At 36.5% G+C, this 101,693-nt stretch overlaps 2 protein-coding genes and 3 long non-coding RNA genes across 6 annotated transcripts; 3 read left to right on the top strand and 2 right to left on the bottom strand.

The window, feature by feature from the left end:
- Positions 1-11,363: 11,363 nt before the first annotated feature.
- LOC115925569 lies at positions 11,364-26,387 on the top strand. Its single transcript, XR_004064819.1, has 3 exons — positions 11,364-11,493; positions 22,486-22,657; positions 23,680-26,387. It is a non-coding gene; the product is annotated as an uncharacterized LOC115925569 (long non-coding RNA).
- A 5,448-nt stretch (positions 26,388-31,835) lies between these two features.
- LOC105438104 lies at positions 31,836-56,570 on the bottom strand. The gene is made up of 3 exons (XR_004064816.1): positions 56,174-56,570; positions 43,906-44,033; positions 31,836-33,678 (listed from the first exon to the last, which is right to left on the bottom strand). It is a non-coding gene; the product is annotated as an uncharacterized LOC105438104 (long non-coding RNA).
- On the bottom strand, positions 36,049-42,088 carry LOC115925568. 2 transcript variants are annotated; one of them, XR_004064818.1, is made up of 5 exons: positions 41,808-42,088; positions 39,707-39,809; positions 39,067-39,161; positions 38,167-38,292; positions 36,049-37,320 (listed from the first exon to the last, which is right to left on the bottom strand). It is a non-coding gene; the product is annotated as an uncharacterized LOC115925568 (long non-coding RNA). The 2 variants fall into 2 exon arrangements; XR_004064817.1 differs by having other exon boundaries at positions 38,189-38,292; positions 41,808-42,085.
- A 6,692-nt stretch (positions 56,571-63,262) lies between the features above and the next one.
- On the top strand, positions 63,263-85,405 carry LOC764648 (ankyrin repeat domain-containing protein 50-like). The gene is made up of 4 exons (XM_030988926.1): positions 63,263-64,100; positions 83,687-83,770; positions 84,477-84,737; positions 85,137-85,405. Exons 1-4 carry the CDS (start codon positions 63,263-63,265, stop codon positions 85,403-85,405), a joined length of 1,452 nt encoding a protein of 483 aa, XP_030844786.1.
- Positions 85,406-94,850: 9,445 nt separating this feature from the next.
- Positions 94,851-96,923, top strand: LOC105446263 (ankyrin repeat domain-containing protein 50-like). The gene is made up of 2 exons (XM_030988925.1): positions 94,851-96,567; positions 96,898-96,923. Exons 1-2 carry the CDS (start codon positions 94,851-94,853, stop codon positions 96,921-96,923), a joined length of 1,743 nt encoding a protein of 580 aa, XP_030844785.1.
- Positions 96,924-101,693: the final 4,770 nt, after the last annotated feature.

The following is a 101,693-nucleotide window of genomic DNA, read 5'->3' as shown; positions in this document are numbered from 1 at the left end:
CGGGATTTGTAATGAATGATACCGCACACTATCGGCTTTAATTTCTACTTTAATGAATTTAACTAGATGAACATGCCAAGTTGAAACAACATTGGTTCAAAGTCTGAAGTATGTTAGTTTATATTTGGTTTATATTGAAATAGGAACAAATTGGTTAACTGAAAATTAATAAAAAGGAAAGTTGAAAGATAGAAATTACATGTGGAAACGAATTAAAGCATTTTAGCCTACAGAAAAATATTATAGTAATGACTCTGCATGACATGGGACAAAGATAATAGTTTTGAGTGCGCCAGTGTGTGGGTATCTTACTATTTCATCGGGCTAAGGTTACCTATCCACCAAATAAGCAGCCTATCCATGTACATACGCAGTCATAAGGGTGGAGTGTCGGAAGGTGACCAGGTCAAGTACAGGAATGTACAGGTTGTCATCAAGACAGATATCGAGTACTTGTGGACAATACTGATTTGATTTACCCTTTCCAGTTTCTAGAGGTGATAGACGAGGCTAATGCAATTGTCTGAAGTTGGCGGTCTCCTACGTTCACAGATACAGGTAATTGTAAAATTAAAGTTTCACATATGTGTGTTCTCTGTATGTGTTTAAAAGTAATTTGTTATTATCTGAAAATATATTTGTTAATGTAATATACAATTATTCTGCATTACGTTAATGAACGTAGATTTTTGTTTAAACAAACAAAGAAGTTGATTTGTCAAAAGTAGTTGCGATCTTGTTTCGTCTAGTACTCATACATTATCTCATATCCATTATTGATTTCCATTGCTATGTACATGTATCTTACAAATGTTAGCTGTATGCGATTTCTGAATAGGAATAGCCACTAAATGCCACTACTTGTGACAATTTCACCTTTACTTCTAAAAACAGTCTCAATCCAACTGGCTCACAAACTGATGTAAATTGGGCCCACACCTGTAAGTACTTCGGAACTCAAGATAAATTATTCAGCTGCCTTCCTAAAACAGGTTTAAAAATATGTCACATTAATATAAATTCAATTGTACCAAAGTTATCTGAACTTAAAATTGTACTTCAACATAATCCTTTCCATGTTGTTGCTGTCTCTGAAACCAAATGCGATGCTACCATATCTGATTCTGAATTAGACATTGAAAATTACAATATTTTCCGCAAAGACCGCAACCGGCATGGAGGGGGTGTGGCTCTGTACGTGAAAGATGACGTAAGTTGCCGGTTTGAAAATAATATTACATGCGACGATATTGAAGCCCTGTGGGTAAAATTATCGCCAAAACATTCAGAAACACTTCTTATATGTGTTATCTACAGACCTCCAAATTCGTCGTCAAGTTACTTTGATTTATTGAACGGAATGTTAAGTCAAGCTGTCACCAATACAGATGTGGAAATGATATTACTTGGAGACTTAAATTGTGATATGTGTCCAAATAACATAGACTCTCTATCACGATCTCTCGAAGAGATGATGTCTGGTTTTCTTTTCGATCAACTGATTGATGTTCCAACACGAGTGACGACAACGTCGCAAACTATTATTGACCTTATATATTCCACTGACGTAGAAAATCACTCCTTGAATGGAGTGCTAAAAACATCATTTAGTGATCATTATATGATTTTCACCGTTTACGGTGATGCTGATATTACTCAAAAAGAAAATATCATAGAATGGAGAGATTTTAAGGGTTTTGAGTTTGCAGAATTCAATTTTTTCAAATGATGAAGTGCATTTTGAAGAATTATATCAGTGTAAGGATGTTAACTGTGCATGGGATATATGGTACAACCCGATAATGGAAATTGTAAATATGTGTGCACCATACAAAAGAAAACGTCTAAGAAATAATCCATGTCCTTGGGTGACAGGTGACGTCATTAAATTGATGAACACGAGGGACTACCTTCGTGATAAAGCAATACAGCTCTCGTCATCAGATTTTTGGGAACAATATAAAAAATGCAGAAATCTTATCACACGCGAACTCAAAAATCTTAAAAAATCATACATTACTTCATTATTGAACGACAAATCAGGAAACGCAAATGCGTTATGGGATGTTATGCGACGTCTTACTAAGAAAAGTCAGTCTAAAAATATAATATTGAATGTAAACGATGTTGAAATATCAGACTTGAAGGAGGTTGTCGAATATTTTAATACGTATTTTGTTGACTCCGTTTCTGAACTCACTAAAGGTTTTGAGCTCGAGACCGAAACAATTAAGAGATGTGAATCACTTGAAGAAAATCTGGAAAAACAAACAAACGGTGATTTACTTTACTTTTCAAATATCTCGATAGATTTCGTCATCAAACAGATAAAATCATATACTTGCAAAAAAGCAACTGGGTATGATGAACTCTCTGTTAAAATACTGAAATATATCTGTGATATTCCTCATGTAATGGAAAGTTTAGTATATATACTCAATTTGTCTTTGCATTCTTTAGTATACCCTGATGCTTGGAAGATAGCCCGAGTCCAACCAATTCCCAAAGGAGGGGATACAGCCATAATGAAAAACTACAGACCCGTGTCTATATTGCCGATTTTATCTAAAATAATTGAAAGGGCAGTTTATTTAAATATCTTTGAATATCTGTCTCAGCATAATCTATTTTATAAGAACCAATTTGGATTTCGTCCTAAGCACTCATGTGAAACAGCCCTATTGTGCATGGTTAACCAGTGTCAGTCAATGTAGACAAAGGGTATTTAAATGGTGTAGCTTTTATAGATCTCCGACGTGCATTCGATACAGTCAATCACTCTCTCCTCTTAAATAGATTACATCAATATGGTTGCTCTCCGCATGTAATTAAATGGTTTGAATCATACTTGAAAAATCGCCAACAATTTGTCTCATTAGGGAAAGAAAAATCAACATTTAGAAATATAACAATGGGAGTTCCACAAGGGTCCATCCTGGCCCCGCTCCTTTTTACTCTATTCGTTAATGACCTCCCATGTTCCATCTCAAATGGCATTGTTTATATGTATGCGGATGATACTACTATTTCTGTATGTGGAAAAACTAAGCAAGAGGTAGAACTCAAACTGACAAAAGCTCTTGGTGAACTGAATAAGTTGATTTTGAATAGTGATAAAACCAAAACGATGCTGCTAGGATCAAAGCAAAAGCTTAGATCATTAGATAACAGTATGCTGTCGATTGAATTAAATAGATGCCAATTGGAATGTGTATATACATATAAATGTTTGGGAGTTATAATTGATAACAGTCTTGACTTTAAAAAACATATCGAAAGTATTGCTTTAACTGTGAAACAGAAATTAGGAACTATTCGTCGATGTAAACATTATTTTGATAAAGCACAATTGAACAAACTGTACTGGGCTTTTGTAGTGCCCCATTTAATGTACTGTTGTACCGTTTGGTCTGGGAGATCTGAAGCAAACCATAGTAAACTGGAAAGATTACATAAGAGGGCAGCATATATGATATCTCGTTTTTCCTGGGAAACCCCATCTGAACAAGTGTTTGAAATTCTATCCTGGCCGAAAGTAGATCATCTGTTTTTTAGAGCATCTTGTTGCATGATTCATAAATGCTTACATAAAGCTGCACCTGAAGTACTAGGTGATAAGTTTATTTATATTGAAGCGATATCATCTCGAACAACAAGGAGCACAAATAAGATGCTAATTAGGATGCCACATGTTCGTACGACCTTTTATCAGAAGTCATTTCTTGTCACAGGTCCATCAAACTGGAATAAATTACCCGAACGTATTCGATTTATAAAAAATATGAAACCATTTAAACAAGAATTGGCAAAATGGCAAAAGACATCCACATTTTAATATGATTATGGTATGATATAACTCTTCTTTTTCTCCTCTTTTTATATATTTTATCATATCTTCTTCTTGTTTTCTCTTGTTGGTTTGTTATTGTGGTTGTATGTTGCTGTTTTTTTTTTTTTTTTGTTTTTTTTTTTTTTGTTTTTTTTAATAACTTTTTACTGTTTGCTTCAATAGGATATATGGCATTTACATATTTGTATCATATTAGTAAAATGTATATACATTTTACTAATTTCGTTATTCTCTATGTTCAAATCCTTTTATATAACCTGGTTTGCAATTTTAGTTTGTTAAAATCGTATTTTGTAACTTTCTATATTTATTTATATTTTTATATTTGTATCATATACATTTTAATCATTTCGTTATTCTTTATAATCAAATCCTTATTTATAACCTGGTTTGCAATTTTTTGTTTGTTAAAATCGAATTTTGTAATTTTCTATATTTATTTATATTTTGATATGTTGATGAAATGTATATACTTGTTTGTGTCATGAAGGGCCTCAACGAAAACCAGTATTTGTTTGCTGATTGGGCTACCCTTCTTTTTAAAGATGTGTTATAAATAAATAAATAAATAAATAAATAAATGAAATGTTTTCATACTTTACAAAATATTTTAAAAGTAATTTTCTTGTGACCGAATTGTAGATAGACCATACTAATTTGAGAGGGTGTGATAACATTTAATCAGAATGTATACTTAAGTTTAAAAAGAGTGTTCTAAGTCTGCTTCTATTTTGATTATCTACATTGTATAAACACGCCTAGTGAGGATCGCACCAGATTTGCAACTGTCAATATGGGCCTACCTAACAACATTTACATGTAGACATATTTGAAAATCAGAATATATTTGACTGTGTAAGCAAATGATCAATACTAACAGTGCCTTACAATTGTCTTATTTTGTGACAGAATTGTACATAGACCATGTAGACTACTCTAAAATGGTGTAGAAAGGAGATAATGGTGTTAGTTTCAGTGACATTATCATTTGGTTCTAAAGGTTATTATTTCAGTTTTAAAGATAATTTCCTCTTTTTACGCTGTCACTCCAGTTATTACATTGTATATAGTTTCTTTTCATGTTGGCATATATTTGTGTACGGATAAATGTTATGACAACCGGAGTTGTGTTTATTCCATATCAACAAATCACAATTTCATAATGTCATTTTTCTATGTATAACAAATCACATATGTACAGCGTGAGTCACAACAAGGAAACACAGATTCAATTCTATAAATAACACGACCGCAACTATTTTAGAAAATTCAACTCAAAGGGAATTTCAATACCCTATTGTATGTCCCATGGAAATCATGTTTACTTAATACGTCATTGTCATGCTCGCACATTTCAATAGGTGACGCACAAGGCTATTGAAATTGCCTTGGGTTAATATTTCGTAAGTAGTTGCTCTCGTAATAGATATTGATGCAATCACAACAATAATCATAGATTGAGTCGGTTATGCACAAGTTGCAGCCCGCCATCTTTTCTTTATTTGTAAACATTGATCAATACAATCACATGGACAGCTGAACAGTAGCATGTCTCTTTTGACTCTGTCCAAGTTTTTAATGAAATAAATGCTCAACCCAAGATTTATTTGAATTGTATTCATTCCAATTGAATGAACTCATATAATAATAATGAAAGTAACTTGGGCAAGGAATAAGAAGGTTTATAAAGCTTTTTGAAATGACTAGTCACTAGAGGGCGATATTCAATTTGATGACATCATTTGTGGACTACTCTCCATGCCTTTTGTGCATCAAATTTCATGTTTTTCCTTCTTTCTTGTGATTGAGATAATCTACTCTCCTGAAAGCAAGGTATAGAATGCAAAATGATATTCTACTTCACAAGTTAAGAAGTCGGATCAAGAACACAAATAAATATAAAGAAAACGAAAGAATTGTGAAATTTGATGTTCAAAAGGTATGGAGAGATGTCCTCAAAATGATGTCATCAAATTGAATATCGCCCTCTAGTGACTAGTCATTTCAGAAAGCTTTAGCTTCCTTATTCCTTGCCCGATTTTGTTCAAATTTTCACTGATTTTATTCAAATATCTTAAATTTTACAATAACAGTAACTAATAGTATGAAGGTTTGGGTTTCCTTTAAATACGATTGAAACAAGTATATATATATTTGTACTTATCAGTCTCGTGCTATTAGATTGTGGGTTAGTTCTCTTTCTATACTTAAGGATTTTAAGGTGTAAATTCTTATTCGCATCCAATTCACAATACTATACATCTTAATGTAAAAATTCCTAAAAGCGTACATTATTAAAAACATCATTTCATGAAAGTCAAAATATGCTGCGAAAATAGATTATCATTTTTTACAGAAAATTATTCTCTTGTAAATAAATGATATAGAGTGTTCTAAAATGGTATGAGTTTAATACAACAAAATAACGCTGGTATATCCCATTTCCTGAGAGGTGCCTTTCTTCCTAAAATAACAGTTAATGATTGGAACTGAAATCCATCGACTCATCTTTTCTGTTATAATCACCGGTGGTCTTGTGTGGTTGATGTACGAGGGAGACTAGAGCCTCGTACACAATTAGAAAGCAAACATTGAGAGTGTTTACATGTATGTACGAAAGCAGTGAGACAATTTCCGTAAGAGTTATCCTGAATCGTACATAATTGTTTACATAACTTCATGGAAGTCAAGTTTTGATTATAGTGTGAAAACAAATGATCATTTTTCGTTTTATTCAAGTCATGCTTGCATGTACTCAAAACATTTTCAGTTTGTTTCCCCACAAATATGGCTCAAATGGATTTGTACATGCCATTTTCAATACAATGGTGCTCAGTGAAGCGTGTTATGAATGGCTGTGATAAATATATCATTTGAAAGCACCCCGGCCCCTGGATACGTCACTGATGTCTTTCCAGTGTTCATGCATAACAATGAAATATTTTTCTTTACATGCTTTTTAATTCTTCCACAAAAGCTTTCCTAGGTTAAAGTTCATACTACAAGCCAGACAATTGACTGCATTTCATTCGATATTGTTGTCTTCTCTTCAATCAATAGCAGGTAGTGCCTGAATTGCTTACACCGGGTATTACTTTAGCAGAGCGATAAAATCCCACATCTAGGCAATTTACACAGAGAAAGCAAATTTGATCTCACGGTGGGGGTCACAAGGTTTAAAATGTTTGTGTCAATATGACATTAGAGTCGTCATTAAAGTAATTTTAAGCGCAAGAGGGTGTCCTTACTGTATTGTCCATGAATATAAATCCAACCTTCATAGTAAAGAACTTTCATAGAAAGCAGGAAAATCAGGGAAGCAGACAAGTGAAAATTGGAATAAAATAGGACAAAAACTAACATAGATTTGACTTTTGGAAAGTTGTAATCAGTTAACGTATCTCAACTTAAACATTTTCTGAATCGGTAATGTCTCTGTAATGCAGTGCCAGACAATTTTCTCATTTATTCCAAAACACAACATTCATAAAATATAGATCCATCTCTCAAAAAGGAATGACTCGGGATGGTCTTTTTCCGCTTAGAGGACTTATCATAATAAGCGATCTATAAAAGGCCTATATCTTGAGTAGTGACCCAAGGGAGACAACAATTAGAACAAACAGCAATTAATGATATGTTTGTACACGACAAACGGGAGTATTGTTAAGACTACGCAAAAATCCACTGACAAAATTGCCAATTTGATAATCGCATAGCTACACTGATCTCATATGTCAAACATTCATATCTTTCCTATTATAAAGCTGATTGATTTCTAACTTTCGCGATTCTGTTTTCTTATTTTGTTTCACTTTCATACAAATGGACTAGTTACAAAGATAGGAGTGCCCTAATTAACCGTGTGCATATGACTCGTGCTCCGATGACCATTGTCCATAGGTCAATATCGTACACTAAATGAATTTCTAAGTTTTAAATATTAGAGCCAAGATTCAAATGATTTTATTTACAATGCAAAACATAATAAAATAACATTTCTAAACATGGCCCAAACTTTTTTTTTACATATAGCTTTGATAAAATGAAACGTTTTGGTTTGGAGTAATGTGATCGGTGTAAAAGAAATGTTTCACAGGGGACAGGTAAAAATGCCATAAAGACGTAAACATGCCTCATTATTAATTTAATTCATTCATAACTCTCCTACTATTAAGCTGATTGATTCTAACTTTCGCCATTCTGTTTTTCTTATTTTGTTTCACTTTCGTATCGATTGAATAAACTGGTTTTTTAAATATTCTGTTTGAAAGTATATTCGGAGCAAGTTTGAATACTGCACGACAAGCTGTTTTCCAAAAGGGAGTATCAAATGTCAACCAAGCGAATTGTTTGAAAAAAGCATCAGACGGAGTCCCCTGTGTTAATTTTGTCATTAAAGTAACATGCCGCCCTCTTGTGGAGTTAGATTCAGAATGCAATAGTGTGTATCATTTCTCCCTGTCCATTCATTACAGAAAAACAGCATGAGGAGCATGACTGACCCAGTATACCTGGGATAATTGAAAGAAAGAAAATATCAGTCTCCTTATAACACCCAAGTTATGTTCGACTTCATTCGCAACTAGATTATATATCGCTCAAGACGGCTATCTTTAAGATTCTGAATTGCTAAAATTCGATACATTCTGGGGGATCTGAATTATGCTCGCGCGTTTGCGCATACTCTTGCTTCTCCCCACCCCCGTTTGGAAAATCCTGGATCCGCCTCTGCTATTTACCATTCCATGTTTTGTGCTTGACAAACAAACCCCTTTTGTAACCACTTATTTCAATATTCCTTTGTAATAGCTAGGCTCGCTTGGATGTTTTACATTATTCCATTATTTGCTTCTGGAAGTTGACACAATAGACATGTTTGGTGTTCGGTTTCAAGATTGAGGGTTTAAGTTCATGCGTGGGTGCGGGCCATAGAGCGATAAGTGTTGATCTTGACTCAAAACCCTGTGTAACTCTAATATACTAGCAGGGCATACGTTTTGGTTTATTAATACTGCGAGGACGCAATAAGATTCGTAATACACAGCTCTCTATTGAAAGAACATGCAATTTATTGGATACCACAATGATCTTTTAGGCAATGTTTATCGCTTTATCGAAAGCGCGCAAATTATAATTGCTTTTATATACCTCATACATAGATTGTCATTCACTGATTGGTCAAGACTATATCACATGACAAGGAGCATTTCGATCTATCATTGCGTCGTTCTATCAAACCCTGTGATAGTACTCCAAAACCCTGCAATAGAACCCCTAACCCCTGCGCGACTTTTGGACACACACACAGCGTACAAGATTCCCCCAAGCGCGCAACTCACGCGTTGTCACGGCGCTCTAGCTCAAATGGTTTCTTCATGTCAACGCAGCTGAAACCAGAGTTGTTGTATTTTCTCGTGGTAAAGTTCGAAAAATTCATATAGACCTATTTAAATTTGATGATGATATTGTAGAAGTTGTTGATGAATACTTCTTTCTTGGAACGGATGAGGTATATAAAACAAATATGGACTGCTCTGTAATCGGATGGTGGAGGAAATCAGGCGATATGATCCGCGTTCTCAATGACATATTGAGCTTTTGTGGAATAATTGCAAAATGCATATCGTACTGCTTTTACAAAATATCCAGCTTGTGATAGGTATTGTATCAATAGCATTGAGTCGTAATTATATGTGTACAGAAGGGTGTTAAATGTGGCCAATTTGATGTAAATCTTATATTTTTGTTTAGATATTGGTACACGTTTTAAATGTCGTACCCTTCAAAATACTGACATAAATACTGTTTGATAATATACATATCAATAACAATCTTTTGTTATTTATTGTTATTGATTCTTTGCTTATTCACAATCATCAAAGTACAATTATAAGTATGTTTTTAGAAAAGGCCAAGCTTTATGATGACGTTTAGCCACATACGTATCTTTTCTTTCTGCAGCAACCAGGCAAGTAGCCAATTTGAAGTTCATGTACAGGAATAAGGATATTTTTATTGGAAAAAACAAATTCCTTGGTTTGCTAATGTAATAATATATATTTTGTTAGTCTTAAATTATGATAATGCTTATTGTTGCTATTCAAGTGGAAAGTATATAATTGTGAAATGGCCTACACATTTATTGATAAATGGTACTAGTCTTGAAAACAGAAATAATTAAATATTATATTAAGTCTCAATAATCTCTGATTGACTTAGCCCTCGGCAGGGCCTAGGGAGCATGAGGAATATTTGCGTGTGTCTAAAGATGTGGCAGTATATTTTGTCAGAGAGAGAAATTGACCATATACAACATCTCGTTTCAACATTCAACCATGTAACGTCGTAACCTGTTCATTATTAAAGACTACCTACTATAGTATACGCAGTAATGATTTTTTTTCTTTCCATGTTGCCGGAAGTTAGTCTAATTTTCTCAGACATCAAATTGGATCGTGGGGTGAACAGAATAAAAAATAATGTGAAATTGTAGGCGCATCTCACTATTATCACCCGTTTTATTTCGTATATTTTTTATTTGATTTTATTTCTGCATATTTTCCAAATAAAATATAACTGAATAACAAAGAACATAATATACATGTAAGGTATAATACAACATAAACAAACAATAATTTCTTAATGTCAAAATGTTTTTTGTACATAATATATGTACATATAATAACGAAACTTATTACTTCCATAACATATTATCATAAATTTAAAGTATTATCTGAACTATTCTGTTGGAAAAGTGCAGGAGACCGCAATCATAAGCAAAGCTTAACATTTCATTTATTTGGTCGCTTTATTTGTTCAGCATAAATTTTAGTTTCGACCATTCATCTAAAACACAGCCACATGTACATGGGTATCGACGGTTTCAACACTGCTAAAATAGACTAAGGAACAGTTCCAAAGTCTTAACATTACCATAAACTTTTTTTTTTTAATAGGATAATTTGGGCCTATTATTATACCGGTCAATTTTTATGTTTTTCTAAGACTGTTATTCTAAATTGCTATACTCTTAATCAGAATAGACGTTGGATTGGAATATAACATTATTAAAGTTTATGATGGAGAGAAATGACGATGAAATTCTAGGAAATAATGTTTGCGTCAATTAAGCTTGTGAAAAGACTATTGCAGTCTAAATATACACGCCAATAAAAACTATAAAACAACAACATTATGTGATCTTTCTGATGGACACCACGGAAGTTCCGTGATTGACACACGAGCAACGAGGGGGGGGGGGGGTATTGAGCACTGCTTTTTTTTTTTTAAATCAACACCCCCACCCCCTTTTTTTGTGCCCACCCCAGGGGAGGACGCCCGTCTTCATTTTGATTTGAAAACAGTTTTTTGGCCAGGGGGGAGGGACCCCCTCTCCCCCCCCCCCCCCACCCTTAGATATGCCACTGGGGATAGCCGTAGGGTCGACGGTCAGTTGGAGTCGAGATGAGAGTCATGAGACACACTTGATCAGCTTAATGTCACAAATAGCGGTCTGCGTGTGCTTAGAACTAGACTAGTCTATTACTATTAGTTCATCGTCGATCCGTCGTCCCATGCCCTCCTCAGAGACAGACCACGCCACAGAAGCCGCTAAAATGGTGTTTTCGAGATGTTTTAAGGTAAGGTTTGTTTGGTTTTTCCTTAATTGTCAATAAGAGTAGTAGATTAAATATATATATATCTTATCATAGCTTCATTAGTTGAAACTGTGTGCGGCAAACCCGGACTTTAGTGCCCCAGCTGAAAATCTCAGTTTATTATGGATTTAATATCAATAATATTAATTATGCTAATATATGCAAATATAAACATACCAAAACTTGATGATTTTTAATCATTTGACGTCATAAAAAGCAATTTTAAGCCAAAAATAGCAGCGAAGTAGGGGATCTCCTCTTTGCTTGATGCGAGATACTAGCGAACTGAAATAACCGAATAAAAACTATGGTGAACTAAAAAAAGAAAAGAAAAAATCAAACCACCTCTGAAATTACCTTTGAAATGTTTATTAATTTTTTCTTCCGATATGCGCACATGATAGGGGCAGGTTGGGATGGGATGGGGGGGGGGGTGCTCAATAGTCGCCAAATTTGGGGTAAAAGGGCAACTGGCCTTGGGGGGGGGGCTAAATTTATTATTTACTTATTTTTCTTTGTAATCATTTTTCTAATTTTTTTCCGGGGTGGCTCTTTTCTTTATTCTGCCCCCAAGGCCAGTTGCCCTTTTACCCCAAATTGGCGACTATTGAGCACCCCCCCCCCCCCCATCCCATCCCAACCTGCCCCTATCATGTGCGCATATCGGAAGAAAAAATTAATAAACATTTCAAAGGTAATTTCAGAGGTGGTTTGATTTTTTCTTTTCTTTTTTTAGTTCACCATAGTTTTTATTCGGTTATTTCAGTTCGCTAGTATCTCGCATCAAGCAAAGAGGAGATCCCCTACTTCGCTGCTATTTTTGGCTTAAAATTGCTTTTTATGACGTCAAATGATTAAAAATCATCAAGTTTTGGTATGTTATATTTGCATATATTAGCATAATTAATATTATTGATATTAAATCCATAATAAACTGAGATTTTCAGCTGGGGCACTAAAGTCCGGGTTTGCCCTGTGTGCTTCTAACGCAGTATCCAGACTAGAGCTAGGGAAAGCCCCAAATCACCACCATTGGTTGAATGAATTGAGCCCGGCTGCGCCCGCCAGGTCGCCTGCCAGGCCGCCTGCCAGGCCGCCTGCCGGCGGTGGCCTAAGAAGATGAGACTATAACTTCGTTAGTCAGTTAATTAATGCATTTTAGTACAAGTACTCGTCTATCGATGAGCGCGAACCTAGCCTGCATGTTCCTGATGTTGGACCGATGAAAGCCTTGCCTTTGCTTTGCCTTTGGTCTCTGAAAAGTCTGATATCAATGGTTATGGTTGTTCTGCTATATAGGACCTAGACCTACTAATTACTACAGTGTAGGCCTAGGCCTAGGCCTAGACTCGGCTTAGCTACATGTAGCCTATACTATAGATCTAGATCTAAACATGATAAATAACTATGTCAGGCTCCTCCATATTCACTGACTGCCTCTATACAGAGCTGACTGAGTGTGGCTGTGGGGAGCTCAACAGGGAAGGGTAAGAAGTGCCCACTACCCCCCCCCCCCCCCCCCCCATGATGAGCAAACAAAATCCATATGATACAAGTACGCTGGTTTATTTTACACGTCTGGCGTGAGGTTTTTTCATAAACCAGGAGCTTGCGGGAGAGCAGGAGGAAGGGCGTGTTGGGAGAGTCTCCTGCTACGAGCTGGTGGGACGGCGGGAAAAGGAGTGTGGTGGCATATGACTCCCTCCAAATGCGGGAGGGTTGGCGGCCCTGGGTTATGCAATGCAGTTTGTGTGTGCATGAGCGCCGTACCCATCCTGCACAGTTCAGTAGCTTCACAAACTGGAGCTGGACAGATACAGTAAGCTGAAAATAAGTCCATAGATCTACACCTTTACAAATGAAAAAAATACAAATGGAAAGAATGCAAACTGCCATTGAAGAACGTGATACTACAAATACACGCAAAATCTTGTCACTCCAAGCAAACGAGCAGGAGAATTACTCACGACGGAACTGATTTCAGTGTACATGTAATTGTAAGTGCTAACAATATGGCACAGATGCAATCATCCTCAAAGCAGTCATTGAGACCTTTGGCCTTGGCATCTCTCTCGCCAATAGACAGAAATAACTGTCTGGTATGGGGAATTTTGAAATAAAACTGACATTTGTCAAACTTCCCCATACACCGACACATTTACGGTTATCCTTGGCATATGCACAATGGAGGGGGTTGGGGGGGGGTCAATTAGAGATTTACTCCAGGATCTAGACAAAATAATATAGAAAAAAAAATGATTGAAAACAAAATGAATCTAATTTTCTTATACCGGTACTATGAAAATAACATTATAGTCTTCTCTTAATCAGAACACTGTGCGCTTAGAAACATCAGTATTAAGCGCCTAATAAATGTTATGTATTATTATTATTATTATTAATTGTAGAACATCGAAATAGAAGGACTTACATGTACTTTCAGCTTATCTGATGCTTTTCTTGAAGCTTCTGTGCGAGTTAAGATGGGTGATCACACACAAACTGCATTGCATAGCCTCCCCTCACTAACCCGTACGTATAGAGCCAAAATCTTGCCCAATTACAGCTAAATTCAACTTGTATACAAAGTGCATTGGTCTTTGAGTGGAAGAAAACTTACTGGAAAAAATCAATCCAAGAAGACCCTACCAAAAGAAAAATGCTGGTCTGCTATCCGCAACAAGATCCCATCCTAAACCACTGGGAGGACAAGTCAGGATGAGTTATTGAACTCATCCCCTTAATAAATTATAACAAAAATGTAAAAAAGCTAATCTCATGCAAAGAAGATCTTGATCATTTGCCTGCAATGGATAATTTAGATACATACCCCCAACTATATTTGGCTGGTACATATCTTGTACAATGAACCATAGTGAACATTTCCCTTGCAGTTTAAAGCCCCTCTAAAGTGTTGGGAGCCCCAAATTTGCCAACAATTTGATGACAAAATTTCACTTAAATTGTATCATAATGTGAAAGACAAGGATGTCATTTAAAACACATTTCTGCAAGGATTTTCAAAAAAGTTGTGTTTGAGGATAAATATTGATAAAAAATGAATACTTAATTTTGTTTTTCTGTTGCATGCAGAAAACGTACATTTTGTATTACTAATTTAGATGTTTTTAATTCCTAATTAGGACAAATTAACATACATGTATAACCTTATTTCACTCAAGGAACCTCCATAGAAATTAATGAGATTGGTGAATATATTGGTAGTATTTGAGGTTTCATTCTCTAGCTTTCTCTGAAACATGGATTCATGAAAGTACTTCATTATTGTTCAATAAACAAGGTTACACTATGCCATGTTTACGGTATTTCAGATTCTCTTGACATTACTGTTAGAGATGACATCATGACTCGGTCAATGTGATGGTTATTTTATCTGACTGCTAAGAATGCATAAATGTTTGTAAGTAAGCAACCAGACGGCCGACGGATTTAGGTCCTCTCCGAGGAACCTGGTAGTGAGGATTAATGCCTTACCAAACTAGCACATCGCCTTGGTTTCAAACCCGGGTCACCGGATTACGAGACCACTGCTCTACCGACTGAGCTATTGCGCCTCCTCAAGTCAGATGATATTGAATCTCTTTTTACTGAAATAATCAAATTGGCAAGCTGATAGTAGTTAAATATTCAGAAACCCAAATCAAACATGCAAACATTTACTTATACACTAGATGATTACCGGTATATAAGGATTAATGTTAACATTGACCATATTTATATTTGTACATGTACATGTACATGTATGCCAAATAGTGATAATGATTTTGTTGGTATGAGTTACTCACATTTTCTATACCAGGGTAACTATTAAACAAGACTGCATCTCTGATTGAACAAATCTTTACTAATATGTCATGATGTACATGTATGTGCCAGTATAACTCCTGGTATTCTTTATTGTGATGCAACTGATCACTTCCAATTTTCCAATTAAGTAACCACATAATAACTCCTCCATCTGAGTCCTTCAATACCGTCAAATCAATGATGACACTTAATTGGCCCTAAAGGTTGATGTACTGTACAATGTACAAAAATCTCCTGAAAAGAAAAAGGAATGAACTGAAAATAGCTGTAAAATACAACAACACCACCATTCTTGGATGACATTTGAGTTACTGTACATGTACATGTAGTTTGGTTGATAGTTGATACGCAATGAATTCTATGAATGCTTCTGAAGATAATTTTAAAAAAGTAAGAATGTGTAGAAGATATTTGATAAATTATTATGCAGAACCAGACTAAATTATTATCCAGAATAGTGCTGCGACCGTGTATAGGCACGAACCACCACTACACAACAGATAAACGAAGAACAAATAATCACCTGTTTTTCAGCATTATAAGAGTCTGAAGTCCATATTTCACAAAAATGTCATCAGTCTAAAAATAAAGTTTAAGTTCCACTGCTACTTCCTTGAATAATCATTTCCATACACTGTCCGATTTTGATTCAATGCCGTTGAGTCTCTTCTCTTGTCATCATGCAAACAATGCCAATCATTGTGATCTAACTTTCCAGCGAGCGCAATGGTTTTGTGTGCAGTATGGTTACTACACCTGTACAGTTACAACTTTTCCAATGCCATTGAGTCTTTTCTCTTGCCGTCATGGTAATAATAATAGGCAATTTTTTTCAAACTCATTGCGGAATTAGAATCTGCGGTTCGTGTGCAAAATCGAGAAGATACTATAGTAACAGTTGGATGACCACTGAGGCCCTGAAATCTAGAACGGGTTTTGGCCAAATCTACGGGCGTTCTCAATGATGCCCCAAGTGAATCAAGTGCCTCGATACAAACCATTTCATTCACCTGATAATAATAATAGTATTTAAATAGACAGAATCCAATCTGCATACATTAGTTGTTGCCACACTTAATACATGCAGTTTGCATTCTGACTATTGCGAATCCTAGACAGGTGAATGAAATAATTTGTATTGAGGAACTTCACAAAGACGTACAGTATGTATTAAATTTGATTACATTACGAAAATGGCCTGTTCCCTTCAACGCAATACAGTACAGACGGGACTACACGACTAGCACAACTTGTCTCAACCAAGCCACAAAACGGCTTTTTATCAAATTTCAACAATAATTTATCATCAAGTTTTAAAACAATTCATATCCATATTCATGTTGTTACTGTTCAGAAACAATAATCGGAAGAAACAAAATTCACCGAAGAGTCCTTTGTGCCAGGGGCGGATCTAGGGGGGTTAGGAGGTTTAAATCCCCCCTTTGGCTGGCCAAGGTGCTTTCTTCCTCCCCCCCCCCCCCCCGAAATATTGGTTGGCACTTTTTTCAAATTGAAAACAAATTTTAGTGCTCCCTACCCCCCACTAAGCAAAATATTGGTTGGTGCGATTTTTCAAATGTCAACCCCGCCCGCCCACGCCATAGAAAAGAAGCTAGATCCGCCCGTTAAAATTCGTCATCCTTCGTTATTAGACGACAAAATTCTCATAACCATCTTTGGTACAAGCTCGCTGATTGGCTGTTTATTCACTTGGGGCGTCATTGAGAACGCCCATAGATTTGGCCAAAACCCGTTCTTGATTTCAGTACCTCAGCGATCACCCTGCTGTTACTGTAGTAGCTTCTTGATTTTGCACACGAACCGCAGATTCTCTGTCCGCAATTAGCTTGCGAAATACCCCTAATGTTTGTCGAACTGGCAACAACTAATGTATGCAGTTTGTATTCTGTCTATTGAAATACTATTATCCTTATCAGGTGAAAGAAATATTTTGTATCGAGGCACTTCACAAAGACGTTTGCATTAAATTTGGTTACATTACGAAAATTGCCTAATGGCATTGCAAATGCAATACCTCCGTAGAAATACGTACGCATTCACCGAAAAGCAAAACCACATATTGTATTGAGGGCAGTCTGTACGCGACGGCCGTAAACCTGAGTGCTCTGCGTCCGCGAAGGTCTGTATGTTGCTGAGCGAAAACTCGCTAATATGTCAATCATTGCGGTCTGACTATTCCATGAGCATGATGATTTTGTGTGCAGTACTGTTACTACTGTAACAACTTTACAGAGAAATGGTTGTTGTGAATGCGCGCTGGATTGCTGGTCTTAAATGTACTGTACAACATACTATACATGTACAAATGTACCTAGCTGAAATACTGCTTTTGTTTTTGGTAAATGTCGTATTGTGTACACGCAAAGATAAACTGGCTGTGTGCACTGGATGGAAATTACACACTAAACTCACAGCACTAATTCCAGAAACAATTTAATGACAATAAAAGATATTGTATAAATACCGGTAATTGGAATATTATTGAAGACTTGCCTGGTAAAAAGGTTAAAGCCTTTAAACCATCACATGACACTTGGTGTTCAAGTTATTCAACACCAAAAGAGTACCGTATTTGAAGTTACAATTTTAATGCTTATTTTGTGACCCTTTTTTTATCTAATTAGTAAAGATATTAAAGGTAATGAGAGCCATTAGCAAGTATTGATAGTAATAGTTTTTTTTATGGGAAATGTAACCCTAAAAGTAAGATGCTCTGAAGGAAACAGAAAAAATTTAGAAGCAGGCTGGTGAAAGTTTGAACAAACTCAGACAAGTAATAAGTAAGGTTTTAATGTTTGAAATTTGTAGTCTGTATATGAATTTCAAATTTTTGAATTGATGATTGGGCATGTATAGTGATGTAATGTTGGACCAATATCATTCAACACTTGCACATGTAATATGACTATGATAGAACCTCTTCATTTTTGGAGGACCTATTGAGCTCTCTGAATATATTTTTAGTACAGCTCTGAGAGAAAAGGGACTGGTATACTGTAAACTTTGTTTTAAAAGTGTGAAACGAATGGAGATTTACAATTATGTCCAAGTAGAATGACTTACAGGGTATTGTACATTGCTGGTTGTGAATGTAAAGTGATTACAACTTTCTAAAAATTGTGTTCTTCTTGTTTTAAATCAATTTCTTTGAACTTTCCTTTTTCTTTTTTTTTCTTTTAAACTCTCACCAATTTTTTCTCTGATCTTTCTTTATTTACGGATTCAACTTGTTATAAAGGTTGGTATATTATATGATCCAACAACATTATTGATATTTTGCAGCAGAAGCATTCAGTTGTACACTGAATATAACAACTCTATATTTTGATGTTGTTGCTGATGTGTTGTTCATCAAACAGCCATGAAATTCATCATTATAAACTTCATTCATCATCCAAAAGTCAATATTTAAAAATTGTAATGATGTTTTTAAATAGTCAAAGTCATTGGCTAGGTCAATTGGTTAACAACAATATGGAATGAATAGTGATTACCTGTATTATTTTCATAACTTCAATTACTGAACAACTCTTAGTAGAAATTTTTTTAACACAGTGAGCAAATATTTCACCCAACAGCTAAAAATGTTTTTGTGGTTAATTTGAATAGAAGTGTAACATTTTATCAACCCTAGAGATATTATTGTATTAAAGAACTTTTCAAATGTTGAATAATGAATATCCATTTTACATGTAGAGTGTATAAAAATACCAACATTTAGCAATCATACAACAAACATTCTGTGATATGAGTTCAGGCTCAAAACATAACACAATTTGTTAATGCATGGCAACAAAAATGAAGACACCTTATTGTTTATGTCTTGCAGTGTAGGAAATGATGTTATCTCTTATTGTGAAAGCTTTGTCAAAAAGCTGTATTACAGAATTTAAATACCTGTAGCTTTATTTTCAGTAGACAAGAATATCAAAAGACATCCAACTTCAGGACCTTGCCTATTCTGCAATTTTAATTTTAATTTTCTGTCAACATGATTGTATGAGTACTTTTAAAAGTTTGTTGTTTGTTAATTCATCATTTGCATAGCATTGCATAACATTCTTTAACCAATGAATTTCTGTTTACATTGGTGCCTAAATAATATGGATTTTGTAACTTTGATATGTGCAGTATACTGCTGAATGGGAAACATGATACATGTAAGTGACAATGTTGCAAAACAAATAGTGACTCTTAATATTAATGTTGATTCTAAAATACATACATGTACATTAATGAAATTCACAATGAACATGACGGACAAAGAAAGCGGACAAAATATACATTTCCTCATTCTACCCTCAACAATTGCTATGGTAGACAAAGGAACATCCTTTCACTGCTATTATGTAAAAATCTGTAGAACGGGTGTCACATGCATTTTGTTCTACACATTTTTACATAATAGCAGTGAAGGGATGTTCCTTTGTCTACCATATATAGCAATTGTTGAGGGTAGAATGAGGAACTGTATATTTTGTCCGCTTTCTTTGTCCTTAATTTCCATAGTGATTGTAGATTTCTGCACCTAAACAGATGTCTTGTTATCCAAAAGAACTGGTGAAACTCTCAAAATGATAACTCTCAATAATAGCACCACAATCAATTGGGTATCATTGCATAGAGAAATAGGTCTACACGTATTACAGAATAAAAAAGGATAGTATTATATTCTCATAAGTGATATTAACAAAAACCAACTTTCTAAACAGGGTGGATTGTTTCAGAAATGCATATTTCCTTCAAATATTTAATATCTGTGACATTTACATGCAATCTAAATTTGAAGCTCCATTTACTACCGGGTAGTTTTGTTGAAATTGGTTGCGAGTGTCTTTCTTCAAATCACTTTTTAAAGCAAAACAGGTTTTGATCTGAGGTATAATTAGAAAATTATAACATTTGTATACTAATAAAAAGAAATAGATTAAATTCCTCTCCTGGCAGCTTCAACTCTGAAGTATGGATGAACTATGGCCTGTACCTGCAATAGAAGTGGTCAAAAGCCTACTATTTTGAGTAGTATAAAATTCTAATCTTTGGAAAATCCTGTTTCAATTTATTATACAATGTTCAGTGAGCTGTGAGGCTGCATTATAGATTTAAGTGGTATCAGTTACGATTTATGGGCCATTCCCTTTCTCCATCTCACTGAACATGTAAATAGTACCAGTATTCTTTTGGGCTTTATTTAAAGAAATGTAAATCAAATCAGACTACCGGTAGTCATTCTCTTTCCATACAGTGATGAAGTGAGCAATGTGGTTCAAAATTCTGAATACTTTGTTTTGGTAATGTGATCTTCCAATGTCTTCCAATAATGGTTGTCTTGCTGACCCTGACTTCTAAGCAAATAGCCTACCTTTTTTTTAAATGGTACATTGTAGCTGCAATAGTTTTGAGAGAAAAAATCTTGATATACACCCTGGACATGTAGGTGTCACATTAATTCATTTTCTATTTATGTAAATAATAGTAAGCATATCAACACCACCCTTATGTAAATAAAAATGTTAACAAAAATTCAGGGCAAAAACTTTTCCTCACAACAACACAGCCTCTCTAAATCAAATATGTTGGTATGTATTACATTTGATGTGATACATGTAGTTTGAATATCATGATGATACTGTACATGGTTATGAATAGCTATTATGGATCACATTCTTTGCCCCCAAGATATGTGAAATTCACCTATGTAGAAGATTTGGGATGAAGGGTTCTCAAATGGTATAGTTTGGCATAACCTGTCATTAATTGGAGCTTAACATGATTGTCATTTACATAATATTAGTGGCCTTGAGGGAGAAACAAGGTAATACACCCTGTATTGCCTTCACTGATTCAGTAAGGGCAATACATGTACATATAAATGCATATCACTGTATCTCCCAAAAGATTATAATTATTACCTATTCATTTGTGAATCACGTACGGTCACTATACCCTACTACCGCGCCGCATGATAGTCTGCTCAAACTTTGCGGCGATTTTAGCTGTTTGAAAGGTCCAATATGGAACACAATCTTTGTACTCAAAGTGAATGGTGAAACCCGAAAGAGAGAAACTATCAGGAAATATTGCCCGCTCAAAACTGTTAGTTTGCGGACCGGGCAAATATGCATTTTAATGCATGGTACATGTACATGTAAAATTACCTGCTACTGTATACATGAAGGTAATAAAGCAAACAAAGATCAAATTCACTACTGGTCAGTGAAAAAAATACACGGGGGCTCGGGGCGAATTAGCCCCTGAAATGCCCAAAATAGCCCCCGAAAATCAGAAAAGAGCCCCTGTAAATTTGCATAGAGTTCAATGCAAAACAAATTCTAGAATGTTATTTTCACGCAGGCAAGCTTGAAAAGTAGCCCCCGAAAAATAAATATTAATTTTTTCCCTGCTACTGGTTCCTGTAAAATTTCACCTAGAGAGTACATGTTGTGGATAGACAAACTACCAGCCATACAAGAATGTAGGAAAACCAAATCGAGTAGGAAATTGTTAGTTAAAAATTCAAAAATATTGCTTTGTATAATGTCTTATAATGTGACACTGAGAAAATCCTTTAGAATAGTGCTAGTACTCCAGTACACTGCTGAATCATTTTACATAGCAGCTCATGAAACTTAAATCACATTTTAGTCTTTTCAAATCCTCTGTGAAGTCCTTTTGACATTAGCTTTAATGTGGCAATTTTTTGTAGTACTCTGTACATGTACATGTACATTCAATCCTATGGTCATACAGAGATTGAATCACATTGTTATGAAATTTGAATTGCCTCCTATACAGGGTGTACATGTACATGTACTGTACATCTTCAACAATATTCACATACACAAGATTTGTGTAATTATCACTGTTTTGTATACTTGAGATGCTTTTCGCAAATATTTATTGGAAGATTTGTATACATGTATCCTTTGCTTACATAACATGGATTTCTTTGGCTTTGTCAAATAAATTTCTAATTGGTTTAGCATGTACACATGTAGACATATTGATCTATCACCTACACATACAGTACTGTACATGTATGTAGTGTACTGAAATATTATAAGAATGATATGTTAGATATTTGATATAATTTTATAATTCTTAAAATGCTTATTCATTTTTCAGAGGGGCAGGTAGACACTTGATGACAATCAACGCAAAGGCACAAGGTCACTGTCAAGATAAAGGAGAAATGGCATGTGTACTCCACCGATTGTGAGAAGGGGCTCTTGATTATCCTTTGAAAAAAGTGGTAGATCAAGTTGATCCAGTGTAACAGTAGCAGCAAATCTATGAGGTATGTACAATGTAGATGGATTGTAACAAAAACTTAGGGGTGTTCAATGATCAAGGTACATGTATTTAAGACTCCTACCCCATTTTTTCACAATTTTTTTTATTGATGGCTATTAAGTGCTGCATGCATGTACAATGTAGTTTTTCAATGAATGGATGTAAAAATTGATGCTTTTGGATCATAATTGACTAATATGCCCATGTAGTAGACAATTTTCAAAATGTATTCAAATGTAAACATACATGTACGTGTACCTTGCGATGAGCTATTACATGTACATGTACATTCACCTGTTTTCTATTATTGTACCTCAATACCGGTAGTCAGAATGCAAATTGTGAGGATTAGTTGTTGCTACATGTAGGTTGGATAAACATTATGGCCTGCCTGACCTAACAACACGTAATGTGTGGTATTGGTATTCTGAAAGTGTTTATTATTGAAATACAATTTTTCAAAGCAGGAGAATGAAATGATTTATTAAGAGGCAGGTAAAGAAGATGTTTTTGCATGAAATGTATTTACGGTATGAAAATGACCGATCAAACCAAACTCTTGAGTATATTTGTCTTTACTTAGAATATATACTAGTATATGATAATAACTCAACTTTGTTATTGTTTTGTTCCTGAAAGTCATTTCATTTGATATATGCTGTACTGTGACTTATCCACATAGAAATTGTAGAGCATTGCATATAATACAATTTATAGATTGTTATGTTATAGATAATTATTGGGGAAAAACAATGTGAACCTTTCCATTTGTTAGTATTGGCAATACAGTGTACAGGTACAAGATTACAACAATTGTAGAATACTTAATACTAGACAATATTTGTATATTATATTATATGATATGATAGTATGGTATGGTATGATAGGGAAAAAATTCATCTCGGAAGAAATTGTAGACATTTGAATGAATTGTACTCCAAGATATATTATTGTTAGCACTGTTCACACTGTTCTTGAGACCAAAAAATAAATGGAAGCTCTGTTCTTTATTTTTCAAACCAACAGATTTCATATGGGATCCCTTTAAGTACAAGGTCTACGCAGCTTCACACACGCACTGAGAGGGACCTGGCAGAGGCTAATAGCATGGCCCTTGGTATGATCAGCCTAAGGTTAAGGTTGATTCAACGAGAAATTAAATGGAGATTTTTCAGTGAATATTTTTTTAATGTTTAATTCCAGATATTTAATTGTCTCAAGTAAAAAAAATATGTGTTCACTAGTGTTGATTTGAAAAAAAAGCTCCTGCTGTGGCAATCAAAAAGAGCGCTATATTTTGATTTCTTACAAAGAAGTTTCAGAACCTATGACTATAAAATTTCACACTTTATATCTAAAGGGTTTAATTATTTAAAATAATTTGCGAGTTTCTTGGAGGTTACACAAATTTGAAAAAGTGTAATTTGTAAGAGTTTACAGAACTCAATATCACTGTATTTTGATGATATTTAATTTGGGTTTGAATTAGAGCAAACAATTTAAGATTATACAAGTTAAACAAATAGGGTGTGTAGTTTGATAAATGTGGGATATCCATTTGTTTCATTATACTACAAATTTTTGTGAAAGGTCGATCATCCACTATTGTTAGAGGAAACCTCACAAAACCTCACCCTAAAGAATAAGCGTAGGTATTCTGAAAAGTGAGATGTATTTCTGCCGGCCCTATGATGTACAAAATTCCTTACGAAAATGGAAAAGAGCTACCGGTATGTAGGATGCGAAAGTTAATGTGGTTAGATGAGCAAGTGTGCACTTGTAAAAATGACACCTGGCTGGAATGATCCCCAGGAAGTAGAGAATGTGCATACATAGTGTGCGGGTAAGCCTGAATCTGATGACCGGGGTAATAATATATCTGTAAAGCACTTAGAGACATCATACGCTATATAAAAGCGGAATCATTATTATTATTATTTTATTTTAGGCCTCAGATGAAGGAAATGGGTGCCGAAAGATATCCTTTGAGCACCTTATCTCTGCCAAAACTGCATTAATAATTTAGCACTTTATGTAAAGTCCATTAGATAATATTTATTTGATGGTATTATCGTAATGGCATTCAGGAAAAGTCAACTTCAGGTGTACAATCATTTTGCAACTAATAAACCTTATATGTGATTTAAATAGTTTGTAAAATGATTAGAATAATGATAAAAGGATATGAGAATGGTTATGGTATACCACTTATAAGCTTGTATTACAAGATGATTTCAACATAAAAAATAAACCCAAACAAGCAAAAATATTGAGCATTCAACCATACTATTTTTTAAAGATGTGTATGTACACAAGAACCAAATGAGATCACTTTAAGGCGCCACGGAGGCATATATTACATGTAGTGTCTTATAGCTCATGCAAAAGTTGGTAACCCCCTGCCTAACTATTTGTTCAGGTTTTTCTGATATGTGTTGCTAGATAGCAAGATGATTACCATTCTACAAGCTCCTTGAAATTATTTCTTGCAAAAGTTGAATACTGTACTAAAACATAAGAGGTGACAATTATTAGTCCCCTGTCATCATCTAAATTCCTATATGGCTTCTTTTCTTTTCTGTAACCATGTTAAATATCACAAACTAGTTATTAAAAGCTCCATAAGTTTTCTGAATTCAAAGGTGACCAAGTGCCTACCGGTACTTCATTCTTATTATTTACTTTGACTGGCCTTATTATCTCTTGTGCTATGTTTCAGGTGTGGGCAACACATCCATATTTGTGTGGGCGTATTAAACCTGACTGCAGCTATTGCTCTTTGTACATTAAATATGTAACAAATGAAAGCATTGTAAAGTTGTAAACATGTTTACGGCATAGCTTCTGTATGAGGCTATTGATATATCACCTGTGTAAATATATACATTATTTCAATAACATTTGCTATTTTTTGTGGGGATAATAGTGCTATACATTCCATTCAAAATATACAAACAGACCGGTTTTATTGTACATAGGTCATGCTGAAATATAATAGTGTAAATGAAGAAAAATTACCATGTAGTAAATATGATTTCAGGAACACGATGTTGGTTTGCTGCAATTCGAGAATTGCCGTGTTGACAATTGTTCCGGGCTTTAGTTTAACAAAATTGTAGGGTTAGGGTTAAGGTTAGATTAATATTTAAGCAAGATTTAGGGTTAGGTATAGTATTGGTCCAGGATTAAAGTTAGTAATTCATTTAATGTTGGGAACTATTGTGAAGCAATTTTAGTAGGAGCATGTGTCACAAAACTCAATTTTTCCTCACATTTTGTAGGAGGTATTATACTTAAGTATTCATCATGGAATACCCAAACAAAGTCTGTTTTGTATGTGCTTTATTTTTTGTTTGGTGTGCATGTTGATATTTCTGACTGTAGTAGTAGTAGTAGTAATAGTAGTAGTAGTAGTAGTAGTAGTAGTAGTGGTAGTAGTAGAATTAGTTTTACAAGCTCAGTTTTAAAAAGCCTCTCAACAAAACTTAATATAGACAAGTACAAATAATACACAGTACAATAGGTGACAACTTATTACTTATTCCATACTTGCAAACAAATTGATTATAAAAATAGAATAGATTCGTCATTAGTATTATTTTTTATAATTATTGTTAAGTGAGGAATATTCATATTTTAAATAGAAATCGAGACTGATTAATTGAGTGTGTGACAAGTAAATACTGAAGATTTGTTTGATTTTGAACCATATTAAAATGCAAATTTATTGCCTATTCATATTCTATAATGTAATTCATGACAGTCACACACAATATATGAGGATCTATCATAGAAACATAATTGAACAATACTGAAAGAGAGAGAAAGTGTCAGGGAGAGAACAATTTAAAGAGAGAGGGTTAAGTTAGAAGAAAAAAAAAGAAGGAAGAAATGCATGAGAGAGAGAGAGAGAGAGAGAGAGGGAGGGGGTGGAGAAGAATGGAACAGATGAACTGTGAAGACATGGAGAAGAAGAATAATGATGGAAGTAAGACGACAGAGGGAAAGCGATTGTGTGTATAAGTCAGTTTGTGGCTCTGTATGTTGTAATGAGGGCATGCGATGATGTAGCATAGCAAAAGTGAGAGTTTGGGGTGTAGGAGTGAGTTGCAGGGCGTCGGACGGGGCCCGTAGGGTGTCGTATCATCTCCTTTTTACTTTCTCTTCCACTTCTTATCTTCCTTGATTTTCTGATTTTTCCCTTTCCCCCGTCTTTTCCCCTTTCAATATTTGGTTAGGCCTCCAATCTTCAACACCAGAGGGTGTGGGGGTAATCTCGCTATTCATAACGTCGAACTGCATATATAAAACACGAAGGCGGTAACTATTGATAAAAGCATGAGGACCGTTATTCATAATGTGAGATGAGGGTCGCTTTTCATAATTTATATTGGGGGTCACTAGGACCGCTATTCATAAGATAAATTTAGGGGCACTATTTATAATTAATGCAGAATGAGGGTCGCTATTCATAATATGAGAAGAGGGTCGATATTCATAATCCGAAAAAAGCGTTGCTTTCCATAATAAATACGCCACAGCCATAGGGGTGCTCCTAGCCAACAATTAACTCTCTTGTCATTTTGTTGCTTATTCATTTTTTTTTAATGAATAGCGACCCCCATTCTGCATTATAAAGAGCGACCTTCATTCTGTTTTATGAATAGCTACTCTCTTCTCAAATGATAAATATCGACACTCTTCGATTAAGATTAGCTATCCTTATGAATAATTACCCTTTTCTCAAATTATAAATAGCGGTTCTTATAATAATGGTCCTAATAAATAGCGGTCTTTATGAATAATGGTCATTATAGTTAGTTGGCCTCGGGGGGGGGGGGGGGATTGGTGTCCGTTTATGTGTCTTGGATGAGCTTGGATGGGCTTGGATGTGTATTAACGAGGGGCACGGTGGGTATGCTTTTTTTTATTAAAAGTTGCAATTAGATTTAAGTAAAGATGATAGATTTAATTAAAGATGGTTAATTTTGATAATCGGGGAAACAAGATCGGTCAATCTTCATTGATTACTATTTGCAAATTAATTCATCCTTGCTGAACCTATTTAAAAACTGAATTTATAAATCATCCGAAACGAGCTGAACGGGTTGAACGTAAACCAATTTGTAACACTAATTGTAACATTAACCCTAGTCCTAAACCTAGATATAATCCTTAACCCTAGATCTAACCCGTAACCTTACCCTAGTCCTAACCCTTGTCCTAACCCTAACTCTAAACCCTGAACCTCACCCCAGTAACAACCCTCTCCCTGACCATAACCTCAACCCTAAAATCATTATTATTGATGGTGGATTATTCTGCAGTTTGCCTGATGTTTTAAATAAAATGCTACCCGCCACTTCCTTATTTGTGTCGATCGATCGACTTTACGGCGATCAAATTCAGAAGGGGGGATAATTTGTGTTGGATGCGTGTTACGGGGGGGGGGGGCAGTATGGATATTTTTTTGAATTTTTCATCAACAATTGCATTTTGATTGAAAAATAGTTAATTTTGATAATCAGGGAAACAAAATTGGATAAAGACGGCAATCCTCAATGTATTAATATTTTCAAATTATTTAATCTTAAATTTAACCTGCTTAAAAAAAGGATTTCTAGGTAATCCAAAATGAGCTGCATGGGTTGAACAGAGCAACACTAATTGTAACCTCAACCGTAGTCCTAAAATTGCCCTAACCCTAGTCATACCCCTAACCCTTGTCATAACACTTAACCTTACCCCAATCCTAGCTTAACCCTACTTCTAACCCAGCCCCTGTCACTGACCCTAATCCTAACCCTAATTCATTATCATGGATGGTGGATAATTCTGCAGTTAAGCCCTATAGGCCGTTTTAGCTGATGTTATTAATAAAAATTAATGAACCCCCGCTCCTTTTGTATATGTCCGATTAGACGACCATCGATCAAATGTCAAAACAAGAAGAACAAATATTTTCTTTAAATGGAAGATTATCCTGATGAATAATTTGCAGATTAGGCAACATGCAACAAACAAAACTGTTAAAAAATTCTTTTAAATGAAGCCAATTGATAAGTTTATGACACTAACAAGAAAAAGCGGAAAAGTACCCTTTTTTTAAACCATTGGTATTAAAAACGTAAATACACATGCACTTTGAAATATCATGATAGAGAGTGTTGTTATTATTCAACAATCATGATATGCGACCCATCCCGAAATTTTTCATCTGCAAAACAAAATTAAAGATAAATTTGAAGAAAAAAAATAGGGGTTTGTCTCAGTTACTTCGGATATTTTACTTCCAATTTTACAGCGACAGAATTATGAGACTACGTACCGTTGTTTAAAGTGGAAAAAGCCCTCTATTGACTCTTTTGCAATCGACGCAAATAAAGAAATTGAACTACGCAAGTGGCTCATAGTCTCTTTCTTCAGGCTCATTTACTATATGAAGCGTTATTTGACATATTCATTGTAAAGTGTAGAAAAGAAAGAACAAGAAAAAACAACAACAAAATGAAAGGAAGAAGTTTTTACAAAGCTGTTTAGTCGCCGCTATACCCGAATATAGTCAAATTTATCGATTATCGTTATTTGCTGGATAAAAGCACAATTTTTGGTACAGGGCTTCGTTAGGACTTACTAAACGATATTAGGCTAAGAGCCCCCGGCAACAAAATCGATTAAAGGGTGTGGGGGCGGAAGCGTCTTTTTGGAGCCCCCAAATAATTTTACAACATTGATTTGTTGCTGTACAAATGCCATTTTTGGTACAGGGCTCCCTTAGGACCTTCTGAACTATATTAGGGAAGGAGCCCCGGCAAAAATATCATATAAGGGTGTGGGTGGGGGCGTCGCCTCGTAGCCCCCAAATATTTTATAAGATAATATAACATTGGGTTTTTGTGAAACCCATGGGGCCCCCAATCGCACATATATGAATAATTATGCCGGGGGCTTCTACCCTACCATCATTCAGCACAGGCGCGGATCCAGGGGGGGGGGGGGGGTAGTGAGCACTATTTTTTAAATTTGTTTTGCTCCCCAAAATTAGAAAATCCCGCCGGCCGAAAATTCGCTCAGTGGGGGGGGGGGGGGGAGTGTCGAAAATTTAAAAATTTCACCTCAAGGGGGAGGGGGGGGGGGGGGTTCGGGCTCCCCGGGCCCCACTCCCTGGATCCACCACTGATTCAGCAGGTCCTAATGAAGCCCTGTACCAAAAAGGATGACTGTACTACAAATCTCAATGTTATAATACCTTATGAATTTTATGTGGTCTACGAGGCGACGCCCCCGCCCACACCCTTAAATGATATTTTTGCCGAGGCTCCTACCCTACTATCGTTCAGTAGGTCCTAAGGAAGCACTATACCAAAAATGGTGCTTTTGATCTGGCAAGTAACGGTAATTTCACTAAGCCACCTGAATATTAAGCTATTTTTTCACAAAATTTCTCGTACATTGATTGCTTGAACAACTATGGTGATTATTATTTGGTCATCAATGCCGATCAACTAATTGTTAAAATGTGACAAACATTTATCTTCATGTGATTTATACCGCCTTGGGAGAGAGAGAGAGAGAGGGGGGGAGGGAGAGAGAGAGAGAGAGAGAAGAGGGGGAGGGGTGATGATGACATTGGTGATGACAATGATGACTTTCCCCTTTTGAATTGCACGACAAGGTTTATTTTTTTCTGTAGTTACATGTACTTATTTCGATTTAGTCATACAAAACATTTGAATTTAAAATGCACAATTAAAAGGTATAAGTTTACTTGTTTTTGATAAAGGAAATTGCTTTAAGGAGTGGGATATTATTAGTACATGCTTTAATATTATTGTATAAATATCATTATTATACATGTATCATCACCATCACCCTTGGTGCCATCATCATCACTACTACCATCATTTTCGCCACCACCATCATCACTACTACCATCATCATCACCACTACTACGATCACTATCATCATTATCACCACCATCATTACTACCATCATTATCATCACTACTACCACCATCATCACTACTATACTATCATCACTACCATCATCATCGTCGTCACTACTACCATCATCATCACCACTACTACCATCATCATCACCACTACTACCATCATCATCACCACTACTACCATCATCATCACCATCATCATCACTACTACAATCATCACCACCAGCATTACAACTTTCATTATCACCATCATCACCACCATCATTACTACCATCATTATCATCATCATCACTACTACCACCATTACCACCACCATCATCATTACTATACCATCATCACCACCATCATCATCGTCGTCGTCACTACTACCATCATTATCCCCACTACTACCATCATTATCCCCACTACTACCATCATTATCCCCATCATCATCATCACCACCAACATCGTCACTATTATCATCATCATCTTCATCTATTCACAGTAAAGTTTTCAATGAATTCGGTGTTGTCTGCCAAAGTTAGCTTACAGTTTAAATTTTGATATTAAATATGCAAATCATGTAAGTTCCACTGCAAACCACCCTTAATGCTGTGGTTCATAATTTGAAAGAGTTGATAATTGTCATAGATATTACAAATTCAAAATTATTCAGTCTAGTCCATTTTCAAGGTGGCATATTTTTACAAGTTTTAACTTTCTTATTGTAATTTTAACACAACTATTGTGAGAACATGAAAACAGAATTTAAAATTCTTGATTTCAACAATTACACCGTAAAACTTTCATCCATTTGAAAACGTTACAACTACATGTACATTTATTTCTAAAAGGGCCCTAATTCACCCAGTCAACCTTTCATTCTTAAGTTACAAAAAAATGCATCCCCAAAAATCACATTTACAAGGAGTATGAATAATTCACTTGTTAACTCTATATTTTATATCTCAAACAATATTGTTGACATTTTCGTAGCACATGTACATTGCAAAAAGGACATGTACACGCATACAGTGTAAGCCCATTGACATAACATGATGGAACTGACAAGGAATATCCATTAGTTCACAGCATATGCTCTGAGGAAAAGTAGAAATATTGAAGAAATACATTGGTAAAAATGTAATGAACTGGATAATAATAACAAATTATGTAATATTCTAAGTTATTCCATAATACACATATATACATGTAATATTTATGTTAATTTCAATTAAACTGTTCTGTAGTTGTAATGTTATGTGGACAACCCTCACATTTGCTTTTATTGACGCAAAAAATACATTACAGGATAAGAGAAATGTAATTGCTTTGGAAATACTTTCTTGGCATCTACTAAATGTCCCTTTACTTGCTGGTTATAGTGAACAATACAAACAATGGTAATTAATCAATCAGCAGTTTTTCTATCTTTAAGTCCTCCAAACTATATTAGCTATAGAAACTACATGTACAAGATTTGATATACCCGAACACATGTTCATTTAGATCATTTGCTGACATTTAACAAAAAAGATCCATTACTTATTTCATCTGGGGACAAAATAGTATCTCATTTGAAAACTTACATTTTAGTTGATACGTATAGAGAATATATGTAACAATCTTACCTCAATCTTGACACTACCGTTTTGGAAAATTATGACATATTTTTTTTTGTAATGAACAAAGTATTATGCTGAATCATAAATATGCAATTATTACAGCTTTGATACCAAGGAAGAATCATATGCAACAAACAAACATGTATATATTCACATCATTATGGATACTCATGATTTTTTTTTTTTTAAAGCTATCCTCACACTTTTTCCTTCTGAATATACAATGAGGTATAACATACCTTTTAGATTCAATGGCGATTTAATCAATTCATAGTGAGCATGCTGTAAATATATTCTTACTTGACCAACTATACCTGCATGTATCATAATGCAAATGCATTTTTCTGAAATATTGAAAATAAAAGAGCACTGTTTATGTACTGTTAAGCCAGGATGTGAAAATAATTGCACAGGAAATGACAAGAATGGTTGATGATACTTTTTTTTGTTTGGTAACATGCATTACAAAGACATTAATGTATGGAAATTCATAAGTATAACATCCGTGCATGTCAGTTGAAGGAGTGTTCTAAAATTCCCTTTTTAGGAAACTTCCAACTTTAATTTTAAGACTACAACAAATTTAAAGCGTTTTGCTGCTTTTTCTCATCAATTGATGTACCTAGTAACATGCTATTAAAGTAAATCAATGCGGTTGTAGTGAAGAGAAAAGAATTGCACTAACTCGTACATGGATCCTGACAAGATTCAGATAGTTAGACAGTGAAATTTGTATGACTTACATTTTGATTTTCAAATGACAGTGTTTCTCCCTTTTACATGTTAATGATTGATGAAATTAATAACAAGCGTACTGAACTGAAATATTGCCAATTAAAAAGCATTGTTTATGTGCTACAGTATAAATCAACATTCCTTTTGAAGGAAAGGATAAATGATCCAATATAATGTCTAACTATCTGATTCTTAGCTTCCTTCACCTTCACCTTCACCTATCCCACAGTCTGGCTGACCCTTGGGGCACCACTGAAGATTTATACTACCAGCTTCCTCCACTCCTCGTGGTTCTTGGCTTTACGAAGTATGATGTTTCAGTCAAGGTCACTCGTTAATGTTGTCTTCCCATCGTTTCCTCTGCCTGCCTTTTCGTCTCCCTCCTTGTACTGTTCCATGTAGAATAGTCTTGGCCAGTCCAAATGATCATGTGACATACCCATACCACTTTACTTTGCATCTTTTCACTGAAGTCAGGAGGTCTTCATACGGCCCTATGGTGTTTCCAATTCTGATTTTCACTACCTCGTTGGTTATGTGATCTCTATACCAGATACTGAGGAGTTTGCGGAAACATTTCATCTCCAGTGCCTGTATCCTTCTTTTAATGTCTGCTGTCATGGTCCATGTTTCACATGCATACAAAAATATGGACATATGGACAAGATCCTATAACCGATTTTGAATGGGTGGTATTCGTTTTCGACTGAAACACTGCACATGTGTGTTACTTCCAGCCTGCATAGAAAAAGAAGAAAATGATAGCGTGAATGGTAAAAATACAACAATCGCGTAAACAAATCAAAATTGATTCTATCAGGGTTTTACAAAAGGTCTCTAATAAAAAAATTAAAATCATATCAATTCTTTAACCTCCATGTAACAAATAAAGTGGGATAGACTTCTTTTTTAAATTCATGTATGCTCCAAAGCCTTTCTTTTAGGAATGAATGAATGCATCTAATTAAGAACACAAACTGATTATTATCGAACATGTCATTATCAAGTCCCTAGATATCATTCTTTATATACTGTACATTTATCTATAGAGAGAATGATTGGAAATTCAATTTTAAATATATATCTAAAGGCTATCCTCCTACATACGTGGAAAAGGTTCTCTCATACTGTAACCACTTTGTACGGAGCCCGGGAAGGGACATGGTAAAAATATTTTTATCTCGTTAAAACGAGATAGTTATCTCGTTTTAATGAGATAGTATCTCGTTAAAACGACATAGTATCTCGTTTTAATGAGATAGTATCTCGTTAAAACGACATAGTATCTCGTTAAAACGAGATAGTTATCTCGTTTTAATGAGATAGTATCTCGTTAAAACGACATAGTATCTCGTTTTAATGAGATAGTATCTCGTTAAAACGACATAGTATCTCGTTAAAACGAGATAGTTATCTCGTTTTAATGAGATAGTATCTCGTTAAAACGACATAGTATCTCGTTTTAATGAGATAGTTATCTCGTTTTAATGAGATAGTATCTCGTATAAGTCCATTGCATACTGGAACCGGGTGGTCCCTGTATTAACCCAGATAACAATACGACGTTACGCCAACGTGGGGCCAACGTAAGCTGTTACGTTGGTCCAACGTCGCCAACATGATGTTGGGCCCACGGCTTTCTTGCCGGCGGGCCAACGTTGGCCCGACAGTGACAAAATGACATTAAGCCAACATCGGGCCAACGTTGTGCCGACCCCTATCCGACCATATGTGCCGATGTCCTCCCGACATTGAACCAACGTTATGCCAACCTCTTTTCCACCGTATGCCGACGTCTTTCCGACATTGGACCAACGTCGTCCCAACCCTTTTTTAACCATGTGCCGACGTACGACCAACGTTATGCCAATCCCTATCCCACCATGTGCCGACGTTGTTCCGACATTGGATAAACGTTATGCCAACCCTTATCCCACCATGTGCCGACGTCTCCTCGACATTGGCCCAACGTTATACTAACCCCTTTTCAACCATGTGCCGACGTCTCCACGACGTAGGACCAACGTTATTCCAACCCCTATCCCACCATGTGCCGACGTAGTTCCGACATTGGACCAACGTTATGCCAACCCCTATCCCACCACGTGCCGACGTCGTGGGCTGTTACGTTGCGCCATCGTCGCCAATGTGATGTTGGGCCAACGGCTTTCTTGCCGGCGGGCCAACGTTGGCTCGACAACGACGAAATGACATTAAGCCAACATCGGGCCAACGTCCCCCGACGTATGACCAACGTCATGTCAACCCCTATCCCACCATATGCCGACATAGGACAAACGTAATGCCAACCCCTTTTCCACCATGTGCCGACGTCTCCCTGACGTAGGACCAACGTAATGCCAACCCCTTTTACACTATGTGCCGACGTCTCCCCGACGTTGTCCTAACATAATGCCAACCCTTTTCCCACCAAGTGCCGACCCCTCCTCCACCATGTGCCAATGCTAGACCAACGTTATGCCAACCTCTTCTCCACCATTTGCCGACGTAGAAGCAACGTTATGCCAACCCGTATCCCACCATGTGCCGACGTTGTACCTCCCCTTTCCAGTTCATGCCAACATCCTTCTGACATTACCAACACCAACTCAAAAACATATTCACACCAACATCAGTCGTCCGTTCATAAGAACATCGTCAAGATCATACTACATCGGACATGTACAATCATTCAAACACATGCATCACAACGTGACAAGAAAAAGCCAAGTAGTTAAAGATTGGATTAAATAAATAAACAGAGCAAAATCCACAAAATGAAGATAGTAACAATTTCATCAAAATTAGACTGAATTTGAGAAAAGTTCATTATAGAACTCGACTTAGATCCCTCTGGAAGATATGTATAATAACAATATTGAAGCAAGAGGGACATGTTATTTTAATTTCGTCATGTCTATTATCTTGTACATTTTAATCACTATCAAAACTTGATAACAACTTATTTGTCCCATTTGAATGAAAAGTTCACCATCTTGCTTCTTAGAATTTGCTCTGAATACATCCCCCTCCCTCCAAACAAAAGAACAAGGAAAATAAACTGATTTTGTGATAAAACATACTTTATTTTATGTGTAATAAACAAACTGTTGTAAATGTGAATACAATTATTGTACATCTTTCTTTTGTATTTTCGTGAATTCGAAAAAGATGTAAACGTAGTTTCAAGTTCAAGGTATCTCAATGTGTCACAATATAGGCCTACTATCAATGAATGCTAGGACGATAGGAGCTGTTATAAAAATGAATTGTCGCTTACACGTAACACAACATAACATACTGAAATTCATTGTACGAATATAATAAACAATCCTCACAATTTCCCGAGTAAAACAAAAAAAAACTTTCTGGCAGACGAACACGATTGCTTATGACAAGATTCCTCTACATATGTACAGCACAAAAATATAAAGAAATTAATAAAGTGTCCACCATTTGCATGCCAAGAACTAGGCAATTAATGTAAACAATGTTCCATAAAAAATTAAAAAAATAAAATTCAGAGAAATTGCCAACATTTTTTATGCTTAGGCATTTCAGAGATGCTGATACATTTCGTCGCCATATCTATTGTTAACACATCTACAAACTTTTTTTTAGGAGGGATAGTATACATTGCTTGAATGTGTGAAGTAAAGCAATCGCTAAATGTTTATATAACAAGAGAGGAAATTTGAAAGTGAAGTAAGAAAGAGCAGAGCTTGTAAAGGGAAAAACACAAGTTTCTTCACTCTGATATACCACTTTCAATATTTCTTTAAATTGAGAAGAAGGTAGTACGAAAAACATTCAGTCACTTAGATATATGAAACATTTTTTTCTTACCTTTGAAATTCTTTATAGCATGCATTTAGTTGACACGTTATACAGGCATTCAAATCAATTACGATCTTCTTCGACTCATGGTATAGCTCTCTTTTTAAAATTGGGCCATTAGTGAAATTTCACCACAATAAATAACAAGTAAAGATGCATAGCACACTATTTAATAACAAAAGTAATTGTTTATGTTTGTGTACAAAACATAATGCCTGCAGAGCTGGCTAGCAAGCACCGTAGCTTGCCTAAGCGGAGATCGTTCTTGATATAACATCACTAATCCTTTGGTCAATCATTCCGAGGAACTCTGAGAATTTTAAGGGCGGGGTCCACCATTAGACGAGCAACTTGGAGAGGTTTTCAAAAAATTGTAAAAAATATAAGGAGGCATTTATTTATGAAACAATTGTTATTATGTTGCTTTAAAAGGGTCTTGATACAAGACATAAAAGTTTTAATTTCCTAAGGCAATGGACCTTTAAAGAATGGGTTAGTCGGAATCAAAATCTTGTCTAGCTTGTGGTGGTACAACTTCGACATCTGTGGCAAAAAAAAAGAAGAAAGAAACCAAACAAGATTTAAAAGCAGATCATGGAAACATCACCTTGAAATAGTACGGATATTAATCAAATAGTACGGCATTCAAGGGAAGTAGTCTTGGGTGGCACATCCTCCCTAGTTTTGATGAAATTTCATGGATAGAAGTACTTTGTCATGAAAATAACTTCGTTCAAACTTTAGAGCGAATGACCCAGACGTATGGAAATTAGAAAGGAATGGATTTCTTTTATTTTTGTCTTGTTTAATTAGAATAGCATCAAACACTCTTCTTAACAAAGGAAATATTCATTTGAGGTAAAATGGCAGTAATATTCTTCAATAGAAAGAACCAATTTATAGTATCTGTTTGCTCAGTGTTGAGATGCTTGATTGATAACAGTTTAACGCCCCTCTTAAGTGTTGGATCCCAAAATTAGCCAAAGAATAGAAATATACATGACTGGAAAGCCAATACAAAACTAGACAACTTTGCTGGACACAATTTTTCTTCATAACGATTGCAGAAAAAGTTACAGCCCTTTGAATTAGGAGTGTCTGGCAGAATGCGGCAAAATTGTCACTCCCTAAAATAATGGGGCACACAGGGGTTTCATGGTTGGTCGCACAAAGAGTTACAAATGTGGAAGATGTAAACATGGCCATGAGGACGGAAAAAGCTGCAGAGGATCCAAGAAAAATCATTCAGGAGTGCATGGAGGCATGGCAGAGAAAGATGGGACATTGTGTAAGACTCCAGTGGGATTGCTTCGAAAGGGAAAACTCAAAGTCTGTAATTTGGGTATATATTTCTTTTGTGATATCAGTCCTGGAACTTTTCTGACACACCTCGTATATCTGTTCCACTTACTTGGCATCTGTGGATAGCATCCTTGAAGAAAATGCCTAAGAGCAGGTTGGTGAGTTGAAGGTTAATTCTTCTCAAATGCTGCCTCAATGTTGCCAAGGAAAATGCTGAAAATGAAAAAAGGAGGGTACAGTGGTGACTTATGATGCATTTTTTTTTGGGGGGGGGGGGCTTAGGTAGTGACTAACAATTACCTACATTTCCAGAAATATAATAAAATGTTTAGTCTTTCTGTTTTTTGAAGAGGTACATGTATGAACTTACTATAATATGCAACTTGTGAATAATTTACCTGTTGCTGATTCTCACTTGCAGAGAGTTTGAATTAAGTTACATTGAGCTCCTATCCTCATGGATGATTCCTATAGTCATACATATATCGGTTACAATCTGAAAATGCATTTTTTTTTTTTTAAATACATGAAACATTTCATTATTTACTTCAATCGCATTATGGTTAATGTCACCACTCCAAGCACTGCCATTTATTTCATCATTGGCATTGAATTGCCAGTGACAGCTTACCATTTCCATAGTCTAGTGCCATAGACTTTGTACATGGTGAAGGTATACACATGGAATGAGAGGTGAATCGAACCACACTTTAGCCCCTTTCTTTTATCTTTAGAACAATCTTAAGACATTTATTGAGTTACATGCATGATTAAAAATTGTACATCCATGGGTAGAATTTTGAATGATTCCTGCCAAGTTTGGTTACATGTGATCATGCATTTTGACCAAAAAAATTGATAAATCTGTTCCCTTTTCCATTTAGCCCCCACCCCTGATCCTAATGAACCCACCCCTGATGAAGGTGACAATAGCTAATCTTGAGCCTTCTGTTCATTGAGCTTCAAATCAATCCCAGAAAGTCATACCTGAATGAGATTAGCTGGGTGGTCAATGCTGTGCTGGAGGCTAGGGTGTGTATGCATGGGTTACAGCTGCAGAAAACACCCTACAAAAATTGTGCCTAAAAAGAGAATTTAAGAAAAAGTCAGTAAGTGACCTGTGCAATTAATACCCATATCAGGGCTGCACAAGAATTAGGTCATAAGTTTCAAGAATAAGGTTATGTGCCAACTAATGCCCAGAAAATTGGATTGTTTAGGTCTATCCTAAAGGTACGCTACAGCTCTAAGAGTCTATCAGTTCAGTACGTACCATCTACAGGTCCTTTGGATTCAAAATTACTGAGTCTGTACTCTAATAAGTAATCAATAGTCTGTCCATCATCAAAGGTGTTCAAGTCTAAGATTGAGAAGAGCCACCTACGATTCAACTATCTATTCTTTGCGCCCTCTCTCATCTGCTGCAATCATATACCAACTGGTCCAGCATCGTATACATCCAGATCCAGAAATCGTTACAAGTGTTTTCAAAACTTTTTCCTAGAACTTACATTCCATTACCCCTCATCTTGCTGCCTATTCTTCTATCTAATTTAATTTCTTATTTCAATTCAGTTTCTTTTTTTAACACTTACACTGAATAGGATTATAAGAGGAATTATCTTACTTGGAAACTCTGGATAGAACCCTTGTCCTTGTCCTTCAATTGGTGAGCTGAGCCTGAGGGATATTTCTTCTCAAATGCTGCCTCAGTGTTGCCGAAGAACACGCTGAAGACAGAAAACAAAGAAGCAGTGATGATTAGTGAGGCAATTTTTTGTTACCAAAATCATTAGCTATTCTTTTTTGGAAGATGGGAGATGAGTATGTGGTCCATGCATGGAAGGACCATATACATACATGTATGATATAGGGTCTAGAGACTACTCCCAACTAACTTATATAGATGTAGATCCTACACATGTATTAACACTTATGTATGACATCAGTTTAAGTTTGTCGATGTTTTAGCCAGGCATTAAGTTACTGAAGAAATACAATGAATACAAAATTAAAATATTGAAAACACAATCAATAATAATAATAATCCGCTTTTTTATAGTGCTTAAGAGTAAGACATTAATAATGTATCTAAGCAGTTTACAGATTATTATTACCCCGTCCCCGGTCATCGGATTCAATCAGGATTGCCCGCACACAATGTATGCACATTCTCCACTCCCTGGGGGAGTATTCCAGCCATGCATGCAGTCTAGGTCTAGTCCTTATTTATAATATTTCAAAACTTATTGATTTTCTACACTCGTAGTTACTAGTACAATAAACCACCCCTGCAGGCATGGGGCTCACTACGTTAGCCCCATGGTGTATACCTATCTAAAACGCACAGGCAACAGTGTTTTTCCCCCCAAAGAACTGGTTAAATAAACTTTTCATGCACACTGGTTTTTGTTTATTAATCTTACTTTGCATTTGTCAAGTAACTATTTCAGCAACATTTAAACATTAAAATATTGTAAATTTACTGAGAAAAAAAAAATAAAAAAATAATTTTATCAAATAGCTCAACATGTTAGCAATGAAAGTTAATATGAAGACAGTAAATTTATTAAATAAATAAATCCTCTATTTTTAGTGCTTCAACATACTCAACAGTGTTGCACTGATGTTTTTTTATTAGCCTCTAGATACGTAAATGTAAACATTTTGACAAAATCCCAGTTACTGTTAATGTTATTACATGGCTAGAAGTGTAAGGACTATAAGGGTGACAATAAACCTACTAGTAAACTGGTACCTAGCAAATAATTTGAACAACATAGTCATAGAATCTATACTGTGGCGGAATCAAGGGGGGGGGGGGGAATCGGCCATGGCCCTCCCCTTCTCCTTTTTGTCTGCTTGTCAAGGAATATTTTGGGTAGATCTAGACTAGATCTAAACAGACACTTGAAAAAGCTAAGGATCATTTTTTCCACTTTTTTCGCTGGTCAGCGAATTTTTCTGGTGCCTGATGAGGCCCTGAGGCTGAGCAGACTTCGGCCTAGACAGGAATAACCATCTTTCTGGGGGCATTTTTTTGACAAAATGACAGAGCTCAGAGGCATTTAGAGAAGCCAGATATGCAATCTCAGCGGATCCAACCGTCAACGCCAAATAGAGGCTGATATTTCGGTCCAACTTCGGCCCTCCCTTTTGAAAAATCCTGGATCCGCCGCGTCGCTGAAATAGATCTAGATCTATACTAAGACTAAGTTGCGGTGTATTGCATATTGCATAGTTGAATCTAGATCTAGACTCTACACACAGTCACTAACTTTGTTAGACATCAATAGCCGTGGAATATGAGGTTGTTTTTTTTTTTACAATTCTGACATTTGCTTGCTTTTTCCTCGTATATATCTAGACTAGTCTAGATCTATACATACGAAAATTCCACACTTCTACTGCAATGCGAGCACGTAAAAAAGTAACGTCTAGATCTAGTTTACTTTGTCTCTAGCTTGCAAAATGACCACAGCCTTCCCAGCAGGCCAAGCCCAAGGCCAGGGTCCCAGACCCAGACCGCGGAGAGCCTGAAGCGTCGGGCCCCAGAACAGGGCGCTTCCGATGGGGACTGCAGTCTGCTAATTGCATGAGCAGTCTTAAAATTAACGTTACACAGATCTAGAACTGATCGCGAAAAAGAGCAAATCTGTTAAATTAGCTGTTTGTTCACTTTTACATTGAATGACCCGGCCATAAATAAGTAAAAGAAGTGAACTAACCTTCAATCCTCGCGATTGCAACCGGCAACTTCTGGTTGAATTCAGTCGATCTACCGTAGACGTAACTTAGTAGTACATACGTACAAGGCCTGGCATGGCATGGCCGCCTGGCTATATACGCTATTACTGCATTAAGCAGCGAGCGCGCTAGCGCCAGCGCGCGCAGTCTAGTCTAGCCTCGCGGGTATTATGTTGTTAACCCGTGGACTACTGAATTCTCTCACTCCCATAGGCTTAATACAGGGACCACCCGGTTCCAGTATGCAATGGACTTATACGAGATACTATCTCATTAAAACGAGATAACTATCTCATTAAAACGAGATACTATGTCGTTTTAACGAGATACTATCTCATTAAAACGAGATACTATCTCGTTTTAACGAGATACTATCTCATTAAAACGAGATACTATGTCGTTTTAACGAGATACTATCTCATTAAAACGAGATAACTATCTCGTTTTAACGAGATAAAAATATTTTTACCATGTCCCTTCCCGGGCTCCGTAACTTTGACATATAATCTATTAAGAGGTAATGACCACATCATCTTGAAAAGCCTTGTGAGGCATTTTTTCTATCTACACATATAAGTTATAAAAAAAAACATGAATGGTGCCACTTGTTGATTTCCCCTTTCTGTAAAGGAGGTTTAATTGAAAATTATATAGTTTAATAGAACCATGATCATAGATGTGCAGGATATCCTCCTGAATATGATAAAGTTTATGGGTGAGTGTATATTACATGTAGGTACATAATAATTACAGTACTGTTTCATCAGGGTTAGCATTAAAACAGTTATAAATCAAATCATGAAAACATGAAAATATGAACTTGCAAAGATGCATTACAATTAATCTATAACTATTTAATTATATTGCGAAAGTGTATTGGAAAAAGAGGGAATGTTCACTACACACACTGATGAAACTTGGTTATCAAAGGGGAAGTCTACCTTGATATAATGATGGTTTTGAGAAAAGCAGAAAAACTACAGACAAAAAACTCAATGACCAAAACAACATGTCTGCAACTACCTAAAGAGAAAGGAAAAAAATCAACTACAGGCAATTTCGGAAAGAGTTCCATATATATAACCCACTAAAATCGATGCACAGCTGTATAGCCTACCCTCACTCTCATCCTAATCCTAACCCAGCATACCCATATTTTTTCCTTCAATTTTAGTGGTGGTTACGTGTACATATGGAACTCATGTCGTAATTTTGATGGCCTTGCAGGGTTCATCTTCTGAAACTTGCAAACATTACAAAGATGTATTTACAAAGATGTATTATAGAATCAGAACATAATTGCCGGAGTTGATTTGAAAGTTGTTGGAATGGTGTTAAATGCAAATTAGCATCTTGTGAATGGTGTAGACTTTGTTTATTGACATTCCTCTTGCAATTTCGTTTTAAGGCTACAAACATTACTGTTATGATAATTGTAGATCTATCACATAAAAGATGACAAGTGACGTTTGAAATTAGATTTGGCTTCCTACATAATTAATCATAAAATGTCTCAAATTTATTTGCTTTGTGTTTCTGCTACGTGTATACATGGTGATGGTCTTTCTCTTGCTCCCTTATTACTCTGCAAGGAAAGACCCAGTATTTAACAGCTCATTGCAAAAACTATATTGTGTCTTGAGTGAAGCCCAAACTGGTTCCTGCTGCTTAGCCTTGGCTGCATTCTCCTTATAGTCTTCTAGCTCAGATCCTCTCTTCCACACTTCATTTCATTATCGCAATTTGTTCTTATATCTTATGGGTTACCGGTACATATCCCTAATCTATGTGAATCATGCATTATGTTGCTGACTGAAGAAAGCAATTTCTAAATTTGCAACTTAAAAGATCTAAGCATACGTCAAAGGGCTGGCTCAAAGAATACATAGAAGCCAGAAAAACAGGAAGGGGGTGGGGGGGGGGGGGGGAGATTGGACTCAAATTCATAAGATTTCACAAGAGGACTTTATGAAAGCAGGTCATTTTATACAATAAATAAATATAGTTGTACTTTGAATCATCTTCACATGAAAAGGACTTACAGGTAAGTAAATGTTTTTAAGATATTGTTACATGTACCTGCTACTGCTACCTGGAGCTAACCCTCGTCGCTGAGAAATAGCCTTGAAGTATACTGTTTGGTTGAACGGAAATTCCATTTCAGCTGTATACTACCGCAAATGTCTGACAGTTTGCTCCAAAGAAGACTGTAGTTTGGGTAAGAGCAATAGTTACAATTAAGTATAAGTATACACATGTAAAGTTGCATTTATACAGAACTATTACAGTGACATAATAACAATATTGCAACTTCCTGCGATCAAAAAGGGGAAGAGAGAGGTAGCTAGAGTGATTGAAAGTAAAAAAAGGGGAAAAAAGAGGGGAAAAGAGGGATAAAAAGGTAGAAAGAGAGAGAGAGAGAGAGAGAGAGAGAGGATATAATTGAATCAGGAGCTGCCAAGACATATACATTTCTACTCATATGAATCTGCATAATAATATACAATACAAAAACTACATGTAGGTATTGTTAATACATGTTCATGCAGATCTGCTGAAATGGATGATATAAAATCAATGTTTGGTAGTTGTTGCTTAACTTGAAATAAATATTTGAAGAGCTGCATGAATAAGTATATTATTTTCTTTCAAATCAATGATGGTATTGTTTCCAAGAAATAAGAGTGACTTAAATTGAAAGTTTGTTTTAAAATGTAGAAGCCACAGTATTCTTGTGCACTGATGCATGCAACATGCTATCTTTAACATTTGAAATGTGATACGTCTAGCAAAAACAATCCTAACTTAAGTTTGTGGGGTAGTATTGTTCCTTGTACACAAATGGTATTTAGATAATACTAACACAGCACTGCCAACAAAATGAATGGATGAGTACCGTTTAAAACTTTAAAATGTATCCAATAAAAATATTGTTGCATATTCTTTTTAGACAGTAGACACCCTTTAGAAAAACAAAAATCCTAAGATTTTACTGCAAGCTATAATTATTATTTCATTTGGCATTGCAACAATGGAAACAATAAATTACTGCTAAAATGTATGGACAGTGAGATTTTATGCAAATTTAGTCTCAAAGTTACTATTCAGTGCGTATAATAAAAAAAATGTACCAGTTCCAACTTTGGTAACTTAATTATAAAGTTGATGTGCACTGTAAAACTTACAGGTTGCAATCCACAGCAGTCATTAATTTTGCACAGAGGGGGGGGGGGGGGGGGGGGGGGGGGGACAAATTTCCACACCCAACCCTCTTTTAAAGACTAAAACCATAGACCGCTAAAACCAAGGAACGGCTCTACGTAATATGTACACTGTATACAATATATACCAAACTGAATGGAAATCATACCAGAGTTGAAGAATAAATGAAAAATAGATGTGCATAAGAATAACTTTGACATAGACACACACAAACAAAAATCCAATAACTTTTAAAAGGAAGACTGGCCAACTTTTAATGCTACATGTAGTATATACATGTAGGAGATTGCATATACTGTAGGGATAAGGGGTAATCTTTTGGAAATTGGATTAAAATAGAAAAAAAAAATCATTTAAAGGAGAAAACATTATGCAATTAATATCTTTGTACAGGAAATAAATAAAATATATCAATAAAAAACAACTACAAACAAACAAAAATAAAGGATAATCAGCTGATTATTGTTGGAGAAAAACATTATCTTTTTAATATGCAAATTATACTTTAGTTTCTTTTATTTCTATACAAATTCAGACAAATCGCAAAATATTATGGTAATGAAAGATAACTGACCATGGTTAGTTAAATCTTAGGTAATCAATAGTATTCAATGGTTTTGGATCCTCAGAGAAACATGTATTTTAACTCAAATTATATTAATTAATTTAGCTTTACCTAATCTATAGAACATAATGGAAATTGAATAGAAAAGCTGTATTTTCCACTCAATAATATGACTCTTCTGAAAATATGTGCACATGTACATGTAATGTACATGTAGGGTCTTACTATATTAAAGATTTGTAATAAATAGTTTTTAAAATGGCATAAGAATACGAAGAGGGAGAAAGTGCAACATGGATGCTTCACATTATACACTGTCGCTCATATAGTTGGAATATTTTTGTTTTACCCCACTTTATGGAATTATTTTTAAAATAATTTAAAAATAATAGATCTAGATAATAGTATCCATTCTCCGATTTTATTGAATAATAATTTGACAATGTGTGTTTTGCGTGACTGCTAAAGCATGTGTATGCTACTATGCTTATCAAATAGGGGACCTACGCCCTTAAGTCATAAATGACAGTAACGAGGATTAATGCCCCACAAAAGGGCACTAATATAGCACATCGACACGGTTTTGATCCTGGGGCCTCACAGTTACGAGGCCATTGCTTTGTCACTGAACCATGACTGTACGAAGCGGGGGCTAGGATAGGGGGCAGTTTCCATAAACAAAATAAAAAACAGAAAATGAAATTTATTGCATTTTACCCCGGTCCCCAACATAAACAAATCCTCTGAATGGCCATGCATTATGGCTCAAAAGCTGTTCAGTTTTCTATTAGAGGGATATCAGATGGATATTTAAAAAGGGGTGATGATGTTAATGCCGAGGTGATAGAGAAGGGCAGATTAGAAAATAATTCTGAATTCTGAACCTTACAATTTTCCTTCTACATACCAAAGTAATTTACATTTCATTTATTTACTGACAAATAATTGCAGTCACTTTTGCAATCAATAATAGTCACTCTTTCCAGTTTATTATTCTCATACATGTATGATCTCCTTTTCTCTCTCTTTAAATATCTCTCTCTCTCTCTTTCTCTTTCTCTCTTTGCAGCTGCAAGTTCCAGGTACTGTTTTGTTTTAAGTTTGTGCAATGTTAAGCACCTAACAGGAATAAAGGTACATGGGTGTCATTGGATATTAGGGTATTAAGGAGGGTACTTTTGACAGACTTTGTTTCAAATTGGCATCCCAAATATCTAGCTACAGATACGGGGTAATAAAGTGGACATGTACATGTATGTAAAAGTAGCTGCACAAATCTAGAGTCTGCTTATCGTGCATTTTATAGAATGAAACGGGATAGTAACTTTGGAGCAAAATACTATAGAACATAAATCGGTTATACAAATATTAACACTTGGGATGAAGAACAGGAAATCTGAAAATTAATGAATCGTCATTGATGAGAAAAATAAAAAATCACATCATTTTATTCATTAGGTCATTTCATTGTGATGACGAGTAGGTGATTAGAATTTCAAAATGTACCCAGGAGAAATCTGCCCAGATAGAAAGCTTGTGACATATATTTACATTCAATATCATGCAGCACTTTACAGTTTTCTATTCTTCTGTTTTATTATTTGTTTAAATTTCTCCTTTTATTGAGATAACCCTATGTTAGTCTTTTTTTCCTTCTGTTTTCCTCTTTCTCTCATTTTCTATGTTATTCCTTTTTTATTGTCTACATCTTTTTTCTTCTTTTTTCTGTCCTCGCTTCATGTTCTCTTATTTTATCCTTCTTTTATCTTTTACTTTAATATCTTCTATTCATATACTGTTTTTTATATTCTTCTTTCACTTTCCCCTATTTCTGTCTACATAGGATATGACTTTTCACTCAGTTTTTGTCTTCTTTCATTGGTTCTTCTCTCTTTCCCTGTGTGTGCCTTTATTTTTCTCATTTGTATCTAAACAGTTATCTTTGTTCTTCTTCCTTCACTCATTTTCTCTTTCACACCTTTTTCGCATGTATTCTTTATCTTAAATGTTATCATCCTCCATGTTTACAATCAACTATGTTTATCTTTTTTTTCTCATTCATCTCACCTCATGACTGCGAATGGTGGTCATGTTTTACATAAAAATGTAAGAAAACAAAAATGACATAAACTCACTAATGCACAGAGAAGTTGCCCACTAATACCTTCCATTTTTTTATAAAGAAGAAGCATCCAAAGAACAGGAAATCATTAATAATTGGGGATGTGTCAATTTTGGTGGTGGCCTACCTCTTTGTTGAAGCGTACTTAAAAACACCAGAAAAATCTCACAAATTAAAAAATATAAATCCTTTTCACGATTTAGAATCTTATTTCCATACAATTCCATAACTTGGATCTCTGTCACCTTGATCAAGTGAAATTTTGAGGCTTTGGGGGGGGGGGGGGGCTGGTGATTTATTTCCCTTGTCAAAACTCACACAAAAGTTTGAGAATACTCACAGCAGTTGTACTCCACCATAGCTTTACAAAATGTACCTGTTGAAGAGGCTTCAATATGTCTTGTGTTCTAGTATTAATAGCAGGGATTGACCATTCATAGATATATAAATGTACATGAGGAAAAAATTATTCAAAATTTCCCTTCAACTCTGAAACACAAAATATGTACGTGTAGCATAAATTACAATACATGTATGGGTTGAAGAGTCCCTGAATTGAGTTTTTTTTTTAATACAATGTAAGAGAAACAGAATGGCAAAAGTTTGAAATAAATCAGACCAATACTAAGAGTTATGAATGTTTGAAGTATGAGATCACTAAATAAATGTGAATCTCAATTTGGCAATTTGGTACATTCATGTAGACATTGATAACTCTTCTGTTTGTTGTCTACTTCACCTCTGAAACATACATGTAGCATAAATTACATTACATGTGTGAGTTGAAGAGTCCCTGAATTGGGTTTTAAAAAAATACACTGTAAGAAAAAGAGAATGGCAAAAGTTTGAAATAGATGTAGACATGTATGGATAACTCTCCTGTTTGTTGTATACAAAACATAATCTTAAGTGCCTTCTTCCTTGTGGAAATTATCAGTTTATTTACAGGTCCTCTTAAGATATAAAGAACCTTCTGAGTCATACATGTACATGTTTTTTTTCTTTTTCATTTACATTTTAGTCATTCTGTGTGTTGGAACAAATGGAAAAGTTGTCCGCCACTACATCCTATAGACGTTACTGATTCAGCCAATTTGAAGAGCCCATACCTACATGTTTTAATGATTACAAATTTACAACTTCAAAAATGTGTACATGTAACTTTGTCACTTTTAGTCTGATTTAAATTTAAATCAAATTGTCCCCATTGTGCTTCTTATATTTGTTCAGCCTTCCACTGGTAGTTTGCTAATACTAGAGAATAAGGTGGATTTCCCTTTAACATTAGGTATATTAAATCTTCTGTGAGAAGAGAGATTATGGTGTCTGTTTTTCACTATTGCAGCAGTGCAGTGGCAGATCCAGATTGGGGGGGGGGGGGGGCCGCGGGACCCCCTCACTTGGCCCCATAAACAGGTAAATTTAACCTTTTTTTAGATTAAAAAAAAACGCCCCCCTGGAGAAAGGGGGGAGCAAAGGGGGCCGGGGGTGGTGGGTGTTAACTCGGTGCTCAACATTTTTTCACGAATTGGGCCCCCTTTCAGCCGGCCCCCTCCCTTTCTGCAGACTGGATCCGTCCCTGCAGCAGTGAATTCCACTACAGTCACATAAAGGTCCCAATAGTGTCAACAATTAATTTGGATAAACTTGCATAAATTTGCATAAACTTCCATAAATGTGAGTGCAACCAAGATGATCAATTACAGAACAGGGACAACCAACAGCTTGTTCGCTAGACTGGTTAGAATAGCCTTAGGGCTAGGTGAAAACATGAAATATGATATGGATGTCACTAAGCCTTAATTGGCACCCATATCGAGAGTGACACACCAAATTGCTATCCCTCCAGTATCAAATATTTACATTTTTTTGTTAAATGTTTGTCAAGAGTGTGCGCACCTATGCAGGTTGCCCCTCAAAACTGCTCCAGTAAATGTGCTGTTTTTTATGCTTTTTTAGTGAGCTGACCTTTACTGTGCCTTTTCAATGTTTATTTGGGATGTCTGGACGCTTTTAAGTTTGATTTAGTGTGATATCCGGACACGAAATGGTTACAATTTGGAGATTGTGTTTTCAGCATAATATTCATGTACTGTAATGCTTTTGCTGTGAGCCATTTTGCCATAGACTTTGTACGTCTCTCACTGCTGAATCATCCAAGTGTATACTCTTTTCACTGATTGCTGGTGATTTATTGAGGGAAGCTACACATTACACTGTACAATGGATCTGAGAGGGGGAGTTTCCATTGTGCTCCTTTTAATCCTTTTGAGCTCAACTGACTCTGGCTGTTGTGGGTGCTTTGCCTATTCACACTCACTTTCTAATCATGACTTCACTCCAACTTTGAAAGTGAAAGGATACTGTAATCAGCGAGTTTCATACTACAACAACTCATCAGCAACTTTTCAATTGACTTTACTCCTGTGTGGTGATATCAACCCCAACCCTGGTCCTGAGAAAGAAAATGGCTTGCACTGTAGTACACATGCAAGAAGAACATACGAGCGCAACGATCTGCACGAACTGAATTTGGCATGCACGAGGGAAACTTGTCTTACAAAAGTGGACAGAAATGTGTGGAACATAATCCACAAACTTGGGATTGCACGCAAGCGCAAAACTCACAGAGGACGAAAAGGCCGCCGCCATCACAATCCAATTCCCGTCCTTATCCGTGATAGAAATCCCCGGCGCTCTAGTTCTAGACCTCGAGAAAACAGACTTATCCACATAGAAACGCACCACCATCGCATATCCAAAAGCCTACCTACCGTGATGCTTTTTAATGCTAGGTCACTTAGCAACAAGTTTAGTGACTTTGAAGCTGTCCTGAACACAACTCACACCAACTCCGATGTCATTGGAGTGACAGAAACGTGGTTTTCTGCAGCAAAACCTGCTTCCGCCTGCCAGTTGTCATCTTTTAAACTTTTCCACAACGATCGTGAAGAACGGCAGGGTGGGGGCGTTGCCTTGTACATCCGAGATGATATTAACTGCTACGAAGTCTTCAGAAATGTTACTCCACCACACCTTGAGGCCCTCTGGGTGCGCCTCAAATCGTCTCGAACTGTTCATCTAGCTAATGATATATATGTTGGCGTTATATACTCACCTCCACGTTCACCTTCCAGAGGAGAGATGAGTGATTATATCATCGCCGCCGTCGACAACATCCGGCTTCAGTCAGACAGTGCTACAATAGTCATCATGGGTGACTTCAATGACCTTGCTACCGATGATATTGAGCACCAGACCCTGCTATCCCAGGTGGTTACTGAACCAACCCGGGGCACTGCTACTCTTGACAAGATCCTAACGGACATGGCTGATGTATACAATGATCCTGTCATCTCGGCACCGATATCGTCTAGCGACCATTGCGTAATCACATACCGGCCACTTTCAGAAGTCCCTCCTAGAAAGTCGTTCAACAGATCATTTCGACCTTTCCGGGACTCATCTGTACGTGCGTTTGGCCAATGGATTACGCTGATGGATTGGTCTACGCTTCGAGAATCTGATGCTAACGCCCTGGCTGCCGATTTCCACGAACTACTCAACATCAAGTACAGGCAATTTTTCGAAATTGTCACTGTGAAACGACGCCCTAACGACAAAGAATGGATTAATGATCGCATTCGCAGAGCCATCATTAAGCGTAATACTAGCTACAGAACCGGCTCAGCAACCTACAACGCGCAGAGAAACCTTGTCCAGAGAGAGATAAAAGATGCTAAGGACAATTTCTATGCTCGCAAGGTGCACCATCTGAAAAGAGCGGAGCCCGGTAAATGGCATCAACAAATCCGCAATTTAGCCGGCCTTTGCAAAAAATCACTTTGCCTCTCATCCGACGACAAATCTGAAAACGATATAGCTAATGATCTGAATACACATTTCGCTAACATCTGTTGTACATTGCCTCCACTCGACCCGTTTGCTATGCCGGCATACTTACCTGCAGCATCACCGCCTCCGACGATCCTGCGACATCAAGTATACCACAAACTTAGCCGTATCAACACATCGAAGGCCTGTCATCCAGGCGAATGCCCTTCACGTCTTTTGAAGGAGTTTGCCTTTGAGTTGTCCGAGCCCTTAACCCACATTTTTAATTGCTGTCTAAGAGAGGGTTGTTTTCCTAATATTTGGAAAAATGCTTCTGTGTGTGCAGTACCGAAGGTTTCACCAGTGACTAGTTTTGACCAGCTACGTCCCATCTCGATTACCCCTATAATATCTCGCATCTTCGAAGGGTTCCTTGCTGATTGGATATTGTACGACATCAAGGACAAAATCGACCCCAAGCAGTTTGGTAACAGACGCGGTACTTCGATTGTGCATTGCCTCGTCAGCCTGTTGGACACCATCCATACAGGTATCGACACCTCTGGAACCTTTGCTAATCTGTGCACAATAGACTTCAGTAAGGCGTTTGACCACGTTAATCACGCGATTGTGATCCAGAAGCTGATTGGGTTAGGAGTAGATCGCTCTATCATCCCTACTTTATGTAGCTTTTTGTCTCAGAGAACGCAAACTGTCCGCTACCATGGAACAACCTCCCAGGAAAGATCCATCACTTGTGGAGTGCCACAGGGAACACGTTTGGGCCCGATACTTTTTTTGGTATTAGCTAACGATGCTGCACAGATGACTGAGAACCGCTGGAAGTACGTAGATGACCTAACTTTGTTGGAGGTCATTAACAAATTTCAACCGTCCCAATTACAGTCTCATGTCGATTGCCTTACTAGTTGGTGTCAGGAAAATGATGTTATCCCGAATGCCGCTAAGTGCAAGGCTATGCAAGTCTCCTTTCTCCGAACTCCACAGCATCCTCCTGATCTGCTCATCGACTCAGCTAGCCTGGAGATTGTTTCCGCGATTAAGTTGCTTGGGGTCATCATCCAATATGACCTCAAGTGGGATCAACAAGTCGATCGCATCATATCAAACGCGTCGAGGAGATTGTTCATCATCAATAAGTTAAAAAGGAATGGGGTCAACACTCAAGATTTGGTGACAATCTATCAGCTCTACATTCGACCGGTACTGGAGTTTGCGGCCCCCGTTTGGACTTCTGGTATAACGAAGGCTCAGGCTGAAACCATCGAACGTATTCAGAAGCGAGCCTTGAGGATAATCGTTTACCCAAATTTACTGCCATATAGTGAACTCCTCAAAACTTTAAAACTAGAATCCCTTAGTAATAGGCGTCTCGAACTAGCAACTAAATTTGCCAAATCAGTTTTAACCTCTCCTGACCATCGCCATCTCTTGCCACAAAGTAGAAAATCAATCACAGGTCGCAATCTTCGGAACTCTACACACATGACATTACCTCGTATACGAACTCAAAGACGCAAGCTTTCTCCCATTCCTTACTTTATACAACTTCTGAATTCAACTTCTTAGTTATGCCCTCATATGTTCGCCATTGTGAATTTTTAAATGTTAATTAATTATTGCATAATGATTATCTCAAGCATTAGTATTAATGTGATCTCCCAAAGCTGTTTTAATTTGTTTTTAATTTGAATTCCAAGTCCTTTCACTATAGCAATGATCACATTATATATAATTACTTATGGCAATTGTTTGATCTCCCAAAGCTGTTTTAATTTGTTTTTAATTTGAATTCCAAGTCCTTTCACTATAGCAATGATCACATTATATATAATTATTCATGGTAATTGTATGATCTCCCAAAGCTGTTTTAATTTGTTTTTAATTTTCCAAGTCCTTTCACTATAGCAATGATCGTATTATATATAATTATTTATGGTAATAGTATGATCTCCCAAAGCTGTTTTAATTTGTTTCTAATTTGAATTCCAAGTCCTTTCACTGTAGCAATGATCGTATTATATATAATTATTTATGGTAATTGTATATACTTATTTATTTACTTATTATTATGTACTGATATACTTATTATATTTTGTTTAACTTATTAATGATTTAATTCATCCATGTGTTTTTTTACCTTGTTATATTTTTTGTTATGCATTTTATATTGTTAACTGACTTGTTTAGTCTTCGGACTTTTTAATCAGTACTTGAATAAAACCAAATATCTATCTATCCATCTATTTTAAAGTGATTTGTATGAGAAGAAAGAAGAGTTTATATTACTAGTCCTACAGTATAGTAATACTAATCATACTAGTATTAACAGCTACCACTTTTAGTGTGGGTACTTCTAGTGGTTATTATGAACAAATTTGAATTTTTGTTTTATATCAATTATCAGTCTTGATAGGGGTACGGGTATCAATTTAGTGACTCGGTAACATTGCCTCAGATTCTGAAGAAAAAAACTCCTGGATTTAGCTCATGCTGCAATCATGATTACAAACATTTAGGTCAGTCAGGAATCCCATGACTTTACAAGCCGATTGCCTAGCTGTCTGATTATCAAGATATTTATGATTGGAAATCAAAATTTCATTTTTTGTTTACCTAACAGTTTTTTATTACATTCATGTACACTACACTGCGTCGGTCAATGGAGGTGCGCACCATATTTGTCTTTATTTAGTTGATTGCCACTGTTTTTCTTACCTTATCTATGTTACTTTTGTATTTTTGCTTTTTCTTCTAATTTAATTCTACGGGTTATAGTCTTCTCTTAATCAGAACACTGTGCGCTTAGAAACATCAGTATTAAGCGCCTAATAAATGTTATGTATTATTATTATTATTACAGTCTTTTGGGGAAAATGAGTATGGTAAAAATGGTAACTCAAACTAACAGATTTTTACTTCTTTGAGGCATTTCTATCATGATCATTTTGAAGCGCAATTTTGTTTAGGGCTTCAATATTACACCATATCACAGGCACTGATAACACGTAGGGCCATACAGCTCAGATTGAATATTATTAAATGATGGGTATAGGCCAAGTGATATCAATGTTATTAGATCTACAACCTGCGTCTAGCAGCTACCATGAGCTGAGGATGCATGATGACACCGACAGTAGCCTATACGTGTGAAAAGTTGATGCACATGGGTCATATGGCAAGATTATTAAGAAGTCTGATTTGAACGTCATATGCTACCTTACGTAAAGTCCACGCCTAAAATGCAATCATTAGAGTCACAGTTTTTGATATTTTATATCGTATTCCACCCAGGCCTGCAGGGCAAAACCACTCCAGCAAGGCTAGAGTCAATGCTTAGGCGTATTGTCCTCTAGCGCTGTTACATGTACGTGCTGAGAGGCAGCAATAGCACACGATGAACACATTGCACACAATTGCACACTAATGCACACAATGTATACAAAGTGGTTGATTAGCAAGTTTGACAGTAGACTCACGATTTGAATTTTTGAATTTTTCTTTCTAGTCTAGATCTATATGACTATAGACTAGATTCTAGATCTCTAAGTATAACTATAACATAGACCTAAGTTGAAAAAATTGTATGCTATTTAGGTGTCATCAACTCCCGGGCCCCCCCCCCCCCCCCCCACTCCGAGAACGGATGGACCCCATGCGTGTTACCAAAATGTCCTTTTCGTAACAAAAGAAAAAGGTCGACCCGTATTGACTTTACACACCGGACTTTTGCTGAAAAAGGCTTGTATAACAAAAGAAAAAGGTCGACCCGTATTGACTTTACCCCGGCCCCCCCCCCCCCCCCCCCCCACGCAGGGGTCGGAATGACCGCATGCGTGTTACCAAAATGTCCGGTAAAGGGGTACTTTTCGTGCGACAAAGTCCGGCCCGAGAATTGTAAAAAAAGGGGTGTATTTGACTTTTCACCCGGAGATTTCTTTAAAAAGGGGGTGTTTTTTCTTTTTTTCTCTCATCTCTTTTGACTCCTGAGAAATTATTCTGAATTTAGGGGGGTGCATTGAGCATTTTTCCTGATTTAGGGGGGTCTCCAAGGCAGGAAAAGCCTGTGAAAAGCCCGCGAAAGGGGGGTTCGAAAAATTTGGCAGTCCTCAGATAGGGGGTGCTTTCAAAAAGAGGGAACGAGCATATGCGTACCCTAAATAACACTGAGTGGGGGGGGGGGGGGCCAGGGACTTTACACACCGGACTTTTGCTGCAAAGGGGGGGGGGGGTAACACGCATATGCATACCCTAAATAACACTGAGTGGGGGGGGGGGGGCGGGCATCAACTATCACTAAAGTACCGATTGTGAGTGAAATCAGTTGAGTTTTGTACAGTGTAGTTTGAAATGCTGAAAATCAATATGAACAGTTTTTAATACACAGCTGCACAGCCAGGATAGTAATGCAGCTATGTGTGGGCAAAACCAGGGACATGGCTCGTGATGTCCACCAGTCTAGGTATCCTGCCGGGCGGGAGCGGCGGGCCCGGCGCACCTGGTAGGGCTATTATTTCCATTTGAATGTGCAAGTTAGATTTATTTAAAAAAAGAATAAAATACGGTGTTACTGTAGAACCTACCTTAATCAGACGGATGGGCACATAATAGAGACCTATCTTGATGTCAGGCTACTAATGTGGTCTAGTTCTTTCAGTCGGGCAACCGTGTTCGTGAAAGAGAAGAAAGACAGCTGCACGATGCGATGGAGAGTTAGCTCGAGAGCGGGCTGCCGTCGCGTCCGGGGCATGCATCGCAGGCGGTCAGATCCGAGCTTCCAGCGTGGCCGTGGATGCGCCAGATTCAGAGCGAGTGCTAGTTTCTCGAAACTGCCATAAGTCTAAGCTCGTGGAGATTTGGCAGAAACACGTGTTAGATCTCTATCACACGTTTCAATACGATGTCTAAAAAGTTAGACTTAATGACGGTTTCGTGAAACCTCCCCAGGTGTTCGGTGTCGGGGATATCTGGGCAGCGTTTCATGAAACCGTCATAAGTACAAGTCCAACGACATCCCATTGAAATGTGTGTATTAAGTTTAACACACGTTTCAATGGGATGTCGGTGAACTTGTAGTTATGACGGTCTCATGAAACGCTGCCCAGATCCAGTGGATGCCTGGTACTGGGAGGCGCACGCCCCCCCCCCTTTTTTTTCTCCCGAAAAAAATGTGTTCGCATACATATTCTGTTTAAGCATTTGGATAGGCCTCAGAATCTGCCAAAAGGCTAAGATTATCCGGGGACCGCATCCAGTTGAAGGCTTCATTCTCGCAATTTCGTTTATTTCAAGCTTCCTCCCCCCCCCCCCTCCCCTGTAAAGTCTTTGATCTGCCCCTGGATGTATGGCCGGGTAACCTGGCGCTACAGTCGTTTGTAGAAAAAAATGTTGCTGGGCGCTGTCGCCTGGTTAATGAGTCTAACCACAAAAAGTAGGTCTTAAAATAGCGTTAATGACTACTGGACGCAAATCAAACACATGTTGGATGTGATACAAAAACGGGTCAATACATATTGCATCATTTTTCCAAAACTGGTCAATGACTTTAATGTCGCAGTTCGTATCGGGTGAGGAAATCATCACTTCCTCGGTGGTGTTCATCTCGGACATTCTATCACCCCCGCGGCTTCGCCGCGGGGGTGAAGGGCCGGTATGAACACCACCTTGGGAGTGATAATTCCCACCATCATCCTCATGAGCAGTCAATATTTGTATAATATTTATCATAAACTTGTATTACTTCACTTATCCACATCGTACTTTTTAAGGGATACTTTTCATTCCTCGAATGAAGGTTGAGATTAACGGATCTATTTTTGTATTTTACAATTCAGATTTAGGCACATTATGTACCGCGTTATATCTAGTGAAAACGCGGTACATAATGTGCCTTACCAGACAATCAACAAATGTGCACCTTCCCGGCCTCACGCTTACCATTATTTTAACATAAAACAATCTCTTTTTTCTTCTTTTTTTTAACGTCGGTCTATTGGTCTGTAGCCTACATCGATACACGAAGAAAAGTTGGCTCAAGTAAATACCCCAAAACTTGAAAAATAGTCTAAACTACTTCAAAAGAAAATTGAAGAAAAAAAAAAAACTATTTAATTCAGCCAAACACATTAAATTCCAACTTAGTGATCGGGACCCATTCATCTCTCTCTCTCTATCTCTATTTATGTCTATCTTTCTCTCTAGCTCTACCACACTATGAATCACTTACTTTCAATTCCTTTTTCTTAAATTCCCTTTCCTCTACACTCATTCTCTTCTGTCTCTCTTTTTCAACACCATATAGCGCTTTCCATTGACTTCCTTACTTTTTTTAGAAGGTGGAAGGAAAGAACAACTGTCTACCCCCATCCCACTTTGGTGTTGTTTATGTGTGTGTATGTGTGTGTATGTGTGTGTGGCAACATTTTATCTGTTCGTTTGATCAAATGATCTCCCCTTTGTATGATCTAATCTTTTAACACTCTAACTCAATTTTCGGGCATGTAATAAACAAGCATATTTTTACTTTCAAAATGCTCTACTACTTTACAAAAATAAAATTGAAGGTCATAAGAAGTGAATAATATAATGTTAAGCTACTAATTTTAAATTTATATTCACTAAGATCAATGTAAATCATTAGTGTTACCAGAAACGTATTTTGTAATTCTCTCTATGTTACGAACTATTTTTTGAAAAAAGAAAATGAAAAAAATGAAAGAAATTATATAATAAAGGATACGTGCATTATTATTGATCACTGCATTATTTAAGCAAAAACAATGAACCCATAGATGAGCCCAGATTTACGATTCAATCAAGAAAAGAGACGTTAAACATTTTAAATAAAAGTCGAAGGTGGCTACGGTGTATTAATCGTGACTCTCTTCAATAAGTACCACACAACGTATATTTCAATATTTCAGTGAGTGAAATACATGATTTCCCATACATTTCCTTTAAGAGATCGTTTAACAATGTTAAATCTGAAATACACGGCCCTACTTGTTATCAGCGTCTGTGATATGGTGTATTATTAACCGTATCAGACATCTGAGCAGGGCAATTTTTAAATGTTATTGCCCTCAAGGTTTGATGGATAAGCCAACAAAAATACAATATTTTAGCCCGCTCAGAAAAGTCAATGGGATTTTGTGTGTAATTTGCCGGTCAATATGGTTATACAGTAAACCAATGAACAAATATGTTAGCCCGCTCTGAAAAGTCAATGGCAAAATGCGTGTTAAACTAGTGAGCAAGTGCATAGAATCAGTTGTAATTTACATCGCTCATCAGCTACTGTAATTTACAAGGCGCATCGTGTATAAGAAAATGCGCATTTTACGCAAACTCTATTGTGACGTAACAATCACACCCTAGGCAAACTGTTTGCAGTGTATCGAAAATCTGTCAAACACTGGATGAACAGTGCTGGTTTGACAATGTTTTTGCAACTTCTAATGCTAGGAAACCCTGTGTAGCCTACACAATTTAAGAGTATAAGATAGTAAGAGTTTCTTGTTTGCTCTAGATGTCTGATATGGTTAATAATAGTAATATTGACTGCCTAATTCAGGGCAATACGACTTGTCATATATCACCCTCACCTTCGGTTCGGGCGATATATGTCGTATTGCCCAGAAGGCAGTCAATATTACTTAAATATTGAAGCCCTAAACAAAAGTTGCGCTTCAAAATGATCAAGAAGCGCCTCAAAAAAGTAAAAATCTTTGGGTGACCGGTTTTACCATACTCGTTTTCCCCAATAGACTGTAGTGTTATGAAAACCGTTTGGCAAACGGTTTTCAAAATTTGTAATTCCAATCATAGTTATATTGAAAATCATATAGACGATCGGCTTGTAAAAGTCATGGGGTTCCTGACTTACCTGAAGGTTTATAATTATCATTGCAGTATGAGTTAAATCCAGAATTTTGTTTCAGAATCTGAGACAAAATTACCTGATCCCTTTAATGGTTCGTTATAAATAGCTTCCGAGCTCCGGGTCACGGGAGGGGGGGGGGGGGGGGGTAGCTGATTTGTTTTGGCCCTTCTGGAGCAACGGGTCCATGTAGTCTGTTATTTTGTATTGTTCATAGCAGGTTTTCTACAACAAACAAACATTTTTAGCAACAAGATTTGCTCTGAAATAATACATGTTTATTAGTATATATATATATATAAACACAATATTATGATTTTCGCACTTTTGGCACGTTTGACCAACATTATAACTTTACCCTGGAATCCACGATTCAAAAATGCGAACTCCGTTTCCCCGTTGGATCAATCTATGAACCTAACTACCATGAAAGCAATGCAGACACTGCTTGCTATTATTACAGTTGTCTGGCTTTTACTCTGGACTTTAACCCAGGAGAACTGTTGTGGGGCGGTTTTAATAGCAGGTTAACAAAGATATCTCTTCATCGTTATGCATGAACACCAGTGGCTGATCCAGGGACCAGGGATTACCTACTTCTAGCCCACCCTCCCCCCCCCCCCCCCCGCAACCAGAAAATAAGAGAACGAGGAAAAAAGGTAAAGGAAAGACTTAATATTTGAGTTCATGACCATTTATTGTATTTTTTTAAAATTCATTTTGATTGCTTGATATTTAGACTAATTTTATTTGATTTGATTTATAATACTAATACCCCCTCCACCCCCCCCCCTAAACCCATCCTGGATCCGCCAATGGGATAGACATTGTAATGAAAATGATTAATGGGATATTTACCACTTTGCAAGTTATTAACCAAACCGTGGCATACTGAAATATCTTGAATGTGTAATTTTTGTTTGTTCAATATCTCCCCGTGGAAAAAAAAGGGAGATACAAATTAAATCCAGATTTCTCGCTGTTGGGAGTACACACGACAATCATTACAATCGTGTTTTCCGCGAGTACTAGTCATGAGAATAAGTGCATCAATACATGGATCTACTTTATCACTAATCATCATCATAATCATTATATCTGTATTGTCATTTTTTTGTAATTATAACTATTCAATTAATGGAGGCTTAACATGAAAATGTTTACCTGTTTTGGAGTCCATGAGTCAGTAGGATGAAATTACTCAGCTTTTCTGTTACAAACTGATGGACTGATTGATTTTTGTTTAGTATTCTTTTGGAGTTGAGAATGAAGCATGAAGACATGTACAGAAAATGGAGGATATGTACAAATGCATGATGTGTGTCAGTGTTCGCATAAGTACATGTATATGAAAACTTAGGGTGATGACACCGTTGCGCACACCAACAATGGATTGTGCCTGCAAACTATGCGTAAACCAGGGACTTGGGACCTTTGGCTATGTGCGTGTGCTTATGTAGTTGTTTGTGCGAGAAGTCTCGGCGCCTGATTACGATCATTCCCTCCTCCATAGACGCACCCTTCCCCATCCCACGCAATTTTGACAGGCATCCAAGAGCATTTTTGATGTAAATTTTGATGTAAATTGTGTCAAATTGACCCGGTTGAGAACTGAGGAGGGATGGGGGCTGATACGTACATCCAGGGAGGGAATAAAGCTTTGTTTCAAAGTAAAAATATATAAAACTGTGTATCAGAAAGCATTTGTTCATTATTTTCCTACTCTATGTAATGTAAGTTTTTTTTTTAAAACACCGACAAAGGTAAATGCTTCACTAAAGGCCGACCCCGGGTGCAGCGGGTGTTCGCAGGATCGCCTCGGTCAGTTCAGGTCATCCTACTTGTGCTAAAGCCCATATGTAACGAGCCAAGCGCAATACGGACGCAAGATTCAATTTCAATGATTCCATTTGGCTCCATCTTTATTGGTTGGTCCTGCAAGGGACACACCCGAATCCAACATGGAGTCTTATATTGTCTCAGAGCCCATCAAAACATGTGCCCCTCTCCTAATATACCAACATGACCAGCATACCTTCTCTGCATACACTGTCCATGTACATTTATTTATATATTTATGCCCAATTGCCCATGCTTGCTCATTGAAGTGTTTACCACTGTTTAAGTCATGGCTTCCAGTTCCATAAGGTGCAGTGGATATGTGCATATTTGCATACACACACTCAAGAAAGCATTAGATACATGTACATGTATGTGCGTATTTGCATATGTGTACTACACCTGTAGTTATATCACTACATATACATAACTGACGGTCCACTAGAGCGACAGCCCCAGGGACCGACAATGACACAAGCTTCAAGAGACCAATATTGACAAGACCGCGAATCCCCTCTTGATACGATCAAGACCGACAAACAAAAAAGAAGAAATGCATGAGAACATATAGCAATGGAGAAAGTTTCAAAAGGTCCACGAGGCCGATGATACAAAACACCGACAGTCCGTTAGACTGATGAAACAAAACGCCGACAGCCCGTTAAACTGCATGAAACAAACAATACATAGAGGAAGATAGAAAACATGCCGGTCTCGTGGGATATAGCCTACATCAAGAGATGTAGACAAATTCGCTTAAGTAAATGCCAAAAAAACTTTCATAAAATTGTCCTATGCATGTGGTGATTTTCTTGCGAATCTAAGAAATAAGAACAGTTATTTTGGAGGCAGATTTCAGGAAAGATTCTGTGATTAGATATTAAAATGGTACAAACAGTCATATTTCTGATGATTGGATAATAATCATTGTAAATGATACATCTATTTATGCGTTCTTCGAACTAATACACAAAGTTTGACGCGATTTGAGTTCGTATTTATGTTGACGTATTATGGGAAAATGAAAAAATTGTATGCGACCAAGTTAATGTGTAAGATCAATAGAAATTATGTCAGTAAATATCGCTGCAACTATTTGGTTTCGGCTCATTCTAATTAGTCAACCATGCATTTATTCTCTTTTCATGTAAGATTGCATACATTGCAGCAAAGCTGAGGTCAGGTCACGGTGACGTACTATCATGATGACGTGCTACAAAACAACGCCCGTTTCTCACAAAAGGCTCCGCCATTTTCGCCATGACTGTTCAATCAGTTAGTTTGATCCGGAAACTGTAAGCACACAGAAATACATTTTTAGTTCTTACCTTTCAGTAATGTACCATCAAACACAAGTTAAATTCTTCGGATAAAAAGCAAGGAGCTAAATTTTAACAAAAACTTCTAGCGTTCAATTGTGGAACAATTTTATCCACAGATTTGTGAACCGAATGGACAATCTACCATTTCATTTTGAAACAACAGACCTTTGATGTTATATTTGGATGGTCCGGAGCACGTTGATTTATGTGAAGGAAATCAGACAAATGAAGTGGAGATATCACGGATTCTTTAATAATAGAATAGGAATTGCGCAAATTGGAACCATTTCTCTGTCGCAGTTTACAATGCATAATCATTAGTAGGCTTCGAATATTTTAAACCTGCAGGTTAACAGAGAAAGATATATATCTCTCAACCTGTAGAGCGGATAACTTCATTGTCGAGTTTAGTCTCTTCGAAGAACGATTAATAGAAAGCAAAGGTGACTTTGACAAACACGAAATATTAGGTCTAGTTACTCTAGAGTCTAGAGCGAAGAAATATTCATAAGAAATTAAGATTTGCTTCAAAATGGGGTCCACAGATTATTAGCAAAACATGGCTGGAAGAGCAGCACATGATTATGCTGAGGTCGATAATGCCCTTCTCACGGCAGCTTTAAATGGCCGTTATGATAGGAGCACATATTAACACATGTGATAATAAAGGTGACACACCTCTTCACCGTGCATCACAGAAAGGTCATCTGGAGGTAGTTAAGTATCTCATTGGTATAGGAGCACAGATTGATAGGCCTAATAAACTTGGTACGACGGCTCTTCTAACTGCATCACTTTATGGTCATCTTGACGTAGTTGATTATCTCGTGGGTCAAGGAGGACAGGTAGGGGGTGGGAATAATAAAGGTGTGACAGCACTTCAATGTGCATCACACCAGGGTCATCTTGACGTAGTTGAGTACCTAATTAGTCACGGAGTACAGGTTGATAGGGGTGATAATGATGGTGTGACTCCACTTCATGCTGCATCACAGAACAATCATCTTGATGTAGTGAAGTATCTCATTGGTAACGGAGCACAGATTGACACGTGTGATAACAGTCAAGGTCAGACACCTCTTCACTCTGCATCAATGAAGGGTAATCTTGACGTAGTTGATTATCTCGTGGGTCAAGGAGCACAGATTGATAAGCCTAATAAAGCTGGTACGACGGCTCGTCTTTTTGCAACGACCTACGGCCATCTTGACATAGTTCAGTACCTTGTTGGCAAAGCAGCAAAGATTGATAAGCCTAATGAAACTGGTTCGACGGCTCTTCACGCAGCATTAACTAATGTTCATCTTGACGAAGCTCAGCGTTCCATGGGATTGGGTCAAGGAGCACAGGAAGAGGGGGGTGATGATAATGATACGACACCACTTCACTCTGCATCATACGAAGATCATCTTGGTATAGTTCAGTTGCTCAATAGCGAACAAGCACAGAGGAAAGAAGCATCACATAAAGGTATGATTCGCATTTTAACAGGGATCACTATTTCATGTCAAAAAGTGATGTATTTATAATTTTTTGTTGTTGTATCCTTTACCTTGTTTAAATGTTTTTGTTACAATTTCCCCACATAAATTAATATGATATAATTTGTTTATTTCAATCTTGTAAATGGTAAACTGTTTACCCCGCCTTATCTAGATTGTATAACCATATTCAGCAAATGTTCCTGATTTTATAACTGAACAAATTTCATCCAAATAAATTGTGTACTGTCGTTTGGTCCAATATCCAGTTCGTCCAACTTTAGTCTATACCCAGTTATATGGGTAAACCCGATATACCCGCAATATACATGGTCAATCAACGTTTAGGCCAATCATCATGCTAGTCAATTTACCGGCACAGACAATTGCCACTTGCCTGTCACAAATTGGTAAAATGGCCACTTCGTGAATATTTTGTTTGTTTTTTGCATTTGGTCATTTGGTCAATATATCTTAGTTGTTGCTATTATTGCCGATTGGTCTATTTACTTTTTACCTAAATTAAATGTTTATCTAAATGACCGATTAGTCTTGGATTTTTTATTTGTTTATTACCAAGAAGGAACTATATAGGTTCCTATATAGTTCAACAGTATTCTCTAATTATATTTGGATTTACTTTATTTGTTCTTCCTGATTCTGACTGTGTATATGGGGATGGGGAAGGGGTAGGTTATGCCGCATGTTTTAATACAAAATTCTGGGCCTTGTTTCATAAAACTTTTTATCCATGACAAATGCTAACTTGCTATGATAATTTTGCTCTCATCCCATCAAATGCCATCATTTCAGTAGCATATTACATTTATTGTAAGTTGTTATTGATATTTTTTATGAAACACAGCCCTAATCCGTGTGATACTATACCCCCCCCCCCCCTTCCTGCAAAATTATTATTATTATTATTTATTCGGCAAAGGAAAACATTACATATCAGTGTACACAATACAAAATAAGACATAGTTATCAACCTTTGGAACGCCAGGGACAGAAAAAGTTAACTAAATTACTGTGGCATAAAGCCTCCTGTCCCAATTCCAATGGATGATTTACATAAAACAGAAATAAGAAGTTTAGCCTTGGGTTACCTTCAAAGTTGAAAAGTAATTAGGGCCTATTAAACAATTATAAGTGATGTAATTAAATGCAAAATGCGGTATCATTATTTCAGATACATTATATAATATTAATCAATTACAAACAAATGTATAGGCTAATTAACATTTGGCACATTGAATAAGTGTAGGAGATGTTGCTGTATATGGCAACATATTAAAATATACAATAGCATATTAAATAGCATATTATAACCGTATCTCCCCTGACAGCAAGGAAAGAAGATACTATAGAAAATGAAAGGAAACTAAAAGAGACAAAGGGGGAGAGAGAGAGAGAGAGAGAGAGCAAAGAGAGAGGGAAAAGTAAAGCAAACAGAGAGGAGAGAAGTACATATTTATCAGTGATACATTTTCTTGAAATCAAAATTACAGTGTATATTTAGGCCTGTACCATAATAGGATTCGACATGACCACACAATCCCAATATATATATATCCCATTCAAGGTTACAAATATTCATAACACTGACCTATACCAAAAGATAAAATTCCAATGAAATATATATGACCCATAAAAGATACAGGTTACAAATATCTATAATACTGACCTATACCCATGATACCGGAAGAACAGTTCCATAACAAAAGAACATCGTTATTTTGCAATTATAAACACGTGCGTGTTAACAATATAATAAGCGGGGGAAATATTAAGGAGGAAAAGAAGCAAGAAGAGGCGGAAGCAGTAGAATTTAGTATTCAGTTTAATATAAAACCACTCAACCGCATATTATGCTCCAGCCTCCTCTCCCCTCTTACCCTTTCAATCATTTAAATCCCACACTGGCGGAGGTGACACCCAAGCGCAGCAAGCCAGGTCGACAAGGAAGTCTCGACCACCCCCGTGCGCAAGGACTCGGGGAGTTCGTCCCAGTAACGAGGAAATGCGTTAATTGCAGAGCCGTGCATCCGTTGAGTCCGCGCCCGGAGATGAACGAACCTCACCTCATCAGTTCGACGAGCATTCACCAATATGGCACGCCCGACAGTGCCGCATTCAATAACACGGAACAAAGACTTAACAACATAAGAGATCAAGCAATATTTTCGGCGGGATTCAAGGGATTGCCAATTCAGAAGTTGGAGCCTATTCTCGTAAGACATTTGTTGGCGTCTTTGCCTAAGGGCAACTCTAGTAGCTCGACGTTGTATCGTTTCAAGTTTATTCGAAAGTAATTTTGTGTGTAAATGCCAAACTGGTTGTCCATATTCAAGTATGGGTATAACAAGAGACTTAAAAATAGAAAAGATGGTGTGAGGAGCCAGTGACCTGGTGACTGATAAAACAAAGCCCAACATACGATTTGCTTTGCGGGTGATATATTCTACGTGGTTATGCCATGTTAGTTTATTGTTCAGCATTATGCCGAGATATCTAAACTCTGTTACTGATTGAAGTAGGGTATTGTTAAGAGTATAATTTGGGATACCGGGCTGTCTGGAACACGTGATGCGCATTACTTTCGTCTTTTTTTCGTTAATGCGCATTTTATTAATTATACACCACTCATTGAGTTTGTCCAGGTCATTTTGGAGAATGTGCATATCTTGAACATTTGAGATGGGTCTATAGACTAATGTATCATCTGCAAAAAGTACACATGGCGATATGGTTTGGGTTAAAATGTCATCAATAAATAAATTAAATAGGGTGGGGCCCAACACACTCCCCTGGGGCACACCTGATAAAACAGGAAACCAAGATGATAGTGCACCTCTGTGAATAACTCTTTGCTCCCTATTACACAAAAAATACCTTATCCATTGCCATAATGATCCTGAAATAAAATACCTTGAATTAAGTTTTTGCAATAATACATCATGAGGCATTAAATCGAAAGCCTTTTGGAAATCGAGAAAAATCGCATCAATCTTTGGAGGGGATGGTACATCTAAGATACGTAGCCAACGGTTTGTAACGTTTAGCAATTGAGTGACGCACGATTAACCTTTAACAAAGCCATGTTGATTAGGGTTGAGTAAACAATATTCTGTTGTATGGTGTTGGATTTCGTTCGTTATTACTTTTTCAATGATTTTACACACTACGGATGTCAGTGCAATCGGTCTATAATTACTAGGTAAGGAGCTATCACCAGCTTTATGTATCGGGGAAACATTGGCCTGTTTCCAAGACATTGGCAATTGACCAAGAGACAAAGAAATATTAAATAACTTGCATAAAACGGGTGAAATTGGAACAGAACACATTTTCAAGAGGTTTGGGGTTATGTTATCCGGACCAGGTGATTTATCATTACGCAGGTTTCGTATCACCTTAGAGACATCACATGTAGAAATATTGACATTCTGTAAATATGGTACGAATGCACTGTGTTCCGACCTGGGTTCGGGAATATCATTACAAGTACTATTTGGAGTGAACATGGTACTGAAATAATTGGCAAACACCTGTGCGATCTTGCTCGGTTCATGTTCGGGTAATCCATTGTTGTCAATTGAAAGGGGAGCACGGTTTTTCCTCTTAATACGAACAAATGCAAAAAACCTTTTCCCATTATCGTCACTATCTGATAACAATTCATTCAAATACGAATAATACGACTTGTTTATCAATACTTTCACTTGGTTACGAAGTTCCCTATACGCCTGCCAACTATCGTTGGTATTCAACTGTTTCGATATCTTGAACATTCTATTTTTCTTACTGATCATTTTCTTAATGTCAAGTGTTATCCAGGGGCTTAAACGGTTATTGCGGCTTTTTTTGCGGGGAATACAATCACGAACCGCTGCATCAAAAATATCCATAAAACCATCCCAAGAATTATCAATATTATCAGTATCCATAAATAAATCCCAAGGAGCGTAATACAGTATGTTATTGAAATGTTCTGTGTCAGCCTTGTTATATTGTAGATAGTCACGCAAAATTTGTTTTGGCGGAGACATCTTTTTCAACTTGACCTTAAAATAGATCGCATGGTGGTCGCTCGTTACTGGATTTGCTTGAGTGCACACATCCAAAACCAAATGCGGGCGATTAGTAAATAGAAGATCTATTATTGTCCCTGTGCGAGGATTGTCGGGTGATCGCCGGGTGACGTCATCGACCATCTGAGAGAGATCCATTGATGACGTAATGCGCTCAAGATGCTGGACGATTGGAAGTTGCTGATGGGCCCAGTTGACATTGAAGTCTCCCGTAAGGATGATGCCATGGTAGTCTGCTGATGCAACCTGTAGATCATCAACGGCCGTCTGGAGGTGATCCCAAAAATCGGCTGGGGCGTTGGGCGGTCGGTATAGAATACAGAGAAGCCACTTGACATGAAAACGTGACGCAATATCAACACATAACATCTCTATGTCATCCTTCTCCAAATCTGCCCTTCGCTTCGGAGAAAGCTCTGGTATAATGGCAGCCAAAACTCCCCCACCCCTTCCGCTGGGTCGATCTCGCCGAAAGATTTGGTATCCGTCGAAACCTGCGTTTACGGTGTCTTGCTGTGTTAACCATGTTTCTGTGACGTTTATTATATCGTATGATGTTGACTGTAGAAAAGATTCGACTTCCTCCATCTTATTTCGAGGACTTCTCGCATTAAAAGTGATACCAGAAACTTGTTTCAAAGTTTGTCTGTTGTGTGTTTCATGATTGGAGGGACCTGGGTGTGGTTTAATGTCGCCATGAGACAAGATGTGGATATTGAAGGTTGCAGAGGAGTTGCTATAGTAACGGATGGGACAGTGTAGGTAATGAGTCCGGTGATGAGTACGACGTGCTGAATGTAATGAAACTGGATTTGAGTGTAAGTTTCCTGCAGCAAAGACAAGTAAGAGCAAGCATAGCGGCACCATGGTGACCAACATAGTTGGTAGTCTGTCGTTCATTATTATGCAAATGTCCCAGGTGTGTATACTGGAGCGATATGTTCGTACAGAATTCTACGGTAATGTACGTTGAATGTATGTATGTAGATCTCTAAAGTTGTATGTCGAGCACAGAAGACACAGAAAACGTCAAAAAATCACACGAAATTCAGTAAAAACTCACATGTATTTGAGAACAATCCAGTCTAAAGATGAAAAGTGAGGTGTTCACCGAAGATAAATAGTAAGACACAACAGGAACCGCATAAAAATCATGAAAATAACCAGAGCTCTCTCTCTCTCTCCCAACATCAAACATCAAAACGATCAACAAAAAAAAAAAAAAAATAGTCAACGAATAAACATTGACATACAAACTTTGTTGAAGATTTGGATTGTTCGATGTGCATCTATTACAAATAAAATGCAATTTGGAAGAATTAGACCTAATAGACATTGGACTCAGAGACTAATCCCGGTAGGGGTATCCTCTTGACAAGGTCTCGTGACTTTGGCTATTTTCCACCCCGATCGGTGGCTGAGATGAGTCTAGAGAACCGGGATGACCGCGCGATCGAGTGGCTTTAGCTGCGAGGCCTTTTGTATTCTGGCTTTACTTCTCTGCATGAATTATTCATGACTTTGGATTTATTGACCAATCAGAATGGCCATCTCCCAGTTGATTTTGTTCGTGATTCGTTCATTATCAAAACATGTAATAAAAGATAAAAGATGTAAACTAGGTTTGCTTATGAGATTAATACAACATATTACATCCAAATCTATTAACATGCAAAATTACAATAAAGTAGGAAGCATTTTTGATGACTTGAGCTAACAATTGCAAGTGAGGTAATTGGACTTTTCCTGTATATAAAATGAACCAGTCCAACTCGTTTCGTTCTATTTAGGTATTCGTATTTATTTATTTATTATTTATTTATTCAGTTTTCTTTAAAATACGGGGTAGTCATTTCAGAGCCACAAGGCCTGTTTTTCAAAGGAGCCCTGTAGACGAGTGACAAATTACATGGTCAAAATTACAACAACAACAAATAATAACATATACACATTACATACTACACAGTTATTTACTACTAGATATAACAATAACACAGAACACGTTTTAGTTTGAAAAAACAACCTACATAAAATTCATGCTTGGATTTAAATGAGCCGAATAAAGCAAGGGAATATAATTATATGTATGAATTAAACAAAACAAAGTCACTTAAATTAATATACTTGCACTGGTATGATAAAATCAAACAAAATTTAAAACACACTAAAAGATAAGAAAATTTCAATTCAGACTGAAGAGTTTAAATACAAGTATGGCTAAAAAGAAAATGGCAGATTAAAGTGGATTGCACAAAAGAAAGTATAAGCACACAGTGGATAGTTTACGAGACTAAAATATAACTAGAATTTAAATCGTCACGAGGACGATTAAGGTGGTCTGAAATATGAGCATGATCCCGGCATCTAATCGAGAAATAAATGTCACATTTGTGATAGCTTATTGTCTCAGCTACAACATACTCGATGCTCAGCGAAAACGAAGCTAAGACGACGGAGATATTGCTCGTGAAAGACGGGAATGTAGAATCCAGTTTTCAGAAAAAGTCATGTCCCATAGAGAATACACGCAAAATGTAAAAAATTGACATGCCTCCTTTAATCGCAAAAAAAAAGCCATGATGTTTTCATCAAAATGAAAGTTCGTGCTAGCTGCATCTGTAGAGAATTGTCTCAGCTAAAACATATCAAAATTTGGATGAAAATTGATCAATATTTACAGAGATACAATCAATTTTCTAAAAATATGATGACGTCATAATATGCAAATTGAAATTTTGAGTTTGGAGGCCATTATGATGACGTCATGAGTTAATTGAGGGTCAAATGAGACATGAAATCATATTTCCGACTCATACTTTATCAAGATATAAAAACAAAATTGGGCTCATCTTGCATCCTAAAGAGCTACAATGGATTTTGTATAGGCATGTTTTTGCCCATATATGCTATTTATTACAAGAACTCGCACGCACGGATGCGTATCTTAACGGACGCTCATTCCGTTATTAATGGTCAGAAAAAGGTGAACATGGTATCAAAATGCTTGAAAAAATGTGCCAAATATGATGACAGAGAAAATTTGACGATTCTACGTTACATCTTGGAGTAATGTGACTGTAGTAAGAGAAATGTTTCACAGAGGACAGTTAAAAATGTCAAAGGTAAAACTGTCTTTGGCGAAGTTTAACAATAAAAAGGCCGGGCTATTTGAGGTCTTAGAACGGCCGAGGGGGGGGGGGGGATTATCCCCCATAAGATCTCGGCCGTGAAGCGGCCGATCTCCGCAAAAATGTGCACGCATGTCAAGTGAAGTGTAATTTCATTTTTTTGAAAAATTCACTCATTTGCATATTTATGGTAATTTATGCAAATAAGGTCATACAAATCACATTTTTATCCATAAATCATATGTTATTCATATTAAGCATTCTTTTTCACTACATATACTCATTAGACCATTTGGAATAAAAAAATACGACAACAAAATTCGGAAGAGCCAGCTTATTCCTTATGTTATATCTTGTTTTGATAACTTCTTATGTATTCCATTGTTTTTTTAACTTATGTATTTTATTGTTTTTCTTGTTTTATTTCATATTTAACTACAATTCAACTATTTTGACTCCAAAAACAACCACCTAAACTTAAACAAGATCCAATAACTCATGTTTGATCTATTTTTTTTAGGAAAAATGACTTTTCCTTTTTGATTTGGACACAAATCACGAAAATGAGCGATTTTTGGGCTGACATGCAAAAAACACACAAGGTCACGTGACCTTGTAACCGTGAGGCCCGATTTTCAAAAAAAATATTTTAAAAGTTGCGCAAGACTCGAAAGAAAAAAGTCAGCGAGCGGCGGGGCGCTATCCATATGCGTTCCCGAACAATCAGACAAATCGTGGAGGGGGGGGGGGGGGAGGGGGGGGGGGACATGATTCCCCCCCCCCCGGCCTTATTAGGGTTAAAGTATTTCCCGTTTGCATTTTTTGGTCATTGCACGTTCGAGCGGGGTAGAAGGTAAAAGAGAAAGAGGAGAATGAAGGAGAGGGGGTGGGCATTGCTTTTCATCTTTAATTAGGTCTAATTTTATAAACATAGGCAGATAGGAATTTAATAACGACTTTTGCGACTGTAGAAGTGATTTGAATGAGGAGAATTTGCTTTCAAGTCTAGTTTTCTTTCTGGTAGGTAGTTTCATCGTGAAGCTTGAGATTATAAAAGAATTCTGATAAAAGATGGTGCGATATTCTGGGAGTCTGATAATCATCTTGTTTGAGCTTTGGGAGTTTATTATAGTTCTTCTTCTTCTCCTTTGGCTCTTCCTTCAAAACTTGAAAACATCTGGAATGCTCACACGTTAGGGGAGCCTTCCAAAGATGCGAATGTGCCCGGACGCGTCGGGGCGCCATGAATAGAACAGTCGCGTCTCAAGAGCCGCATTGAGGCGCAAAGGGGCGCAAAGGGGCGCAAAAGTCACACTCACCTGATTCTTGCATATGAAAAGAAACTGTCTATTGTTGGTATAAATCCGCTCTATTCTTATTGCGCCCTTTTGCGCCATACCAGGCGATGGAAGATTATCTCTCCCGTCATTGTTCTCGCTTGTGATGCGCGGTACAGCTTAAACTTGATATACAGAAAGTATTTGTCGGCCAAAGCCTGTCTTTCCCTCCTCCGGTTCTCGTTCTGATAAACATTCCATTGTTTGTAAAAACTTGATGTATTCTTCTCGCGTCGCGATCTATTCTTCTCGCGCCGTTTTGCGTCGTAACGGGCGGGGTATTAGGGACTTTTAGAAATGCACGTCAAGAGCTTTGACTGCAACGTGTGACGTCATTTTAAGGCACTGCGCATGCGTTATGTCGTCTCAGTCGGCGATCGAGAATGCGTCAACCAGGAAGCTGTAATGAATGGAGATCCCGTCCAAGAGGCCCCTTTGAAGCCATCCGTGGCACCGCGCGACTTTTGTTTCCCCTACCGTAATCCCATTAATCCATCTCCGAGACCATACAGCTCCCTAGTGGCTCTAAGTCCTCTCGTTCCACCCACAGCCCAGGCCAGCGAGTCCGGCGGCTTATGCGTTACCGGCCCTCATTTGGGTGAAAAGTGGTGATGAATTGAAAACTTCTAACCCTCGTCCAACAAATGCGCAAATATATAACACAATTTCATTTAGTTCCTTAGGGAGATACACCTTTGGACTACCTTCCTAGCTATATACAAATTTCGGAAATTTTCGGGAAATGTCAATAATAGATGAGAAAATCATGATGATGAAAACCTTACATTCGCTCTAACTCACGATTTCCTTGGTCGATTTTGCTGGTTGAAATGGTTTTGTCTTCAGTAGAGCCATCCGAGCACGAAAAAAGCATTTGATAGTCGTTATTAAGTTACATTGGTCATAAGTCGGGAATTCTGTAATTTATATGTTTATTGCTAAAATACATCTTCACTGAACATGACCTAATTTTCGGTGCCACGCATGTCTTCAAAGCTCGATGCCTGCATATTTTTACGACCGAGTGAATAGAGAACTTCGGGAAGCAGACGGCGTTGCGTAACATTTCGTAATATTTGGAATACCAAAGAGGAACTGTGCATTGATAAGGACAGATGTTGATATATTTAATGGCTGGAGAGGGTTACATTTCTCTTTGTTAAGCCAAGTTAATCTTGAATATCTTTTCCTCGGGAAAATCTTTCGAGACGGTATCTCCATTCATTACAGCTTCCTGCGTCAACCTTGATTTTCCTAAATCTAGTACATGCATACATATTGACATTTATATAGCGCCTTTACATGCTGAAAGGTAAAAGTATGCCGCGTGCGCATAAAATATACAGTTCCTCAGGTAGACAAAAGAACATCCCTTCCCTGCTATTATGTAAAAATGTGTAGAACAGGTGTCACATGCATATTCACCTGTTCTACACATATCTACATATTAGCAGTTAAGGATGTTCTTTTGTTGAGGGTAGAATGAGGAACTGTATATTTTGTCCTCTTTATTTGTCCGTGATGTTTGTTGTGTTACTTCCTGCATGCATATCGTCAAGTGCAATCTAAAAGATTTCTAATTGTAGCCAACATAGGCAGTTAAGTACGTTGACACGCATGATCATTCGGCGTTCGTCGTGTTCTCGTTCACTCATTCTAAAAGTCCCTATTATCTTTCCAATCATTGTCGAAGCTTTGCGATGTACATTGCTACAGCACAGCATGAACTTGTCCGGTGGGAGCGTCTTTGTTTTGGGGGGCAATTATTCAACACACTCGTTCATCTTGATCAGAATAAATTATGATTTATTTTTGTTGGGTTTAATACGCCTCCTTTTAATTTTTGTGACGACTGTATGAAATGTGAAATAAAGATGACTATGTACGATTAATGGCTGTTTAATTCAGAGCTTAATTGTCCCCAACAACAACAAATAAAAGACGAATGATCGGCGAATGATGTGAATGAATACATGTATGCGGTTATAGTCGGCAAATTGATTACTGTTTGAGTCGCTTGTGTATGCTTGTAATTTGAATGATTATCAACAGCCTGAGCTTGGAATAATTTATATTTTGTCAGTCAAATCTTTTTCTTTCTTCTCTCCTCCCTTGACTTAGTTCTAATAAACAACCTATTTTGTATTAAAATAAAACTCGATGTATTCTTTGTGCGTCGTGTCTTTTCTTCTCATGCAGTTCTTTGCAATAGTCAGACGGGAGAGTTTGACCTTTTTTCGGTAATCAATGAACTCACGTTGCGTCATAATCAGTAAAGGAAAATCTTTATAAAATGCATAATAACAATACTAATGCCGGTTATAATAACCATAGTTCTAAAGTGAATTTGTTAAACACTCTTCCATACCCTCTCCCCAGTGGCGTACGCAGGATTTTTTCAAGGGGGGGGGGGGGGGGGGGGTAAGCGGACACTTTTTTTTTCTTTTTCTGGAGTCCAAAAAAATCGCAACGACTCAGCCAGCAGCTGAATAAGCGGGGGGGGGGGGGGGGGGGGGGGGGGTAAGAGGACACTTTTCTTTTTAGGGGGGTCTCGAAATTTGAAAATTTGACATTTTGTTCCGTTGGGGGGGGGGTAAGGTCACCTTTTTTAGGTCACCTTGTTTAATTCAGCGCCTGCCCTCCCCCATTTTTGGTTGTTGGTTTAATACGCCTCCGTTTAATATTTGTGACGACTGTTTGAAATGTGAAATAAAGACGACTATGCACGGTGAATGGTTGTTTAATTCAGAGCTTGATTGTCCCCAACAACAATGAATAAAAGACGAATGGTGTGAATGAATACATGTATGCGGTTATAGTCGACAAATTGATTACTGTTTAGGACGCTTGTGTATGTTTGTAATTTGAATTATTATCGACATATTTGTATAATTCCCACATCGCGATATTATTCTAGCGTCGTAATAATGGACAAAGGAATTATCTTCTCTCCCGTCATTCATATTCACTCTACGCGTTGCACATCGCCACAGCCTGAGCTTGGAAGAATTCATATTTTGTCAGTAATTTGTTTTTTTTTCTCCTCCCTTGACTTGGTTCTAATAAATTGAAGATTTGCTTATTAAGGATAAGAAGGATAACATCAAACAAAAGATCTACTTAAGATGACGCTCTTTTCATTTCACCTCGCTGTTTGATAAAGTAGAGTCCTATGGAGCGAATACAAAAGAAAAGTTCGCTCTAAAGGAAAACACATAAAATGCCGTGGCAGGATTTCACGCCCGAGATTTGCCTTCGAAATTTGCCAATCCAAAAGGCGTTTTAAATCATAATAATTCCATAGCTCATTTTAAAAGTGGAATGAATAGAAAAAAGAGTCCGGGAACTATATCGAGATTATAAAATATGTGTGTCATGAAGATGTACAAAAAAAGCGTAGCCTGATGGTGATAAAGTTGAGCAGCAATTGGAAATGCAATACAAAACATTAATCAGTTCATGGTGATAATTTATCATTCTACTTTGCGCTATATGTAATAAATGATCGCAAAACGGGCAGGGACACAAATACAAAAATTAATTTTTGCTCTAACATTCAAATCATTTATTCGTAGATTTGTATAATTAAGTGGCGAAAGTGAAATTTTGAAATCATAATGCACAGATACAAATACATACCAAACATGTTTTGATTCTTATTCTAAAAAAAAAAAACGGCAAATGTTAAAAGATCTTTTTAAAAGGAGGGAGGCGCTATAGCCCAGTGGTAGAGCAGAGCAGCTCGTAATCGGGAGCTCCCTGGTTAGAAACCAAGTCGATATGCTAGTGCCCTTTGGTAAGGCATAACTCAACATTACATTTCGTTCGGAGAGGTCTTAAAGCCGCCGGTCCCCTGTTTGCCTAATTCAGAATATAGCAGTCAGGTTAAAAAAATTTAAAAAAGCAAACGGTACAGTACCTTTTATTGATAGGCCTAAATTGAAGGTTTGACTTAACTAGGGAGAAGAAGGATAACATCAAACAAAAGATCTACTCATGATGACGCTCTTTTAATTTCACCTCGCTGTAAGATAAAGTAGAGTTCTATGGAGCGAATACAAAAGAAAAGTTCGCTCTAATGCTAAGTTCACACCGACGCCGAATTGATGGCGAATTAAATCGGCGAGCAAAGCGGCGGCAAAGCGTAAAGACCGTAATAGAGCGTGAGAAAGCTTTGAGCAATTCGGGACATTCGGCAAGAGCGCCACATTTTGTTAAACTGTTTAAAAATTTGAGGCGATCTGTCACGAATTGCGTAAAGCGGGGAGAGCGTATTAAAGCTTATCAAAGCGTCACAAAGCTTATCAAAGTTTTGCTCAAAGCGTAGGGAAAGCTTAACAGAGTTTAAATTGTTGGCGCTCTTGCCGAATGTCCCGAATTGCTCAAAGCTTTCTCACGCTCTATTACGGTCTTTACGCTTTAATTAAGCTTTGTTACGCTTTGCCGCCGCTTTGCTCGCCGATTGAATTCGCCATCAATTCGGCGTCGGTGTGAACTTAGCATAACATATCTGAGGAGATCGTGAGATTTTTTGAAAAAATGACGCCGAATTGATCGCCGATTTTAAGCGGGACATTCGGCGTCGGTGAGAACTGTGCATAAAGGAAAAAACATAGAATGCCGTGGCAGGATTTCACGCGGCCGAGCAAGGCTATTGTTTGATCGCTATAATTGTCCGACTTGCTATAGAATCTTGTTTAGGTGTACATTAAGGCTGCGTAGTATGTGTGTGTGTGTGTGTGTGAAAGGGAGGGGGGCGGCGAAGTGAACGGCCGGACGAAAAAGGCAGAGGCCCATCAGGAGGGCTCCGTTCGCTAGTTATAAGGACCGCTATTCATGGGACAAATATTCATGAAGACCGCTATTCGTAATTTGAGAACATGGTAATTATGTATGAGGGTCATGGATTCGTAATACAACATCCCCCCCCCTCCCCAAAACTAAATAGATAAATAGAAAACATTAATAGATTAATAAACTAAACTAATGATAAAATAACAAATACTGCCCGGTAATTGGTAATAGCCGCCTATGAGCAGAACAATGGGCGCAACAACTGTTAGCTTTACAAGACTTTACTAGCGCTAGCTAACAAAAATGAAACGTCAAAACCTCACGAGCAATTGATGACAACAAATTGGTACGACAAATGCCACCACTAATACAGTTTCTTCGCGAAGAAATATTCGATCGAATTTCATGTTTGGAACAGATAGGCGATTTCGAATTGTTTGAGGTGAAAATAACGAACATCGTGTCCGATGCAGATGTTCCTTTTTTCGTAAAATTAGTTTTATAATTTTGCAAGGAGACAGTGTTCCTTATGAATAGAGCAGAATTTGTGTTAGTGCATTTCGAAAAAGAGCGTGTTCTATCTACCGAAACGTTTTGATGATGCAGGCTCCCGACAATACGACTTTTATTTTTGTAATATCTTTAATTTGCAGATGTTTGTTTGTTTCGTATGACATATTTATAAACGCCCTATAATCTTATTTCAAGCAGAATCTTACAATGTCTTTGATTATAAGTATCATTTTTAAATCACGGGTTTTGAAATACAATAGCTGATTTTGCGAAGATTTAGAGAGCCTACGTACGTTTCTATTCTTTAAATCGATCTTGCATGAGAAAGAACAGATTGACGATATAGATATATGACCTATTTTGATCGGATGTCAGATCACAATAAATGCAATATGTAACAATAATGTGTCAAAACATACAGAAGGTATACAATTATACATGTCGTTTATGTTTTGTTCGTGAACAAATTAATATAATACAAGTATTGAACACATTAATGAACAGAAATGAACAATTATGCCAACGTCAACGCCTCAAAACTTTGATGTTGGGAGGGAAATAAACAATCAGAACAACAATTTAAATCAATGTCATGTACGTAAAATAATAATAAAACAAATCAGTAGCCAAAGTGAAAATTTTAGAGTCAAATCTTTCAAGACGAGAGCGGACACACACGCGGGGATTACATGAATAACTAATGCGTCGGAACGGGCGCGAAAGATTTTCAAAGTTTAAGCTCCCAATCAAAAATTCACAATTCACAAAAAGCGCTTCGCCGTTAAGCGCACCGCACCCACCCCCCCCCCCCCCCCACTGAGTGTTATGTAGGGTACGCATATGCATGTTCCCTCCTTTTGAAAACAGCCCCTAAGTCCCGTGTGTAAAGTCAATACGGGCCGGATTTTTGTGTACTAGACGAGCCGGACTCTGGTGCATGAAAAGCACCCCTTTACCAGACAGTAACAATGAGTCTCCAAACAATAGCCAGATTTGATATCATATTGTGAGCATGTGCTTAAATAGTTATATCGGGATTCCCTGGTTATATTAAAGACGTGGGCTAATATCGTGTACCTGTTTGCCCATTATTTCTCCCTGATTGTTCGACCAACATTAAATTGCTATTGTCTTGCTGACTTTTCTATAGGCTTTTCTACCCTCGGCGCTAAAGGGATTGCGGGAAAATTTCAACACTATTTGTGTTTCTTGATGACCCAGTAAATTCCGTCTACTACTTGATACCAACACTTGCATGATGGATCCTTATTTAGACAGTGAGACAGTTCTGTTACGAGAAGCAATTCAACGAATTGCCATGGCTTGTATTTGTTCTAGAACGCACTACGCTCTTTCGATACCACATGGCCCCAATTCAGCACAATATATACGTATTTTAGTTCTTCTCAACAATGACCTAGATCTAAAACTGGCCGCGGCTGTACCCCCCCCCCCTTCTTAGCAAAGAAATATTCGATAAAATTCTTTGGAACAGAATGATAAACTAATTTCTTCTTGAGATATGTTCGAGGTGAAATTTCAAACATCATTTCCTGGTAACGCTCTTCTTTTTTAATGCATGCTCTATTCTTACGATTTAGGCATAATTTACTATGTTGATTTGCAATTGATAATCTCCCTGGGAGTTTTACGATATCCCCGATGATACGGGTACAGTGTATTTAATTTTGTTCGTAACATTTGCAAAGAAAGAACATTATGAAAATGAGCGTCTTCCTTCTAACGAAACATATTGATGATGTTCCCGACAATACGGATACAATTTGCATTAAAAAAAAAATCGTAAGACAGATAAAACGCTTTTTTTGGAAAAAAAACGACGTTCTTGATTAAGTATCATTTTCAACATCACGGATTTAAAAATACGTTCTCTAATTTTAAGAAGATTTAAAGGACCTTTGTATTGAAATAACAGACTGATGATATAATTATATGATTTATAATGATCATACGACAGAACTGTTTACAAGATACAACGAAAATTAAAGAAAACAAACAAGAAAACCGAAACATGCGATAACATCGCTATAAGGAAATATACACAAATTTAATGTAATATGAAACAAATAAAGTGTCAAAACATGCACGAGGAAAACAATGTCAGAGAGAGTGGGGTAAGTATAAAATAAATTATTTTTTTTTCGTGAAAAAATCAATTTGTATTACAATTGATATATTGTACACAATCATGAACAGAACAGGAGGAGGTGAAATAATGAACAATCATGCCAACGTTAACGCCTACAGAACTCCGATGTTGAGAGGAAAATAAACAATCAGAACAAACATTGTAACCAATGTCATGTACGTAAAATAATATTAAAACAAATCAGTACCCAAAGTAATGCTTTTCAGAGTCAAATCTCGCAAGACGAGAGCGACACACAAGCGGCACTACATGAATAACTAATGCGCCGGACCGGGCGCGAAAGGGTGCAAAAGCTATTCATAGTTTAAGCTCGCATTCACAAATGTCAAGTGCTTCGACGGGGCGCGCCCCGGCGGGGTAATTTCGTAACAATGAGACTCCAAACAATAGCCAGATTTTAATGAGCTGGAAACCAACTGGAGTCCTCTCGTATCCGATGCAAAAAGGCGCAAAAGGGCTCAAAAAGACGCCTCCTTTGTTCTCATATCCTGCTCTGCGCCCCGACGCGTCGCGGCACAATCGCAACTTTGGAAGGCTCCCCTTAGCGCATAATTTGTCTTATTCATACCCCTGGTAAATTCAATGATTTTATTTTTCCTAACTCCAATACCGAAAGGCGGACTGGTTAAATTAGGGCCTCTGTTCAATACTTATAGATGTAAGCTGTAATGTGTCTAATTTTCAAGAAACATAAATCAGGAAAAATCAGTTTTTTACATACTTAAAAATGACTAAACTTGGTAAGATATTAATAATTTAGCTGTTAACTGTATAAATCTGTTTTTTCTTTATGCACTTTATATTTTCATGTCAAATGTTTGTCATAAATCTTTACCTGGCTTATCCTTCATGCCTTTTGAAATTAATTTAGCCTTAACATTATTTTCCAAAAGTGTATGCCGACACTAGGTTGACTGTAAAAGAATTCCCCTTTTTCCTCTTGTTCAAAATGAGTCGCATTAAACGGTTAACGCACTCGAATCACCCTGCTTTATTCGCTGTTTCAAAGTATTTGCCAGTACTCGGTTTTCCGAAGTTGCGTCTGATTTTAGATGTAGACAGATTTTTCAAGATATAGGTGGTGTCGCTATAAAGGGGTTAATGGAAGGGGCCCCTCCAAATAGCGGTGAGAAAATTCGTATACAGTTACAAGTGAGTATTTGCATCCCTTATCCCTCATCCGATGTAATCTGATTTCTTATTAACTTCGTTTGAAAAAAAAAGTAATCTTAAATATCTTAATCGGATTATTGTAACTAACAAAATTATTCTGCCAGCGATTTTAAGCGATTTAACTAGCGGGAGAAAGCGTACTTTGGTTTCTGAGAACATATATACTGGTTATTAGGTGTGTTATTACCATAGCAACGATCCACAGAACGCCAAGGTGACTTTCACCATGCTTTGAAAAACTCGAAATATTAGGTCTAGAACGAAGGAATATCCATAAGATTTGTTTTACAATTGGGTTAACAGACATATCAAAACATGGCTGAAAGAAAAGCAGCAAATAAGCCTTCTGAGGTTGGTAAAGCCCTTCTGAACGCAGCTTTAAATGGCCATATAGATGTAGTTGAGTACCTCGTTGGTCAAGGAGCACAGGTTGACGGGGGTGATTCGTCTGGTTGGACAATACTTCAAGCGGCTTCAAAAAATGGTCATATTAATATAGTTAGGTACCTTGTTAGTCAAGGAGCACAGGTTGAGAGGAGCATTATACCTGGTGAAACACCACTTCTATTTGCATCAATGAATGGTCATCTTGACATAGTTCAGTACCTCATTGGTAAAGGAGCACAGATTGATAAGCCTACTAATAAAAGTCTGACACATCTTTACTGGGCATCACAGAACGGTCATCTTGACGTAGTTGCGTACCTCGTTGGTCATGGAGCACAGGTTGAGAGAGGTGATCCATTAGGTTGGACACCACTTCATGCTGCTTCAAAAAATTGTCATATTAATGTAGTTCGGTACCTTGTTAGTCAAGGAGCACAAATAGATAGGGGCAATAATGCTGGTGATACACCACTTTCTCTCGCATCATCCAATAGTCATCTTGACGTAGTTCAGTATCTCGTTAGTCAAGGAGCACAGGTTGAGAGGGGCAATAATGACGGTGAGACACCACTTATTGCTGCATCAGGCCATGGTCATCTTGATGTAGTTCCGTATCTCATGAGTAAACAAGCACAGCGGAAAGAAGCATCACCTAAAGGTATGATTCGCATTTTTACAGTGATCACTATTTTATGTCAAAAATGAAAATACTTTAATATAGCGACAAAACTGCCATAATGTTTTAGTTTTGAGTTGTTTTTATCCTTTACTTTTTTTTCAAAGGTATTTGTTAAAAATTTCCTTAAATAGGCAAATCATCATGCCAGTCAATTTACCGGCATGGCCCATAGCCACTTGTCTGTAACAAATTGGTAAAATGGCCGCTTCATCCAATATATATATTTCTTTTCATTCTGGTCCCATAAACATTTGGTCTTTTATAATTTGGTCCAATTGCCTTTTTATCTAATATCTATCTAAACCAAATTAGTCCAGTTTCCATTTGGTCCAAGCATCATATTCCCGTCTGTCCATAATTTAATTTCGTGTAGGCCTATACTGATTCCTTCTAATCCCATTTCGTCTAATAACCATATGGTCTAATCATCATTTGGCCATAAATATCATTTTGTATAATTGCCAATAGGTCTATTTTCCAGTTTTGTCCATTACTGTTAGCCCTTTGTCTAAATGAACGATTATTAGACATGGAAATGTTTTTTGTTAACCAAGAAGGAACTTATAGGTTCCATTATAGTTTAACAGTATTCTGTAATAATATTCGGATTAACTTTCTTTGTTCTTGCTGATGTTGACAGTGCTTCCAGGGATGGGGGATGGGTAGGTCAGGCCAAATAGCTGCATATTCTAACAATAAATTATGGGTCTTGTTTCATAAAATGTGTTATCAATAACAAATGCTAACCTTCTATGACCTTCAAATGCCATGATTGCAGAAGCTTGTAATTGTAACAGTTATTGTAACTTGTTATTGATAACGAGTTTTCTGAAACACAGCCCTGATCCGTGTGCTACTATACCCCCGAGGCTCCTTGCAAACTCGCAACGAATTTAATTTTTAAATTCAAACTTTGTTGAAGATTTGGATTATTCAATTTTTTCAATTAAATTCAATATATTTCTCCACAAATGTTAAACATAGGGAAATACATAAAATAAAATACATACATACAATACAAAAATAGAACATGTACATCATATATAAAACGACCCCATATGGAACAATGTATGTTTTAAAAAGAACAAATCAGCAAATGTAGAAGGGATAGTCAACAATCAAAAATGATTTGTTGAGGACTACCCCCAATAAAAAATAAAAAAATCAATAGTAAAAGTATTTATAAAATCAAATGATGAGGTGGTACCAATGGATAAAATGTTATTGGACGAAATGATGCTAGACCATACGAAAATTGGACCAAATGTTAATTAACACCTATGTTTCTGTGTCTATATAGGGTCTGGAAGTGTTTCAGAGGCGTCCACCGCGATGGCATCAATGAGTTTGAAAGTCTTTACTAATGGCATTGTTTATCAGGAAGGTACGAAACTGCAATACGCCTTACTTATATACTAACAAATTAGTCTAAAAAACACTAGATTATTTATGACAAGATATCTGAGTGATAACAAATTGATAAAACTTCGAATCTATACTTTTTGCAGTAAAGGCTTGATTTGGTATGAATTTCACACTGAGCAAAAAGAGGGAAAAAAACGTTTTAATTTGTTTTCCAAAAGTTAAAACACAATCAATGGGATCAGTGCACAATAATAGTCGCCATAGCGTATTGAGAGAGATAGTTGTGATCGAGCACACGTACTCAAAACGGCTCCCTCTCACATACAATAGGGACTTTTAGATTTGCACGTCGACATAGTGGACTGCTACGTGTGACACTGGCAGTGCCTTAAAAGGACGTCACACGTAGCAGTCCACTATGTCGACGTGCAAATCTTAAAGTCCCCATTTATATGGAAAGGAAGTACTTCAGCATTCCATGACTTAAAACTTGAGTGCGTACGCGTTCGCGTGTCACAACCATCTCTGTTAAAGAGAAGGTTGAGTTCTGGGGTGAGGTGAAAATACATTTTTGAGCATTTCATTGTTATTATGCAAGTAAACATCAGAACAAAATGCTCCCTGAAAAACATGGCTCTACAAATACCTTCATATTACTCACTGACGCGCGACATGGATTCCGCAAAACTGATCTTGTGTCTCGTAACTTACTTTTGCCGTTCAAGATCTTGCCAAGGTTATAGACAACAGGGAGCAGCTTGGTGTCATTCTTCTAAATGTTGCCAAGGCCTTGGACGAGGTGCCACATGGTAGGCTCCTTCATAAGCTTGACTTCTACAACATACGAAACTCTAACCATGCATGGATAGCTGACTTTCTTCGTTATCGTACGCAGCAGGTAGTCCTTGAAGAACCGTCTCTACCAAGTTCCATGTGGCATCTGGAGTTCCGCAGGGTAGCGTCGTCTGCCCAATGTCATTTCTGCTGTTTGTTAATGACCTGCCTAAGTACCTGTATTATGACACCACTGTTAGACTCTTTGTAGAAGACTGCCTAGTCTATCGCAATATTGGATCAGAAGATGAAAGTACACACCTCCATGAAGACACCAACTCACTGGAGCGAAGGGAAGACGACTGGATAATGGAGTTTAACCCGAAGAAATACCAGGTCCCCCATGTTTTTAACAAACGCATTCATGGACACACTCTGGAGAATGCAGACACAGCAAATATCTTGGAATCTAACTACATAAGAAGCTTAGTCGGAATGACCACATCCACCAAGTAATACAAAAAGGCTAATTCCACCCAAGCCTTCCTCCAAAGAAACATCAGATCATGCCCACGTAAATTCAAAGTGCTCTGCTACCTAACCTTGCTTAGACCAGTCATGGAATACAGAAGCATCATCTGGGATCCCTTCACCCAAGCCAACATCATTAGATATGATCCAAAGGAGATATGCACGCTTTGTGTGCAATGAACATCACAGAACGAGCAGTGTTACAGCCATATGCTCGACCAACTACAGTGACCATCTCTGCAAGAAAGGTGAGGCTTCGCAAAGAGCCCATGAACAGAAACTCCAAGTGCCATATGCTCGGACACAAGTACTGCAAAAGAGTTTCTTTCCTGATGCCACCAGGCTCTAGAACTCACTACCCAGGCCGCCGTCACCTGTACCTCTCTCCCAAACTTTAAGTGAGTGGTACTCGAGATCCAGCTCCGTTATACTACGGATGTCTTTTTAGCTGCACAAAATTCTGTGTAGGCCTTTTATTGAGCCACTATATATACACCTGCACAGCACCTAGATCAGTACTATGAGAATACACCAGTCGGTGGCCTGTACTTATAGCGAAGAAGAAGAAGAAAAATGTGGGCCTCATGTTCATGCCACATGTTTGTGTAGACCGGCCCATATTCATCTTTATGTGTACAGTGCCTGTTACCTTAACCAAGACTGGGCCAAATTCATGATCATTTAGATGATTCCAGAACCTTGCATTACACGCATATACTAATATACTAATATGCTACATTATATTTTTTTCTGATCGATTCTAAACTGCTTATTTCACAATGCAATCGCATGACCAGAACTCAACTTTCTTTTTATTACGCTATGGTAATCGCTCCGTCGTTCCATGATAAACATTTCCATTGTAGCCTTTCTTGAAGAAATCACCACTTATAAAGTGATCAAAGCATGCAACTCGTGATATTGTATCGTATGTAAGCTGTCTACTGTATGAAACAACTAAGCATTTGTCCAATTAAAAGTTTCTAAATTATTCAACCCCTCAACATATCACTAATTTCAAATTAGGATTTTTTTTTTATAGATTTCAATGAACTTAAATTTATTTGGTCACTACGGTGTCTGGTGAAGATAGGATTTACTAAGTTACCTTTTTTTCATTGTAGAAGCAGAGAAGGTGACGAACGAACATATCAAGAACTTATCAAAACTACTCGGTATAAATCATTTCGACCCCATTTGCGAAGCCTTTAGCTTTGATCGCAAAAGCTCTCTGAACCTCTTAGATTCGCACGATTCCAATTACAGTAAAACCTACGAGCACCTACTGAGTGGATGGAAATTGGGAAAGACCCTGAAAGACCTGGAAAACTCTCTGGAGACATCAGGAATAATATTAAGATCGGATTACAAAATTATTTATGAATTTACTTGACAAACTTTGAACAGGATTGCAACTACTTTCTAAAATTCAACACAATGGCAATTTCAATAGCCTACTGTATATCATACAGAAATCATGTTCGTATTACGTAATACGTCATTTTAATGTTCGTGTATTTCCAGAGGTGATAGACGAGGCTTTTAAAACTGTTTGAAGTTGGCGGTCTCATGCGTTAACAGATACTGTTGATAATAATATTACAATTTCTCATATGTGTGTTTCCTCATGTGTCAAAAACTATTTTTGTTAATATCTGGAAATATATCTCTAATAATATTCAATTATTCCGCTTACATTATTGAGTGCAGATTTTGTTTAAGGATTAAGTCGATTTTCCGAAAGTAGTTGCGATCTTGTATTCATAATTGATCTCATATTAATTATTGATTGCCATTGTTGTATACATGTACCTTATAGATGTTAGCTGTATGCGAATTCTTAACATTAATTTGATTCATGTTCATACCTTCTTAACCTGTAAATCTAGTATCGTTCAACAAATATTTGTAATGTAATTTCTTGTGACCGAATTGTACATAGGCCATACTGATTTAAGAGGGTGTGATAACATTTAATCAGAATGTATACTCAAGTTTAAAAGGAGTGTTATAAATCTACTTCTATTTTGATTATCTACAATCTATAACAAAAAATCTACTGAACATTGAGGTAGGTTTTTAATAAGGGCCTACCTAACAACCTTTACATGTAGACATGTTTGAAATCAACATTTATTTGACTGTGAAAGCAAATGGTCAATACTAACAGTGCCTTACTCACATAGTATTACAAATTTCTTATCTTGTGACAAAATTGTACAGACTTTTTTAAAGTCACACTATTACTTAGTTTTAAAGATTATTATTTTATAGTTTTAAAGATTATTTCCTCTTTTTTCGCTACGTTTTTATTTTAGGTATTTACATTGTAACTAGCTTCTATAGGCCTGTATTTGTACAGACTAATTTCAAGACAAACCGGTGATGAATTTATTCCGTATCCAGCATAATTCATAATTTCATTATGTTATTTTTCTAAAGGGGTAGGCTTTTATATAAGGAAACCCTCCTTTCTGCCTATCACAAGTGCTCTCATAAATTGCCATTGTTATTCGTTTTCACTATCTTGTTTGTTTATCATTCCATTCTGTATTTGTATGTTTTAAATGTTTTCATGAAGAGTGTTGAATAAACTTTTAATTGAATATATATATATATATATATATATATATATATATATCTAATTAGAAGAGCTATGGATTTCCATACATTAGTATGTAATAAATGAATTGTTATATGTACAGCGTAAGTCAAAACAAGGAAACACAGACTTAATTCTATAAATAATACGAGTGCAAATTGGTATTGTAAATATCTTATCTTGTACAGAATTGTACATAGTCAATGTAGACTATTCTAAAATGGTTTAGAAAGGAGATAATGATGTTAGTTTCAGTGACATTATCATTTGGTTCTAAAGGTTCTTATTTCAGATTTAAAGATTATTTTTTTTTTTTTTTAACGCTTTCACTTCAGTTATTACATTGTATATTATTTCTTTACACGTAGGCCTATATTTGTGTACAAATTAATGTTATGATAAACCGGAGTTGTGTTTATTCCATATCAAAATGTCATTAGGTAATTTGTCTATGTTTAACTAATGACATATGTACAGCGTGAGTCACAACAAGGAAACCTAGATTCAATCCTATAAATAACACGACCGCAACCTTCTTTAGAAAATTCAACTCAAAGGAAATTTCAATACCCTAGTGTATGTCCCATGGAAATCATGTTGAGCTTAATACGTCATTGTCATGTTTGCACATTCCAATAGGTGACGCACACGGCTATTGTAATGGCCTTAGGTTAATATTTTCTTAAGTAGTTGCTATCGTATTAAATATTGATGCAATCACAACATAGTTATATATTTAGTCGGTAATGCACAAGTTGCAGTCTGTCGTCTTTTCTTTATTTGTACACATTGATCAATACAATCACATGGACAGCTGAACAGTAGCATGTCTCTTTTGACTCTGCCCAAGTTTTTAATGAAATAAATACTCAACCCGAGAAATTTAATTGAATTGTATTCATTCCAATTGAATAAACTCATATAATAATAATGCAAGTATCTTGGGCAAGGAATAAGGAATTTTATAAAGATTTTTGAAATGATTAGTCACTAGAGGGCGATATTGAATTTGATGACATCATTTGTGGACAACTCTCCATGTCTTCTGTACATCAAATTTCATGTTTTTCCTTCTTTCTTGTGATTGAGATAATCTACTCCCCTGAAAGCAAGGCATAGAATGCTAAATGATATTCTACTTACATGTTATGAAGTCGGATCAAGAACACAAATAAATACGAAGAAAACGAAAGAATTCTGAAATTTGATGTACAAAAGGAGTTTTTCACAAAATGATGTCATCAAATTGAATATCGCCCTCTAGTGACTAGTCATTTCAAAAAGCTTTAGCTTCCTTATTCCTTGCCCGATTTTGTTCAAATTTTCACTGATTTATTCAAATATCTTAAACTTTACAATAAAAGTAACTTAGTATGAAGGTTTTGGTTTCCTTTAAATACGATTGAAACAGGTATCTATATATTTATACTTATCAGTCTGGTGCTATTCGATTGTGGGTTTAGTTCTCTTTCTATACTTAGGGATTTTAAGGTGTGAATTCTTATTCTTATTCGTATCCAATGCTATACATCTTAAAGTAAAAATTCCTAAAAGCGTACATTATTAAAAAGATCATTTCATGGATGTCAAAATATGCTGCGAAAATATATTATAAATTAAAAATATATATATATATATTCTCTTGTAAATAAATGATATAGAGTGTTCTAAAATGGTATGAGTTTAATACAACAAAATAACGCTGGTATATCCTATTCCTGAGAGGTGCCTTTCTTCCTAAAATAAAAGTTAATGATTGGAACTGAAATCCATCGATTCATATTTTCTGTTATAATCACCGATGGTCGTGTGTGGTTGATGTACGGGGGAGACTAGAGCCTCGTACACAATTAGAGAGAAAACATTGAGAGAGACTGAGTGTTAACATGTATTTACGAAAGCAGTGAGACGATTTCCGTAAGAGTTATCCTGAAGCGTACATAATTATTGTTTTCATAATTTCATGGAAGTCAAGGTTTGATTATGGTTTGGAATCAAATGATCATTTTTCGTTTTATTCAAGTCATGCTTGCATGTAATCAGAACATTTTCAGTTTGTTTCCCCACAAATATGGCTCAAATGGATTTGTACATGCCATTTCCGATACAATAGTGCTCAGTAAAGCGTGTAATGAATGGCTGTGATAAATATATCATTTAAAAGCACCCCGGCCCCTGGATACGTCACTGATGTCTTTCCAGTGTTCATGCATAACGATGAAAATATTTTTCTTTACATGCTTTTCAATTCTTCCACAAAAGCTCTCCTAGGTTGAAGTTCAGACTATAAGCCAGACAATTGACTTTATTTCATTCGATTTTTTCTTCTCTTCAATCAATAGCAGGTAGTGCCTGAATTGCTTACACCGGGTATTACTTTAGCGGAGCGATAAAATCCCACATCTAGGCAATTTACATAGAGAAAGCAAGTTTGATCTCACGGTGGGGATCACAAGGTTTAAAATGTTTGTGTCAATATGACATTAGAGTCGTCATTAAAGTAATTTTAAGCGAAAGAGGGTGTCCTTACTGTATTGTCCATGAATAGAAATCCAACCTTCATAGTAAAGAACTTTCATAGAAAGCAGAAAAATCAGGGAAGCAGACAAGTGAAAATTGGAATAAAATAGGACAAAAACTAACATAGATTTGACTTTTGGAAAGTTGTAATCAGTTAACGTATCTCAACTTAAACATTTTATGAATCGGTAATGTCTCTGTAATGCAGTGCCAGACAATTTTCTCATTTATTCCAAAACACAACATTCATAAAATATAGATTCATCTCTCAAAAAGGAATGTCTCTGGATGGTCTTTTTCCTTTTAGAGGATCTATCATAATAAGCTATCTATAAAAGGCCTATATTTTGAGTAGTGACCCAAGGGAGACAACAATTAGAACAAACAGCAATTAATGATATTTTTGTACACGACAAACGGGAGTATTGTTAAGACTACGTAAAAATCCACTGACAAAATTGCCAATTTGAGAATCGCATAGCTACACTGATCTCATATTTCAAACATTAATAACTCTCCTATTATTAAGCTGATTGATTTCTAACTTTCGCCATTCTGTTTTCTTATTTTGTTTCACTTTCATACAAATGGACAAGTTACAAAGATAGGAGTGCCCTAATTAACCGTGTGCACATGACTCATGCTCCGGTGACCATTGCCCATAGGTCAATATCGTACACTAACTGAATTTCTAACTTTAAATATTAGATTCAAGATTCAAATGATTTTATTTCCCATGCAAAACATAATACAATAACATTGCAATGTTATTTGCAATTATTCCCAAACATGGCCCTAACTTTTTTTGAAATATAGCTTTGATAAAATGAAACGTCTCGGTTTGGAGTAATGTGATCGGAGTAAAAGAAATGTTTCACAGGGAACAGGTAAAAATGCCAGAGGTCAACATTTCAGAGGTAAACATTTCAGAGGTAAACATTTCAGAAAGTAAAAACGCCAGAGTTTTAAATGCTAGACGTAAATATGTCTCATTATTATTTATCGATTGAATAAACTTTGAATTTTTAACTATTTTGTTTGAAAGTATATTCGGAGCAAGTTTGAATACTGTACGACAAGCTGTTTTCCAACCAAGCGAATTGTTTGAAAAAAAGTATCAGACAGAGTTCCCTATGTTACTTTTGTCAATAAAGTAATGTGCCGCCCTCTTGTGGAGTTGATTAAGATTGTCATAGTTTGTATCATTTCTCCCTGCCCATTCATTACAGAAAAACAGCATGTGGGGCATGACTAACCCAGTATACCTGGGATAATTGAAATAAAGAAAATACTGTTTTCAGTCTCCTTATAACACCTGAGTTATGTTTAACTTCATTCGCAACTAGATTATCTATCGCTAAAGACGGCTATCTTTAAAGATAAAGTTGAGTTCTGATCATGCAATTGCATTGTGAAAAAACGGTGTGGATTTGATGAAAAAGGTTGATCATGTAGCATACAGGTATTGGTGTGTACTGCAAGGTTCTGGAATCATCAAAATGATAGAAAGTTGGCCCAGTCTTAGAAAAGTTACAAGCACTGTACAAAGAGAGATGTGTATGGGGCTACACGAACATTTTGGATAAAAATCCGTCCCGATTTTTATGTTGTTATATGCCATATTTAGAATATGAAAGCATTTGAAGAGCCATGCTTTTCAGGGAACATTTTGTATCTGATGTTCTTCGACACTTGCATAATAACAATGATGATGCTCTTCCCAGAACTCAAGTTTCTCTTTAAGGTTCTGAACTCGATATATTTTTGGGGATCTGGAAATGCTCGCGCGTTTGCGCATACTTTGGCTGCTCCCCACCCCGTTTGGAAAATCCTGGATCAGCCTCTGCTATTTACCATTCCATGTTTTGCACTTGGCAAACACACCGCTTTTGTAACCACTTATTTTATTATTCATTTTTAAGAAATAGCTATGCTCGCTTGGATTTTTACATTACTATTTGCTTCTGAAAATTGACAAACTAGACATGCAATGTATCGGCATCTTCGCCCGTGTGTGGGTTAAGTTTGTCTTCACATGCTTAATGATTGGTATAGGTCTTAACACATTCAAAACAAACCTCATCTGCTGCTTCAGATGATCTTTCTTCCGCTTTATGACACATTATGGCCAACTCAGCAAAATGCTTACATCGTCATGATATCAAGTCTATCATATGACGTTGTCAATATCAATATTTAACCATCAAAAACGAACTTTGGCCATACTGTTAAGTGATATCAGGTAATATTTATTTTAATTTGCACTTTGGTCATGATTTGAAATATGTAACTAGTGGCACTGACACCCCGTTGATGTTTATCATACCCAGACACGTCATGCACGTAGGCCGTCACTATCTGAAACGTTTTGTTATTTTCCGACATTTTCTTAAGACAAGGAGAAAGGACAAGTCTCTTCTCTGTGGATTAGTCACGGGACAAGAATCAATTTTGGACTATTTCATAGGCAGTATAACCGACAGGTGAATGCAAGGCAAACCTGCATGTTACCTAGACGAAGGTATGTGTATTTACAAATAATCTGTTTTCTGTATAAATGAGATGAAAATGATTAGAAGGCCAATCCGACCGAGGAAAACCGATTACAGTCAAATACTCGGAAAATAATAACTATTATATGAACACATTGTTCATTGTGTGGTGGTGTGAACAAAAGGCACTAGGAAATTAATTTTGTTAATATATTTATTTCATATATTTCTCATTTGGAAGGATCTTTACGTGACTTATCCTACATGGCTTTTGAAGATAATTTAACCATAACATTATTTTCCAAAAGTCAATGTCGACACTAGGTTGACTTTAGAATATTTCCCCCATTTTTCACGTACCCACTTTTTTCACGTATCTATTTTAATCTTTATACCATGCTTGTATTGAATTTATAGGAAATTTGTAAACAATTACAGCTGTATTTCTGGAAACTTGTGCAATGTGTTTATAGATTTAAGTTACAGAATATAAGTCTTAATTTGATATTTCTATTTTTTTACATGTATATATTTAAAAGTGTTTGTTAGAAAAGCAATGAACTTGGAAATTCGGATATAATATAAACCTACTTATGGACAGTCTTTCAAGAAGTTCGAAGTCAGTATTCATCATTTTTTCTTTAAATATGGAGAAGAATGCATTTTTGGGAAATTCATAATTTGGGGGGAAAGTGCACAAATTCAAAGTTATGGCTCAAAGTTATTATGCAAATTGTGCTCAAACTTTTTGAATGTAATACTTTCTTGTGGGAAATGTAATTCTTTTATGTATGACACCCCACACATGATAACACGAAGCTCCCTTAAAGGGACTTGGTATAAAACATTGTAAAGATGAGAGTAAATGGTGCTAAGGTAGTGACTTTAATGCTAGATGTACAATTAAAGATAATCTGAAAGTTTGAGAGAAAAACCTTAATTCTCCGAACAATATAATTACAATTTAATTACATTTTAGGTGAAGTTAGATCGTCACAAAGCAACGAATTGGCTCTTTATACCATTCCAGACTTTTAAGTGTTGACAAATTTTTAAAAGCCTGTTTTTTGTCATATTTTCATGGAAAAACGGTTAGGAAAATTCAAAAATGGTTAGGAGAATTTACTGTTAATCACTGCTAGAGGGTGTTGACCAGTGACGCCTTCTTAGAAAAACCATTAATATATTTGTGCTTTGACAATTTTTAAAGGATTTTTTGCATGTTAGAGGGCTAGAACAGTAGAAGGAATATAATAAGTAACATTTCATACCTAAATCACACAATTTTTCAATCAACTTTCAACAATGTTACCGAGTCACTTTAAAAAGTAATTTTCAGAATCGTTCAACAGTCGTTCAACATAATTTCAAGGTAGTCCACCTATAAATTGTGCTGGGAGATGCCCTGAACACGTTGAAACCCAACGACATTTGACAACATTACATGTCTGAAAATCCTACTTTGCCCTACGTGATAAATAGTCAACCATGCATATTTTTCTCTATTTACGTACTTTTTCATTTTTTCTATCAAATCGTAGATGAGGTCATGATAATGTACTGTCAGAACGATGTTCTCCAAAACAACACCCGTTTCTCAAAAAAGTATCCGCCATTTTCTCCATGACTGTTCCATCGGTTAATTTGATCGGGAAACCTATGTGTAATATACCATCAAACACAAGGTAACTTATTCGCATAAAAAGCAAAATAAAAAATAGCGTTTTATCGTGGAACAATTTTATGCGCTGATTTGTAAACTAATTGTACAATCTACAGTTTCATTTTGGATGAGCCCTGGCACGTTGGTTTATGTGAAGGAAATCGGACAAATAAAGTGGAGCTATCAAACTTTTGCAAACAGCGCCAGGACTTTTCAATACGGATTCTTTTAATCATGAAATTGGAATTATGCTCGCAGGTATTACTTTATCACGTTAGAACTATTCCTTTGCCGTAATTTTCAAAGCATGATCATCAGTAGGCTTCAAATAGTTCAAACCTGGAGGGTAGCAGGGGAAAATATATCTCTCAGGCTGTAGAGCGAATAACTTAATTGACATTTTTAGTCTCTTCCAAGAACGATTTACAGAAAGCAAATGTGACTTTGGGAAACACGAAACGAACGAAGAAATATCCTTCATATTTGCTTTCAATTGGCACCATAGACAGAGCCAAGCATGGCACAAAAAGCAGCAAATGAGCCTAATGAGGACGATACATCCCTTAACAAGGCAGCCTTTAAGGGTTATCTTGATGTTGTTCGGTATCTCATTGGTGAAGGAGCACAGGTTGATCAGCCTAATGAAAACGGTGTGACGGCTCTTCACTCTGCAACACGCACTGGTCATCTTGATGTAATTAAGTACCTCGTTGGTGAAGGAGCTCAGATTGATCAGCCTAATGAAAAGGGTGCCACACCTCTTCATTATGCATCACGCAATGGTCATCTTGATGTAGTTAAGTACCTCATTAGCCAAGGAGCAGAGGTTAACAAGGGTGATATTCTTGGTCACACACCTCTTTCCTATGCATCAATCAATGGTCATCTTGATGTAGTAAAGTACCTCATTAGCGAAGGAGCAGAGGTTAACAAGGGTGATAATGATCGTCGGACACCTCTTTCCTATGCATCAAGCAATGGTCATCTTGGTGTAGTAAAGTACCTCATTAGCCAAGGAGCAGTGGTTAACAAGGGTGATATTCTTGTTCGCACACCTCTTTCCTATGCATCACGCAATGGTCATCTTGATGTAGTTAAGTACCTCATTAGCCAAGGAGCAGAGGTTAACAAGGGTGATATTCTTGGTCACACACCTCTTTCCTATGCATCAATCAATGGTCATCTTGATGTAGTAAAGTACTTAATTAGCCAAGGAGCAAAGGTTAACAAGGGTGATAATGGTCGTCGGACACCTCTTTCCTATGCATCAAGCAATGGTCATCTTGGTGTAGTAAAGTACCTCATTAGCCAAGGAGCAGAGGTTAACAAGGGTGATAATAATGGTCTGACACCTCTTCACTCTCCATCACGCAATGGTCATCTTGATGTAGTAATATACCTCATTTATCAAGGAGCAGAGGTTAACAAGGGTGAAAATAATGGTCTGACACCTCTTCACTTTGCATCAAGCAATGGCCATCTTGATGTAGATAAGTACCTCATTAGTCAAGGAGCAGAGGTTAACAAGGGTGAAAATAATGGTCTGACACCTCTTTCCTATGCATCAATCAATGGTCATCTTGATGTAGTAAAGTACCTCATTAGCCAAGGAGCAGAGGTTAACAAGGGTGATAATGATCGTCAGACACCTCTTTCCTATGCATCACGCAATGGTCATCTTGATGTAGTTAGGTACTTCATTAGCCAAGGAGCAGAGGTTAACAAGGGTGCAAATAATGGTCTGACACCTCTTCACTATGCATCAAGCAATGGCCATTTTGATGTAGTTAGGTACCTCATTAGCCAAGGAGCAGAGGTTAACAAGGGTGATAATGATCGTCAGACACCTCTTTCCTATGCATCACGCAATGGTCATCTTGATGTAGTAAAGTACTTCATTAGCCAAGGAGCAGAGGTTAACAAGGGTGATAATGATCGTCGGACACCTCTTTCCTATGCATCACGCAATGGTCATCTTGATGTAGTAAAGTACCTCATTAGCCAAGGAGCAGAGGTTCACAAGGATGCAAATAATGGTGTGACACCTCTTCAGTATGCATCAAGCAATGGTCATCTTGATGTAGTAAGGTACTTCATTAGCCAAGGAGCAGAGGTTAACAAGGGTGATAATGATCGTCAGACACCTCTTTCCTATGCATCACGCAATGGTCATCCTGATGTAGTTCAGTATGTCAAGAGTGAACAAGCAGAGAGAAAAGAAGCATCAACTGAAGGTATGATTCACATTTTAACATGGGCGGCTATATCATTTCAAAAAGCTTTGTTTTGAATAGGGACAGAGCTGTCATTATATTTCGTTCTTTAACAATTTAAAAGGTATTAGTTAAAATATCCCCATATAAATGTATACCATGTAATTTTTGTCCTTAATGTTTTAAAGGATGTACTTTTTATTCCGCCTTACCCAGATTGTAGAACAATATTCAGCAAAATGTCCTGATCCATCCTATAACTAAATGAATTGTAATCAAATTACACGCTATATTGCCATTTAGTGTAATACAAAGTTCGTCCAATTCTATTGGACCGTATTCTTAAGTCAGGTACAGTTAAACCCGGGTTTAACTAAACCAGACTTCGGGTCTAAGTTTCATTTCAGTTTCTGAAAGCCAGGTTTAGTTAAACCCGGGTTCAAGTCTAGTCTAAAATTAAACCCAGGTTTAAAGTTAAGCCAAGGTTTAACTGCCATGGATATGTAGTCTGCTTCTAATGCACATGCTCAGTGCAGCTGACCACCCATCTTCCAGGGTAGCTGCTAGCTGGATTCCGTGCTACAAATGTATATTCAAAATACTTGACACAAAAAATCTCTTTCGAAGCAACCCTTGAACGTTATGGCGTGATTTGTTTATATTTTTTAATACTGACAGTTTTGCTTTCTGTGGCAGGCCAAATTTGTGTCTTTATTCTGACGTATTCGATGTGTTTTCTTGATCTTCATTATTAAAGATGATACTGATAATAACGAGGGAAACGACGACCAACTGACATCTCTCAAACATGACTCGGGGAGCAATCGGGATGATATTCCCTTCGGTGGTCTTTCGGCACCGCCTGAGATCCTCGCTCGCGGGCAGAGAGCACGGCGAGCGTATTTGGAAGCAGCTCAAGCTGGCACGAAGAAAGTATTCCGAACGCGCCTGATGCTTGTTGGTCAAGAACGTGTTGGAAAGACAAGTCTAAAGAAAACTCTTACAGGACAAAGGTAATCTCTTTATTACCCCTTTATCTCTTTAAACAAAATTCCCCCGCTCTCTCTTTATTGTTCCCCGAGTATCTGCCTCTGTATTGTGTATTTCTTCCATTCACTTGAAAACAAAACAGACAACTTTATTACCAGTCATGTTGACTTAACATTTTCTGTTTGGATACATGAAATCTTTGTACAGCATAATAAAGGGCCAGGTAGCAAGATGATTTTATCTTGTTTATTCTGACTTCTCGGTAATGAAAATAGAGATTCCTCTTCCTTTTTTAATCGCATTTATCTCATATGTTCTCTTTTGTTGGTCATAGAATCATTTTTAATCAGTGAAAATGTACATGTATTATACATTGTGGTCGTTTGTGATAAAATTTGTGAATGTGCAAATTATGTCTACCATAGTGTGATTACTCTGATTTGTATTCCATGTTTATAATCGTGATGTCATGTCATGTCTATCATTCAATGGGCTATCCAATTTTTATTGCAAGTTGCTTTGAAGGAAATCCGGTAAACAATCATGTGATGTCGTGTACGGCAACTTCACCATTGTGGTACAAAATAAATGTGATATAATTTGCCAATATGAAATTCGATTCAGTTAAATAATGGCTTATTAGACCACATGTTACACGACAATAAGCCGTGATTACACATAATAAAACAAATATTCAATATGCCGGGATCTATGAACAGTAATACACATTCATAAGATCTTATCGAATGTAGATGCTAGTTGTTGCTGGATACATACAAAATACATTATCAAAGTTATAGATATAAAGCACATACTTGAAAAGGATCAGAATAGTATAGATGTATATGTATACTGCATATGATCTCTGTCTCTCTCTTTCTCTTTCTTTCTTCTTTACTTGAAGTACAACCCCATGGGACAAGGTGCCCTGTATAGAACTGAAATTGGTGATTTTTTTATGTGGCAATATATCGGAGAGCTCTTTATCCCCAACTACGTCACAAATAATTGTACAATTGAATTCACATTATTCAACAATTTTAGATTTGCATAGATTTATAAACATTTATAATTCATTATGAATTCATCGAATTTTGTTAATTGTACTCGGATTTGTCTGACTTTACCAAATTCAGCTTGGTGAACTTTTTGCGTAGAGATTTTTTACGTGTGTGCTTCGGAGTATGAGTGCGTATATATCATGATTACTGATAATTATGTTATTTATATTTGTTTATATATTATTATGAAATGTATTAATATTGTTAATAGTATTATTATTATCATGTTATTATTTGCTTCAGATTTGAACACAAAGAGGCAATGACGGACGGTGTAGAAACAACAAATGCATTTGAAATTTGCATCGAGGTTGCAAAGGCTGGCGAGAAAATGTGGTCAATTCACAGGAAAGGACATGGGAAAGAAGATATAAAAGGTAAGTAGAACTTAAAAAAATATTTTGACTTTACTTTAAAAAATAAATTATCTGAATAAGTATATCTGTAATGCTGGCATCAAACTGATGGTGACAAATGAGGACAGTAAACACCTTTAGATCAAAACTATAAGCCTATCTTTTCATTTTAATATCTCAATGTTACAATTTATTTGCAGATAGTGGCTGTGGTTTATAAATGTAATTTATTCCTATTTTGTCTTCTTCTCATTATTATTTTCATTTTCTTATCATTATCATCATCATCATTGTTATCAATATCATTATTATTTGAATTGTTGTTGTTGTTATTATTATTGTTAATGTTATTATTATTATTATTATTATTATTATTATTATGATCATTATTATTATTATTATTATTATTACTACTGTCTAAAACGTTTCCTGATATAGCAGTCACAAAGTTATAGTTCTTGCAGTGGTAATATATAGATATAAGAAGTGAACTGATTTTTCTTTATGATATCATGGCAATGTCACTGTTTTTGTACTGCTATGTAAATGTCAAATGATCGAACTGATTAATAGGCTGCAAAGCATCTTAAAACAGTTTTCCCTTTACCTGTACAATAATTTTTTTTAAATCAATTTCTTTCACTAGCTTCTTTTCCCTTCAGAGCTTTTACCTTTATTATGGATGGCATCCTTTTCGGTCTTAAGTTTTGAAGAAAATCATATTTTAGTCAAGATGTGTATTAAAACGATTGAAGGAGTCGCATAACACCATAGCATATTTCTAGCGATCTGGTAATTGTTTAACTTGCTATAAAGGCAGGATTGCACATCAAATTGTTCATTAAATTCTGGAGTCATAAAATCATATATTACAATGTAATACATGATATATGATGATCTTTTTTCAAAGAGGATGAATATAGTAAAGCTCTTGCGGATGAAATAGCAAAGAGGCTGATCGTCACCCCACCACAGGTAATTATTATCTCTGTACATGTATTGTTTTATTGATTTGAAGTTAACCAGTAAGAGAGAATGAAATGGCTATCGTACTTGTCAATCCAAATAAAAATAAGTTATGATTATGATGGAGAAGTGAAGTTCGGCCAGAATATTTTGTTTTAACTCATGACGATCATTCAAACAATTAAATTATATCGGAAATCGTGCTCAATGAATTTGATAGCAATATATTTGACCAGTAAGTAAAGATCAATACTTATACGAGTTGTCTTATGTTACATTGCACTACTGTATATCGAGGTCGCTGTTTCCTTTACATGTGCATTTCATACATGATACTATATTTTCATTATTTTCATTAGTGCAATACAAGTTTATATTTAACTCGGCATTAGCCATTCAAGTATTCACATGCATTAGCTGTTCGCATCTGGAATGTCAAGTACATAGTCAATCATGCAATGACATGATAAATTGCTCTAGACCGGCCTAGAATGACAGTGTAAACAAAAAAAAGAGAAGGATCATCTCATCAACCACTTAAAAAGGTAGTTCTAGTTGCTAATTGTGATGCGGTTAGTGCCAGCTGCTCAATGGCAATCTTAATACTGGTTTATTTTGTGTACAGGATCAAGAAAGTTTGGAACCAAACAGCGAGACTACTCTCGGCAGAGGCCTGAATCCTGTAGACGCAGGTTCGTGAATGTATTTGTTTTGTTTTTTGTTAGGTTTTAACTTGTTTGCGTTGTTTATTTGCGGTCTTCGTCAGTTTTGTTTGTTTGTTTTCCTAATTTTAGATCAATCCTTTATTCACCATTCATAAGATATAAAATTTAACACAGATTGATGACAAAATGATGACATTTATGTTGTTAACTTCATTTCTGTTTATGTTTATTTTATGTTCATTGATATCATAATCGCCATTATTATTATTATTTAGTTATCATCACGATTATTATTACTGTCTGACACGTTTCCCAACATATCATTATAGTTATTGCAGTGGTAATGTGGATATAAGAAGTTTTTTTTTACTGCTCAGTAAATGTCACATGAGCGAAATGGTTAATAGACTGCATAGTATTTTGAACTACTTTCTAATTTCCTGTACAATCATGTTTTGTTTTGCCTTCAGACTTTGTATTCTTATTATGGAAAGCATGTTGTTAGAATTCATCCCCAAAATACACTTTTCAGCCAAACGTGTGAAACAAAACTTTATTTTAGTCAAGATATGTATTGGCACAAATAAATCTGATAATATATAACCTGCTACAAAGGCAGGATTGCACATCATATTGTTCATTAAAATCATATCAATTAAATCACTTTAAAGTCATACAATCGTACATAACAATGTAATATATGATAACATAGTATAATATGGTTTTTGATGATTTACTTTCACAGAGGATGAATATATTAAAGGTCGTGTGGATACAAAAGCAAAGAGGCTGACCGTGACCGCAACACAGGTAATAATCATCTCCATGCAGATATTGTCATTCTGATTTAAGGGAAAAACCAGTGAGAGAGAATAAAATGAAATTGTTTAGTAATCCAAAGTAAAATATCTATGCAAGTAAATGTAGTCGTGGGTTACGATTATGAAGAAGATGTTAAATTCTGCCAGAAAAAGAAAAAGAAACGAATAACCTCAGAAATTTGCTCAATAAATTGGAAAGCTGCTCAATATACCTGAGTAGTAAGTACAAAATGATAATTATATGGGCTGTCTCAGACTATAATGCACTACATCAGCGTTTTTTCAACT

Source organism: Strongylocentrotus purpuratus, unplaced genomic scaffold (assembly GCF_000002235.5).
Source record: "Strongylocentrotus purpuratus isolate Spur 01 unplaced genomic scaffold, Spur_5.0 spur5_scaffold_18, whole genome shotgun sequence".
Classification (NCBI taxonomy): Eukaryota; Metazoa; Echinodermata; class Echinoidea; order Camarodonta; family Strongylocentrotidae; genus Strongylocentrotus; species Strongylocentrotus purpuratus.
Note: the sequence above shows the minus strand (reverse complement) of the source record. Positions and strands in the feature narration are given on the sequence as shown.

Coding starts and splice junctions, on each gene's coding strand:
- LOC764648 (XM_030988926.1), top strand. CDS start 63,263: ATGATAGGAGCACATATTAACACATGTGATAATAAAGGTGACACACCT. Junction 83,771..84,476: donor TGGCATTGTTTATCAGGAAG/GTACGAAACTGC, acceptor TTGCCGTTCAAG/ATCTTGCCAAGGTTATAGAC. Junction 84,738..85,136: donor TGCCCAATGTCATTTCTGCT/GTTTGTTAATGA, acceptor AACCTTGCTTAG/ACCAGTCATGGAATACAGAA.
- LOC105446263 (XM_030988925.1), top strand. CDS start 94,851: ATGGCACAAAAAGCAGCAAATGAGCCTAATGAGGACGATACATCCCTT. Junction 96,568..96,897: donor AAAAGAAGCATCAACTGAAG/GTATGATTCACA, acceptor TTCTTAAGTCAG/GTACAGTTAAACCCGGGTTT.